This window comes from Dasypus novemcinctus, chromosome 13, assembly GCF_030445035.2.
Source record: "Dasypus novemcinctus isolate mDasNov1 chromosome 13, mDasNov1.1.hap2, whole genome shotgun sequence".
Lineage (NCBI taxonomy): Eukaryota > Metazoa > Chordata > Mammalia > Cingulata > Dasypodidae > Dasypus > Dasypus novemcinctus.
In genome coordinates, this window is record NC_080685.1 from 93,927,796 (window position 1) to 94,071,974 (window position 144,179).

Genomic DNA, 144,179 nt, shown 5'->3' on the forward strand with positions numbered 1-144,179 from the left:
TTCCTGCCCCACATCCTGATGCCTTCCCTTCCTTGGCAACATGCCAACCACAGCCCAAAGACAAAAATGCAACACCTTTAAATGCAGAGTGATATCTTTCAACATCCACACAAAGCACGACGCCATGTACTTTCAGCTGTCCACCCCAACAGGTGATGGGAGGAGAGGCTTGCCTCTGAGTGGGAGAACGCCTTGGAATGCTTACAGCTGCCGTTCTTGCCCCCATTCCTGCCCAGCAACTTCAAAACAACAGAAAATGGCACAGCTGAGAAGTCCTGTCTGATCGTACAGGATTTCACTGTAACACCCCCTCAGTGGTGGGGTGGAGGGGAGAATACGGGTTAGCTTAGCTCATTGATGAGGCCTTGGGTGTGGTTGAAAACTATTATCGATCTAGTCTCAGGGCCCTGGACTCCACTGAGTCCTTGAACTAGTAGCCAGTCAGCTCTGCCTCTCAGTGTCACAGTTCTCAGCAAACATTAAGAATTTTAAAAATTGAGATAAAGTTCACCACTTTAACTGTTTTAAATCATACAACTCAGTGGTTTTTAGTATATTTGTAATGTTGTGCAACCATCCCTACTTTTTAATTTCAGAACATTTTTGTCATTCCAGAAAGAAACTCATACCCATTAAGCTTTAACTCCACAATTCCCTATCCCCCTATCCCCTGATAAGCAAGAATTTACTTTCTATCTCTATGGATTTGCCTGTTCTGGACATTTCATAGATAATGGGATCTTACAACATGTGGCCTTTTGTGCCTGGCTTCTTTCACTTAGCAAAATGTTTTCAAAGTTCATCCATATGATATGTAGCATGTATCAGTACTTCATCACTTTTTTTATGGCCGAATCATATTCCATTGCAAGGGTATACTATATTTTGTTTATCCATTCATCAGTTGATGGGTATTTGGGTTATTTCTACCTTTTGGCTATTATGAATAATGCTGCTTTGAACATTCAGGCACAAGGTTTTGTGTGAACATATGTTTTCATTTCTCTTGGATATATGCCTAGGAGTAAAATAGTGGGTCCTATGGTAACTCTATGTTTAACTTTTTGAGGAACTGCCAACCTGTTTTCCAGTAGCTGCACCATTTTTTTACATTCCTACAGCAACGTATGAGGATTCCAACTTCTCCACATAACTGCTAACACTTGATACTGACTAGTGATGTATGTATTTATTTCTAGAATCTCAATTCTATTCCATTGATCTATGGATCTATCCTTGTGCCAGTACTATCATGTATTGATTACTGTAGCTTTATAGTAAGTTTCAAAATCAGAAGTATGAATCCTCCAACTTTGTTCTTCTTTTACAAGATTGCTTTGACTATTTGGATTACGTTGCAATTCCGAATGGATTTTAGAATCAGCTTGTCCATTTCCACACAAAAAAGGCAGCTGAGATTTTGGTAGAATTGTATTGAATCCATAGACCATTTTGAGAAGTATTGCCATCTTAACTGTAGTATTGTCTTCTAATCCATGAACACAGATTTCTTTCAATTTATTTAGGTCTTTAATTTCTTTCAGTTATGCTTTATAGATTTCATTGTATAAATCTTACACTTCCTTAGTTAAATTTATCCTAAGTATTTTATTCTTTTTGAAGCCGTTGTAAATGGAGTTTTTTCTTAATTTCATTGTCTTACTTGGGAATCTTTTTTTTTTATTAAAGATTTATTTATCTCCCCTTTCCCCCACTACCCCTCCACCATTGTCTGCTCTCTCTGTCCATTTGCTGCAAGTTCTTCTGTTCTTCTCTGTCCACCTGCATTCTTGTCAGTGGCACTGGGAATGTGTCTCTTTTTGTTGCATTATCTCGCTGCATCAGCTCTCCATGTGTGCGGTGCCACTCCTGGGCAGGCTGCACTTTTTTCACACGGGATGGCTCTGTTTGAGGGGCACACTCCTTGCAAATGGGGCTCCCCTATGTGGGGGACACCCCTGAAGGGCACAGTCCTCCTTGCACGCATCAGCACTGCATTGGGCCAGCTCACCACACGGGCCAGGAAGCCCTGGCTTTGAACAATGGACCTCCTATGTGGTAGGTGGACACTCTAGCAGTTGAGCCATATCCACTTTCCCTGAAATCTTTTTTTGGTAGCATGACTCAAGGAAGAAAAGAAATAGAATGGTGTCTTTACTCTCAACCAAATACTTCCAGGTCCTACCTTTATCCCTTCCCAAGTGTGTTTTTTTCCTAATAACTAATTAGGGTTGAGCTTTGTTGATGCCCACCTCTCCCTCATCCTTATCCCTCACAGACTCAGGTCAAGCTTTCAATATTTTTTCCATAGATTATCACAAGAGTCTTCCAGCAGCCCCCCTCCCTCTATCCCCTCTTCCCACCACTCCTTCCTTCATTCTTGCACATCTTCGGGTCATTCTCCATAATTTAGGTTCAGTGGCTGAAAATGTGAATATGGCCATTTCAGTTCCTTGCTTAAAATTTGATTTCATTTATCTCAGAATAGAATCCAAATTCTTTTTTCCTTTTTTGAGATAAAATTCATATAATATAAAATCCACTATGTTAACCATTATAAGGTATACATTTCAGTGCTATTTAGTAATTCACTTTAATATGTTGTACAACCATTACAACTATCTAGTTGCAAATCATTTTCATCACCCCAAAAGGGAATCATGTGCCTGTAGCAGTCATTCCCTAGCTTCCCAACCCCTGGCAACCATTGATCTATTTTCTGCCTATCTAGACATTTCATATAAATGGAATCATACACTAGTGACCTTTGTGCAAAATCTAAATTCTTTTGCAAGCCACAAAATGTCCTTTATAAACTGTTCTTTCAGTATCACCTCTTACCATCTCCTCCATTCCAATTGAACCTACTGTTGGTTCGTATCCTGCAGGTTTGGGCTATCTGGCTGTTCTCCAGGTGGCCAGTGTCTCCTGGACTTGCTTCTGACAGAATAGCTATCTCCCTGTTTTTCTGTTTTCTTGCCTGTCTCCTTTAGGATATTAAGTTTTCTGAAGGCAGGAACTGTATCTTATCCATATTTTTTAACTCTAGTTCTTGATCATTAGAGTAGATGCTCAGCAAATGTTGGGTAAATAAATGCCTGATTTATCCCAATATAGGCTAATTACACTCAGCTAAGCTGCTCTCTCCCTCCCTCCCTTCCGTCCTTCCTTCCATCCATCAGAACGGACTTGGGGTATTGCTGCAGCATGGTGGACATTTCTTGTTTTGTCTGTGTATCATCCTTTCCCCTTCTTTGGGTGAGATCAACTCTCACTTCCTTCGAGGAGCCACTCCTCCCCACACCAACCTCATGATTTTGCTGGGCTGCCCATCTTAGCATCAGGTACTCCTGACCACAGGATTGGGCATGTGATCCAGGCCTCGCCATTCGCCATTCCACAAATGATAGGTACATAGAGTAGGCATGTGATTCAGAGAGATTTCCTGCAATATCCAAGTGGGGAAGTAAAAGATCTTTCTTTCGTCCAGGTTCTAAGATAGGCTGACTGGAACCCAGGGTATGTTTCCTGTTGCATGGAGAAAGTCCATCTACAGGAGGAGGGAGCATTGTCAGCACACACAGAAACAGAGAACATAGCTATGGAGAGAGAGAGAGAGAGAAAGAGAGTGAGAGCATGAGCAAGCAAGCGAGAGAGCCAATATTGTGAGCTAGTAAATCTGCTTCTGTGTTTAAACTAAGTTGTTATCTGACAGTGGTAACAGAACTAATTCTTACTAACTCACGCGCTACATCAAATCTTTTTCTGAGTCATCTAGTTTCTCCTTCTTTCCCTTCAGGCCACCTCTTTGGTGGTATATAAGTGACCCTAGGTCCCTGGCCATGGTTTGCCTGGTAAGAAGGCGCTCAGCTCTGAGACTGTCAGAGCTATGCATCCATTAGCTTCATTTGACCAGAGGCCAGATACTGACCCTCCTCACCTTCCTGAACACACCTGGAACCAGAAGTAAAGAAGACGGCCTCTGAGCAGATGAAATGCAGCCTACGGAACTCACACTCAGCCTAATGAATATCACTTCAAGGATCCTCTCTTCACAAAGCCTCAGGGTTCCTTTCCTCTCATTGCAACTACGATTATAACATATTCTCTACTTTCTCAATTTTCTTTTACAGTAGAATAAAAGTAGTAAATCAGAAAGGGTGTGGGAGGGAGTGCATTGTGTGCTATTAGCAGGAAGAGTCTGATTCAAAGGGGTCAGAAAGACTACAGATGACAAGCAAAATGCCTCAAGGTTGGGGCTGTAAAATGTGAGGACAGATGACTTTACACACACTGGAGCCTGCAGTGAGCTCTGTGCCTCAACACACTGGGCATCGTCTACAGCTTTGTGTCAAAGGCATTTGCTGCTGCTGCTGCCCCGAGCCAATATTTAGACTGTGTTTGGGGTCCTTCACTTATTAGGCAGGGGTTTGTTTGTTTCATTGAAATATACAGCTATAGTTGATAATTTTAAATGTTTGGCATTTAAAGAGTTAAAATCCAGTTGTTTTTTTTCCTCTCGCCAATTTTTTTATGTTGAACAGTCCTTTCTCTGATAGTGCTGAGTAGAAGAGGTGTACTCTATTGTTTATCAATATAAATAATTTGTCATATGGACATATTTGTTCTGTGTATATGCAAGCTCTTTAATATGAGATAATGTTTGTGAAAGCATTTTGTAAACTGTAAAACACAATGCAAATGTTTGTTATCATCATGCTCCCTGGAAGCCCTGAAGAACAGTTATACCTGTTGGCTCTTCCCAGGAAGCCCTAGATGAGCCATTTCCAAAGTTTAGTGGGCATCAAGCTCCTCTACAGAGCTTGCTAAAAGTGCAGATTCCCAGGGCCCATTCTCAGTTAGTCTGATTTAGTGGATTTGGGGTGGGATACAGAAACCTGCATTTTAAATAAAGACCTCCCCCCACCCCCCCAGGCATTCTGACACACGTTGTCCAAAGACTATTCTTGAAAAACACTGTTCTTCACTGCCCTCAAGGTCACAACTGCTCCGGAATGGTTGCCTAATTCTTGCACTAAGCCCAAGAAGAAATATTCCTTCCTATACTGTGTCTTAAGTCAGAATCCAAGCCTCAATCACTGAACAGAAGGTGGAAGTCATAAAATAAAATAGGACCTGGTTGAGGTGATTGAAATAAGTTGGAGAAAAAAATAAAAAGACTTCCTAAGTCAAGTTTTAGATGGTGGTATAATTAGAAGTATTATCTATTATTTATGTGGCAGATGATGTTCATGAGGTGCTTGATGACTCTATGTTAATAGGCAGTGGTTTTGCTGAAGGGGAATGTGACATTGGTCTATCCTTTCTCTTTCCCTCCCCCTGTCTCTCTTCTTCTTTGAGCCCCAGTCAGTTGTAATGGAGCCTTTGGTTTGGCCTCTTGTGGGAATCTGTAATTAAAAGGGAAGCACAGAATTAAGAGTCTTTGATTTAGAGACTGGTGACCATCTTTCTACATGGTGCTGGTGATTTGGTAACAGTCATGGCTGCTGCCGTTTCCCTCCCCCCCGCCACTGTGTGTCAGTTATTTGCCTTATATAACCTCATTACATTCTCCTAATAACCTTGCAGGTAGATATTGTTATCTTCTAAAGACAAGGAAACTAAGGTTCAAGGAGGTTAAATCACCCACCCATGTCCATGCAGCCAATAAGTACTGGAACAGGTAACTCCGATTCCAAATTCCAGTGTCTTTCTACTACCCATAAGCATCAGGGCTCCCCAAGAGCCCTTAAAGAGCATCCTGGGGCTCTTTTCTTTGGCGGCTCATCCAGGCTCTTCCCACGACTTTTTCTTCACTGTGGGCAGCAGTGACTCTTGCTTTCTCTTGCCAGATTTACATAGTCTTTACTTGTTTCTCTGTGGTTCCTCCCAGTGTTAAGATCTGAACTCCATTTTGGGTAGGGTAGAGATCAATCTTAGCCTGAAACAAAAAGCACTTGGTTGGGACATATCATTGTACTTACGTGGATAACCCATGTTAGTTTCACTGTGACAACATTTCTTTTTCTTTTTCTTTTTATTCACCTCCACCAGGTTATAACCTTTGAAAAAGAAGAGACCTAGCATGTGAGGTTCTTATCCTAGGAAAAATGGGAAATGCAAAGTTAACATAGTCTGTCAAAACAAGGGGCAAATGGGCTTGAAAAATCCTCGCTCTTGAGGGGCAGTGATACCCTGCTTCAGTGTAATAAAAGCCCTCATGCCCAGTGTCCTCTAACAATCTGACTTTAATGGGGTTACTATAGCTGGGTAAAGCATTTTATATGGAACCGGGTTTACATTATCCTACTCTTTAGAGATCTTGCTTTGCAATGCTGTTCAAATCCTTTAATCCATAAATAGGATTCCAGACAGCACTGGGCTGCCTTCCAAAACTGTAATCTTCCAGTATATGAATTATTACCAAAAGATTAGGGTGTTTCTAGTAATAACATTTCAAATAAATCAGCTTTCATGGAGGAACAACAAACTAATATTGGAAATAACAATATAAAGACATTTATATAGCCACTTGCTAGAATAACTTCCCTAACCAGGGACTTCTTTTCTCATTTACATTCATTCTGTTGGAAAAGTCCTTTTCCATTTATCATCAGCTGCTGACTTTAGCCTTAAAGGATGCCACATGTTCCTGAGACCTGGGCCTCTTAAGTTCCTTCTTTGAAGCCTATGTTGCCAACCAGGGATGGTTGGAGGTGTTGACTAATTGTTCCCAGAAGCTCCAGATCCCTCCAGCCTTTCTCTTTGACTCTTGGCAAGAGTGTAGGAGGGGGATATACATAAACTTCAAGTTTTAGGGCTTCATATTCAAAGATCATGAAAGAAATCGTGGAATAGAAGAGTGGGTTCCTGGCTTGGCCATGGAGAGTGGGCACTTTTTTTGTGTGGCACAAGGATCCCTACTGTCGATAAGAATTTACCCCACACATATCCAACCACGATGATGCTTTCAAGGCTGTGTGATATGAGATAAGAGAACCTGCTTCCTACTTGGGTGAATTCTGGCTCCACCACTCACTCATCTTGGAACTTTAGACAAATTTCTTTACTTCTTTTCTCCTTCATTTTCTCATCTCTAAAATGAGTATACTTACTACCATTTGGAACTGTTGAGTAGATTAAAAGAGGAAAGAGTTTCAAAACATCAACCTTCCATAAATACGACTTCTTCCTCTCCTTCTGACTGTTCTTTAAACCACGAGTTCTTGGTGAGGTGGCTGCAGAAGGCTGCTATGATAAATGCCCCCAGACATTTGCTGAGAAACTTGGTTCCACTCCTTTCTCCTTGCAGCTAAATTGCTGTGACCTTGAATGAGTCGTTGATCTCATTCCTGGATCTCATTTCCAGCTATTATTAAAAGTAATATGTCTGGCTCCTCCCCACCTTGCAGGGTGAGAAGGTAGTAGAGTCAATATACTTCTATGAGATCACATTTTAAGAAAACATTTCAGAGTCAATAGAATTTTAATGCTCGAAGAAGTTATCTAGGAAGGGAGAAAATTAACATTCATTCAAAGCACTCACCATGTTCAAAGTACTTTATATGCTTCAACATGTTTAATCCATCTTAGGGAGGTGGAGTTAGGTCCAATTCACAGAAGTGGAAGCTGAGGCTCGGTGCGTAACTTTTTGGTAATTTGTTCCAGGTCACACAGCTAAAATATGGTAGGGACAGAACTCAAGTCCAGATCTGCAGGACTCTCAAACCTATCACCTTCTCATTATACCATATTACTACCATCTGTAATTCTCATTTAACAGGTGGCAGAACTGCGGACTCAAGAGATGTGAAATCATTCATCCATGGTCTTAGCTTGTCAGTGGAAAATCCAAAACTAGAATCCAAGTTTCCTGATTACTATACCTGAGCCTCCTCCCTGCCCCCACCACAAAAAATGTTATAAATCGCCAAACATGAACCTCTGTCTTACATTATTATTTCAAAGATATTTTGTTTTTATTTCTAATAGATTTTCAACAGACAGAAGCTCCTAACATTTTAACTCTAAGACTCGATCCTTATATGAAAAGGTTGGAATAGTTGATTTCTTTGGTTCTTTTTTTAGTTCAAAAATTCTATTATTCCGTTGATCCTCCATTCCCCATAGTAGTTAATGACCTGTAAAGAAACACTTAAATGCACAAGTTTACTACCCTCTCTCTCTACAAGCTAGAAGGAAGCCAGCCATTATTTTTCTTCTTCAGAGGGAGGTCTGAGACCCACATTACTTGAGCAACTGACTCAAGGACAAAGCAGATTGGTGGCTGAGCCAGGCCTGGAATGCTTGAGGGAGATATGTATTTTATTCACCTTTTAACCTCATCCCCTGGAAAATACTACATGCTCCTTTAGCATAGAATGAATGAACCCATGCGTTAATGAATCATGAATGGCGCTGACCCAGGCCGCCTAATTTCCAGGCCAGGTTTCCCTTAATGGTTCTCTTTTTTTTTTTCTGAAACCTTTTGTGATGGGGAAATTTTGCCTGTGATTTGCTTGTTTGCTAAGTACTTCATTTACTGGGCTGTCTTAAAGCAGGGTAGACCCTCAGAGTATATTTCAAAAGGAAGATGTCTTATTTGCAGATCATGGGGCATCAGGACTGAATACAAACCTGGGAGGATGAATGAGTGAATTTATACATACCACTCCAAGCGACTCCCGTTTATTTAATGTGAGGCAGCACTAGTTATTAATGGGTTGGCAAAGAGGATGCTTGGAGCAGAGATGTTTGTGAAATGTCTCCTCAGATTAAAGGAGCTTTGAAATGGAAAGTATTAGCCCTCTGATGAACTGAGCCCTGCACTTTACATTTTGGACTTTTAAATGAAAAGAGAAAGAAAAGAAAAACACTACTGTGTTTTTGGAAGCTTCTGTCATTTTTTTTTTCTCTTGCCAGTCCCCCACTTAGCCACCCGAGAGGCAATGATGAATGGTGTGAACTACAAAGGGGAGAGGCAGACACACATGGATCCGGCGCTGTTTCTATCAGGGTGGCTCAAAGGAAAGACTGCACCACACGACACTTACCCTTTTTCCTCCCTAAACAAATATTGTTTCACTGAAGTAGTGATGATGGTCTGATTTAATTACAGGGGAAAGAGAATGAGAACATCCAATTTTCTGTTCCATGGAGAAGTGAAATTGGAGCAGCTGGAGTAGGATGGGAGGCAGAATTCACCAGTCTGTTCCTTGATCAAATACCCTTTCTGCCTCAGTTTCCCCAACTGTGAAAACTGAAACAAAGCTTTCTTAGCTATCTCTAGGGTGGTGGTGGAAGGGCTGCTTTTATAAATTTGATGAAAAAAATGTGGGAAGGAGAGAAAGGGACATGAAGGGAGCTGTGGAGACCAGTGGTGACAACTTTAACATTTGCTTCCTTTTGAAGTTGAGAGGTGCATATGCGGATGGGTAAATGAGAAGACTTGGGGCATTTTCTCCCTTGGGGAGTTTTGGAATATTCCTAGTACCACCCCCATCCCTACAATCACACACCGTATGAATAGATACTTATTATACAGATGGTTTTTAACATTGTGATGGCAGAGGAATGAACTCCTATAGAAGCCCTCTTTTCAGATCAGGATTCTGGGATGCAGATTTTTGCAAGCAGGTCTTTGCTTTGGGAATGAAAGACGATACATTTTTTTTGCCGAAAGACATTCCAGCCTTCTCCCAGCCTGCAGCACAGGGGTGGTTCCACTCATTAGCGAGCAGGCCCTTTTCTCCGGGGCTGGCCTGTTCTTCTTAAGGGACTATTGTCTCTTTTCCTATTCAGCTGTCAACTCATTGCCCATGATGCTGCTGACTTTCAGCCTGAAAGGGCTTTTTCCCTGCTGCGCAGTGAGGCAAGCTCCATCCAAGGCTGTTGCAGCCCGTCCTCTATGCTGCAGAGAAAGAGCAACCGCCTGCCTAGTATCATCATGCAGTGATCTTAGCTGGCCCTAGCCCTGTGAAAATAAGGAGATGTGAGCACGTGTAAACAGATAACTATCATCTCTATTTCTTGACACCTTTAGGGTTGGGGAAAATGGGTTATGTGGAGCCAAAATGTGTCAGCCTAGGAGTTGAGAAAATGAAACACGAAGAGAAATCCACCCAAGGTTAAATGGACCATGCGCTTATTTTCAGAAATTAGGCAAAACCCCAAAGATATCATATAATGTAGCCTAGGGGACACTCTAAGGCTAGAAGCCCAGATATTTAGGTTCTGGTTTCAGCTTTAGCGCTAACAAATTAGCTTATCTGAACCCAGCATGTGGCACGCTAGTGAATGATAGTAAATCATTTGACCAGAGGTTGAACCTAGTCGACTCTCTGTATCTGCTTTAAAACAGATCTGCTCACAGACCTTTAGCATTTTATGGTATGTCAAGTAGTGGTAGGCTTATTGGGAAATTGTGAAGTTCTCAAGCCATAACTGTCACAGGTATAAAAGTCTTTAAAGTTTCCTTTTTTGGATTCCAATGTACATTTTTAAAAAGTTTAGGAAAAGAGGAAGTAGAAAAAATACTATAATTGGTACAAAAGGGAGTTTTAATCACTATTATCAAGGCAATATTTCCAAAAATGAAAACCGATACATAAGATTCCCAAAACCAGTCCCTGTCTCTCTTTACTCCGGGAATGCCTCAGTTGGAACCATGTTTAGAAAGTCCCAGGTGGTCCAGGCCAACTCCAGAATTGCTGTAGCATCCATCCTGGGGTCACTCACTGGTGATGAAGATAGGCAGGGATCTTGGCTTAGTGAAGATAGAAAGATGGGAAGTTCATGGGATATTTGAAACTGAAAGTCATATAGCCAAGATGAGAAGAGGAAATTTAAAAATTGCTCCTGGGACTAATTTGCCTGTGGATTTACATTCTGTTCTCCTTAGAGAGGCAGGTTCATCCCACACTCTGGGATGCTATGTATCTATCGCATTTTCCTTCTGTCTTACAACTTTTCTGCCATGCATTTGGTTTGTCTTTTCTCCTATGTTTTATTTTTTGGCAGCTCTTTTCCTCTATCTCAGGTTTCTGGATAATCAGCCTCATGATGCCAGGTGACTTGCTCCTGCTCAGCATAATTGAGTCTTCACATTCACTTGAAACTTGGGTCCCTCTGGAGCCGGCCAAACCTGGTAATTAAAATGTCCCCTTCATCTTTAATTGCTTCATTTTACATCTAGTGCAATGGTTTAGGAGCCACTTGTGCCTTTTGCAACTATCTGGTATGACCTGGAAAACTGACAAGCATGCATCTCTTGCCCTTGGATCAGGCACATTAGTCTGTTTAGGGTCTGGGCATCTTCAAATCCCAGCCACCCTCTGACCACCTGTGCTTTTCTTACTTGTTTGGGAAATGTATTTTTAATTTTCTCTGTTTTGCTAAGTGTCAAATGAGGCTATTCCTTGCCTCACTTTCTCTGTCTCACACAGAGAAAGATATCCATCTATGAGCAAACCCTCACACAGGCCACCTTACCCTAGTTGGGTACAGGGGTGTGGGAAGAAGCTCTTGGCTGGAAAGGGAAAAGTTGGAGTTCGAGTCCCAGTTCTACTGGTTCACTTGGGCAAGATCCTTGCCTGGGCTCCCTCCAGCCTCATTTTTCTCATTTGACTCTGGTGTGGCAATGCCCACACCACAACATTACTGTGAAGATTAGATGAGGCTAGTGGGGACAGTTTGGCAATGTTTTAAATAAATGAAAAAGAATTTAAGTTATGATTGGGCAACAGAGGCCATCAGGCCATATGTGTGTGACTAAGAGAATGCCTCTCACTTGTATCCTCTAAACCTGGCTTGGGGAGAGGGGATGGTGACCGAATTCCCCTAGATTTGTATATGTCAGGTGGGAGTGATGATGGCTAAGGGGGAAATTCTCCTGCAATCACCCTTGTCAAGGCTAAGATTCTTTACCTCTTCCCCTCTAGATTTCTTCTTCCAAAGAAATTGTGGTTGGGCAGGAGAGACAGGCAACCTCCCATGCACTAAACTAAAGGGATTCTGTGTTGGCATTGCCACCTGGCTCAGAAAGAGTCAGGAGCCTATCGATTGAAGAATGAGGGCATGTGGGAAGTTAGAATTTGCTGAAACACTTTCATGTGTTAAGTCCCTTAGGGAAATTCCAGCAAGCTGTCTTGAGTATCCCTTGGGAGAAGGGAAAGTTATCTTGGTGAGACTAACACTTGACACTAACCCCCTGAAAGGGAAGGAAAAAAAAATGTTGTCAAAGTATTGTCATCTCCAATGGAGTTTTTCAGTGAGGTTATCATTTAACTTCCCTCCCTCTTAAGCATCAAAACATATTAATTAGGACTTTCTTTTCTAAGGTGTGTGTGTGAATATGCCTGTGCACCTGTGAACAGTTGGGTGGATGGGGCATGGGGACAGGGGAACCCACTAACCACTCCAAGGATTGGGCATCTCTAACTGGCCTGGTAATTTGAGGGAAACCGAACCTTGTTGAGTCTCAGATTTAGCAAATATGTGTATATGTAAATGTGTGTGTGTGTGTATAGGATGCCTAGTTAAATTTAATTTTCAGATAAGCAACAAATAAGTTTTAGTATACCTATGTAATCTGGTGATTATTTGTTGTTTATCTGAAGTTTGAATTTAGCTGGGTGGCCTGTACTTTACTTGGCAACCCTACTTGGGGAGGGATGGTAAGCAGTATCAGTCTCTTTGGACTATAAAGGAGGCAAACGCTATTACTGTTCTTCCAAGGTTTCTGAGATTGATGAGAACCATAAACTGAGGAAGGTGGGTGGGTCAGAACCTTGTACCTAATCAAGTGTTTGGGAAAATATTTCTGCTGTCTACTGGATAACAAGAGATATGCTGAGAAAACCATCTCTCTACCCAGCATAGGGTCAGAAGTTTCTGTATTTTTTTCAACCACCCATCTTAATCTTTTTGTTTTCAAAGCATTTATTGAGCACCTATTATAAACCGTATGTTGTATTTGGTGCTTGAGGAGTAAATGTAGAAAACCAGTTGTAACACTGTATTATTGGACTATTTGGATTGCAAAGAAAAAGGAGAGATGTACTCAAGAAAGCAAAAAAAAAAAAAAAAAAAAAAAAGAAGGCTAGGCTTTCTTCCATATATTGCATATTTATTTGGGGTTTTCTCTGAATTTCTGTTTTGATCTCTTTTCTACCAGCCAGCTTTTTCTACTTAATCATTTTCACATGGTCCCAAATGGCTACCCAGGCACCTAAGAGTCTATAACTTTCTAGGTCCAACATCTATACTCGGTATTAGCAAGTATTTCTCTGTATTTTAGTTTAAATCCTTGGAGAGAAATTGATTGCTCCTGCTGGCCTTTAAGTTTCCACCACCCTTGTCACAGGGTGACACAGCCTATTTATTCATGATTCTTGTGTCAAGTGTACACCCACGGTTCAGTCAGCTGTGGTCAGATGGGGGATTGGGCCAAAAGGCACTGCAAAAGGGTCTGGTGCATCCTTCCCCTTGCTTTTCTTCCTCACACGTGTAGTTCCAAAAATGTCCTTGTCTGAAAAAAAAGCAATTATTTTTAAAGATTAGTGATAAGGGTATAGGTTCTGCAGTCACACTGACTGGACTGAATCTTGGTTTCACCATTTTAGTTTTATGTGTCTTTAACATATTTACTTAAACCTTTCCAGGCCTTAGTATCCTCAGCCATTAAACAGTGATAATGATAGCAACCACCTCATAGATTTGTAATAAATACATATAAAGCACTTAGAATGGATCACTAGGTGGGCACTTAAATGGCAGCTATTATTAGTAGCATAGCTGCATACACAGGCACACATTTACTCGGTGTGTTCCTGTTAAAAGGCAATATGATGTCATGCTCTGCTATTGTATACAGAGTTGGTGACATAAGGACCATTTAAAATGCTTGTTTCAATCTTCAGATGATGCCCGTTTTTCCCCAGGTTGTATTCCTCCAGACTTAAATGGTAAACCTAATCAGTGTAAAATAGATAAAAACAAAAATTATGGTAATAAGGAAATAAAATATAATATTATAATAATTCCATTCAAAATAGAAGGAAGAAAAAATTGTAGAACATATGCCATATATTGCAGTTTAGCCCTTCAGCCTTGTAATATGGGGTATCCCTTTTTGTCACAAGTACAGCCATTTGTAGGTGAGAGAATATTGGAAGAGACCCGAGTAGTCCATGCTTCTTTCTAAGACTTATTCAGTTAGTGCATGCAAAGGCCAGCATCTGTTAAAACGGGCATTAATTTTTTAAGAAAACAAACAAACAACATCCGGCCCTCTATAACACAAAAACAGCCACTGGCCCATGGATACAACCACAAATTGCCGCTCCATCCCGGAAAGGTTGAGTCTCACATAGTGCACACTTACTGAAGCATGGAAGCCCAAAGACTCTTCCCCCACTGCACAGAAGCACCAGCTTCTCCATGCATTACTTTAATTTCCAAATGCTAGTTTTTGTTCCTATCTCAAAGTTTTCCAATCAATGCATTCATTATTGTGGTATTTAGGGTATAATCGTTTCCACCCTTTAAATCTCCACATAGTTTTCTTTTTTCTTTATTTTAAAGAAGTTTTAGATTACATAAAAATTACATTGAAAACATAGGGAATTCCCATATAATCCACCCCATCTCCTCTCACACTTTTCCCCATTAACAACATCTTTCATAGTGTGGTACATATGTTACAATTGATGAACACACATTGAAGCATTGCTACTAACAATGGTCTATAGTTTATGTTATGTTTTATACTTTGCACAACAATTTTATAGGTTTTGACAAAATGTATAATGGCCTGTATCCATCATTGCAATATCATGCAGAACGATTCCAATATCTCTTCCTTTCTTCAGAACCTCTGGTGACCACTGTCTTTATATCAGTGTTACAAGTTCTTCCATGATTAGATTAATAATAAGTCAACTTTAGTTCAAAATTGCATTCCCCCTTATGTTTATCCATTCCTCTATCTTGAGGATTTTGGGATGGTGATGTCCACTCTGCTTCTGATTGAAAGGGGGCTTAGATCCCATGGGGCAGTTGGATGGAACTGTCTTGATGCAGTTGTAGATACTCTGCTTTTTGGGCTAGGCATTATCTATCGTCATCCTTTTGTTAGTTGTCCTGGGTGAATCCAATGAACTGGAGAGTAGGTGTTGGCTGCAACTCTGCTGAGATTTAGGGCTTATGCAGCGTATGAATAGCCAGAAGATTTAAGTCTATAGAACATATATTTAATGGGTATAGTGCTAATTATAGGTTCAAATAAATGGGGCAGAAGAACCAGATGTAGGAAAATCATAATGAGCCTAACTCTGATACATTAGGGGAGGTGGTTTATCATATATTCCAAGGTAAAACCTACTGATAGGGTGCTGATTTCCTGGGGTTGTCTGCCCTACTGATAGTGTCCAGATGTCTCTATAGCCCTCAGGAGCACATCTACTTGAGGCACAATTTACTGTGGCAGTCGATATGGTCCTCCTGAGACGAGCATAAGCATAACCTCTCGAATGACCTCCCAAATCACTTTGAAATATCTCCAACATAAAAACTTACATATATTTAAAATTTCCCCCTTTTGGTCTAGGTCTTTTTCCAAATGCATTATTAGTTGGCACTTGGTTTAATGCCTCAGTGCCAGGGAGTGTCATCCCCAGGAGTCATGTCCCTCGTTGGGTGGAAGGTAGTAAATTTATATGCTGAGTTTGGCTTAGAGAGAGGCCACATTTGAGCAACAAGGAGGCTTTCAGGAGTTAGCTCTTAGGCAATATATATTACTAGGCTAAGTTTTGATTTCATAAGAAGAAACTTCATAAGTACAAGTATCAATATGCAGAGCCTGGCATATTGGTGGCACCTGTTTTCATATGAATGTTACAAGTTTTTCCATTAGTAGAATAACAATGTCTTTTTTGGTCCATAGCTGCATTCCCCCCTTATGTTTGTTCATTCCTCAATCTTGAGGATTTTGAGATGGCGATGACCACTCTGCTTCTGATTGAGAGGGGACTTAAATCCCATGGGGCAGATGGATGGAACTCTCTTGCTTGCAGTTGTAGATACTTTGTTTTTGATTTTCTTTGTGTGTGTAGGGCATTGGCATTGTCCATCATCATCTTTTTGCTAGTTGTCCTGGGTGAGTCTGATGAACTAGAGTGTTGCAACTCTTCTGTGATTCAGGGCTCATCACTCATATAAACAGACAGAAAGTTAAGTCTCTGGGACATATATTTAACAAGTATAGTGTTAATTATAGGTTCAAATAAAAGGGGTAGAAGAGCATGTGTAGGAAAATTATAAATGAGTCTAACTGTGTATTGGGGAGATAGGTTATCATATATTTCACCAAATTTTGAACCAATTGAAATGAAAATGGAGGAATAAAACACAAATCTAACCTGATGTTGTTATTGCTAATACCGGATTTGAGAATGTGTGGTTAATATCTATGGCCAGACTTACCAAAAATCACTTTCTCTTGATTGTTAAAACCTATAATGGAAACAGAGAGTCCAGTGCACTCAGACCCACTGCTATGAGGGCAGCTAAGACCCCAACCCTTATTTTGAAGTAGGAGCAGAACTGAATGCACTCACTCTGTGAGAAGGCAGTTTCAATAACTAAGAAGGTTCTGAGGCAAACATTCCCAATTCCTTTATCTTCAGTGTCACCAATCAGATGGCCAATTCTGTTTACCCAAAAGGAATCAGTTGAAAGACATGGCAAGATCTGAGACAATTTTTGCCAAAACCTCAGAAATAATTGAATCTTCTATTTTTATGGACAAGATAGAAACTTGGGAAGGGGGGAGATGATTTGTTGATTTGCTTCCTTTGCATGGAATGAATTACTTGTCCAGGTGGGACAGCTTGAGATTCTATGCTCCAAAATATTTGGAGAATCCTTGTTCTTGGTTTGATACAGATGGGGAATGGTGAGGTAGAGAATATGAGCAAATGCCTGAGGCTTGGAGAAAGGAAGTGGAAGAGTCAAGACTGGATATTAGGGAAGGGAAAAGAGCTCCCAAAGCACTTGGCCTTCCTAAGTCCCTGTAGTCATTGTCAAAGGAACATGAGAATAAGATCCCTTACCTCTTCTGTACTTCCCTGGGTTCAATAGCTGACATTAGTAGAGTATGACTATGGCTATATTGTCCACAATATCCAGCAATTAACTGGTCAACTCACTTTTATAGAGATCTGCTGTATTGTTTAAGGAGATCTACTGCCAGACCTTAAGAAACTTTGACTCCGGTGGTATGTAGCACAAAGCACACACACGTACATATTAGGGACTGTAGAGCAGAATTTTAATGCAGTAGGAGTTCAGAGAGGAAAACCTACTGGCTTTGCTAGAGCCACCAGGAAAATTTTAAAAGAAGTGACAACATTGGATGCCCAATAATTTGTAAATAATTTAGAAGAAGAGAACAGGCATTACAGGCTTTTGAACTGGGATTAGGGACAATTTGGAGAGAGAGAGAGAGTAAAGATATAAGTGTTGAGGAGAAAAGCCTCACTGTGTGTGTGTGTGTCGTGTATATGTGTGTATGTGCATGTGAAATTTTGTGAGAAGAGTATAAGACAGGGGGTGTTTAAAGATGCCAGGACAGAAAATCCATACTTTCCCTAGAGCTACAAAATAGCAGCCTTTTAGTGCCTTTCCTGTCTGACCTGTTCTAGTCATCTTTGGTGCTGGTAATCAAATTTCCATACTTAGGGAGAACATGAATTCCACAAATGCCTTTTCTTTATGTGCACAGATTCTCCACACCCATTTCCAACCACAGAGAATGCCGAATTAATTTGATGCAGGAGTACCTTTCATGATAGTATCTTTCTAAAATACACTCAAACACAGTCCGTCTCCTTTTCCCTCTTTGATGTATGGGTCTCATGGGACTTATGGGAAAGCAGATTCCTCTGCAGGTTCAAGGGCCCCATTCCCTTCATTTGCCTCCTTCACATTTAACACCTTCCTTCCCTGCTCTAAGTGGTAAAAATACACCTTTCTGTCCTTATCTGAAAGGGGGGTATCTATGCAGCAGCATAGGAGCTTGTGTGTATCCCTCATCTCCTTCCCACCTTCTCCTGACACAACTTGATAACTGCTACCAAATCAGTTTACAGAGTCTCTACAACTCTGGCTTCTGCTCTTGAGAGGGACATTGACTAATGAGAAGCTGGGCCCTGTGGTACTAATCACAAATGAAATTAATTTTTGGGGAATGGGGCCAGGGAATGTAGAAATCTGGCACTCAACCATTGAGCCATATCAGCTCCCCTGAGTTGTTTTTTGTTTGTTTGTTTGCTTGTTGTTTGTTTTTAGGAGGCACCAGGGACTGAACCTGGGACCTCCCATGTGGAAACAGGTGCTCAACTGCTTGAGCTACATCTGCTCTGTTTTTAAATTTTTTAATTGTGGAAACATATGTAACATAAACTTTTTTATCTCAACCATTCCCAAGCACACAATTCAGTGGGACTAATGTCATTTACAATGTTGTTCTACCCTTACCACCATTCATTACCAGAGTTTTCCCATCACTCCAGACAGAAACTCTGCAGCCACTAAGCATCAATTCTCCACTCTTCCGCATCCCTTGCCCCAACCTCTACCACCCCTGGTAACCTATAATCTACTTACTGTCTCTGTGAATTTGTATATTCTAGGTATTTGATATAAGTGAAATATTTGACCTTTTGTGTCTAGCTTATCTCCCACAATGATTTATTCAAGTTTTATCCATGTTGTAGCATATATCAAAACCTCATTCCCTTCCATGACTGAATACTATTCCATTGCATATACATACCACATTTTATTTATCTAGTCATCTGTCAGTGGACACTTGGGTTGCTTCCACTTTTTTTTTTTTTTTGCCTCCTATGAATAATACTTCTATGAACTCTGGTTTACAGATATCTCTTCCAGTCCCTGCTTTCAAAGTTTTAGGTATCCACTTAGAAGAGGATTAATTGGGTCATATGGTAGTATTAATTTAGCTTTTCAAAGAACCATCAAACTTTTTTCACAGTAGCTGCACCATTTTACATTCTTACCAACAATGCCTTAAGTTTCCTACTTCTTTGCATCCTCATCAATACTTAATATTTACTGTTTTATTTTATTTTTTTAAATAATAGCTATTCTATTATTATGGAGTAGGTGGTACCTCTTTGTTGTTTTGATTTTACATTTACCTAATGGCTAACGATGGTGAACACTTTTTTATATGCTTATTGGCCATTTGTATATCTTCTTTGGAGAAATACCTATTGAAGTGGTTTGCCCATTTTTAATTGGATTTTTTGTCTTTTTCTTGATTATCAGACACCTTGAATTATAAGGGTGTGTTAGTAGTTCTCTTTTTCTCGATTCCTGCACTCTACTGGACTACCCATATCACCAATATCAAGGTATAAAGAGACTGTTTTCAATAAAGATAGTTCTTTCCTAATTCTAATCTTTTCCAAACAGGTCTGCTGGTCATCAGGCCCCTTCCCTCTTCTCACCTCTCCAGGGCTCTTTAAATTCCCTCCGGGTTGATATAGTCCCTTGATACAGAAAAGAGGGAACTGCTGGAGGGTTTTACGAAGATATGTATCTTCATCAGGATCAAGGCAGGAGAAAAGTGAGAGCCTCACTCAATTAGTGGAGCACTTCTGGGGAAGGGGACGTGGTTGGGAAGGCTTTGGGAGAGGATGGTGCTAAATCAAGCACATCATTTCCAAAGTTACCACCAATCAAAATCAGGTCTAAACCAGTCTGTGGTAAAATTTTAAAAGAACATTTTAATGATGAAATAACTATCTCTGAGATTATTTTGCAAGTAATTGGGTAAAATTCCCTGGTGAAAAATGTTTGGCATCAAGTTCTTGAAAATGCTTCCTCCTCTTTGTTCCCTAATGGACAGAAGCACAAACAGTCTCTAATCACATGAAACACAACTCTCCTTTCCAGCCTGTAATTATGGTAGGGACCCAGAGAGAGGCTAGTTAAGGACTCTGTCAACTTGTCCATTAAAAGAGCTGGAGTTATGTGGGGGTTGTGTGCATTTTCTTTCTTTCAGTTTTTTTCTCTGAAAGAGTTCAAATCACAACCATTTCCAGTGAAGCTGAAATTTTGACATAGATTGTCAGCGGGGGAGTGAATTATTGTCAACTAACTTTACAAAACTTAAAAACCAAATGAATGCTGCTTTGATTTGGAGAGTGACCAAATTATCTCTCTGACCCTTGCTGTTTCCAAGGGTCCTGTTGATTTGGAGACTGGGTTCACATGCACTTTAGAGTTGTCAGGGAAAATGGATGGGAATTGGTCTTTTGTTTTGAGGTGACAGGGAAATAGGACTCCAAGGTTTCACACCTCTCTATGGAATTAATCCCACCCTCCACCGACTCCTATCCTATGCTGCTGTTTCTCTTACAGGCTATCTAAAGTCCTTGACATGGGGGCAATGCCAGATCTTCAACTGAAATCTTCCTCAATTAAGGAAAAAAAGGCAATGTGAATGCCAAGGATTATTTTTCAAAAGCATTTCTCCTTAAGTTCATTTCAATTAGAACTGCTTCTATTCTAGGTTCAAATGGAGACCTTGCATACTTTAAGAAGAAAAGGAAGGAGGAGAAGGGTTATGATGGACTTCACAAACAGGTCCCTAGGGTGAAGGTGAAACTACAAAATACTTACACAAGTTAGAGAATTAGATAACTCTATGAAAAGAGCAAAGAGCCAGCTCCAGTCTTTTGGATTATGCTATGCCTGATTCATTTCCCTCTCACACAACCCTTTATGTCATCCTACATCTACTGAGAGAAACACAAATGCCTTATCTGTCTTAGTTTGCCAGGGCTGCTAGGACAAATACCACAAATGGTTCAACTTAAACAAGAGGAATTTATTATCTTTCCCTTTTGGAGGCTAGAAGTCCAATAGCCAGCTATCACCAGGCCACACTTCCTCCCAGCGTCTGTGGTGTCTGGGGCTGTCTTGACCTCTGCCTCCCTCAGATGGTGAGACCTGTCTCCTTCTGTGCCTTCCAATTCTGACTTCTCTTCTGGTTTCTATTGACTCATTGCATCTGAATTTCCTTTGCTTATAAGAACTTCAGCCATGATGGATTAAGGTCTGCCCTGATTCGATTTGACCTCATCCAGCTGGAATCCTTGAAGGTCCTGCTTAAATGAATTCATGCCCACAGGAATGGGGTTAGGACTTGAACATGTCTTGGGACCTCATGCTAGCAAGCATTTAGGGCAATCTAAGGCATGGACCCAACCTACCTGTGCAACCTGATTTCTCCCTGCCCCCCGTAGTGCACCAGTTAAACTAGTTTCCTCATAATTCCTGGCTGCAACGTATCCACTCTCATGTCTTTGCTCTTGCCACTTTGCTTGCCTGTAATACTTTTCTCTCAAACCCTCCTCCTCCCACAGAACTCTACAGAATTCCAACTTAGTTTTTAGGCCTTTTTCAAATACCCATCTTTTTCACCTATCTTTTTCTGATTCTACTAATTAATATTTTGAGGGGAACTGTGGCTCTGGTTGTCTAAAAATAAAAGGAAAAGAGGAATGCCAGAAAAAGTACAGAATCTGGGGATTGTTGGTGAATAGATTACTCACAATTTAACCTTGGGCTAAGATGGAATAAGAAATCCTTAAATAGGGAGAAGTTTTAAATCTATCCTTTCCATTTCCCAAATGCAGCATTGGGAGTTCTCTATCTGATTCTTTTGGTCTATGTGCCTTTCCCTGTGCCAGTGCTTTCTTTAAAAAAAATTTTAAACTTTATTTTGTACATTTAATAATTGAAAATATAAACAATTAAAAAATAAAAAGGAAAACATTTGGATAAAAATGTACATTTCTCAATTAAATGCACTCGATACATACAATTTTTTTAAAATCATATAATATGTTACACCATATATTTGATTCATAGTAGAACAATTATACAATAATACAGATATCTCTTCTAGGTATCTACTTAGAAGAGGGTTTATTGGGTCATATGGTATTTGTCCTTTTCTGTCTGGTTTGCTTCACTCAACATAATGTCCTCTGGGTTCATCCAGGTTGTCATATGCTTTATGACTTCATTTCTTTTCATAGCTGCATAATATTCCATCTTGTGCATACACTACAGTTTGTTTATCCAGTTATCATTTGATGGACACCTGGGTTGTTTCCAACTTTTGGCAACCACGAATAATGCCACTATGAATATTGGTGTGCAGCTGTCTGTTCATGTCACTGCTCTCAGTTCTTCTGGGTATATACCCAGTAGTGGTACTGCAGAGCTACGTGGCAATCTATATTCAACTTCTTTAGGAACTGCCAAACAGTCCTCCACAGTGGCTGTACCATTCTGATTCTGCATTCTCATCAACAGTGAATAAGTGTTCCTATCTCTCCACATCCTCTCCATCACTTGTGGTTCTATTATATAAGTTGTAAGTTTACAGAAAAATCATGTAAAAATATGGAGTTCTGGAAAGCAGATGTGGCTCAGGCAACTTGGCTCCTGCCTACCAGATGGGAGGTTGCTGGTTCAGATCCTAGTGCCTCCTAAAGAAGACAGTAAGCTAGTGTGACAGGTAGGCATGGCAAGCTGATACAACAAGAGACACAAGAAGGGAAAAAAAAAACACATAATGAAAGACACAACAGAGGAGGGAGCAGAGGTCCCTGGTGCATTCTAAAGAAGACAGTGAGCTGACGCAATGGGCAGGTGCAGCAAGCTGATGCATCAAGATAACTCAACAAGAGATGTGGGGAGGAAAAACCGAATGAGAGACACAACAAAGCAGGGAGCTGAGGTGGCTCAAGTGATTAGGAACCTCTCTCCCACATCAGGGATCTTGGGTTCGGCTCCCAGTGCCTCCTAAAGGAATAAGGAAGACAACAGACAGCAAGTGAAAAACAACAAGGGGGTGGGGAGAAATAACTAAATAAAATCTTTAAAAAAACAAACACTGTTGTTAAAAAAAAGTATAGAGTTCCCATATATTCCTCTATTGTTAACACTTTGTAACTTTGTTACAATTGACGAAAGAATATTCAAATTGTACTATTAGCCACAGTCCATAATTTACATTAGGGTGTATTTTCTCCCCATATACCACCCTACTATTAAAACTTTGAGTTTGTGTGTTACGTTTGTTATAATTCATGAAAGGACATTTTTATAATTGTATTATTAACTACAGTCCATAATTTACACTAAGTTCACTGTGTTGTATAGTCCTATTTTTTAGCCTTTAAATTTCATTCTAGTTACATACATACGACCTAAAACTTCCCACTTTCAACCATATTCACATATGTAATTTAGTGCTTTTAATACACTCACAATATTGTGCTTCCATCACCACCATCCATTTCTAAAACTTCACAATCAACCTAAATAGAAATTCATACCATATTTGTCCTTTTGTATTTGGATTATTTCACTCAGTAAAATGTCTTCAATGTTCATCCATGTTGTTGCAGGTATAAGGTCATTTTTTCTTTTCATGGCTTAATAATATTCCACTGAATGTATCTACCACATTTGTTTATCCGTTAATCGGTTGATAGACACCTGGATTGCTTCCATCTTTTGTCAATTTTGAATAATGCTGCTATGAATATTGGTGTGCAAGTATCTGTTTGAGCCATTGCTTTCAATTCTTTTGGGTATATACCTAATACAGGGATTGCAGGGTCATATAGTAATTCTATTCTTAGCTTTCTGACGAACTGCTAAACTGTTTTCCACAGCGGCTGTGCTGTGTTACATTCCCACCAGCAATGAAGGAGTGTTCCTATGTCTCCACATCCTCTTCAACACGTACAATGTTCTGTTTTGCTTTTAAATAGTAGCCATTCTAGTGGGTGTAAAATGGCATCTCATTGTGGTTGTGATTTGCATTTCTCTAGTAGCTAGTGATGTTGAGCATCTTTTCATGTGCTTTCTGGCCATTTGTACATCCTATTTGGAATCTCTAGGCAAGGCTGGACTGAAAGTTACACAAGACTATGCTCTACTACTTAGAAGGGACCTCTGATAGTCTACCTCCTGCTTCATTGATTTACTCAAAGGATTTGATGTGCATTAAAATGAAAATGCTTGATTGTTTCTAATCTTAGTGAAAATAAAAAAGCAGCTTGTCTGGGAGAAGGGTAAAGAAGAGTGAAATTCTAAGACCACTTGGCCCCCAAGAGGAGAGAGGCAATAAAACCTTATTTTGCCCTGGGCTGACTGAATCCTACCCCTTTTCCGCCCAAGATAATCTCATATCACCATTTACTAAAGCTCCGTTGTTTGTCTGTCTTGTAATCTTCATTGGCTATGCTTCCTTCCTTCTGTCAAGCTCCCCCTCCCATTTCAATTTCAAATAGAACGCCCTCCCACTTTCTCTTATTCTAACCCAGAGGAGATGGAGAACAGCTGGTCACCATCTTCCTTATGATAACCCTTCATATGGTGTAATTTTATTCCTTAAATTAATGACAGTATGTTGGGTGCCTTCCATCCCAGACACATTTTAATAGATGCTGTTAACATACGGAGGGCGGAGGGAGGGAAAACAAGGCCTCTGTCATGTTTGGGCTCATCCTAGATTTGAACATGGTTAAGCCTCAACAAAGCTGGTCTCTTTTGATTGGAGAAATAATTTAGGGGGGATTTACATTTCCCCGGAGCTCCTGCCAACAGTCAGGATGGTGTATGTGCCCTTGAGTGAGGTCACTTGGGTTGTACACCCCCAAACCCTGCTTCTTTATCCGGGCTCAGTTATTTACCAGGCTAATTATATTGTCCGATGCATGAGCCCTACAGTGAAAAAAATTATTTCCCCTTCTCATTTGCCAGCATTCTTTACTCAGAAGGTGGGAAAAATTTCATTAGGTGGGCTTTGGGTTTTGGAGACACACTTATAATCTGTGGTATTATCGATTAAGGGGATGGCATCTTTAGGAAAACATAGATTTACGGACTGTTTCCTAAATTATCCAAGCTTGGAATATTGGAATTCTATTTTAGCTCCATCTCTCCACATTCAGCTATCAAGTTCTTCCGTTGGTTTCCACTCTTTCTCTTTCTCTTTTCTCTTTCATTTTCTCAGCTTCCTCTTTCTCCTTTGCTCCTTATAATTTTGCCTAAAGCAGATTCTCGTCATGTCAACGTATAGGCTGTGGAGTTTGTACCCTGGCTCTTCCAGTTACTAGCTAAGTGATTGCGGGCAATTTACCAAATCTTTCTTTGCCTTAGTTTCCTCATCTCTACAATGAAGATGTTGAGAATTGGTGCTCCAACATTTTTCATAGCCCTAATTTTCTGAGAATGACTTTCCACACCTAATGTCTGCTCATGAAGACTTTCAGTTCCTCAAGGCTAAACTCAAATGCTATTTCTTTTATGAAGACTTTTTGATGTACCAGTTAATGAAATCTCTCCCTTCTTGAATCACTGCACCACTTTTTTGGTGCGTATTTCTTCTCTTTTCACTTTCTGCTTATATTATATTATACCTTCTTGAGAGGTTACTGTGAATCTTACCACTGTATATGTTATTCCTTCTTTCCATTATTCCTAGTCCCATGTCCTACTTACAGCTGACACTCAAAAATGATTGTTGACCTTCTTGTGGTTGGCAGTAAACTTTGGGTTTTGGTGTCAACATCAGTGAGGAGAGGCAGAGTCTGCTAGGAGTGGGATCACCAGCTTGTACCATGGCATTTTCAAACACTCTTTAGTTCTGCTTTTGTATTTGATTCTCAAAATGTCAATTTACAGGTTTGGAAGTTACATATCTCAGAGACTTGACCAAGGTATTTTTGTAGGAGCCAATGTGCTGGATACTGAGGACAAAAAGAAGAATAGAAATAATCTTGGCTCTCCATGAGCTCACTGTCTTGATAAGAAGGCAGACAAGGAAAAGCAACCACTACGATATAGGATTTTATTGCAACACCTGCGGTAATGGCAGTGTGCCATGAGAGAGTCTGCGTGGGAGAGGCAAAGTCCAAAGAACGGGACTGCTTGAGGTGCCTCTTAAAGGATGAATAGAAGCAAGAGCAAGAACTCAGGAATACTCAATTCTCAGCCTGGTACTCTTTCTTTTTGAGCACAGAAATGGCCAATTCTGAAACTGTTTTCTCATTTGCAGCTCACAGTCATCTTTCCAAGATGCAAAAAATCTATAGGTCTATTCTTTGTATTATAGGAAAAGATCAGCGCCATAAACTCAACCATGTAAATGCAGAGGTAACTTTTTAATGTCGCCGTCATGGCAGAATTGCGGAGGTAGAGAGCCTTCTCTAGGGCTGGCCCCACTTTTAGCCGCAGCCCGCCTTCAGAGCGGCTGGTTGGGAGACAGCCGTTACAGACTGGCCTCCAGCTGGTGCATTTCTGTTTGCTGGGTCTGGGCTGCTGCAGTCTGGGCTGGTGAGACAAAGGGATGAATGGTCTGAGGTCTGGAAAGGTGGGAAAAGGGAGGCGGGCGGAGGAGGGGCTGGGTGTCTGGGGTGACTGACTAATTGCTTTGTTCTGTGGCGGAGGCCTTTCAGCAACAACAACAGCTACTTGAAGGCCTATTGCTTAAGTGCTTTTCATCATCATTACCTCCTGTCATTAGTCCTATCAGCTGCTTCCATCAGCTCATTGCTAGTCAGGGGCCATGGCCTGTCACTGTCTCACTCTTGTTTGCTGTTCTCTTTCTCTGCCTTCAGCCCCAGCCAGGCCCTGTTCCTCCCAGCTCTCCTTTTCTGGCCAGTGGTGCCCAACCTGCTCCTACATTTCATGGGTCCATCTGTTAAGGGGTCTGCTGACGGGCGCCCCCGGCCGTCTGCACTTTGCCAATTACATTGAAGGAGAAGTTGTATCTGTGGCCACCCTGTACCTGCTCTGTGTGCCGCTCCTCAGGGGTGACCATCCTGCCCTGGGACCCAGCCCTGCATCTCCATTGACTTAGTCTCCTGCTGTGCCTTGGTCTCATGTGGACCCAGGAGGGAGGCTTTATATAGAGACACCAGAGAGAACAAATCTGTCTTCAGTCCTAGTACTCCTGAGCTACAGCAGGACTGCCACTGGTTCTACAGAGAGGTGTCTTAAATGAATGCTGATATGAATGTGCCAGTTATTGTGCTGGCCACCTTTATGCTGTGTTTAATCCTCTACCAAGGCTGGTGATAATGTTATCATCTCCATTCTCCAGATGAGAAAACCGAGCCTCAGGAGACTGAGTAACTTAATCCAGATCATATTAGCAATGACCCCAGTTTTTGTCAGGTCAAACTTGTAGCCACCTGACCTTGGACATGTAGGAATTGGAGGCAAAGAGATATGGACTTGGAGAAGTCTGGAGCCAGTTTGCTCCCTGCAGGCTCAAGATGACCCTTTCCCACAGAGAAAAACCAGAACCAGAGCCAGAACCAGAACCCAAACCCAAACCAAAAGCAAAACTAAGCCAGCTTGCTTTCTGCAGGCTCAAGATGACCTTTCCCACAGAGATAAACCAAAACCGAAACCAAAACAAAAAAAAAACCCACCTTGTATCCAGAGGTCACCTTGTGTGGCCAGTTGGTTTATTCCTGTTGAGTCCTGAGGAAAAGTGATATGAATGAGGGATTTGGAGCCAGTCAGAATAAATTAAATTCCTGCTTTTGGCACTTAATTGGTGAATGACGTTTGGGAAATGACTTAACCTCTTTGGGTCTCGGTTTTCTTCTCTGTCAGATGGACAGTGAAGATTTATATCTACCTCCTTATCATTGTTGAAAGGATTAAATGAGATCATGTGTGAAAAATGCTTAGTACAGAGTTTTCAAAAAAAGGGTAGCATTATGCGGATCACAGTTGTTAATAGTAAGATCACAATTGGGAAACATTACCCAGTTTATAGGAAGTTGTTTTATTTGAATTGTTCTCTCTGAATTGCTGGCTGCTCAGTTGGTGTTTCTTGACTTTTGTTTTGCACTATATATCAGTCAGGATAAGCTACTTTATATTGTGGTAAGAAATGGTCTCCCAAACTTACTGGCTTGTAACAACAAAGGTTTATTTCTCCCTCTACAATATGCGTCCACATCTTGAGTTGTTGGGGCACAGCAACGTGGTCAATTTTACTCAAGGATTTGTTTTCACTGAAGGAGCAGTGCCTGGCTGGAATACTCTTGGTAGCGGTGGCAGAGGGAAGGAGACACGATGGACCACCAGCTGGCTCTGAGAGCTTCTGCTGGGAAGTGCTGCCTATCATTTCCACCCTCATTTCATTGGCCAGAGCAAGTCACATGGATGCTCCTGAGTTCAGCAATGCACGCGTGTATAATCCTCTTAAGGGACTGAAACCAGAATATTTAGAAAAGAGTAATATGATCTACCCTAATTTGTAAATTGGGCTGCAATTGAATTTGATGATCTTGAAACTCAACTGATTTTGGTCTTGTTTTATATGCTGCTCAGATTTGCTCAGGGATGTTTAGGTTTGTTTTTGTCAGTTTTGATGAACCAAGATATTGCCTAAAATAACATAATACCCTTAGACATAGTTTTAAAAAAAACACATTTTTGTTACCGAAATTCCTGGAGGAAAAATAACTTTGTTATTGCACATCTAAAAGTCTCTAGCCCCAACACTTTTTGTTTTCCTATTGGAATAATTGTTTTTTGTAGTGCTGTTTTTGATAACGTGATATTTCTTAGGAATGCAACTATTGTGTTATAGCAGAAAAGAATGTATTTTTATTATTCAGAAATCTGAGCTGGAATAGTTTTCATCTGCTCCATGTTCTAGAGAAAGGAAGTTGAGAAGCATCAGAAAACTGCCCCCATGAACTTAATTTTCCTTATTCATACATCTCTTTGCTTCTACCTCTATAGTAATGTCTATTTTGCTTCTGCATTATTTTAGAGTTATTTATTTATTATCACAGTCTGCTGCTAAACTGCTAGTTTCTGGAAAGCAGTGACTGTTTCTTTTTCATCTCTGTGTCCCTCCTGGTACCTGGTCCTGCTCGAAATAAGGTTTCTTGAATTGAACAGGTGGTGGCAAGAATAACCCTCAAACATACTATAAAAGAATAGGCTCTTTCCCTCTATCTTTTGAATGAGGAGCTATGTATGGGATTTTTTTTCTCCTTTATTAAAAAATAGGAGCTTACTAACTCTTCCTAGGGGTTATACCTTTAAATGACCCTTACTTTGCTCCAGTAGTGGTACCAACTATGCAAGTCCAGTGCCAACTATGCAAAATGGATTATTTTTTCCCTTTCATTCTCATCCCACCAAACATCCGTGCATGCAGCCCACATTTAGAGAACTTCCACCCATCTGTATTTTGTGGGGTAGGTTGGAGCTGGTAGGGAGGAGAGTGAGAGTGAGGGTGGTTTGGTGGGAAGTCACAAGGAGGAATTGTATACCTTGGTACATGGAAAAAATAAAAACAAGAAATGTGAAAAGTCCTGGTAGAGGTTGTTATATTAAATTGCTGGGGAAAATTTCATTATCTGATTTTTCTGCCTGAGTCTAGAATCAACAGAACAAAATATAGTTTTAGCTGGTGACCAACTCAATATGCGACTTTTCCCTAATCATAAAGGTTAGGATAGTGCCACACAAAGTGATTCTCTTATCCATTTCTAACTATCAAGGATGAATAAGGAGAATTTTACTTACATACATAGTAATGGGTTTGTTACAGCTCATTTGAGTCACAGTGCTGCCTTGTTAACTAAAGCAATGCTTGGAATTTGGCACAGGATTCTCAGGACCGGGCGAGCACATGCAGGTTTTGGGGGCCTAACCGGAGAGCTCACTAAGCTTGCCTCTGCTGGCTGGGGTGCCTGGGAGGTCATAGTGGTGCTGATTTTCTACAAAAATGTGCAGACAGCTAAGCCCTGGTTCACTAGATACTTGCTTCTTTGGGCCCCCCTTCACAATGCATCCGCCATTCATGATCACATACTCTTCCTTGGAATTTGGTGTTCCTGGGCTAGAGGAGCTACGTAGTCCCTGACGGTGGGTTAATTTGAGCACTGCTGAGGTGCTTTCACATAATACGGTTATTTTGTCAGCAAGACAGCCAGAAGGGAGAAGATGAATCCCGTAGATGAGAAAGGGGCAGTTGAGAGGGCATCTCCTACTTTCTCTTCACATGGCATTTTATATGTTGGCAAAGTCCTTCTACATTCATTTTACCATGACGGTGTGGCTGTAAATAGATCCACAGACCTGAATTCTAGCCCTCCCTCCATCTCTTTTAACTCATTTATTAAATATATTTTGAGTGCCTCCTACACTGTGAAAACCCCTGAGGAATATAAAGATGGAAAAGTCATTCTTGCCTTTGAGAAGTTCATCATTTGATGGAGGTACCTTTAAACACGTAAAACATGTGATAAAAATACAATGTGACAGTGCTTGTGAAAAGGCATAGCACATGGCTTTAAATATACACCCAATAAATGTGAGCTATTGTTACTGTTACTGCTGTTATTATTAGTATAAAGCACTAGCACAAATGTGTTCAATATGCTATAGGATCACAAAGGAAAGTTTGTACCTAGGGTAAGTGGGCACTCAGGCAAAAGATCATGGAGGGCTTTACAGAATAAATTGCCTTTGAGAAGTCTTAAAGGAAGTGTGGAAGAGCCATAAATGAGCAAACTTGAGACAGGGAGCCCGGGGCAGGTAGGAAGAAGGTAGGAAAAGACAATCCATATGGATGGAACATCTCTGTGTTGAAGGAATGCATGAAAGAGTAGTGTTTGCATGTACATGTGCAGTTTGGCTCGGCTAGAATGTAAGAGTAAGTGATTAGAAGTAAATGAAGAGTCTTCTTTGCTGGTTGAGGAATTTGGAATTTATTCTCTAGATTACAGGAACAAAAAAAGATCTCAGATATTTCAGATTTTCAATTCAGAAAACTAACTCTGCTCCTGGTTAATTTAATGTCCTTATAGAATCAATGAGCATCTATGTACCTCAATTTTCTCATATGTAATGGACATAATAACTCATGACCTGCTCGCCAGGTAAATAGTTACATGGATCAAAGTGAGAAATTTCCTCATATTACCTCTTCCGCTCTCCACAGAATAACTGCTCCCTACCTCCTTTGAATGTCATCAAATTGTCAACATCTTCTTCTGGACCCCGCTCAAGTTGCTGCAAGTTATTTCTGCTTTGGGAACCCTTCTGTATTCGTTTTCTGTTGCTGCATAACAAATTACCACAATTATAGTGCTTCAAACAATGCCCCTTCCTTATCTCGCAGTCTCAGTAGTTCGGTAGTCTAGGCATTGCTGAGGTCTCAGGGTCTCACAAGGCTGAAATCAAGGTGCCATTGATAGTAATCCCTTGGCGCCTGGGAGGCTCATTCCTGGGAGTCATGCCCCATGCTGGGGGGAAGGCAACACATTTACATGCTGAGTTTGGCTTCAAGACTGGCCACATCTGAGCAACACAGAGGCTCTCAGAAGGTAACTCTTAGGCACCCTGCAGCTCTAGGCCTTATTCTTATTTCAGGTGCACAGGCTTACAAGCATAGTCATTAGTATCAAGGACTCATTGTTGAACCTTTCTTCTTTTTTGGTTTTTGCCGTTGCACTTAGGGGATTGTTGCTGTTCCTTCAGGGACTGTGATAGAGCTCCCCTGGCTAGGAACTCAGCACTCCCTCAGTTGTTGTTTTCAATTGTAACCACTATGAAAATATCCAAACATTTTTATGTACCCTAGATATACACCCTGGAGAACTCCCTGCCAACCATGAACCTCCCTGGCACTGAGGGATTACTACCAAGTACAGCTGATGATGTAACTAGAAAACGACCTTGAATAAAAGGGTCAACTCGGACCAGCAGAATATCTCAGTCTACATATAAGACCAGGAGTTAAAAATGCTTTTTGACCTGAATAAAAGGGGGAAATGGAAAGGACAAATAAGTTTATATGGCTAGGAGTCTCCAAAAAGAGCTGGGAGGTTATCAAAGGGGTTGCCCTTATGCACACCTCAGCAGAGTCCCAGAAATAGATAAAGTAGATACAACCCCAGGTATTAGTTCTTCTGAGGGCTACAGAGACCCACAGGTTCTATGGTCATGGCAGATGGAGTTCAGTGCCATGTCAGTTGGCTCTACTTTGGAGTTAGTGTTTCTGTGTGATGGAGCTGGACTCAGATGTGATCTTTGTCCACAAGCCTCTCCTGTTACTTTTACCAGATCTGTAGTTGGTGCTGGGGTTTAGTGTATACCCAGGGGACCTGAATCTCTGGACTGACCATGTGATAGGCAGGCCCTGAGCCTCAACAGACTTGCAACTCCTACACTCTGATTTATTGGACTTACCCCACTCAGCTAACATGGAGGTGAAGAAGATCAACCACCACACCAGGGAGCCAAGAGTGCCTACAACTGAAAGCAGGAGAATTGCATCCAGCATCCATGTGGAATCTAAGCTCCCTCTTGATATAGATGTGAAGTGGACACAACCATTCCAAGGTCCACAGGATGGAGGAATAGAGTATGGATTAGAGTGGACTTACTGATATTCTATTCATGAAATATTGTGATTAGTAATCAAAGGAAATGTGGCATTGGTGTGGAAAAAGTGGCCATGGTGGCTGTTGGGGGTAGGGAGTGGGAGGAAGGGATGTGAAGTGGGGGCATTTTTGGGGGTTGGAGTTGTCCTGGGTGGTGCTGCAGGGACAGTTACCGGACATTGTATGTCCTCCCAAGGCCCATTGGGTGGACTGTGGGAGAGTGTGGGCTATGGTGTGGACCACTGACCATGAGGTGCAGCAGTGCTCAGAGATGTATTCACCAAATGCAATGAATGTCCCATGATGATGGAGGAGGTTGTTGTTAAGGGTGGAGGAGTGGGGTGAGGGGGGTGAGGGGTATGGGGACCTCATATTTTTTTAGTGTAACATTAAAAAATAAATAAAGACAAAAAGTAATTGGTAATCAATTAAATTAATCAAATTTGGGAAAATACTCTTGTTCAAATTTGATTTACTATTTGCTTTCTGTTTTAAATATAGTAATATTTGAGCATGAAGGCTTTCAGATACTTGAGATATAACATGTAGAGTTTACCTCATACTATTGCCCCACAATATGAGGAAGTCCCCTCATCTAAGCAAAGCTTGTATGCTACTTTCATGTTCTAACAGTTATACATTTGTAGTTTCTCCAATGACTTGTGGAAGTGCAAATTTCCCAAGAAGTTCAGAGAAAGTGGTTTACAAACTAATTGTTTCTTAGGAGGTAGGGGGAGGGAGAAAAAGGTGCCATTGGGCTATGTTCCTTTCTGGAGCTCAGGGCCCTCTTTTGAGCTTATGCAGTTGTGGGAAGAATTCAGTTCCTTGTAGTTGTAGGACTGAAGTTCTGCTACCTTGCTGGTCATGAGCTAAGAGCCTCTCTTAGGTCCTAGAGGCCATCCTCCATTCCCTGCCCTGTGGCCCTTTCCACAACATGGCAGCTTGATAATCCAAGGCAAACAGGAGTATACCTGCTGCAACTTCAAATCTCTCTGTCTTCTTCCATCTCTGACCTCTAGACTCTCATTGAAAGGACTCCCTTGATTAGGTCAGGGCCACCCACACTCGAGAGGAGGACATGCACACCAGGAGATGGGAATTTGGGGTGCCATTTTATAATTCTGCTTATCTCAGGTTCCCTTTCTACCCTTTAAAACATCTTCACCTTCTTGGAATTCTTAAAGTTCCTATGTGATCTGTTACTGTCTGCTCCATGTGAACACTCAATTTTATACTGCCTCATCATATACTTGAGCTGCTGTAGGACTAGTCTCTTCAACCTTCAGGGTCGGGTGGATGCCTTCTTCTTTTTTATTCTTTTTTTTATCTCTCCACACTCCCACTCTGTGCTGGGAAGACTGGAGTCTTAATTGGTGCTGTTGTTCTTTATTCAATTTTTTATCTTGTCCTGAACTTTGCTGTGTGTATGTTCTTTCTTGCCACACTAACAATATTAAGAGCAATGGCCTTGCAATAGAAGAATGCTCAAGGGTCTCCATAGAACTCACTGGAATTCCATGCCACATGATATCTTTGTGAAGGCAGTGTGTGTAGTTCTGTAGATTGGAGATACTGATTTTTGGAACCTCAAGGTAACCGGAGAAATAGCCTTATTTTTGACCTAGAATACATTCTCTGCTTAGAGAAATCTTATTCACTTTCAGTTAATGTCAGGCATAAGATTAACTAAACTCAAATTTTCTCTGAATGGGGACCCACCTTTGAACTCCGTTCCCGTTTTTCTTTTGGAGATTGGATTTTAAAGAGGAGTGACTCAGTAAGGCCCTCATCAACCTCCAAACATTTTATCTCTCAGGATTAACTTCTCATGGAAGGTGCAGTGTGTTTGGAAAACAAATGTGTAGCAAATGCTCTTTGAGGCAATCCATGCCCACCCAACTAACTGAGCTTGACAGGTCCTAAGAGATGATAAAGCATGTGAACTGTTTTCAATGCAGTAAGTAGAGCTTAGAGCTTCTCTTTCATTAGCACTACCTCTGGTTATTGCATAGCAAGATTACTCAATTACTTTGGATGTTGAGTTTGAGAAAAAAAAAATAGTCCTGTCCCTGTGTATTTTTTTCACATTTGCTTGTATGGCAGATTGTTAAGACAGGGCCATTAAATAAATGTAGGTACTTGGCCCTGTCCTGGCTGGTTCCAAACCCAACCCACCCACATTGTATATACAAATTCATGTTTAAAGTTGGAAGATGGTTGTGTATATCCAGGGCAGACAGATGTATTGTGTGCATAGAGAAAATGTATACAATAGACTGCATTTCAATGTATACACTGAGAAATCCACACTAGACATGGTCGTTGCTTGGAGGAGAATTGATAAGAGGTAGAGGGTGGATAAAGGACTCCAGACTCCAACTATTTAGAGACTAATTACTGAACTCTTCAGAGAAGTAGAAAATATTCAATGAGTAGAAATCCATCAACAATTCCTTCTAAACTTAATAGTGTTACTATCTTCCCAGAGCCATTTAGAAGAATCTAGAAAATCTAGGAAGTCTGTGAGCCACTCCTTGATGGTCATTGTTGTAAAGCTCACTTGTTCAGAAGCCCAGACTAAGTGCTACCTAGTATGGTCTTGCCCATGTGGCATAAGACCTATTGAAGGATTAATTGGCTTGAGAGAGAATGGATCATCTCTCTCTTCCCTTACTGACTTGATTAGAATTCATGGGATATTAGAATCAAAAGAAATCCTCGAGAGTATCTCACTAAATCTATCATTTTTTAAATGGGAAAACAACTGAGATTCATATAAGCTAAAAATAGCTTGTGTAAGGTCAAACCATCGGGTGGTAGCTGAGAATGGCTTATGACCCAGCTCCTCTGATTCTTAGTTCGCACTAATATTCTTCTATGGTCACGTATACAGAAAAGACATTAGAGCCCTCACTCCATTGAATAGGTATTAATTAAGTGGCCATTGGGTATGTGACTATGTGCTCCACAGGTAGAAAGTAACTAAAAACAGACAAATCAAAATCTTCCCTTGTTCCACATGGAGAAGCACTTTTCATGGCCTCCCTTGGTGCTCCATTCCTTAGCTTAAGACTTGGGTATATATTAAAATGCAGTTATCTCCAGAAGAGGCATCACCTTGAACCTACCCATTTGCCCTCAGGAGGAATGATTTCATTAGAATCTCTTTTAATATAAACAGGCAAAGGCAGAGAATGCCTAAGAGAAGTAGAGAGAGGAGAGAGGCATCAAATAAAAGGTTGGTGTGAGGATGGGGCTAAATAACCAATTTCACTGAGTCACAGATTTTCTAGGGTCAGTGTAATAGTGAAAACTCAATATTATATAGGTTCCTGTGGGGTACAGGAGTGGGAAAGAAGGACAATGTCCGTGGTAGTTTATGAAAATAGTCATAATTCTCCACCTCTTAAATCTGAGCTGGTTTTGTGACTTGCTTTGGCCAACAGAATGTAGCAGAAGTGACATTGTGCTGGTTTTGAGCTCACGCCTAAACAGGTACTATATTCTTCTTCCTTCCCTCTTAGGGTACCTGCAATTGCTGTCATGTGAACAAACCCAGGCTGGTCTGCTAGAGGATTAGAGACCTCGTGGAACAGAAACCAAGCCATGCCACTTGAAATATCTTAGGCCACCCAGTCCCTGCCAACCCAGGAGCTGACTCTAGATGCACGTGTAAGTTTAGCCAAGATCAGCCAAGCCTGACTAAGCCCAGCCCAAATTACTAACCCACAGAAATAAACCAATGGTTGTGCTTTTACGTCTCTACATTTTGAGGGGTTTACCACACAGCAATAGATACCTGTCAATGGTTACAGACCCACCAGATGCAAGGCTGTGAATGTGCAAATGTCGAGTTGACCTACAGAATTCATAGCATTTCCCCACTTTGGGGGTGGGGCTGAGGTTGTAGACATAAGCCTCTTGTTAGAACAGAATTTACTTTGTGTTGATTTAGCTCCACCAGGCTTCTCATCCCAAACACCAACACCATCAACAAGTGGAACTGAGTAATTGCTGTTGCTATACTAATCTCTATTCTTTCTTAGTTGTGCCAACTGGTATAAAGAGCTCCTCAACTGGAGGCAAGCAACTTCTTTGAGTTCATGCCAGAGCAACCATCAAAGGCCAAGTTATTCTCTGTGAGTGCAATGGAATGGGTGGTATGACATGGTGGGGCAGAAAAGAAACGTCATGCATATTGGCATTGAATGCCTCTGAGATGGATTTCTTCTGTCAAATTATGTGACTGGGGGATGTGCCTCAAGCTGATATTTCCTTATGTATAAGACATGGATAATAAGATGTTCTCACAGAGTTGATGTTACATACGTTAAACTCACAAAATTGCAAATAACCTAGAATTCTGTATGTAGTAGACAGTTAATAAATGTAATATGGTCTTTCACTTCTCTATTCTACTTCTGTTTGGAGGCTCAGATTAATTAATTAATTAATTTATTTTGTGCTACATGCCAGGCACTATTTTAGGCCCTGATAATACAGTGGTAAAGCAGACAGTGTCGCTGCTCTCATGGAGATTGCCTTCTATTGAGGATATGAAGAGGTTAAAAGCTATCTATTTGCCTATCTACCTACCTACTTAGCTACCTACCTATCTATCTATGTCTATCTTCTATCATCTATATATCTAACCATCAATCATCTGTTGACTGGAGGGCTCAGAAGCTAATGGAGGCTCTGCCCCATCCCATTATCTTTAAACAGATCAATTCTTCTTCTATTTGTTTTAGAAATTGGGCTTCTGATTAAGGTTTTGTTTGAAGAAAAGGTTATCTGCTTGGAAAAAAAAAAAGGTTGAAAACCACTCCACTGGTTCATTTACCAGCAGGGAATTCCATGTTTTTCTTCACATAAATGATTTTACAAGTCAACTGAAGCTTACTACTTTAGCTTTAAAATGTTACAAAAATACATAGCATATAAAAAGAAAGTTAAAAAAAAATGGCACACTTCCCTTCCTTTTTAAATGGAGTATGTTGCACATAATGCCTATTTTTCTTGATAGTTCCAAATTCTCCCACTCAGTGTCTCTGAAGCATTTGACAATACTGACATCCCAGTTTTTGAAACTCTCTTTCCTAGGCTTTCACAACACTGAATTCCTTGGTTTTCTTTTCACTTCTTGGCCCATTTTTTTTCTCAGTTTCCTTAAACTACTTCCTCCTACCCCTTAAATGGCACTGAAATTCTTCTTTTCATTTCATTCTTTATCAAAGTGATTCTTTCTATTCTCCAGGTTTCAACAATCTTCTCCAAGCAGAGAGTGGACAACTCCTGATTTCATATCCATAAGTCAATTTCTTCCTGGGGAACAAAACATTTCACTTCCTCTGGAGCAGACCTGGCTCCTTTCTTCAGAGCAGCTCCTCCTCTTACCTTCCTGAGCTGTGGTATGGTATGATCAGCCCAGACATCAGGTTTAGATCCTCGGGTCTTCATCGTCTAATCATGATGATGACTTCCAATTGGGTTTCAGATTCTGTTAACTGAGTTCCGCAAATTTTACTTCTTTGCCTTCTTCCCAATGCCATAGCCATTACCCTGGTTCAGAACCTTCTTTTCTCCCACTTAGAATGCTGAAATTGTCTTTTCTGGTATCCCTATCTTTAATGCCTGACCTTCAGAACTATTTCATATACTGCTTTCAGAGTACTTTTCCTAATGCAGACCTTTAAATCTGGATTGGAACAATCTTTATGGCTTCCTACTGTGTTTAAAATAAATTCCAGATTTCTGAGTATGTTACACTTCTTGACCTGGCTCCAACTTGCCCTTCTATGTAACTCTCTATACAACCCTGACTTTGAAGCTGCCTTGTACTGAAAATGTTTGTCTATCTTTGTGTTTGCTCTTACCTTTTTCTATTTGTCTAAATTGTACCCCTCTTTCAAGGTGCAGCTTCTAAGGGGAAAATGTGGGTATCAAATTGTTGTTGCCCTGCAAGCCACAGACTGTGAGAAAGTGCTCATACTATGTATATGTGATAACAATTGTTTGTATTCAAAAGAACTCTTACCCATCATTAATAGGAAAGTCAATGTCCCAATTAAGATAATGGACACAAAATTTCATTTATAAAAGAATATGAGCAAATGAGCAATAGTACACAGAAAGCTGTTTCTACATCATGAAAACCACAACAAGATACATATTGCACACCCACTAGAGTAGCTAAGATTAAAAACTGACAATTCAAAGTGTGTGCAGGGCAACAGAGCAACTTGAATTCTCATACTTCACTGGTAGACGTGAAAATAACAGAAACACTTTGGAAAATAGATGGCAGTTTCTTATTAAGTTAAATATACACTTAACATATGGCCCACTAATTCCACTGCTAGGTATTTACCCAAAAGAAATGAAAACATATGTCCACACAAAGACCTACACACAAACATTCATGGCAGCTTTATTTATAATAACCTCAAACCAGAAACAACTCAAATATCCATCAAGTGGTGAATGGATAAAGAAATTGCAATATACTCAGGCAATGGAATTCTACTTATCCAGTGAAAATGAATGAATTGCTGGTATACACAATGACATGGATGAATCTTAGAAATAGCATGCTAAGTGAAACAAACCAGACACAAAAGATATATACTGTATGATTCCATTTACATAACTTTCCTGACCAGTTGTAATTAAAGTATGGAGGCAGAAAACAGATTAGGCATTTTCTGAGTTCAAAGGAACATGTGGGAACTTTTTGGGCTGATGGAATTCTTTTGATATATTTTTGGGGGTGGTAGTTACATGAGAGTATACATTTGTCAAAGCTTATTGAACTATACACTTAAAATGGGTACATTTTATTGTAAGTTATATCTCAATAAAGTTGATTAACAAGTAAAACTAATATTGTTGCCTTAGATTTCTGATGCTTATTGTGTAAGAGGACACTTCAGGCCATTTCTTGGAAACTATTTAGTTTATATAGATAAACTACAAAACACATGTTATGTAATTTCTTAGTCCAGATGAGATAAATGATTAATAGAATGAACTCTTAAGCCAGACTGCCTAGATTTGAGGTCTCTGACACTTTATTATTTGGGGCAAGTTACTTCACTTTCCTGTGCCTCAGTTTTCTCATCTGTTAAATAAATATGGGGATAATAATATCTGCCTCATTGGGTAGTAGTAAAGATTTAATGTGTTGTATATGTGAAATACTTAGTACAATGTTTGGCATTTGGGAGGCACTATATGTATGTTTTTTTTTTCTATAAAGTATATTCTCAAGATGGTCATCATATTCTGACTTGAATTTGAGTTATTTGTATTTATGTGCTATATTTATATGCTGTTCTTACTGGATTGTAAGTCACTTGAAGAAAGGAACATGTTTTGTTCTTGATACCTCCTGAAGAATCTACCACAGAATCTTGTTTAGTTGGTTGCTTTTAAATTTTTAAATTTTATTTTAGGAGGTACTGGTGTTTGAGCCCAGGACCTCATACATGGCCATATGTTAAGTGCTCAACCACTGAGCTGCATCTCTTCCCAGTGAGAGTTGTTTTTTCATTTGTTTTGTTTGTTTTTTAGGAGATACCAGGAATCATACCTGGGACCTTGTACATGGGAAGCAGGCGTTTGACCACTGCAGTTACGTTCACTACCTGGTTGCATTTTTATTCCACTGCTATAATTTAGAAATAATACTAGAAAGAATCTGGGAATGACTATTGCATGCTGACCCTTATCATTTAATCCTCAAAACAATTTGGCAAGATGGGTATTATGATTCACCCCATTTCAGAAATGAAGATGCTAAGGATCAGATCAAGTGACTTGGCCAACCCCATGTGGCTAGGGATGGAGATGGGATTTTAATGTTGTCTTGGAGCTTTTGAGATTTCTAGAACCATTTGCTTCTGTTGTAGCTCTTCTTCATGCCTTCTTGGGTTTGATTTTTATGTATTTGATTTTTCTATGCTCCCCTTTTTCTTATGCCAGGATTCTCACATTTTCAATGTATCGGAGACTAATACAATTTACAGCTGGTCCCAGTCTGCATCCATCCATTTCCATTTTATGAAAACTCTTGAGGGCCAGGAAATTATGTAATTCATTCATTTAAAATTGATCTAAAATAAGTTTAAATAAGATGTGAGGAAGGAATAGGGATTTTTCTTTTGAATGAAATTCCCATTGTTCTGGGGGATGAACTTTTCTATAAGCCTTTTAAAAAACAGATATAACATAGAGTCAAGTGCATAAGTCATGGGTGCATAGCTCCATTTTTACAAAGTAAATACATCCATGCAACAACCACTTAGATCAAGATATAGATAATTCCCAGTAACCCAGAATCCTCCTTTGTTTAGGGCAGGGATTTGTTGACACGTATCCTGATTCAGAGTTCTGCTTTTCTTATGCCTATGTTCTGGATGGTTGTATTTCTGAATAAGTAAATCACTATTGTTCACTGATTTTTTTTTAATATATCAATTTTAGTGGTGCATATTAATAAAGTAAAAATCCATCCAAAGTGTACAATCAATGGTATTAGTTGTAATCACATATTTGTGTTCACCGATTTTAGTAGTCTTATCTTTTCAACTCCTGACGTACATTAGGGATAATAGGACGATGCTTTGGACTTCTCTTAAGTCTGGGAAGCATGCTGCACCGGGACAGGGAGGGAGGAGTGGGCTGGAGAGGGAGTTTATGGGGTTAATGGACCTGGTACTACTAGGATTGGCTTTTTTCTGCAGAACCAAATAACTTAAGACAACATTGCCCCAAACTCCAGACTGCAGTCTTTTTGCAGATTTCTGCATCTGCAAAAGATGGCTTTGGACCACAGGGTTTCCCAGCTCCCAAAGCATCCCTAAAGCAGCTTGTCTTTCTGTGTGGCTATCTTTTCACCTTCTCCTGTCCTGTGACAGTGTTTCTTTCATGCTTGCCATGTCCCTTTGATCTGCTGAAAATGTCCTTCTCTATACTTTGATGAAAATGACATTAAAACTGGGGAATAGGGCAGGGGAGACTGGGGCCAGAGTATGAATGTGTTGCCCGAGGCGATCGAGAGACTGCCCTGGCCCAGGGGCCTTTGGAGAGACATCCTCAGGAAAGACTGCCTGATGAGCTTTGAGAACCCCCAGCTCGTAGTGGCTGCAGGGGCTGGAGATGTGGGCTGCGTTTTGAAGATTACTTGCCCAACCTAAGGGAACTGAGAGGGAAGGGAGGAACTCAGTGGGCTTCCAGGACACTTTTATCACCTGTTTCCCTGTTCCGTCCATCTGTATTAAGGTCTCTGGTGCTTCCTTTTCCCTGCTTTATTAATTTGATGATCAGAGAATGAGAAAAGGAGCCCCTGGCAGATTTCGGTGTGTCTTATTTTAGTTAAACACTATCTTTGAAATGGTTAAACCTAATCAGAGGATTACTGGTGAGGTGTTGGTGGAAAAACCTCCCTCATGAATTTGAGCCAGAATCCCCAAAGGTTAGCTCTGGAGGCATGTTCCGTGAGAGAGGGGCCTCCGGCCAAGTGCTGCCTGCATGGCCATGTCACGTTCTCCTGCTTTGGAGACATCTCCCAGGATGCTGGTTGGCAGGTCTGGCTTGCTCTTTCTTCATTTGCTCATCTTAGGCTCAAATATCTTCCTTGGTGCTGCTGCCTCCATCCAGACAAGAAGAATCTTTGGAAAAACTTTACTAAGAGGGAGTAAGAGGGAAAGAAGCCTGGGAAATACAAAAAGTGTTTTGAGTATTCTGGCTCACTTCCCATATGGGTTCCTGATTCCACCACATCCGGCCTGCTGCAGGAGCTAAGATTTCTACCCTCTGTTACCAATGGCTTTGCAAACCCCAGCTGGCCCTTTGCCTAAGAGATTTACTTCTTATGCCTTAGAAGTCTCTACAGAGGATTCACTAATGAATGAGAATGGAAATGCTGCCCTTTATAATCCTCTAAAAAGTGCCAGGCACTCTGCTAAGTGGTTTGTGTGCATTATTTCATTTCTTCTTGCTAACAACCCTGGATAGTGGATATTAACTCCATTTTCCAGGTGAAAAAACTAAGGCTCAAACAGATTAAGTAACCAACTCAAGGCCACACAGCTAGTAAGGGGTAGACTCAAGATTTGAACTGAGGTTTTGTAATCCACTACCGAAGACGTCTGTCATAGATACTGTGTCAACCTCATGGCCAAACCTGAAAAGAGATGGCCATTCTCATACTCTCCAGGATTCTCCCCACAGTTCTAGTCTCTAGAATGAGCGACAGGACTTTTCTCCTGGAAATTTCCCCGGGAGGGACCTGGATCCCGCAACAGCTATATAGTTTTCCCATGGGTCAACAGTATAGTCACTGTTATTATTGTGCAGTTTCGTATTCCAGCATTCATAATTAAACCACACAAATTAAATAATGGGGAGGTTCTACTTTACAGGTTTTTTTTTTTCCAAAGCCTCCAGTATCAGATTCTTTTAACTAGCAAATCAGCAGTACATTTCAAGTATCACATGATTTGTATCTCTTCATTCAGAATTAAATCTATTCTGCATCAATGAACTCTATTATAGTAAGAGCATCTGCCATTTATTAAATGCTTACTATGTGCCTGGTACATTATACACATATCTTCATTCATTCTTCAAAATGTGGCAAGGAGGTATTATCATGCCCTTTTCAGAATTGAAGTAGTTGAGGCACTCTTACCCAAATTTTCAGTGGTAGTGAGGAGGGGAGGTACAAACCTCTTCTTATTAACTTCAGAGACCTTATGCTTCTTGTCATCCTGACGGTGTTTTAGTGGGAAGTTGTCTATACCTTAAATTATCTCGTCATCAAATCATTGGTATAAGTGGCTTTTCTATTTTCCTTTTTTGGATGGGACAAGTAAACTTCAAAGACTCTGATAAAATCTCTTTATCATTTTACTTGCTTCCTTTTTGCTTTCACTGAACTGCTCTAAAAAGTCATCAAGCCCCCTAAAAACTTCACTTTCTCTTTAGTCTAGTCCCTTTGGGGCATCATTTCAATCACTCTCTATCCCCCTCAGTATTGTTCAAATCAATTCAATTTCTTGAGAACTTAGTTTGTGCAAGTCCCTGGCAATATCCCTGACCTTAGGGATCTTACGTTCAACTGAAGGTGTCAGAAGGTAAATCAGTTATTATACAATTAGTCATTTAATTAAAATATTGGTAAATGCTACAATGGAGAAATACATTTGAAAATGGATAAGATCCCCATTTGTTCAGTACCTATGATGTAGCTGGCACTGTGCTATACACTTTATATACCTTAACTTATTTAATCTTCTTAGTAATCATTAGAGGTAGATTCTATTGTTACCTTTCATAGAGAGGTCAAGAAACTTGTGCAAAGTCCTAGAACCAGGGAATGGCAGAGCCAGGATTTGACTTCAAGAAACGTGGTCTCCGAGCCTGGACTTTTCATTAGGGCACTCTAAGAAGTCAATATTAAGAGTATTGACCTAAGGCAGGGCTGTTTCATTCAATAACACTGGAATGGATGAAAGGGGATGATGGGAGATGAGTAAAAGGAGAGCAGCTCTGGCGGAGCCAGGAGCACATGCAAGGCCCCGAGGCAGGAAGGGGCAGGCTGAGGGGCAGGAGGGCAGAGAGGGAGAGTAGGGGTGTGGGAGTCTGAGCAGAGAGGCAGGGGCCAGGACACCCAGGGCCTTGTTGACCGTGCAAAGGGTCTCTATCTTCATCCTAAGAGCAGTGGGGCCCACGGAAGGGTTTTCAGCACAATGTTCTTCATCTGCCCTGCACTTTCTAATCTGATCCTCGTGCCTCCGCATCTCACACCTGTGGCCTCCAACTAGAGCTGAGCCTGCAGGAAGTCCTGTCCCCAGTAGCTGCGCCACACCGTCATCACTTGCCTCTGGCCACCTGCCACGCTGCTGCCACCACCGGCCCCACGAGAAGTACACACTCACACACACGCACCACTTTCCCTGCAGGCCTCCTTGCCTTCCAAAAAGGAGCTGAGGTTCAAGGCTGGTAGGTCCTGCGTCTTTAATTCCCGCCCTGAATTTATGAAGGTATTGGCATATGAATCCCAGCCACCACTTGCCAACCTTGTGACTAGGGTCTTTGTGTGGTTACCTCATCTGTAAATAGGGAATAATAAAAGGACTTGCTTTATGAGTTGTTATGAGAATCAAACAAATTAATACATGGGATATATGAAGTACTTTATGCTGTGCCTAGCATAGTATATGTACTCAAAATATTATTATTATCACTCTTACCCTTAGATATGATTATCTGCTTCTCAGTTCTCCTATCACCTTCTTTGCTTATGCTCTTGAGGTGATCCTTCTCACTTTCTGGAAGACTTGCTCCTCTGTATCCCTCCAATGTCTGTATTTTCAAAATTATCCTCCCTGCTAATACAGTTCCCCAGCCTATGAAAATTCTTACGTGTATCCTTTCTTAAAAATAAAATAACAGGGGAGCAGGTGTAACTCAGTGGCTGAGTGCCTGTTTCCCAGGTCCGAGGGCCCGGATTCAGTCCCTGGAAACTCCGGGAAAAAAACAAAACAAAACACTTCACAATCAAAGAGGAGGAAGCCTCGCGGTTCTTTGCCCCTCATTGCTCTCCCTCTCCTCTCCTCCACGCTTCTGTCACAGCCACGTTTCAGGAAGGATATCTCCACTTGCTGTCCACTTGCACACCCTCCCCTAGTGCCGTTAGGCTCCTACCCCAGTCTCTCCTGAAAGTGTTCGTGCACATCTCACCAGCACCGAACTCCTCATTCCCCAGAACAAGGTGCATTTCATCTCAACTTCTTAGACCTTTGTGCAGCAGGCAGCATTGCTGTCCCTCCCCCTCCTCTCTGCATCCCTGTCCTCCCTTGACCTTGGAGATGGCACTCTGTGTTTTCTTCTACCGCTTTGACATTTTCCTTTCAACTGCAATTGCATACTCCTTTTCTACGTTTGTTCCCTTCCCTACTCCTTAAGCACTGGTGTTCCTCAGATTCTCACTTGACAGAAAATTGCATGTGTCCCAGTTCCAGCTCTTGCCTAGGGCCTGGCTCCTCACACAGCTGCTCTCCAGCCGGGATCTTCCTCCAGATCCCACGTCTCCATGTTCCTCAAATCCGCCATGTCCCAGAGCCTCCCAGTTATCCTCTCTCCCTATCTGAGTTCTTCCTTTCCCTTTTGAATAAGTCACCCTTTATCTGTCCAGTCAGCTCAGAATGAAATCTAGAACTCTACCCTTTACCACACCACCATCTAAATAAATAAGAAAGTCTGTAGATTTGCCTCCAATTTCACTTCTCTCCCCTCTCTTCCTACTTCTCCCTCCCCTCTCCTTCCCTCCTCTCTATCCTGACATTCTAAGTAGCTCTTGGTCCAGTTCAGGCTGTTATTCTAGACCCCTAATTGATCTTCCTGCCTGCAGACTCTTCTCTCTGGTCTGTAACACAACCTGCTACTTCAAGGGTGATTTTTCTGAAGTGCAAACCATGTCACACCCTTGCTTAAAATTCTGATATAGCTGCTACCAAATGGCGCTTAAACTCTGCAGCATGCCATACATGGCCTTTGGACTCTGCTTACCCTCACCTCAGCCCCGTCACCTTTGTGGAACTCCCTGAAGTCCTGTGACATGCTGGATTTTTAACTACCCCTGTACCTTTGTTTATACTGCCCTCTTTTCCTGGTGAGCCTCTCCTCAACCTGGAGTCTTGGATTTCTCCCTTGTTCCTCAATAGGCTTCTATTTTCACGCCTGAACACTTTATATTTTACACTAATTTATTTGTCAGCCTCCTTTAGTCCCACTCACTCTCTAAGGGCAGGGACACCCACCACTTCCCACCGAGGTTTTGGAGTTTCTTACTCCGCAGAAGTCTATCCCTGAACTCAGGTTAAAACTCTCTGTTTTAAACAGCAGACAGTTGTGTTCCCAGGCTGCCTGCTCACCTGTTACTGGGTCAATACCATCACTGGGTCACCAGCAGCAAAAATCCATTTCCTTGGCCCTGCTGTCTTTGTCATTCGGGCTGATGGGAGATGGAGCACAGGGCCCCAGAGGCTCTGTCCTCTGCGGTCCTCCTGCTCCTTATCTCAGTTTGTCATGTTTTCCAGCCAGCGCATCTAATGGGAGGTCACGGTTCCCCGGCTCGGCAGTTTCCTCTGAGTGTTTTACCACAAGATGAGGACAGCCCTCTGGGAAGAAGGAAGCACAAGCTGTCTCCTCAGACTCCTGTTCAGCGGAGCATGTGTTCAAAATAAATGTTTTCTTTCCTTCAAAATCTCTACCCTTGGAATACTCCTGCTTGATCCACGGAGGGAGCCAAAGCTGGCAGACTGCGAGTGGGTGAAGGAACCCATGGCACCCTAGAATGGGACCTTGAGGGTTGTCTGGTTATGTCAAGCATCAAGATCTGGCAGCAGTGGTGGCCGCTGGGCCGGCTCCCTAAAATCCGCAATGGGCTCTCGCCTGCTTGTTCTCTAGCTGCCTTCTAGTCGCTGTAGACGACTGATGGGCAGAGCCCTGCAGGGATGGAGATCCCAATCCCCAGAGTACCCTAGAGGTTATCCCATGGAGAAAGGACAGAGGTCCTGGAGTTACTGGCTTGTGGGACCTGCAGTTCTTGGAAGTGCAAATGTATTGAAATCTTCAACATGTCGCTTGACTTTTCTGTGTTGGTGTCTGTGGCCTGATATGGAGCAAACTTTTTATTGCTTCTACTTTCCCACCCAAGTTCCTACCAGAACTTCTGAAATTCTAACCTGCAACATCGTGAAGAGAGCCGTGCTCTACCCTCCATACTCAGCCTGCTCCTTTCTTTCCTCATTTAACATCTTTGCTCATCGGTTCCTCTCCTTCTAGGATAATTCTTCCCTCTTTTCCTGTATTCGTTATGCCAAGTGCTAAACCCACGATGATTTGAACAGTTAATAGTGTGCATGTCTCATCTCCTTTCCTAGAGGATGTCACTGGAGGTAGGAATCAACTTACATTCATGCCCACCCCATGGCAAACAATGAGCACAGCATTTTGTAAGCCCTCATTTGTAATTCATGTCACACATTATCCAATATAAAGGAATAGCTTAAGTCTAATGTAAATGCTAAGGGTAATGTGCTCATTTTGGTATTTTTAAAATGGCACAGAGCCATGTTTTTCCTCATGAGATTTCTCTCTTCAGTCTCTGCCCAAATGTCACTGAGTTTTGTTAAAATTATAGAAGATGGGTAGCATGATTTCGTGGGGTAGAATTTGGGCTTTAGAGTCGGAGTGACTGGGTTTGCCTCCAGGCTCGCCCGTCTATCCCTCACGCCACCGTGGGCACAACCAGAGCCTGATAGGCACATGGATTCACAAAGACACCACGGCAGGATGGGGACCTGCCTCACAGAGCGCTGCAAGGACAGGCAGGCCCTGTCAGAGAGAAAGTGGTCACCAGGTGTTAGCCCTCTTTATGTCCGCACCTGTTTTTATTGTTTATCTTTTGTTTCAATGTGGCAGACTGATATATACTCAAGGCGAGGTATTTCTTATCTCCTTTCTTTTTTAAATTTGTATTTACAAACATGAATCAAAAATTTCCCCCTTTCCCCTCTTGCATCCCATTTCTCATTGCAAGGTGGTTTTTGATGTCTGAGAGATAATGACAGCAAACACGTATCTATTTCTTATAATGTGTCAGGCAATGTTTTAAGTGCTACACATATTAACTTATAAGGTAGGTACATTCTCATTCCCCTTTAACAGATGAGAAAACTGAGAAGTTAAGTAACTTGCCCAGATTTTCTCAGACAGGGCTGGTGTCAAACTTGAATCCAGCCAGTCTGGCTCCATAGCCTAAGGTCTTAATCATTTTATATATTACATTTTAAATTTGTGAAATAAACAGAGACATATATGTCTACTGAGTGGCCCAGTTGCCACCCAGACCCACAAAAAATATGAGCAGTTGAATCTTTCCAGCTGGATTCCCTGAGCTTCCTATATAAATTAATGGGAAGAATGGCAAAAACTAGAACTTATTTAGCAGTGGCCAGACTTCCCTTTTAGTAGTACTCTAGAAAAACAGAGTCAAGAATATTGATTAAAGTGGCGGACTTGGCCCAGTGGTTAGGGCGTCCGTCTACCACATGGGAGGTCCACGGTTCAAACCCCGGGCCTCCTTGGCCTGTGTGCAGCTGGCCCATGCGCAGTGTTGATGCGCACAAGGAGTGCTGTCCCATGCAGGGGTGTCCCCCACATAGGAGAGCTCCACACGCAAGGAGTGCGCCCTGTAAGGAAAGCCGCCCAGCGTGAAAGAAAGTGTAGCCTGCCCAGGAATGGCGCCGAACACACAGAGAGCTGACACAACAAGATGACACAACAAAAAGAAACACAGATTCCCGTGCCGCTGACAACAACAGAAGCAGACAAAAAGAAGAACTCACAGCAAATGGACACAGAGAACAGACAACTCGGGAGGGGGGGGCAGAGAGGAATAATAATAATAATAATAAAAAGAATATTGATTAAATTCATGGGTTTTGGAATCAGAATGGGGTTTGAAACTGACTACTGACCCTGTGATTTTTTAAAATTTATTTCTCTCCCCTTCCCCCTCCTCTCCCCCCAGTTGTCTGCTTTCTGTGTGTTCTTCTGTGACCATTTCTGTCCTTATCAGGGGCACTGTGAATCTGTGTTTCTTTTTGTTGCATCATCTTGTTGTGTCAGTTCTTTATGTGTGCGGCACCATTCCTGGGCAGGCTGCACTTTCTTTCATGCTGGGCGGCTCTCCTTACGGGGCACACTCCTTGCATGTGGGGACACCCCTACACGGGGGACACCCCTGTGTGGCAGGGCACTCCTTGCGTGCAGCAGCACTGCATATGGGCCAGCTCCACATGGGTCAAGGAGGCCCGGGATTTGAACCGCGGACCTCACGTGTGGTAGACAGACGCCCTATCCATTGGGCCAAGTCCACTTCCCCCTATGATTTTGAGCTGGATGCTTAAGCTCCTTCAACCTCCATTTCTTCTTTGGTGAATTCCTCACAGGCTTACTGCAAGGAGAAGGTAAGGTCATGAACAAAAAAATGCTTGGCAGAAAGTATCACCTGAAAAATCATGTCTCTTTTGACAGTTTGAAAACCATCTATCCAGTAGTTTTTAAGCTTATTGTCATGATATAATAGTGTGCCCAAATCCCTTGTGAAGTTTATAACTTCTTCAAAATAACAATGAAATTACTCACATTCATAAATGATAAATCTTTTGTTTTCTGTAGATTACCGCACAATATAGGTTATCTCTGAATTCATATCCATCTTACTTGCGGTTCGTCTTTGTTTCTTTGGAGAGAAAAAGGGGTAAAATTGATTGGTGAGGGGGGAGTTTTGCACAACCTAGGAGTAAGCAAGGAAATGTCAGATGTCAAGAGTAAGGTGGTGGAAAAAACAAGTTGAAGCCCTTAGCACTCATCTGACCCCCTACGTCAGTGGTAAAGAATCTACCTGTGAGCCATGGTCCCCTGGGAGGGCTAAAGAGTAACCTTTATGCAATGATCTAAGCATTGTTTGCAGAGTAAAAAATATGTCTAATTCTTACTTGTATGTTTTATTTTCAAATGCATAGATTTGCTTTGGTATCAATAAAACAAAACAGAAAAAGTCAATTAAAGCCATAATTGAATTCTTAGTAACTGCTTATCATTATGTATTTCTCAGTCAACAAATACTAAAAGTGTTGTCATGTGGAGGTGAAAAAATGTATATTAAAAAGGGAAAATGTACCCAAGGAAGATTGGATTGCCTGACTCACCCATGAAAGCGCATAGCACAATATCTGGTGCATTTAAATGCTCAGATCATTTCTGTCCTTCTCCCCAGAGGGGTGGAGTATGCTGTTGCCTCTTGTCAGAGAAGGGGCTTTAGTTAAGGCCACAGGCTAGGAGGTAGAAGAATCAGAACTCTGGATGCCTCTAGAGTGGGATAAAAGCCAAGGTCATGTGGACAAGGAGGTATAGAGTGACTTCGAGGCAATAACTCCTGTATTTGGAAATACCTGGGCTCTTTTCAAGGGGAGCTATAGTAGTGTTGCTAGTGCTGAGTGTAGTGCTGAGGCTCTAGAAGCAGGTCTGAGACCTAGTGAAAGCCACTTGCACAGGCTAGACGAGGGGACAGAGGCTCTGGTCAATGGAGCTGGGGCTTGAGCTTCCAAGGAGTGCGGTTGGGGGTGGGCAGGGTGGAACTAGAATGAGGAACCAAGGAACAGAACAGAAGGGCACTTAGATGTCACCCCAGCATGACAGGGGGCAGTAAGAAGGCTGCAGCGCAGGGCCTGGGGGTCCCCTGGAGCAAAGTCTCCAGGTATGGCTGACGCCACTTATTTGGGGGAATGATTTTCAAGGAATTCTAGAGAGCTTTCCGGTTCAGAAACCACTGGTGCTAGGATTGTAGGAAAAAGAAGTTATTTCTTACAGTCAGGTAGGTCAAACGTAGTAAAAAGAAAATGGATGATTTTCTTTCTCCCAACCTCCTACAGGGGTATTCATCCATATTCTGAATAAACATTTTTATTCTTAGGTGAGAAGTGGGAACACATCCCACTTAGGAGCCAATAGACCTGTGTTTTATTGGAGATTTGATGCCAATAGGATGTTGCAGCTTCTTCCAAATTTGGAAGGAGGCAAGATTGTAATGTCCAGTTGGAAGTTTGTGAGGTTCTGAGTTAGGTTCTGATTATTTATGCAGAAGATTTTGATCGCACATCTGAATACGTATAAATCATTATATATATGGGTGTGTGTGACTGAGTGTGTGAGACAGACAGACTACAAACTGGAGAGGAGATAAATTTCTTTTTAAGTTTTGAAAAATATGGCATCCCTTCAGCAAGCAGTTCTGGAATCCTCTCAGTCTTTCATTTTTGTTGATTTTTTATTATTTTTATTTTTTGTTTTAGTTACTAATCATTATGCTGTGACTAAGTGATTTATAGTCAATATTACACTTAATCTTGCCCACCAATACTGTATCATCCTATTTAAGATGAGGAAACAAAGCACAAATTATTTAAATGACTTTCCCAAGGTCATGGGTTCATATAAGGCTGAGCAGAAGGACCATGTTTAGATTGGCTTGAAATTCCTTGTTTATAACTCTTATACATATTTTCTTATCTCTATCCTTTCCTGTGCCCAAGCCTTTCTTTCATGTCTTAGAATCTTAGAATTAGTGGTTTTCTGTAAATCTTTCTTCCTAAATTGAGTGTAGTGGGATAAAAAATTTAACTTCCAAACTAACACAGATGTGCAGAAAAAAAATCTGAAGTTATACATTTTTAAAGTATTTTAAACTTTTTATTTTGAAATAATTTCAAACTTACAGGGGATTTGCAAAAGTAATACAAACTTCATGCAAAAAATCCAACTTATCCCCATCCAGATATCCAGATCTACCATTTTAACATTTTGCCCCTTTCCTTCCTTCCTTCCTTCCTTCCTTCCTTCCTTCCTTCCTTCCTTCCTTCCTTCCTTCCTTCCTTCCTTCCTTCCTTCCTCCCTTCCTTCCTCCTTCCCTCCTTTCTTCCTTCCTCTCTTTCTCTTTCCCTCCCTCCTTCCCTTCTGTCTGTATTATATATCTTTATCTATCTATCTATCTATCTATCTATCTATCTATCTATCTATCTATCTATCTATCCATCCATCTCAATCTACCTATCTATCTATCTATCTATCAGTTTGAGAGCAGGTTATACACATCATGCTCCTTGAACACATAATACTTCCAAACAAGGATATTCACGTATGTGATCATCTTAAAAGTGCAATTATCAAGTTTAAGAAATTTAACACTCGTGTGAAACTTACATTCTATATTTCATTTTTTTCAGATGACCCAATGTCTTTTTTAAAAATTATTTTATAGATTAAAGAAGTTGTAGGTTTACAGAAAAGTCACGTAAAAAATAGAATGTTCTACTCATCCACTGCTGGTGGGAATGCAGAAGGATCCAACCATTCTGCAGGACAGTATGGCGGTTTCTCAAAAAACTAGCCATAGATTTGCCATATGACCCAGCAATACCACTGCTGGGTATATACCCAGCAGAACTGAAAACAAGGACGCAAACCGATATATGTACACCAATGTTCATAGCAGCATTGTTCACTATTGCCAAAAGTTGGAATCAACCCAAATGCCCATCAACAGATGAGTGGATCAATAAAATGTGGTATATACACACAATGGAATACTACTCGGCTGTAAGAACAAATACACTACAAACACACGTGATAACATGGATGAATCTTGAGAACCTTATGTTGAGTGAAGCAACCCAGGCATTGAAGGACAAATACTACATGACCTCAATGTTATGAAATAAGCAAGCTGCCTCAGAGAGCAAGAGACTGAACGATAGGCTTACAGGAAATCGGGGGGTGGAGGAAGGATGTGAGCTGACGTCTGCAGGGGTGGAATTTATGACGAGCTGGTGGTAAGTATGAACACAAAGAAGAGATAAAATGGGGGCAAGGGGTTGCCTTTGGGAGGGGCTTTGCGGGTTTGAAGGTGGCTGGGGATGGGCGGATGGGTAATATTGCCCAAAAGTGGGGGGAGGGAGGGGTAGCATACGTACATAGGAGAGTGTCAGGTGTTGATGGAGAGTAAAATGCCGAGAAAATCGTATCAAAATATAATTAAGAGGGTTACCTGTTTAGAATGCTCGGAGGGGAGGGTCTGATGCAGGACGGGCTCCTGGGGAATGTCTAAATGCTCATTCAGCCAGAGTGGGTGACACCATGGGGTAGAAACCCAAGTAGTGAGAGTGGGGGTGGACCCACATCCTGGGGAGGACTAATGCCATCAAATAGAGGGAACTGTATCTCTCGAGAGAAAAGGTGGCTCCCAGGGCATTGGGGCAGTTGAGCAAGTTAGGCCCTGAACACTATTCCAACTATCTCTAGACGTGGCTCCTCGGGAAACGGAGGTTGGCTGTCACTGTGGGCACCAAGGTGGATGGGAAAATGGATGTTAAATGTGTGGAACCAAGGTAAATGGGGGGTAAGAGAGGAGTTTCGCGAGAGTACACAAGGATGGATATAAAACATGTAATATTACACCATAACATATAGGAGACGACAGACTGATAATGTAAACCATAATGTAAAACATAGGATAACTAAAAAATTAGAAAACTGTGTATCCTAAAGTAAGCACCACAATGTAAGCACAGATGTCACCTTGTTTGAAAGCTATTGTCTCAGACTCTGTACATCACTTTAAGTAAATATGATGTGAATAGGGTGTAAGAGTATTGCTGTGGAAGGGAAAAGGTTTTGTGGTGGATGTGTGGGAGTGCTGTATATTATATATATGAATTGCTGTGGTCTAGGGCTCTCGTTAAGAGAAGTTCAATAATTAGGGGGAAAAGAAAAAGATAGGATGTAGATTTTTTTCCAAGTCAGCACGTATTCTATATCTAACCTTTAAACCCATCGCTATATGCCATTTTGCTAGTAAGGAATCCTGATGTTATATTGGGCTTCAATTTTCAGGAAGTTCTGGATCACAGAGTGGTTCAACAATGGCAACGGAGGAATACGGTATAGGATACTATTGACAGGTGATATATGGCTGACAGGGAGCTATACAGGACATATGTCCAGGGTCCATGGTAATGTTTGGATATACTCATAGTGGCAACAATTAAAAACTACAGCTGGGGGGGTACTGGGTTCCTGGCCGGTGGTGCTCTGTCGTGGTCCCTAGGGGAGCAGCAACAGTCTCCCAAGTGCAGCGGCAAGGACCGGGAAGGAAAGAGGGTCCAATAGTGAGCCCCTGATGCTAATGACTATGCTTGTGAGCTGATATGCCTGAAATAAGAACAAGGCCTAGAGCAGCATTGTGCCTGGGAGTTTCCTCCTGACAGCCTTCATGTTGCTCAAATGTGGCCAGTCTCGAAGCCAAACTCAGCATGTAAATGCAATGCCTTCCCCCCAGCGTGGGACATGACACCTGGGGATGAGCCTCCTTGGCACTGAGGGATCACTATCAACTACCAACTGATGATGCAACTGGAGAATGACCTTGAATGGAAGGTTCAATGCAGATCAGCAGAATATCCCTGTTTACATAAAATAACATGACTTTAAAATGCTGTTTGACCTAATCTAAGGGGGAAATGAAAAGAAGAAATGAGTTTATATGGCTACGAGTCTCTAAAAAAGAGTCTGGAGGCTGTCAGAAGGACTGCCCTTATGCACAACTGAGCAGAGTCTAAGAGACAGATAAAGTAGATACAACCCCCAGATATTGGTTCCTTTGAGGGCTAAAGAGGCCCATGGGTGCTATGGTCATGGCAGATGGGATTAACTGCCATGTCAGATGGCCCTTCTTTGGAGCTGGTGTTTATGCGTGATGAATCTGGACTCAGATGGGATCTCTCTTCTTAAGACTTTCATGCTACTGTGCTGGAGTTGTAGTTGGTGTCGGGGCTTAAGATATATTTAGGGGATCTGAATCTCTGGACTGACAATGTGATAGCCAGGCCCTGAGCCTCAACAGACTCCGGCACCTACAATCTGATTTATTGGACTCACCTCACTCAGCTAAGATGGAGTTGAAGAAGGACAACCACCACACCATGGAACCTAGAGTGCGTACAACTGAAAGCGAGAGGATTGCATCCAGTATCCATGAGGAATCTGAGCCTCCTCTTGACATAGAGGTGCAATGGACACAACCAATCCAATGTCCACAGAGAAAAGGTGGCATTGGAGTGGGAAAAGTGGACATGGTGGCTAATGGGTATGGGGAATGGCAGGAAGAGACGATATGTGGAGGTGTCTTAGGGACTTGGAGCTGCCCTGTATGGTACTTCAGGGGCAATCACCAGACATTATAAATCCTCACAGGGCCCACTGGATGGAATGGGGGAGAGTATGGGCCATGATGTGGACCATTGATCATGAGGGGCAGAGGTGCCCAGAGACGTACTTACCAAATGCAATGGATGTGTCATGATGATGGGAATGAGTGTTGCTGGGGGGGGAGTGGTGGGGGTGGGGTGGTGGGGTTGAAGGGGTCCTCATATATTTTTTTGTAGTGTAATATTTTTACAAAATCAATTAAAAAATTAAAAAAAAATAGAATGTTCTCATATACTACCATTATTGACACTTTGCATTAGTGTGATGCCTTTATTACAAGTGATGAAAGAATATTAAAATAGTACTATCAACTCTAGCCCATATTTTACAATAGGTGTAATTTCCTCCCACATCCTATTATTAACACCTTAACACCTTGTACTGATGTTGTACATTTGTTATAATTTATAAAAGAACATTCTTACACTTATTCTATTATCCCCAGTCCATCATGCACAACAGGGCTCACTATATGCAGTCCCATGTTTTATCTTCTAACTTTCATTCTAGTAACATGCATGACCCAAAACTTCCCTTTTCAATCATGTTCACATACATAATTCTGTGCTGTTAATTGCACAGACATTAGTGTGCTACCATCACCATTGTCCATTTCCAAAACTTTAAATCAAGTTAAATAGAAATTCTGTACAAATTAAGCATCAGCTCCCCATTCTCTAGCCCAGTCTATCCCCTGGCAACCTGTATTCTAAATTCTAACTATATGAGTTTTTTTATTATAATGAGTTTGTAGCAATAAGATCATACAAATTTGTCTTTTTGTTCCTGGATTGTTTTACTTGGCATAAGGCTTTAAAGGTCCATACATGTTGTCACATGTATCGGAACTTTATTCCTTTTTAAGCTGAATAATATTCCATTGTATGTATATACCACATTTTGTTTATTTATTCATCAGTTGATGGACCCTTGGGTTGTTTCCATCTTTTGGCAATTGTGAATAATGCAGTTAATGAACATCAGTATGCAAATACCTGTTCAAGCCCCTGCTTTCAATTCTTCTGCGTATATACCTAGTAGAGGGATTGCAGGGTCATATGACAAATCTATATTTGAAGTTTCACTTTTTTCTATAATTAACTTGGTTTTTCTCCTGAACTTCTACCTAACGAGAAAATAAATGAACTAAATGGTCTGTACGATATGATCTTAGTCCAATTTTAAAAGTTAAAAAGTTAAATAATCCCTTCAGGTAATGCTCAGTTTCTCTCTAGGGAAAAAAAAAAGTCCAATAACTCACAGAGGTGTTCTCTCTCTCTCCCTCTCTCCTTGTTTTTCTCCTTACGAAGGCATTTAGGCATATGAGGGAGGGGTGTGTGGCTTGGCATTGGGCAGATATGTTAGTAAAGATAAATAATGGTGGCATCTATAACAACGCCCCCTCCCCCCAAATCTTAGTGGTTTAACACACAAAAAAGATTTATTTCTTCTTCATGTCACAATTTGATGTGGAAGAGTGGTTTTTCTCAAGTGATAACTTCAAGATCCAGACTCCTTTCATTTTTTTCCCCCTTCAAAGGTGGCTTTTGAGTAAAGATCCCAAAGGAAGTGAAGGAATGAGCCTTGTAGATTTTTGAAGAACATTCCAGGCAGAGAAGACTGCACATGAAAAGATCCCAAGCAGGAACTTTCCTGGCATGCTGGAGGAATAGCAAGGAGGCCAGTGTCTGGAGAAGAGTGAGTAGGAGAGTGGAAGGAGCTGATTCAAGTATAAGAAGGTGGGAGTAGGGGATTTGGGGGAGATGATAGAGAACCTTTTCTTTTACTCTGTGAGATGGAGCACTACTGGGTGTTTAGAGCAGAAGACTGACGTGATCTGACATATTAACAGACTACTCTGGGCCAGCTTTGTGATTAGGGTTAAATGTCACAGCGGCCCATTTACATCGGCATGAATGCTATAATGGCAGGGAATTTGTTCCTTCCTAGGGAAGTCCATATAGATTGCGCAGGTTTAGTTGTCAGAACTTTTTTCTTTTTCAATTCCTATAGAACAGGGTTGGAAAACTACTGCCCACAGGCCAAATCTACCTTTCTCCCTACTCTTGAAAATAAAGGTTTATTGTAAGTCAACCTCACCCATTCATTTACTTATCGTGTATGGCTGCTTCTGCACTGCAGCAGCAGGAATGAGTAGTTGCAAAAGAGACCCTGTGGTTTGAAAATCCTAAAAGATGGACTATCTGGCCCTTTTACAAAAATTATAATCCCATCAAAAGAAGCAAGTACTGGAAAAACAACTAGGGAAGAAAACCAAAGGAATATGAAATGTGGAGATAAAATGGGTTTGAAACGGAGAGGTGTCAAAACATACAAATTCATTTATGTGAAAGTGCACCATTAGATGAAGAGGACATCAGAATTGCATTGAAATGTGTCTTCCTAGAAGTTTAGAGATTAATGGGTGTCAGGAGAACAGGTTTAGTAAATCTTGGTAACAGCATGGGTGGAAGAGTTTACCTTTGGAATACCCGCTTTCCCCACTAGGGAAGCTAGTGGCTCACAAGCTAGCCTGAAAAATTCCATCATGGGTTAGATTGGACACATCTGCATTTGACCTGATTTGCTGATTGTCTTGCCTTCATTTTAAGTACTTTGCTTAAGCATATGTTGGTTTAATCTAAGAGATCATCAACCCCTTTCCATTGTCAGCTCCTACATATTAATGTCAAAAAATAGGTGGTGATAGTCACAGTACTCTCAGACGTGTGTTTAATTTTGCAAAAATAAAGGAAGCTTTCTTCTCCCCTCAGTCCCTGTTCTATGCTTCATTCCCTTCTGCTTAATGTCACCAGCTCAGCCAGAGGTCTCCTCGGCAGGAGGACACTTCTCACTAATTCAGGACTGCTGGGCCCCAGGCAGAGGGCTCTCAGCTCCTTTCTCACCTGAGCCCTCAGCAAAGCAAGGCAGCTGCCTGGCCTCCTAAGTGCCTGGTTTCATCAGTTTAATTGGTTCCACTCAATGCTTGCACAGTCACCAAGACATTTTCCAAATTACTTATAATTAACGTTCTAGTCATTACAAATGAGTTGTCTCAGGCCAATTCCAATTCCCTATTCAATGGCCTGAACAAGCAGAACCATCAGAACTTGGTCTTGGGTACCACAGCCCCCCTAGAGGAGGAAGCTCTTCCCCAGAACCATGGCTGTGGCTGTTAATAAAGTCATGTTGGTAAATGGTTTTGAGGCAGGATAGAATAGGGACCTAAGGAGGAAGAAGGCAGAAAACCTAATAACAGAAACTGAAGCATTGGTCTGCTGACTGACATTAACCTGCTGAGTCACACAGGCATGTTGGGAAGGCGCGGCTCACAAGCACACACCCTGCAGCTCGCAGCACATACCCAGCAGCTGCGTTACCAGAAGGCAGCAGGCAGCATCATTACATGGTGGGAAAGCGGGAAGGGGCAGGAGGGGCTCCACCTCCCCCCACCCACTTTCAGGTTACTTCATGCTTCTCTGGCAGTGACTAGAGACTAACCACCACCAGTCAACACATCCTGCAGAGTTCATGGACAGCAGCCAGAAGCCAATCACCACTGGACAGCAACCCCCAACCCCCTAAGAGAATCAAATCACCCAATAGAGTTGCCCTGCTTTGTCTCAAATATGCAATCAGCACAGACCCTGGAGCCATCTTCCCCCATAAAACAGGAGACCCCAGGACAGAACTTCACATTTCTCATCACTGAGAATGCCCACCCCCTATGTCTGGGGGTGCACTTTTGTTCTCTTGCTTTACCCCCCAATAAATTCTTTGCTTGCCTGATTAATTTGTGCCTCATCATTGAATTCTTTCTTGTGACGAAGCCAAGAACCTAGACACTATCTCGAATAACAGTTTGGCATTAATGATACCTGTTTAAGGTAATTTTTGCAGTTTTGTATAGTTGAGGAAAGTAACTTAAGCAAGATACCATATACCTCAGGGCCATTAATATTGTTCCAAGAGTATATATTTGCTTTGCAGCAGCTGATAAGCTTTCATCCTAGAGTCTTTTCAGCCTTTGGAAAGTTAACATCATCATCACCCAAGTGCAGAAGGATGTTTGTTGCTAAGCTTGGGCCAGATCTATGAAAAGAATTTGTAGAATTGTCTTAGCTCTGTGAAAGTTGATGCTGAAGGGCCATCTCTGGTCTCAACTTAACTTTGTAAAAACCTATAGTGACACCATTCCAGTGCCTCCTCTCTGGAGCTGAATTGGAGCTTGCTTCCTTCAGGAAGCTCCGTGTCAGTGTCAGCAAGTTGGTTCCTCCTTCCAGGAAGGCCCCCTGTTCCACCTGGTCTCAACTCCTGTTGGTTGGTTAATAGAAGCTGGAATTCAGGATTAGGCCCTAGGCCCTATGAGTATTTGTGTACTTAGGTCCCAGGAAAAATAGAAAGGCATTTCTACATTCAGGATGCAGGAAAAATGGACTAATCAGGCAGAGAGGAATGTAAAATTTTCAGGGTTGCAGCCTAGTGCAAACAGCTCAGTGTAAGGAACTAAATCTGGCTCAGGGCACACTCAGTGCTCCATGCCTAAGCTGCCAGCTAGGATGAGATCCTGTGGTACCACTAGGCTGGCAATTCACTAGATGAACCTATAAATAGTAGATGCCCTTATGGTCACCTCGTGGCATTTATGCTGGGTCACGCAAGATAGGAAGAAGCAGGCATGTAGAGCTGAGGATGGCATTCCACTCCCAGGGGCGGCTTGGGCAAAAGCAAGGAACAAGAATGCAAGAGAAATGCACAAGAAGTAGTTAGTGGTTGTCAGTAGTGTGGGTATATGAAGGGGAGAAATGGAAACTGTTTTTAGAAACAGAGCTTATTGTATGCCAGGCTCTTTCTGGGTGCTATGAATGATATAAACAGAAGTGGAACAGTAGAAAGGGAAAGGGACCTGGCCCCTGCTGTCAAGGAGCTTTCATGTCTAAATGACCTTCCACAGATCATCCTTGCCAGAGCAGGAGTTTGCTGAGGCAGTAGGTTTGCACCCTGAGTGAGATGTTCCAGAGCTAGAAGATGCCCATACCTCCAAGCCAAGAACCCCAGGATGCCCCCCCTGTTGGCTGATGCTGTCACAGTTGGAGGGCTGATAGAAAGGTGTTCTAAGTCCAGTTCAAGTTCAGTGAAAAGACCGCAGTCTCTACTTTTCCAATTCCACAATGCGGTGTGTTCTCAGCTCTTAAAGTTCAGGGCTTGTTTCTTTTTTTTCCGCTTTTTATTAGGGCTTGTTTCTTTTCTTCCTCTGCTGGACCTAGCAACCAGAAAGCTCCTGTTGAAGGGAGGGGTGGATAAAATGAAAAGAATTACCCTGTTCTCTGGCTTTTCAGGTCCTTGCCAAGAATTTGGAGGCTCCTCACTTTAAGCCCCTTCCTGGGGAACTCTGGCTTCAATTTCCAGGGCCCAGTGGGTCATCCTGGAAAATGAGGTCTAATTTTGTGACGCTACAGGGAATATACCAGATTCACACCATCATCATACACCAGTGCCATGAAAGGGGAAGAATTAGTACCTTTCATGTCTTCTCTTCTTATCCATCTTATTAATAAGTTTTACAATTAACTAAAAATTTTTCCTTAAAGATTTTCATTCTGTACCAACTGCAGAGAATGAAGCTAAAGGGAAAGAAAACTCTCCAGGAGCAGAAATGTCATTGACTACTGATACAGGTCTGGCTCTTTGTGGTGCATCAGGCTGGGTTTGTTTATTCATAGCTACTTCCATGCATTTACACAGGTACACTCAGGGGGGTGTGGAATCATACCTAAGGATATTTCCATACAATGTCAAAAGATGTGGTCTCTAGCCAGTGCACCACAGAGAAAAAAAATCCTTTGTATTTGCAAATTTGTTCATCTTAGCTCAAAGAGCTATGCTATACCTACTTTATCTACCTCTTCATTCTATGAGGTCAGAAAGAGTAAGGATGATCCCCATCATGTGGAATATGATGAAATTTAGGACAAGATGGTTTCAGTGATTGTTGTCAGTCATGCACTGCAAAATATGGACTAGAGCCTAGCTCCTTCCTCTCTTCTTCCTTCTCCTGTTCTTCCTCCCACCATCTCTCCATCCCGTCTCTCTTTCCTCAGTCTCTTCCCTCCCCCACTTCTTCCCCCATCCCCTCTCCTCCCCTTCTTTCCTTCCTCTTTTCCCTCTTTCAACAGACAATTCCAGGTGTTGCTATGAAAAGCGTGAAGACCCAGCTTTTACCTCTGAGGTGTTCTCAGTGGAAGAGGTACACATTAGTGCACATTGGCACTCAACATTAGTACAAAGCAATGCTGAGAAGAAGCAATAGACATCTGAGTGAAGCGCTGTGGGGTGTTCCGTGCGGGAAGGCTAAATTCTCCTAAGGGGTTTATAGAAGGTTTTACCCTAGAGGTAACATTTGAGTTAGGGATAGAAGCAAGCGTAAGAACTTCATAGGTGAAAGAAAAGGAACCGGTGTTCCAGGCAGAGAACAGCTTGTGCCAAATCATTGCCTTGAGCAAGGGCATCCCATGGTGAGGAAACTGTGAGCCTGTCTGTGCTGTGGTGGCTTCTTCTGACCATCCACTGCTGTCATGCAACAGGAAAGGACCCTCTCATCATATCTGGGTCCATTCTTGGAATCACAAGGACAGAGTCCAAGTGCTGTATCATAAACACTGCCTGACATGGCTTAATCCTGCCTGCCTGTTGCCTGTCTTTGATGGCTGTTCCTCTTTCTTCAACAATGAAGAGAACTGTCAGTCTAATGACTGTCATATTATCTCCCATTAACTTCATTATTGGACACTAACTATTTCTAGCAATAATTCATTCACTGGTAATGACTTGGTGTCTGATTCCTGGATAATTACTGTCACAAATGTGATCAGGCGGCTGCTCAGGGTTGCTTTCTCCATTTGGGATTGGGGCACAAATCAACTGAGGGCTCAGAGCTTGTTTTTTTGTTTTTCCTGGATGTGACAGAAGGAAGCCACCTCATGAGTGACAAGAAAGAGACCACTCCTGAGGACTCTGGAAACCCACGATAGATTTTCCACCCTAACCTTGGACTTCTGGGGAGCCTTGGTAGGACAGGGTGTGCATGTGTGTGTGGTGTGTTCACACCTGTGTGCAAACCCATTGCTCATTGGAAACATCAGGCCCTTCCTTCACTTTGAGGGCAGTAAATGATATTTAACTAGAAACTTCTGGCAGATTAAATTTTATAACCCATGACATGCAGACCCCAAAATTACTCAAACCCCACTCTAATTTTCCATGTTTATTTATGAGCAGAGATATGTTGCTTGTTTAGGAGGCCAAGAAGGGGATTACCAAAATTGATTAGAGGTGAGGATAATGTTAGAAAAGTGAATTAAATCTACTAAAAAAAAAAAGAGGCTAGGCTGATGTGAAATATCATAGTGATCATAGTGCAGAGAGAAGGACCCAGAATGAAGCTGGAGAAAAAGAGAAGATGAACACAGGTCAGTGAGGGGAACCCTCAATGAACTTGAGACCTCAGGACACCCTGTTGAGCTTCACCAGGAGAGTTGGGAAAGAAACCTCCTAGCTGATATTTGTAAATTCTCCAAATCCCATTGCCTGACACTGTCAGAAATGTCCAGAAACAACTAGTACAACTTTCTTCCTCTGTGCAAAATTGCACATTGCTGAGATTAGAGACTGCCCTTGATAAGTAGTGACCAAAATTTTAAAATCTTGTATAATATATATTTTTTTCACTTCAGAGATTCACACATTTGAATTGATCGCAGTCCTCAGTTCATGACACAACATTAACATCAGTCCCTGCAAGAAGAGCTGTTTTTCATACTGTTATCTTTTTCTGTTTTTCCCCCTTTCTTCACTTCCATCCTCATCCCTCAATAGGCAGCAGCTCTTGTCGTTTGATCACTGTATTAGTTTTCCATTGTCACCTTAATGAATGACCACAAACTTAACAAATTTAAACAGCATAAATTTACTACTTCGCAGGTTCTGCAGGTCAGAAGTCTAGAAAGCTTGGTTTGGCTCTCTGGTTAGGGTCTTGCAAGGCTAACACCAAGGTGTCAGCAGACTTGGGCTCTTATCTGGTGGTTCTGGGGTTGAATGTGCTTCCAGGCTGACTTGCTTTGCTGCTGGAATGCAGTTTCTTGCTGGCTATTAGCCGGGTCGCTCTCAGTTTCTGGAGGCCACCCACATTCCTTGGCTTGTACCCTCTTTATATTCGAAGCTGGCAATGACATGTTGACTCCTTCTCATGCTTTGAATCTCTCTGACTTTTTGGCCTTCCTCTCTGTTTCTAAGGCTCATAGGATTGATTACTCACCCTGATAATTCAAAACAATCTATTTTAAGGTCAATTGGTTAGCAACCTTAATTCATCTGCAAAGTCCCTTTTGCCATGAAAATGCACATATTCACAATCCTGGGAATTGTGGATTCTTCTTGGAGGCCATAATTTTGCATATCATAATGGCCCAACTTTCATTTGCTTAGTTACATAAAAGTATAGATTTTTAAAAAATAAGAGTTTTTAAAAAATGTGTGTTTACTAAAGAATGACAGCCATAGTTCTGTGCTAGAAATCTTATTGTACTTTTCGTTACTTAAAATCATATTTTTAAAACCTATTCTGTTCATTATTTGTGATCACTCAATTATTTTGTCGTGTATATTAAATACATCACACTTGATCCATTACCCTAGCTATAAATATGAATACCTACAAATAGCTGCAATGAATATATGTGTCTGTATCTCCTATGACCCTGCGTGAGATTTTCTGTGAGGTATACATAATCCATGGTTGGGATTGCTGGGTAATAGGGTAGTAACACATTTCATTCCACTAAGGGTTTCCAGATTGCTTTTTTGAACGGCTTGACAGACTTGTTCTCCCATTAGTAGTACATGAGCATTCTCATTTCCCCTCATCCTTTCCAGTGCTTGCTATTAAGTCTTGGCTCTGCCACTTCCTAGCTATATAACCTTGGATGTTAAGAGACACTTAGCATCTCTTTCCCTGTTTTCTCAACTGCAAAGTGGCGTGATTCTGGTGTCTTTTTCATAAGGAATTGTGAGGACTAACTGTGTCATGTATGTGTTGCTCAGAGTAAGGCCTGGCATAGAAGAGGTGTTGTTATTATTTTCTGTTATTTGATGTACAAATTTTTACAATCCGTTGCATATAAAGTAGCCCTGTAAAATTTGCATTTTAAATTATTAATGCGGTGGAATGTAATTTCATATTATTAGCCATGCAGATTTTCCTTTTGTGGCTTGCCTATTGTATCTTTAATGAATAATATTTTCTGGTGTTTCTTGGCCTGTGTTCATCCCCACAAACACCAAAGCCAAATCCACAAATATGTCTAGTACTTAAACTTGTTTACATGTTTGGAATTGTGGAGGAGTTTCTGCCTGTGGAAGAGAGATACTGACAAATCGTAGTTCTCTGTACACACTGATGTATCTAGCAGACATCCTTACTGTGCAATCAGCACTCCCTACTTGGGTCTAGTTTTGGTAATTCCCCATGGATGGTTAGCTCAACTCCTTAGTGAATATCACTGTCATTGGGTTTCTGGATTTGCCTCTGGTCTGGCATATCTCAGCATCCTCAGTCTGTACCTCAGTGGCAATAAGCCTACAGCCTCCTCATCCATTGCTCCCAAAGGAGACCATATCAGAGACAGGGAAGTCTGACTCTGTGTCAAACTCCATCTCTACCACCAGTGAAACAACCAAAGTGTGTAATGAGTCTCAGATGTCATTTTTGTGTAGGACAAAGAAATGGGTTAGTTTTTTTGCAAATTGACAAATGGGACTTTTTTTTTTACATGTAGATAAAGCATGATTCATGACTTAAGTGCAAAACAAATCTGATTTAGTAAATCAGATGGAGTAGGAAATCAATGAATTCAAACACCATTAAAAATAACAAAACAGTCTCACTTTTTAACACAGTTGAATTGTTGTTCTTCATTCTCTATTTTTTGACCTTGTTAATTATAAAAGTGATTTAAATATTATTTTTGAAGAGTTGCAAATGGACTGTTCTCTCTGTGTGGTCTATGACATGCCCAGAGATAAGTGTATTCTTATGGTAGTTCGGCTTTTTTATCTCAGGTTTTAAAGTTAATATTTACTGCCTTGGAAATCTTTAATTAAAAATGACCACACGGCTAGAGAGGCAAACTCCTTAGAGACCTGGCTCTGCAGGTGAGATTAGATGATGTTGGAGCAGATGGCAGGATGCAGTCTACTGAGATGTGGGGTCACAGTCTGTGGCTTGGAAAAGCCACAAGAAAAGAGTTCTGTTGTGCCCAAGAGTGAAGAGATTCCTGTTAAACCAATTGGGGTTTGCAGCAGTTTTAGCTGATTCTGAGAAATTGAAAAAGAGATACCCTCCTCATCAGGTTTGGACGTCACAGCATTCTGCCTGGCGTTTGAATGGTCTTCATGGAACAGCTGCTGACTTGAAATTAAAAAGCAGAACATTTTGACTGTCATTCTTTTCCAAATCTGTGGTATATAAGGAGAGTTTCCCTCCAAGGCTTTAGTATTTGGGAAAAAAGTATCTCCCTATACCAATAGGTATATGGGTATAGTTATAGCTGCACTTATCTGTACTTATAGTTATAGATAATAACCAAGCACTATGAGGTGATGGATGTTTTTCTCTTCCCCCCAAATGCCACAATGAATTGTGAAAAGGTCAGCCTGTTTTCTCCTAAATCCAGAGGAAACACATTTGTAGCAGGGCCTGCCTTGGGTGTTCCCTGAAGATTTCTACTTGCTGAGTTGGTGAGTTGTCTTAGCTCTTAACAGGTCCAATATCTGTGAGCGTGTGCCTTATAATCTTGGGGATGGCTTTTCCAACTCACTGGGGCAACAACTTGAATTCAGGAGCCCTATCCTGATCAAAAACCACATAATAGTTTCTGCCTTGCTCAGGGATTTCCCTGAATGCTCTTCGAGAATTTCTACATATAATCACTTAGCTCATATTTTCCAGAGACATTTTTTCAACGGAATGTACTTAAATACAGTTAACAGGCTTCTGCTTCATTTTCCATAAATCTAATCTTAGTTGTAATGAATTCTGGAGAGGAGTCACTGATGGACCCCAGGCAGTCCTACTTAAAAAGATCATGGGTGGCAGACCACAAAGCAACAGAAAGAGTGTCAATAAATTATAATTAAGAATGATAATAACAACTAACATAAGTGTTACGAATATTTTTAAGCTAAACTCTTTATATGCATTATCTCATTTGATTCTTCTGATGACCTTATGAGGTAAGTATTATGACGACTATTTCCATTTTACAATGAGGAAATTGAAGTGTAGAGAGGATCACTGACTTTCCCAAGTTAGTAATTAAAAAGGCTGGGGTTGAGGGAAGCGGACTTGGCCCAGTGGATAGGGCGTCCGCCTACCACATGGAAGGTCTGAGGTTCAAATTCTGGGCCTCCTTGACCCATGTGGAGCTGGCCCACATGCAGTGCTGACACGTGCAAGGAGTGCTGTGCCACGTAGGGAAGCCCCACGCGAAAGGATTGCGCCCCATAAGGAGAGCTGCCCAGTGTGAAAGAATGTGCAGCCTGCCCAAGAATTGTCCTGCACACACGGAGAGCTGACACAACAAGATGACGCAACAAAAAGAAACACAGATTCCCAGTGCCGCTGATAAGGATAGAAGTGGTCACAGAGGAACACACAGCGAATGGACACAGAGAGCAGACAATTGGGGGAAGGGAAGGGGAGAGAAAAAAAAATTCTAAAAAAAAAAAAAAAGTCTGGGGTTGAACCCAATTTTGAGTGAATCCTGAATCCAAGCTATTAACCAGCATTATATTAACTGCCACCCTAGCTGAGAGAGTTTGAGTTTTGATAACTTACTATGTAGAAAGTGCTGTGTGGGATACAAGGGATATAACACATGTTTATAGTGAGGTTCAAGAGTGTGGCTCAGACGATAAGCACTCAGTGTTAGGAGGAAAGAAAATATCTGTGGGCTGGAGGGTCAAGGGTTGGCACCATGGAGTAGATGGACTAGAGAGATGGAGATGATTAGGTGTACCTTGTTGGAGAAACGAATACTTTCCAAAAAGTGAGGAAAACCAAAGGAAACCCTTGGAGCTGAAAATTTTAAAAAGACAGGAGAACCATGTAGCAGAATATCTTTTGACCTATGGCCAGGGTAATGTTATGATATCTTATGGCAACCCTTGCTTACTCAAGAAAAGGAGCTGTTATTATTATCAGTTATTTCAGGAGTCAGAGAAATACCTGTCTCTGAAACACTTGCCCCAAAGACCTCATTTTAAAGTCTGGTACAGGGAAGGTGATCAGATACCAAGGTTCCTATTACTTTTCAGCACTGGGGAAGATTCCAGAATGGTAGCTGATGTGACAGATCTGTGAAGTGTTAATGGAATTGTGTGTAGATGGGAATAATTGACATAGGCATACCAACTCCGAAGCAAAGATCAAGAGGAACTTGGGCTGCTGATGGAAGCAAAGATCTCCTGTTATGAAAGATTAGATGATATGGAAAGAGGAGCTTTCCCTTTGATGGTTTTGTCCTCTGTTCATTGCACGGTCTTCTCCATCCTGAATTATTGGGTGACATAACATGCAATCCAGTAGCACACATTGTTATTATTCAGGAGCCAGTGACTTGAATTCAAAATGCTCACATGGTCATGAACTCCAACAGCGCTGAAAATAAATCCCTTTATCTGTTCTACATTCCTGGGTTGGTACTCTTTTCCATTGGAGCCCCCTTTAAAAGATGTGTGGACTGCACGTTGAACAAGATTGAATGTGACTTTGCAAAAACAGAATGCCTGGTCTCTTCTCTTTCCCTCTCCACTCAACAACACAAGATAAATTCACTCCATGGGAACCTTTTGTGGGCTGCACTACTCAAGCAATTTGCAGTTTGCTGGGGGAAAGGCAGCTCACGCTACATTTATCACCCCCTGCTGCTGGCTACAATGCAACCCACTTCGAGCCACTGAGCAGAGGTGCTGATGGGGTCTCTGGCATTAGAATTCCACATCATAATGGAAGTGCAGGGAAGCAAAAGACAAATGTATCAGGGCCACTCCAGTTCTTCAGTAAGGAGAAGGTCAAAAGGTATGACACTGGGTGATGAGGACCACAGATGACTGTTGTGCAAAAAACCCACAAAACACCACCAACAAAAAACTATATATATATATGTATATTATGTAGTTTTAATTTCTTCCTCTTTAATTTTTTCTTCTTGCAATCTTAGCTCCAATAGTGAGTGTCCTACTGTTATTGGAATCATCAGCTCATAGGTAGAATGGTAACCTCAGTTTTTCTCTATGTGTACACAGCCTGATATCCCCAAATAAATAAATCAATAAATGAAAGGATATGGCCTGTCTTCCTTTTATTTTTCTACTTTATGAAGGCACTCATGCACCAAAGAAACAAACAAACAAGAGCAACAACAAAATGGGTATAGTTTGGTGGTTGGGCAGAGTTAACATGTTAGTCAAGATAGAATGCAGAAATGAACAATCCCCAAATCTCACAAAAAAGCAAAGTTTATTCCTCATGATAATAAGTGGAAGACTCAGTTTCACAAAGCTATTTGGGGACCCAGGGTGATGAAACACTACCTTGTTGCCACACCATCTGGAACACACGGTCTTGTCAATAGTTCTGGCAGAAAAAGAGATGCTGAAGGGTCTCTGATTGGCAATGAAATTATTTGGCCCAGAAATCATGTACATCCCTGCCCACAGTCTTTTGGCCTGAACGAATCACATGGCCTACATAACTGCAAGGATTCAAGGGAGGATAATTCTTGTGTACCTAGAAAGAGAGGAAAATTGATTGTTGTGAGCCCTGGAATTCTCTATGATTGTTGTGTATCTTCTACTCTTGGTTGACTTAGAGAAGCAGACCTGAGTAGAACTGTTGTAGCTTTTAAAATTTAAATAAACCTGATATATTTATCATTCCTTTTGCTTTCCAGCTAAGTGACATTCACAAATGGGCAAAGAGCCACAGAAATTCAATATTCAAATGACAAAATCAATCCCTTAATTCAAAGGATGAGAAAACAAACACCTAGAGAGGTTGTGAGTTGTCCACAATCCCACCACTATTATTAGAGACAGGTTGATTTCCAGGCAGTACACTGTCCACTATAAGTGGTCTCTCTGTTATACTCTTTGTGTGGCATCAGGAGGTAGTGTAATATCAGGAGATAATGTGGCAAAAATCTGGTGAATAATAAAAACCAGATGCTATGAGGATCAATGACATAGCAGACAGCATATGATTTATTTTTGGTGTTAACAACCAAGGTATTTATTACTCCATTTAGAACCGATCTAGTTTTTACATTATTCACCCATTTCTCTACCTGTTATTATTTTTGACTTGTTAATTATATCATTAGTAACATTTATATTTTTAATTCACCTCACGGTTCATAAATGGTCCGAAGGACATGTGTTAATCCAAAGTTTCAATGCCATAACTCATGCAGAAATGTTAATATTGGACAGGACATTAGAGTAAAACCACAGAGACGTCTCAATCCCAGAGATAATTGTTCATGAGTTCTGACTGTTTCAAGTCCCAGTCTGGCCACCTCAAAGATTTGAGGATCAGGATGTTGGCAAACCAGAAACTTGGGGTGGGAAACCCTGGACTTTTAGAGAAGAACATTGAGCTAGTCATAAGGGCTTCTCAGTTTTCTTTGAGGCTGGTGGAATTTGAGGGCAGAACTCCATCCATAATTTTCTGTGCTTATTTCAATACTTAAAGAGGCATGTTGGTTGGAATTGTTTCTTCTGAGGAAGATCACCTTGCCTCAGCCTCACTTGATCAGGCAAAACTTCTTAGAAGAGTAAGATTTTCAGCAATGTTCAGGGAGTGGGAATGGATACCCACACCAAGTTAGAATTCACAGACAAGCCTTGTAACCCTGGAATGCTATTTGGAGCCACTCTGAAGGTATAATGGAGTCATTTTAAATAAGAGATATTTTCAGCATAAAATGCTTACTAGATCAAATGCCACTAGGCTTCTGCTGGTTTTCAGAGGAGGCAGAAAGGAAAGGCACACTGATGAAACACTGCTTGCAGGCAAATGTTTCATTTTTGCCATGAGGTGAGCAGCTCATGGGGTTTAACTTAGGAGAGAACCTTTGGTGGCTGGCTTAGGTAATGAGCATCTGCTGGGAAGACCGTGTCAGCATTATTTGTGCCAATGCCTGTACAAAAAAAATCTGTTCCCTTTATGGTGTGGAGTTTGAAAGGAAAGTGGATAGCATCCCATTGGAAGAAAAGAGTTTGATCACTGCATAGCCTTATCTTTTTGTCCTTTATTATTCTTTTCTATGTCACTGTTTGACATCTATCATTATAATACTGCCAGACAATTTCCTTCCTCCCTTTCTACCATGTGGAGGTCTCTTTGTTAAAAACAAGGATGCTAATATTGTTTCAAGTATGTGTGTGTGTGTGTGTGTGTGTGTGTGTGTGAATGTACATGTATTGAGTATGGACATACTTGTGTAAGGAATATGGAAAGGAGGTTGGGACTTCATGCTAACTTATTCACTGACTTTCTGTCGAACAACTCAAATGCTGCAGAATAGAAAGAAGTAGGTCAGGAGAGGAATTGTCCTATCTCAGTATATTAAAAAGTGGGTGTGACAAGTGAATAAGATGTCAGTTCAGAGAAAGGAGAATGAAAAACCAGATATGGGTTTGTTGACCGTTTAATTTATCATCCATATTGGGACACATGGAAAAAAAGGGGTGCTATTAATAATTATACCAGGACAACGTATGTAAATTGGGACTGTCCCAGACAATCTGGAATGAATTGTGAGCCCAGGGACCAAGTGTCATAATGTCAGGGGAGAATAACAACCTAATAGAATCTAGTCTTCCCATTGGAATAGAGTCAGGAACATGGCCAGGGTTTACACTGAAATAAGTTAGTGAAAAATGCAAGAACTGAATGGGGGTAGCACGTCTGAAAATCAAGGTCTTCAATGGTTAATGCAGACTTAAAAGCAAAGAAGAGCTAACAAGAAGAATTCTGTGTGGGAGAGTGGGAGTCTTGCAGGCCTGGAGAGTTCCAAAGCAGTATGTTGTTTGCTCCTTTTGAAGGCCAACTCTCGCCACTCTTCCCCTATGGAAAACTTTCCATCTATTTTAAAGACAAAGGTCCCCACACTTGACATCTGTCAGGAATGGGAGACCCATGTTAGACAGAAGTGGTCTAGCACAGCAATGTTTAAAGATGAAGGGCTCTGAGTTAACAAAATTTCTGCAGAGGATTGTCAGTAACAGATAGAGGAATTCTGCTTAAGGCACCACCACATCTTCCCTTCTGATTTGTATTCTCTACAAAAGACTGACATTGGATGCAATACATTGAAAAATAAAAACCCAAGCACATCCATATGTGGGGTCTTTTTCTTGAAGATAATCCATTAGGTGAGAGAAGGGAATCATGAAAATCCTAGGAACACTGAGCTTTTAGAGGAAAGCATCCAACATTCAGTAGACCCCAGATATGTTTGTTTATTTATTCATTCATTTGTTCACTTAATTTTTCATTACTTGAGGGGCCACTAATAGCTAGGTATCATACTTAGAACAAGGGATACAGAGACAAATGAAACGTGGTCTCCACACTGGAGGAACTCACAATCTAGTAGGAAAATTCTAAGAAATTACAATATATTATTCAAGTGCTAAAACAGGAAGGTATAACATATTAAGGAGAGTCAGGGAGATGATTATTTGAGCTCATTCTTAAAGGGTGTATTTGGAGTATGACAAGCATATAAGGTAAAAACATCACTGGCAGGTAGAGGAAACGGTAAATAAAGGAACTGAGATAAAAAAAGAGCATGGAGTGTTTGTTATGGGGGCACGTTTAGCTGGACTGAAGGGCCCAGTGAGGGGAGGGAAGGCATGAGTGGCAGAAAAGCTGTGGGCCTGGGTTGGGCTGTGGCTCCTGTGCTGGCAAAGGAGGAGAAACTTAAAAGACCTGAGAGGAGAAAGGAAGGATATGGGAAGTAACAACCCAGCAAGAAAGGCAGAGATGTGGACAACAATGGGGAGATGGGAGCAAAATTCTCAAAAGAACTGTTACAAGGTCTAATAGACACATGCAGTTTGACTTCCCTTAACTGCCTTTCTGGGCCTTGAAGCTGTGGCTGAGGCTCATGCTTATGGGGCTGCTGGGACTTAGCACAGATGTTAGGGTAATGATACCACAAAGCCTCCCCATAAAGGGACAAAGCCAGCCCACATCTTGCCTCCAGGAAGTATCTATAGACAGGACAAATCAGAGTGTTTTTTAAACCTGTTCTTCAAAGCAAAGAGCGGGACCCAGTGCAGATTGGGCTCCCTGTCAGAGGCTTTGCCGGGAGCCCAGAGACCACCCCTTGGCAAGAGCTGAGGAGGAAAACACTGACGCTTTACTAAAATGCCAAGCTACCTGCTGGCACAGATTAGCCTGAACTAAGTTGGCTTTTATGTCAGGAAAACATGAGCCCCCAGATCCTGGGTCCCGTATCTAATAAAAGGCCCTCACACCCACTGAGGTTCTGCTCACTAATTGTCCCACCAGGCTGGCTCCCAGGCCATCCAGATGGGAACTTGGCTCCAAAGCCCGGCTCAGCCCTGTCATTATGGCAATGAAATATACAGACTCAAACCACCAAACAAACGTGCAGACACAGGGGTGTATTTATTTATTCATTTTGCAATTTTTGTTCTGCTTTTGAAAGTGGGGATTATCGTCCTCAGACCAGAAGTACATGCCTGTGCTAGAGAACACTGACAGGGAACAACACATCAACAGATCTTTCAGGCCCTATCCGTGCCAGCTAGGCTTGAGAGCTCAGGCCAGGAGGGCAGAACCAAGAAACGCCTGTGTTCTTACTTCATTCTAGAGACATATCAGTTAAGAATGGGGCTCCTGTTGGGTACAGGTAGACGAGCTCCACCTAGAATCCTTGGGTCCTTTCTTTATTACAGGGGTGGAGACAAATACCCAAATAAACAGTTATTGAACAATGACTGCATCCTCGGGACTGTACCTTTTGCTCTTGATATAGTGGCAAAGATGGCCAAGGTCCATCGTGGGGTTTACACACTAATGTGGGCTATAAACAATGAATGTGAATTAGCAAAATAACTAGATTGAATTATAATACCTAACACTTATATACAGAACTTATTTGCCCTCTTCAACGTATATTTTAGGCTGAAATTACCGATAACCAGCCATTTTTAATCCTCTAAAATGGCAATTTCATAAGTTCAACTAATATTAAGTCAATTAATTTTCACTGAAACCCTATGAGGTAGGTACTACAAAGCTCATTGAATAGCTAGGAAGTGGAGGTAAGCAAGATTACATAAGTTGCTCAATTTCACAGGGCAAATATGTGACAGAATCTGGATCCCAATCCAGGCATTTTGACTTGAGAGTCCATGATCTTAAGCATTATGTTATATACTCAGGATAAGGAGTAAGAGAGTACCTAGAAAAGGCCCTATAGAATAGACAGTGAGGAAAGCCCTAGGTAAGACATTTGAGCTGAGACCTGAAAGACAAGAATGATCTGAGCATGATACAACCTTCAGGAATGCCACTATCATTTCAAACTCTCCAAACCTACAAGGGCATCTCCTAGTTTTCCTATGGCAGGAGCCTAGACCACATCTTCCATGACATATCTCTCCCATTGATGACCACTGGGATCCTGGACCATGCCTTCCTCCTTACCATTTCCTACAGGGAGTATGGCTTGGGAACTGAGCTGAACTTGGCCCTTTCAATGCTGGTCACTGTGAATTGAGGCAGATCTAAGGGTCCTTTCTCCCCAGAGGTCTTCAATCCACAGGTCAAAGTCTGAAAACTTTGTAGTAACATGGGGCCTTGTCATTCTCCTTCAGCTGTGCATATTTTCTGCCCGAAACTTCCTCCTCAACTGCTCACAAGCCCTGTGGGTATGAACTTTCACCAGCAGTTTCATGAACTGAGCTAAGTGATCGGATTCTCTTTCTGAGTGTCCTTGACTCTAGTTTTTCCCAACCTCTGTAGATGCAAGTGTCTTCACTGAGGTTTCCAAAGTGACCATGGCAGATTGTCTGGGAAAAAGAGTCCTTAAACCTCCATTTCCACTTCTCCACAGCTGGTCTCCAGGATCTAGACCAAACCATCTTAGCCCTTGCTGTAGTGGGTTTAGTACTGACTTATTCTCCCTGTTATTCTGGCTGAGGAGATGGTGCCTGGCACTCACCTTTGTCTTCCTTCTCCTTTTCTTTACTCCTTCCATCAATTTCCACCTGGTCTGAGAACAGATCCTTGACTTTATTTTGAGTCCAAATTCTTACTCTGTGAACCCAATTAGCAAACAATAATTGCTTCACTTCCCATCTAGATTTCTCTGCAGTCTTCCTTTTAATCCTACAAATTTTCTCAGGATGGGAAATAAGCCCTCGAATGCCTGTACTGTGGTTAGGGGCCTGCTTTCTATGGCAAATTACCAGATGGAGCCACTAAGTATCATTTGCTTACATCTCCATTTCCAACTTCCTTGCTGGGATCTAAAGCTGCCTATTCATATCTTCTCTTCCCTCTACCCATGCTCACTGTTTGAATGGACAAAAATTGGCCTAATAACAGAGTATCTGGTTGTGATCTGAATAGGAACTCAAAGGATGATTTGGTGTTGGTCATGGAGTAGGGCAGCCCAGAAGTATCATAGTGTCGTAAACTTAGAGAAACAAGTACTATAATGACTCTGAGCAGACATGTTGGAGTCACACAGATATAAGCATGAATGCTGGCCCCCAAATTTAGGAGATATGCAACTCAGGACAAGTTTAGAGTCTCTGTCCCTCAAACTGTATTTCCATAAAATAATTATAATTTTGTTACCCACCCTATTTAATGGTTGTGAAATTTAAAACACAATGTAGTTAGAGTCTTATGCCTCTGCCCAACATTGCATAATGAGTATTCAATTTATCAGCTTGTTTGAAGCAGTCAAAGAGGTGGCAGATAAAATATACTAAACAAAGTTTTCAAGACACTGGACACCAGGTTGCAAAGAACAGTGATCCCTGAGAGATGGGAAGCATATGAGGTGAACACTAAAATTACTCCACTTTAATGCCCTGAGAAGATTCTAGTCTGCAGTGCAAGCAGGGAAAATCCAGACAGGGCATAATGAACTTCCTGAGTTGAGGATATAGAGCAGAAAGTCCAGACAGGAGAGAGCTGCACAGTGAGAACCCATGAATTCTACACAGTCTCCCTCTGGTATTCTTGATCAGAGTACTGATCAACACATGCATGTAAGGAAAGTACTTGAGGATGGAAACACCATCTAAAAGGATTAGAGAGAACAGTGTTTGGGGCTCAGACAGACCTATAAAGAGCCTGTTCCCACCGCCCAGACTGGAAAAAATCAATTAACGAGGCATAGGGTAGCATACTCAGGAAGGTCTTGCTTCAGTGGTGGAGAATAATGAGCACTCCTCTGGTCCTACCTAATAAACTTTAAAAATAAGGCCCAAAAGGATTTAACTGTTCCCAAGTAAGTTAACTATATAAGAGAACAAAGTACAAGAATATTAATGAGAATACAAAAATATCCAGCACCCAACAAGGTAAAGTTCACAAGGTTTAGAATCCAATCAAAACTTGCCAGGCATGCAAAGAAGCAGGAAAACATGACCTGTTATGAGGATAATAATCATTCAATTGAAACTGATCAAGAATTGGCACAGATGTTAGAATTTGCTGACATGGACATAAAATGGTTATTATAATTTTATTGCATATGTTCCAAAAGTTAAGTAGAGATATGGAAGATATACAAAGCACCCAAACTGAACTTCTAGAGATGAAAACTATACTGTTTGAGATGAGAAATACAATGATGGGATTAACAGCAGGTAGACATTGGAGAAGAAAAGATTATTAAATGTGAAGACATAGCAATAGAAACTATCCAAAATGAAACATGGTCAGAAAAAGTAGACAAAAGTTTTCCAAACTTAGTAAAAATTATAAAGTCATGGGTCCCATACAGAAAACCAGGAAGGATATGGTAGACTTAGACAACACTCTCAACCAACTCAGCTTGATGTTCATTTATTGAACACTTCTCTCTATAATATGCTTTTCCAGTGCACATGGAACATTTACCAAGATAGACTCTGTTCTGAGCCATAAAACAAGTCTCAATCAATTTTAAAGGATTCAAGTCCTATAAAATATATTTTCTGATCTTGAGGGAATTAACTTGGAAATCAATTACAGAAAGATACCTGGAAAAAACTCTAACACTTGGAAACAAAATAATGTACTTCTAAATAACCCACTGGTCAAAGAAGAAATCAAAATATTTTGAAACCCACATCTCTATGACCAACTGATTTTCAACATAGGTGTTAAAAAATTAAATAAGGAAAGAATAGTCTCTTCAACAAATGGTGCTGGGAAATGAGGAAATCCATGATCTTGGATTTGCAATGAATTCTTAGATATGACTCCAAAAGCATAAGGAACAAGAGAGAAATAGATAAAATGAACTTCATCAAAATCAAAACTTTTGTCCTTCGAAGGATATTATCAAGAAGGTAAAAAGACAATCTACCAAGTGGGAGAAAATAGTTGCAGGTTATATATCTGATAAGGGTTTAATATCTAGAGTATATAAAAATCTGCTACAACTTAACAACAAAAAAGCACAGAACCCAACTAACGATGGGTAAAGGACTTGAATAAACATTTCTCAAAAAAAAAAAAAAGGCATACAAATAACCGATAAGCACATGAGAAGATTCTCAACATCATTAGTCATCAGAGAAATACAAATCAAAACCACAATGAGATATCACTTCATACCCACTGGGTTGATTATTATCAAAAAATGAAAAAAAAACACAACAATTTGTTGAGGATGTGGAAAAATTTGGAACCCTAGTACATTGTTTGTGGGATTGTAAAGTGGTGCAGCCACAGTGGAAAACTGTTTGGTGGTTCCTCAGAAAGTTAAATATAGGCTAATGCAAAAGAATGAAAGTGAACCCCTAATTCACACCACACACAAAAATTAACTCAAAATGGATTAAACACCTAAATATAGCAATCAAAACTAACATACCTAGAAGAAAACATTGTGAAACATATTCAGGACTTGGGTTTGGCAATGGTTTCTTAGATTTACACCAAAAGCACAAACAACAAAAGAAAAAATAGATAAATGAGATCCATCAAAATTAAAAACTCTGTGCCTTAAAGGACTTCATTAAGAAAGTAAAATGGCAAGCTATAGAATGGGAGAAAATATTTGGGAATCACTTATCTGATAAGGATTTGGATATCCAGCATATTAAAGAAATTCTACAGCTCAACAACAAAAAGACAAACAACTGAATCAAACAATGGGCAAAAGTATTGAATAAACATTTTTTTCGGAAGAAGATATACAAATGGCCAATAAGCATGTGACTTGATGTTCAACATCACTAGCCATTAGGTAATTGCAACTCAAAACCACAATGAAATACCATTTCACACCCACTACTGTGAAAAAACTGGTAATCAGCAAGTGTTGGAAAGGATGTGGAGAAGCAGGAACACTCATTCATTTTTGGTGTTTCAGTTGCTGTGGAAGACAGTTTGGCAGTTCCTTGGAAAATTAAGTATAGAATTGCCATATGATCCATCAATTCCACTTTTAGGTATATTCCCAAAAGAATTGGGACTCAAACGGCTGCTTGTATACCAATGTTCAAAGCAGAATTATTCACAAAAGCATAAAGGTGGAAGCACCCTAAGTATCTATCAACAGATGAATGGATAAACAAAATGTGGTATATACATACAATGGAATATTATTCAACCATAAGAAGGAATGGAATTCTTATAAATGCTGTAGGATGGAGGAACCTTGGGAAGGGGAGAGAAATAAATAAAAATAAATAAATCTTTTAAAAAAAGCATTATGTTGAGTGAAATAAGCAAGATGCAAAAAGACAAATATTGCATGATTACACTTTTACAAAGTATCTAAAATAAACAAATTTATGGAGAAAAGAAGTAGACTGGAGGTTACCAGAGGCTGGACATGGGGGATGGGGAATTACTGCTTAATAGGTGTATTAATTAGCCAAAGGGTGCTGATGCAAAATACCAGAAATCTGCTGGCTTTTATAAAGGGTATTTATTTGGGGTAAGAGCTTACAGATACCAGGCCATAAAGCATAAGTTACTTACCTCACCAAAGTCTATTTTCACTTGTGGGAGCAAGATGGCTGCCGACGGCTGTGAGGGTTCAGGCTTTCTGGGTTCCTCCCTTCCAGGGTATTGCTTCTCTCTGGGTTCAAGGTTCCTTTCTTCCCAAGGCTGGCTTCTCTTTCCTCTGTGAGCTTACTTCCTGGGGCTCTTGCTTAAGTCTTCAGCATCAAACTCCAACATCAAAACTCGAACATTAAAAAACCTCCTACTCTGTCCTTTGCCATGCCCTTTATCTGTGAGTCCCCACCCACCAAGGAGCAGGAACTCAATGCCTTACTGATGTGGCGCAATCAAAGCCCTAATCATAATTTAATCATGTTCAGGTACAGACCAATTTACAAACATAATCCAATATCTATTTTTGGAATTCATAACTATGTCAAACTGCTACAATAAGTAAACGGTTTGTGTTTACAGTCATAAAAAGCCGTAATAATAGTAACACAACATTTTGAATGCAATCGATACTATTCAAGTATAAACTTAAAATGGTTAAAATGGAAAATTATATGCTGTATATGTTACCACAAATAAAAAACAAACAGTAGTTTGAATTGAATGAAAATAAAATCACAAAATATTAGAATTTGTGGGACACTGCTAAAGCAGTGTTTAGAGGGGGAAATTATAGTGCTAAATACCTATATTAAAAAAGAAAAATCTCAAATCAGTAACCTCAACTTCCATATTAAGAAACTAGGAAAAGAGGGACAACTAAGCCTAATATAAACAAAAGAAGGAAAATAATAAATATCACAAGAAAACTCAATTAAATTCCGCATAGTATGGCTAGAGGTTTGTTAATTTTATTGATCTCCAAGAACTAACCAGATTGATGAGGAAGCAAAGAAAGAAGACACAATTTACCAATATCAGGATTGAGAGGTGATATAACTACAGACCTATATATATTAAAAGAATAAGAAGGGAATATTACTAACAATTTTAACCCTATAAATTTGATAAAGTAAATGAAATTGACAAATTTCTTGAAAGGCATGAACTACTGGTGCTCACTCAAGAAGAAATAGATAACCTGAAGAGCCCTATATCTCATAAATAAATTTAATTAATAGTTAAACATCTTCTTCTAAAGAAACGTTAGACCCAGATGTCTTCACTGTTGAGTTATCTAAAACAAGAAAGAGATCATTTCAATTCTAACTATACTGCTCCAGAAAACTGAATAGGAGGAAATACTTCTCAACTAATTCTTTGAGGGCAGCTTTACCCTGATACCAAAACCACAAAAAAGCAATGCAAGTAAATAAAACTACAGACAAATATCCCTCATAAACATAGATGGAAAAAAATTCTAAATGGAATTTTATCAAAACCTATCTGCCAATATATAGAGAACACACTGTGAACAAGTGGGATTTATTCCAGCAAGGGAAAGATGGTTTAACATTTGAAAATCAATCAATATCAAACTAAAAAAAACAACAACCTCTATTTATCTCAATAAACACATAAAAAGCATGTGACACATTGCAACATTAATTCTTCAAAGAAATTCTCAGCAAACTATGAACAGAAGGGAACGTCCTCAACTTAATAAAAGGCATCGACAAACAAAAATGTCTTTAGACATTATCAAATGTCTCTCGGGGGGATAAAATCCCCCATCTCCTGTTGAGGATCACTAATATAGAAAATCAAATTGAATCTACCAAAAAAAAAAAAAACCTCTTAGAATAAGTGAGTTTAGCAAGATTGTAGAATATAAGATCAATATACAAAAATTGATTGTATTTTTAAGAATAGGAATGAACAAGTTGAAATTAAAATAAAATAACAGCATGAAAATATAAATTAATGAGAAATCTGACAAAAGATGGAAAAAGGGTAAACTGGTATCTATAAAACATTGTTGAGAGGAGTTAAAGAAGACCTAGATAAAGACTGATATATACCTTGTTCATGGGTTGTAAGACTAAATATTGTTAAGATGCCCCTAAATTGATCTATAGATTTAACACAATCCTAATCAAAATCCCGGAAGGCATTTTTGTAGAAATTGACAAGCTGATTCTAAAATTCACTGGAAATGCAAAGGATCTAGAATGGACAAAATAACTTTGTAAACGAAGAAGAAAATTAAAGGACTAATGCTACCTGATTTCAAGATTTATAAGGCTGTAGTAATCAAGAGTGATATTGGTGTAAAGATAGAAAAATAGATCAATGGAACATAATAGAGAGCTTAGAGATAGACTGACATAGATGTGGAAAAATTATTTTTGACAAAGGTGCAAAGACAATTTAGTCATGTTAGAATACAATTCAAATGGCATTGAACAATTGGATATTCATATGCAAAAAAATGAACTTCAATTTATACTTCATACTATATACAAAAGTTAACTCAAATAGGCATAAATGTAAAACCTAAACAATAAGACTTCTAGAAAAAAATGTCTAGAAGAAAACATGGTAAAATATTTGTTATCTTGGGTTAGGCAAGAGTTTCTGAGATAATACACTAAAAGCATAGTCCACAAAAGAGCATATTGATAAATTTGGCCTCATGTAATTTAAAACATCTACTCTTCAAAAGATACTGTTAAGAGAATAGAAAGACAAGTCACAGTCTGAAAGAAATACTTGTTGATCATATATCTGATAAAGTATTTATATCTAGAATGTATACAGAACTCTTAAATCTCAATAATAAGACATAACCATTAAAGCTTTCATGCTTCAAGGACACCATTAAAAAAGTGAAAAGACAACCCCACAGAATGGGAAAAATTTTTTGCAAATCACATATCTGATAATGGAATTGTATCTAGAATATATAAAGAACTCTTACAACTTAATAGTAAAAAGACATCCCAATTAAAAAATAGGCAAAAGATCTAAATAGACATCCAACCAAAGAATACATTCAAATGGCCAATAAACACATGAAAAGATGCTCATTATCATTAACTAGCAGGTAAATGCAAATCAAAACTATGAGTTGTTTGTTGAAAATGTGGAGAAATCTGAATCCTCATACGTCATTGATGGGAATGTAAAATGGTGTAGCCACTTTGGAGAACATTCTCAGTTCCTCGAAAGATTAAACATAGAGCTACGATATGACCCAATAATTCCACTCCTAGGCATATACTCAAAAGAAATGGAAGCATATATCCACGAAAAAGCTTGCACATGAATGCTCATAGTAGCCAAAAAGTAGAAACATCCCAAATGTCCATCTTCTGATGAACAAAGGAATATTATTTGGCAATAAAAAATGAAGCACTGATATATGCTGTGATGCGGATGAATCTTGAAAATATTATGCTAAGTGAACCAGTCACAAAAGACCACCTACTGTATGATTTTATTTATATGAAATGTCCAGAAGAGGCACATCTATAGGGGCAGAAAGTAGATTGGTGATTGCCTAGTGTTTGGAGGACCAGGGTAGGGTGGAGTGTGGGAATTTGGGGAGTGACTCCTAATGGGTATGGGGTTTCTTTTTGAGGTGAAGATATGGGGACATTTTTGGGACTTGGAGTTGTCCTGAATGATATTGCAGGTACAGATGCAGGATATTATATATCCTGCCATAACCCACAGAATGGACTGGGAGAGAGTGTAAACTACAATGTAAACTATAATCCATGCTGTGTAGCAGTGCTCCAAAACGTATTAATGAAATGCAATGAATGTGCCACACTAATGAAAGAGGTTGTTGATGTGGGAGGAGAGGGGTGGGGTGGGGAGTGGGGCATATGAGAACCTCTTACATTTTTTAATGTAACATTTTGTGTGATCTATATATCTTAAAAAATAATTTAAAAAAGGGAAACATGTTCTAAAATTAAGGTGATGCTTGTTCAACTCCGAATATACTAAAACCATTGATTTGTACATTTCTAATTGTATACTATGTGAATTATAACTGTTATTTAATAAAAGCACATGTAGAGGGATGGGTCCTCAATCAAGAAGCAGGACTTTTTGGAATAATGGAAATATTCTCTATGCTAACTGTGATGGTAACTACTGGGCTGTATAAATTTGTCAAATTTCATTGAAATGCATGTAAATTAATATTAAATAAAGTTGATTAAAAAACTTAATGTGAAAAACAATCCATTTAAAAATGGGCAAAAGATCTGAACAGACACTTGACCAAAAAAGACACACAGATGACAAATAAGCACATGAAAATCTTTTTCTTTCAACCTCATTAGTCATCAGGAAAATGCAAATTAAAAGCACAATGATATGCCCTTACCTATTAGAATATCTGAAAGGATGTGGAGGAAATGAAATTCTCATACACTGCTGGAGCTAATGTTACATTAGATATAACCATTTTGGAAGATAATTGCCAGCTTCCTAAAGTTCAAATACATCTACAAAATGATCCAGACATTCCACTCTTAGGTATTTATCCAAGAGAAGTGAATGCCTATGTGCCACATAGAGACTTCTATACAAATGTTCATAGCAGCTTTATTTGTAAGAGTATATAAATGGTAACAGCCTAAATGTCCATCCACAGGTGAATGAATAAACAAATTGTGGACTAGCCATACAATAAAAGACTACTCAACAATAAAATGGAATGAGCTTTTGCGTACATATTGCATATTTCTTTTTCTATAAAAATGTTAGAAAATACAAACTAAATGATCATGACAGAGAAACAGATTGTTGATTCTTGGGAGGGTGAAATGGGTAAAGAGAGTCAGGAGAGAGGATCCAAAGAAATTCTGGAGGAGTGATGGATATGCTCTACTCTGTTGATTGTGGTAATAATTTTATTGGTGTATAAATATGTCAAAACTTACCAAATTATACACTCTAAATACGTGTGGTTTAATGTATATCAGTTAAACCTCAATAAAGCTGTGAAAACAAACACAATGCATGTAAAGTTCTTGGCTTGATGTAAGAGTATGCTTTCTCTATTGCCCCTTGGATCTACACACTGAAAGTATAGTACGAGAAGCCTCACACCCTGGCCTGATTAGAGCCCTGGGACAAAGTGCTGACTAGCCCTCACAGTCATCTAGGTTCCTCCCTAAAAAAAACATTTGTTAGGGGAAAGAGTTTGGCAATGACCTCTCTCTGCTTTTCCTGAAGGGCTGGAGTATTCTGTCTTTAATGTTTCCTGGAGTTTTGGCTTTAATAGTTATTTCTTTGTTATTTCTTTTGTGAAATTTCTTATGGTCACCAATGCTGGTCAAATCAATCTTACCAATATTTGTAATAGTGAGAATATGTACCACACATGGCAAGTCTACAGGGAGATGAAGAAGCAGAGACGTGTTGGAAAGAGTTTCTGTCTAAAAGGAGCTCATAGCCTAGAAGGATTTCAGGGCTGAATTGAGAACATTAGTTACTGTATGGGAAGGTAGATGGAATTGGATCCTGCGGGACGTGCAGATAAACTGATGTGGGGGCTTACCAGGATAGGAACACATCTGTTCTTCTTTGGGCTTTGTAGGCTCTTTCTTACTCACTAGTTTCCCTCTTTTATTTTCCGCTGCCCGGGAGGCCATGGATTCATCTAAGGGAAGAAGAGAAAGTGGATCCTTGCTGAAGGTCTTTCTCACTGCTTATACGTAACAGAACAGAAAGATTCTGAGCTATCAGATGACTCAGGGAGGGTTGGCATTTTCTATCTTTGCCTGTACTACTATTCGCCACTTCCCAGAGATCTGCTAGCTGAACTTGTAGACCTGATTTATGGAGAGCTTCTAAAGACAACTTTCAGCTGTGTATTTGTATGCAGTCTCTGTATGGACTACTCGACAGGCATTCAGATTTAGGGGGAGAAGCATATGTATCTCAGAAGGGAGCAGATGCTGCATAATCAAGAATAATTTAGAAGGAAAAGAGAAGGTGAGAAGAGGACAGGTCCCATATTCAACATCAGGAGGCTTTATCACTACTGCCCATTTCCAAGGTTCCTGGGCACGTTCTGTGTGCTTTCCAGACAGCTGCATCAGAAACCAAGGGCACCATTCTGTTGGCTTAGTCAGCAAGTATGAAATAAGCATCCTCAGAAGGTGTGTTGTGAAAGAACAGATGCCTCAGAACCCAACTGCCATCATCAGAGAGTTCACATCATTGATGGGTGAGACAAGATAAGCCTTCAAAGAAAGCCAAGAAATAAATATGGTGAGGCTGAGTGTGCAGGTCTTTGAGATCTGAGAACTCAGGATGAGATTCTACTCTGCTGCTTCCTAATCTTGGATGATTTTGGGAATGTTGTTTACTCACTCTGCCTCATTTTAAGAGTAGTTGTATAGGGATAATGGTAACAATGCCTGCCTTTTCAGGGTTGTTTTAAGGATTAGATGGTATGATCTATGAAAGTGTTGAATTGGGGAATACACAGACACGATATGAAGATAACTTTTTAGCTGGTTTTAAAAATAAGGAGAGAGTGTTTAGGTGAGAAAAGGAATCCTCAGCTACCAAAGATGTTTCCTTGACTCCTACAAGCCTAAGAGTCAAGTCAGGGTGCTAAAGGACCGAGAGGACACCATGAACACAGTGAAAAGAGGACATTGCTTCAGTTTTAAAGCCCAGCCTGCTAAAAGTACTGGCTCCCACAGTCTATAGCCAGCATGTCCATGAAAGGCTGCCACTCCTTCCACCTTCATCTTAGTGAAAAATGGAACGCTTATATATGAGGTTCCCATATACCCCCCCCGACACACACACACTCCTCCCACATCAACAACCGCTTTCATCATTGTGGCACATTCATTGCATTTGGTGAATACATTTTGGAGCACTGCTGTCCCACATGGATTATAGTGTACATTGTAGTTTACACTCTCCCCCAGTCCATTCAGTGGGTTATGGCAGGATATATAATGTCCAGCATCTGTCCTTGAAATATCATTTAGGACAATTCCAAGTCCCGAAAATTCCACCATATCACATCTCTTCTTCTCTCTCCCTGCCATTAACAACTACTGCGGTCACTGTCTCCACATCAATGTATCTTAAAAAAAAAAGCCAATTAAAAATAATTTTAAAAATGCAAAAATTAAAAGAGAAGGGGTTAATAATTATAAACGTAGTTTACCATATATACTAAGAATTTAATATAAAATGATATTAAAATAAAATGAAGCTATGGCCTTCAAAATGTATGAATGAACCATTCTACATTAAAGTGGAAATTCCATATATTTGTGATCATTAAATAAAAAGAAATTGTCAATTAAAAAAAAAACAATGGAATGCTTGCTGGCTTGGAAAGAAGGGCTTGATCTTGGGCAAGCAACTTCCAGATATAGAAATGACTTTTGTTTGCCAATTGTCTAAGAAAACCAAGATCTCTGGGTACCATGATCTATTTACTTTGTGGGGAGGGGTAAACATAAAGTTAAATGTCATTGGGAGCACGATGTTGCTCTTGTTGAGAAGTAGAGCATTTTCCTTCAGTGCTGAGGAAAATGTCTCTTCACAGGACCCTGATATTCATGTTAGTAGGTCATGTATCTTTGCACTTCAGCAAACAGTTGTTTATTCTCTTTCCACTCAAAAAATCCTGGGGAAATTCAGTCACTTAAAATCTCTTCCTGAATAGATAAGAGTAGAATCCCTGTGGTATCTCAAAAGCTGAACTCTTGTCCAGCTTCCCATGGAGTTTCTATCTCCAGATTTTCTGACAAGTTTTCCTGATCCCCCTTCCAGTGGTTGTTGATGGGTTCATTCATTGCTCGACGGAGAATCCACATGCTGCAGGTTCCAGCCGCACCCACCATCACTCGTCCTTTACATACTCATCTATTGAATATGGCCATGGTTACTGCTAAGGGTAATGCTTTAACTGGGAACTGCCTGGACTGTTGCCTGTTTGGACAGACTTTGTACCTTTCATTGAAAATCCAGAGGCATAAAGCCATGGAAATAGTTGGATACTCTGGAGGGAGGGTTGGCAGGACTCTCTGTGAGATGGTGCTCATATTTATCTTCATTTTGAGTTTCTTTTGATTAATGAATGAACTTTAAAGTGCTTAGGGTAGTATCTGGCACATACTAACCATTATGTACATATTTGTTATCATCATCATTATTTTATAACACAAAAAATAGGACCATGTCATATACTTCACAATTTACCTAAGTGATTTCATGGATTATCCTGTTTCATGTTCTTGTATGTTTCCAAAGATTACCAATTTTTTTCTTTATGAAACATGTAGATGTTATGTTGGACATTAGGGTGGCCATGTTCTAGATCTGATCGACTACTTAGCCTGTGAGAGGAGCACAAACTCTGCCATACTTTCTAGATGTTTTGCTCATGGAAGCGCTCTCAGGAACATGTCTAGCACCATGTCTGGTACATAGTAAGCACTTAGTACAAGTTAACTGATAACCCTTCTAGTTTTTCCCTTGCATGGAAGAACTGTACTTTTTGCATTTGTACTGGGAAATCTTAGCAAGCCCCATCAAACCGCCCTGCCCTGGGAGCCCTTCACACAGCCACACCCGAGCTTCTTATCTTCAGGCTCTCCTGGAGGAGAAGAGTTTAGCTGCTCAAACAGTGAAGGGACTCTGCCTCTCTCCCCCAATTCCTTGCCCAGCCTCCAATCCAGGTGGTCATTGTTTTGCTCCCTCAGCTGGCTCTCTGTCTGCAGTTTGAGCTAATACTTGTTTCCTTCACAAATCTTTTGTTTAACAGATAATGGTCATGAAAATAACAATTTTTCTCTCTTGTACAGTGCTTCACAGTTCTCAGATCACTTCTTCTGATATGCTCTCATTTTTGCCTCAAAACAACTGGGGTGGGTAGGCAGGGATGCACTATCTTCATTCCCATTCTACAGTTGAGGACATGACACTGGTGCTCGCACTTTTCTAAGGTTACACCAGAACTAGAATTCAAAGTCTTACCTTTAGGTCCTTGATGTTTTCACTGTGGCATACAATTTCCTGTGGATAAGGGACAGTTATGAAAGCATGAGATGCAGGTGAGTGAGTCGTGGATGGTGAACAACACTAGTGTCGGTTGTGGCAGTGTTACAAGAAACAAATGAGGATATGTAGGTGAAACCAGGATTGTCAGGCTAAAAATGCATAGATTAGGAGTCTACACATGAGAATTTACATAGCCAAGTAATGTCACAAACAGTCAGAACAGATGAGTGACTGAATAGTATCAAAGAGTTCAAAGAGAATTATACTCTTTAGCTTCTTTCTGAGGCCATGCAGATGTGTTTACAATCAAGTCACTCAACTTAGGTACAGGGACCTGGGACCTCCTAGAGCAGTGGTTCTCAACTGGGAATGATTATGTGCCCCTCCTCCTCCAGGACATTTGGTAAGATCTGGAGAGTTGTTTGTTTGTTTGTTTTTGTCATACCTGGGGAGAAATGCCACTGGTATCTCATAGGTGGAAGCTATAGATACTGATAAATGTCTTAAAATGCATGGGATAGCCCCCCATAACAAAGACTTTTTAGGTCCAAAATGTCAATAGTGCTGAGGTTGAGAAATCCTAGAGGACACATTTCCATACTTGCCCTATTTCCAGCAAAGAAATAGTCTTGGCATCAGCCTTTTTTTATCTGTAAGTACAGCTATTTGGTAATGGAGCTCTTAAGGGAAAGGGAAAGGCTTAAAGTATTGTGCTTGATTTCATAACCAAACACTGGCTTAGCCTAAAATTTGTTTCCTCTCCACAAAATTGACCATGCCCTTCTGTAGCGATAGTAAAAGAAGATGAAATTGCAAAGTGATGCTTTACAGAACTATGCTTTCAAGAGTTGACAAAGTTAGATTTGAAGCACTGATAATCAATCTATATAGACCTTGGAAAAGGGGGTGCACTGACTAGAGTTGCAAAGGTCAGGAACTAATTGATTGGAGAAAACAGGATGATAGGATGAGCTCCACGGATTGTCAGAGCTGGAAGAGGTCTTAGAGGTGATGTAAACCCTGTTCCTTTTACAGATGGGTGAACTTGGGCCCCCAAAAGTTTGCACTGATAGCAGCATATTGGGACCCCAACATAGGATTCAGAGCTGCTGAAGACAAAAAGGCCAAAAATATACTTCAGTGCCATCCTAATGCACACAAGCCCAGCTCTGACATCAGATTTCCTCGAATTTTTACTTGGGCACTGTTATCTCAGACAGGGAGGAGTCTGAGAAATGTTTCGTTGGAAGATACAGTTCCTTTATTTCAATGTTGGCAAAATGGTACCAATACTCCTACTAAAAATATGCACATCGTTATACCCTGTCTGAGATTTCTTTCTATCTGCTCTGTTCTTGCTGTTCATTTTGCTTGAAATGCCCTTTTTCCTTTTTGCAAAATCATCCTATGGTTAGCAGCCCACCCCCAGCTCCTTCTGTAAATCTTTCCAGAACCCCCCTCTCACTCTCTCTATTTTTTCCTCCTTCCTCCATCTCCCCCCCCTCGCCATACATACTAATATAGAATAAACATCTCCATGCTGTATACTCTATGCCTTATATATACTTCTGCTGTACAACAACATGCATCATGTTAGATTTTATGGAAACAAGTTAGTAACACCGTCTTTCTTCTCTTATTGAATTCAGAATCAGCTGGGAAATAAGACACAGTTGTCAAACAGATGGAAATAAAAATATAAACTTTATAGGTAAATTTGACTAGAGAACATGGCTTAGATCTGCAGCCAGGTGTAGCTCCCTAATAGTTTCCTCTGGACTTAAAAATTCACCCACTGGTCATAGGCAGGATCAGAACCATGCTATGGGGAGTGAGGTGAAGGAAAGCAAGAGGCCCCACAGTTTTTATTCCAGAAAATGGTTGTTTTTTCCCCCTTTCTCAGACTAAATATTTCAGAATTGACATAAAAATATACAGAATGTCTCCTCTGTTAGACAGTGGGCAACTTGGGGGCAGGGATACCATATGGTCTATCTTTGTTTTCTTAACTTGGAGTTTAATGTCTAGTACATAGCTGATCTTGTAAATGAATGATATTAGACACACTTCATGTCTCTTTCTTCTGCCTTATTTCATTCCTTTCAAACAAAATTTGAGGCTGTAGATCTCTCCATCTCACACGTTATACTGACTAGTCTTACAATACCCCTGTGATGTAGTTAATCCTCCTTTATAGAGGGTGGAAATGAAACTCGGAACTGCTTAGTATCTTGCTTGATTACCAAGGTCACTGTGTTAGTCAGCTAAAAGGGTGCTGATGTAAAGTACCAGAAATCTGTTGGCTTTTATAAAGGTTATTTAGTTAGTGTAAAAGCTTACAGTTACAAGGCCCTAAAGAGTCTAACTCAAGGTACCCTAAAAGGTACTTCCTCGCCATGCGTTGAAGCAAGATGGTGGCAAAGTCTGCGAAGGTTCAACTTTCCTCTTTCCTCTTAAGGCTCCATGGTCTCAGCTCCTTTAAATCTCAGCCGTAGGCTGGAGGCCTCCATTTTCTTCACAAGGTCAGGCTCATCTCTCTTCCCAGGGCTTCAGGATCCTCTTCCATGTCTATGGAACTCCCTTCCTCTGTATACCTTTTCCATGTATCTATTCTGTGTACTCCTTGAGTTAGTGTCCATTTATATAGCCCACCAAGGGGGTAGGGACTCAACACTGCACACCCTAATGAATGGTCAAATCAAAGCCCTAATCTTAACATAACCAAGTAACATAAACCCTTGGAATTTAATACAATCAAAGGCTATCATGCCCAGAGGAACAGACCAGTTTACAAACATGATCTGAATCTACTTTTTTAGAATTCATAAATAATATCAAATAGCCACAGTCACACACAAGGAAGTAGTACAGCCAGGTTCAGTGTGTTGAGCTCCTCAGCCCAACTCTCATATAGTGCCAGGGTGCATCTTTCTGCATCCACTACAGACCAGGGGAGGGCTTTTGATAGATTTAGTTTTAAACTAATGCATTTAAGGTTTATGATTTAACTAGGTTTAGAGGTCCTGTCACTATTAGAATCCCTGCTGCCCAAACATTATGGGAGATCACTGGGCTCTGTGTGGTCTGCAAGCCATGACCCATCCTTTTTATCTTGTAAGGTCTCTCTTTAAAGTTTCTATCCATCCAAGGTCCAGCTTCAGGTCAGGAGGCCTGTGCTGTCCTTGGCCCTGCCAGGCAATGGTGCCTCAAGGACAGATGCCCTGGCTGGCTTCATGTTGTCTGGCCCTTCACCTTTATTCTCTGTCTACCTAATCGGGAACTTATTGTCCTCTCCTGGAAATCCCAGTGCTGACAGACACAGGAGCGTGCCAAGACTTTAGACTCTGATTCCACCCTTTCCAGCTGCCACCCTAAAGTGGGCCTCTGGTTCACAGTCATAGCAGTCCCCAAGCAGCACCTGCCTGCTCTCATAAGCAGACCTATGGTGGGCACCCTGCCCACTCTTCCTCTTTCTTTTGTTGTCTTCTTGTAGCCAGGGGCAGAGCACCATGTCTTGAAGCTAGGGCCCATCAATTGTGAAGCAGGTGGGGACAAATAGATTTAACTAATTATTCTCCTTTGTTAGGTGAAGATTCAGAGATCTAGGGTGGTGCAGATGCCTGCCCAAGGTCACATAGGCCTACTGTTCAGAGAAGACAAACAAGACATTGACTGTTGTGTTTCTGCATGCCAAATGTTGTTTCTTCACTACATTGCCAGACTCTCCTTCCTGGTCTCTACGAGCCCCCTCCTCCCTCTCAAACAGTAGGACATGAAGTGAGAGGAAAGAGAGAATAAAGAAAAGACAAAAACATTTCACAATTCAGGGTAGTGGTAATCCAACATGACAAAGGCCAAGTCTATCTTTTCACAGTGCCAATTACTTAAAGGGCATTGATGCCATGGCACCATTAAAGTAATAGCAAAGATGGATTATAGGACACTGTGGATCAATGTGCTAAGTGTTGTTCAACTTGTTCAATGAAATAAAGCATTGGATCATTAACCTTACCAATGTCAATGTGTTGTCACCATCAAATTCAACTAAAATGAACGTCCATAGCCCTCATTAAAGAGCAGTTTGAGGCAACTAATGTATTAATACCTTATTGGCTGATAATAAAAAGAGAGGTTCTCCAGAGCAGGGTAAAGATCTGAACAGAGTGGAGAATACTTGATGGAGAGGGAAAGAGTAATAGGTGCAAATGTGAAGATGTGAACTGGATCAGTAATTGAGAAGGATGTAGAGGGATGGAAAAAAGGAATGCACAGAGCTATGCACTTGCCTCCTTGAGGTGGTCTGGAATAGGCAGTAATTAGTGGGTAGATAGGAAATGAAAATGGTGATTTCTATTTTATCTTCTTTCAGTACTTCTGTCTGGCTTAGAAGGAGTGAATTAATCATTTTTGGGTCTTAATCTCAAAACTTTTAGTGTGCCTTCAAAGAAAGCAGTGAGTAGGTGTACTGTGCATTAGATGACTGGCCTAAGGAATATTTTCTTCCTCCTCTTGCCCCTCTTTCCCAGTGTCTTGGGATGGCGAGCACCCACAGCGGGCTCCCAAGGTTGGCTTCAAGGCATAGAAGCAAGGACTGTAAATGGGAACTCCTAAAATGGAGTTCTTCCAGTTCTGCTCCTGCTGGCAAGAATTAGGATACACTATGGGGAATGGCAGGAAGAGATGAGATGTGGAGGCGCCTTTGGGACTTGGAGATGCCCTGGATGGTGCTTCAGGGGCAATCACCGGACATTGTAAATCCTCCCAGGGCCCACTGGATGGAATGGGGGAGAGTGTGGGCCATGATGTGGAACAATGACCATGAGGTGCAGAGATGCCCAGAGATGTACTTACCAAATGCAATGGATGTGTCATGATGATAGGAGTGAGTGTTGCTGGGGGGGGAGGGGTGCGGTGGGGGTGGTGGGGTTGAATGGGACCTCATATTTTTTTAATGTAATATTTTTACAAAATCAATCAATCAATCAATCAATCAATAAACAAAAATAATAATAAAAAAGAATTAGGATACATGAGTCCATTCTTTGGGTCTCAGTTTCCTTGATTGTAAGACAAGGGGCTTGGAGGACTATATCAATGGTTTTTCAAGAGTGTTTTTATTCAGTCTTAAGGAACTATGGGAGTGACTCAGAGGCCACCGAGTGGGAGCAGGGGCAGGGAAGGGCGGGAATCTGATCCCTTTTCCTTACCTATCCAGAACATCTCTATTGTTTATGTTTTGCATTGGAAACGTTTCATTGGAAAAATGGACTCTACTGATAAACAAGACAAAACAAATAAACAAATAAATTTGAAATAAATACCCTGGACCCTGTAGTCCCCAACATTAAATAATTTTTAACACCAAAGTCTATTCGTTGAAAAGTGATAAATGCAGTCCATCATTTAGTCTTTGTGTCTACCAACTGTCAATCTGACTGATTTTTTTCTCCTAACAAATGCTCTGATTATCCTGGCACCATGTAGAAAAAACTTCATTGTGTCTTTGTCATCAGAACAAGCACATACATGAATGCCTTATGGTCAGATGATAAACTCCCCAGAGCAGGGTGAGAACATTTGAAAGAGAGCCAGGTGTAAGTGGTGGCAAGGAGAAGCATTCTCTAGAGGAAGGGGAAAATTGTGGCTAAGGAAGCAGAGATGCTGCTGCAGAAAGGGGAGGGCAGACACTGGGAAACTGGCCTGGTGGCAATTCACATTTTGTAGCCAAACAGCATTTTGTTTGTCCAGTAATTGCTGAGAACTCTTTGTCCAGCTGCTCCAAGTTCTGCATTACTGGCTGAATCTGGGTGTTTGCTTTTGTTTGTTTATTCCCATAATGTATTTTAAGTGTATCAGCTATCACAGGGTTCCACTGGGGAAGGCTGATTTTTACTCTTATTCTGAAAAATGCCTGCAATTATTTCCCAGAACCTAAGGAAACTTTGCCTTATGTAAAAGTTTACATTTAATTTCCTGGAGACAGCTCTTCAAAAGGTCTTTCAATTTGGCTAACACTCTCAATAGCTGCTCTGGAGTCCTCTCTTTGGCTACTTGTCCCTCTTTCGATATTTCCAAGTCAAGTCCTACAGGAAATGCTTTCACAGAAGTTAAACAAATGAACACCAAGAATTAATAACAGAACTTCAGCTATTTCCATTTGTTTTCTTGGAAAGTGAACTGAGTGTCCTTTGCATCAGGAATGATTATTTTAAAGAATATCCTTTCACCCTGCATTCAAGGGGCCATTGTCTTTATTTTATTTAATTATTACATTGGATTTTATTGTTATTATTTACCTGTATCAGTGTTTCCCAAACTGGCTGATGGTACAAATTGCTTGGGGAAAAAAATGCATGTTTTTAGGCTGCAGGCCTAGATTTTAAATTGGTAGATAAAGGACAGTGGCCCAGGAAGCTGTAACTAAAAAAATAAAAAGTATTTCAATGATTCTTATGATCACAGCCAAGTGTCTGGCATGTAATAGCCCTCAGCAGATGTTTGCAAAGAATTAAGGAATTCCAAGACAAAGGATTAATGACCCAGACTAACCCAATGAAGAAGGAGGGGACATACAGGAAAAGCCCAAACAATCACCCGTTTCAGAGAGTTGCGTGCTGTTGGAGGTCGAGCACGTTCCATAGACTCTCAACACCTGCAACCCCCCATCTACATCCCGAACAAGCCAGTGTGGAGCCTGAGTCTGTAGTAAGCAGGTAGAGTCTGTTATTTCAACAGGCAGAAATGAAAACCACTCTATCCCCAAAAGCAGTGCTCAGAGAAACAACCTAAAGAAGCCATGAAATGTATCCACACTGCTGTCCACTTTGGTTGTTGCCAGAGTCGATGCTCCCCTGCTGCCTCTTGCTCCCTTTCTGCTCCTGCTGTACAGCAGGAGTCACTTTCATTTCCTCTCTGGGTCACAGTGGGCTTCACCCTTTTAAGCATTTCTGTCTAATGAGGGAATCAGACAGCTTGAGGCTGTACTGTGCTTGTCTTTCAGGAATACCTTTGGATAGTGGCTCCCTTTCCCTCTTCCGTTTGTCTGTCTGTCCCAGATTATTGATAAATTACCTGGCTCGATATGTTTCCCTGCCCTTGCCATGGCTTGCTGGATCCATGAATTTTGTATTACTTTGATGATGGAGTGCTGGGACCTGGGGCTGGGGCTGGGTCACCACAGTCAACAACATGCATCCTCCTTAGCTTAGAGTCTAGTGAGGAATAAAAGGCAACACAAGCAAACAGCAATGGCAAAAACAAAAACCCCAAACTCGGCACTGATTAATCAGTGTGAAAAGTGCTAGTTTATGGTTAAGTGCAGAATGCTATGGGAGCCCACAGAACGGACCTTTACTTAATCCTGGGAACATCATGGAAGGTTTCCTGGAGGAGGTGCTACTTGACCTGCATCTTGAAAAACTGGAGTCAATAAGTCAAAGAAGAAAACTGGATGGGACTAGGTGGAGGAAGCAGTATGTATAGAAGCAGATATTTTGGTAGTTACTCCCCGTATTAGTAACCAACTACAATGATCTTGGACTCTTGCATATGGGGGAAATAGTTCTGTGATCATGAGTCAGGAAACTGTATTTTAATTCTTCTTCTCTTTTTAATTAGTTGTTTGACCTTGAAAAAGGCACTTCCTTTCTCAGTGTCTCAGTGTTACCTTTGAAAGAAGGTTTGGGCAGAATGACTTAAAGTCCTTCACAGTGAATACATGGTTTGTCACTTAGCATGGTCAGTTGTTCCAGACTTGGTACTATGTGTCTTTGTGTATGTGTATTTGTGAGTGCACCCTGTACTCGTGAATGGATTTGTAAGGCCTAGCTACATATGGCTGCTGTAGCAGTTTGATATGGTTATGAATTCCAAAAAAAAAAAAAAGATATTGGATTATGTTTGTAATTTGGCCTGTACCTGGGTGTAATTGCATTATGATTATGGCTTTGATCGGGCCACATCATTAGGGCATTGAGTCCCTGCCCCTTTGTAGGTGGGGACTGATAGATAAAAGACATGGCAAAGGACAGAGTTGAAGGTTCTTAATGTTGGAGTTTTGATATTGGAGTTTGATGCTGAAGTCTTAAGCTGGAGGCCCGGGGAAAGAGACAGAGCCATTCGCCTGAGAGTCTACAGCTGACCTTGTGAAGAGAGGCAAATCCTAGAGAGCCTCATAGTCTATACCTGACCTTGCAGAGAAAACAGGAGCTGAGCCCAGAGGAACCCAGGAAACCTGAACCCTGGCAGACATTGGCAGCCATCTTGCTCCAATACGTGAAAATAGACTTTGGTGAAGGAAGTAAATTACGCTTTATGGTCTGGTATCTGTAAGCTCCTACCCCAAATAAATACCCTTTATAAAACCAACCAATTTCTAGTATTTTGCATCAGCACCCTTTGGGCTGACTAATACAGTCGCCTTTGCTGCGGAGTTAAAATTATATGTCAAGGAGAAGATGCACCTACTCTTTTTTTTTTTATCATAACGCACACACATACACGCACACAGCCTCTCCTGAGTGAACCGCCCAAGAAGAGTGGGGGGTGGTGGTGGAGGGTGGGTGAAGGGGAGCAGAACATGGGGCTGTCACAGCCTGTCGCTTAATACTGGCTTGAGTTGCAATTAAAAAAAGGCAGAGGCCAAAGGTTATTCTTTGGCATTTCACTCGGGGTGGATAATTTTAGAGGGTGATGTGTCTCAGCTTGTTGAGTTATTCTGAGAGACTTGCAACAGTTTAAGTCTAGCCAGCCTGAAATAAAAATCAAAGAGGCTGACACATGCAAAGACACTGCAGAGAATGCGCACATTGGCAGCAGATAAATGGAGGGAAACTCAATTTGACTGACGTTACTCCTAGATCTTTATTTCTTGATTAATAGTAGAGATTGGATAATATTTAAATTAGTAATTCTTTCCAGAGAGCATACATGATATCAGGTTGTCTTAGGCAGTCCTGTCACTGGGAAGGTTAAATACTCTCTGTACTTCATAATTATCTAATCACCATTACTCTCCTACATTAATTCTGTCCCAGAATTCATTAAGACTGGATTGGGTTATTAAAGCTTTCCTAGAAAGAAATAAAGAATCCTGTTGTTTGCACGGATTTAGTGGTGAATAAAATACCTACTATACCAAGTTTGACCAGAACAGCCTGTAATAATTTCTCCTGCCAGTTTGTTAAATTCACTCCCAGAGTCACCTTTCTATCTCCACAACCAAGAAGTGCAAGAAGAAAGGCAAATAAGCCCTACCTGGGGAATGCTGAGGCCAGGGCGGGAATAACCTAACGGAGAGGAAGGCGAGAGCAATTAAAGTATGGATCTCCTCTCTCCAGAATGTCTGAGGTGTTTCTAGAGAAGCTGCTATTTCCCCCCTCAGACCCTCTTCACAGCCCACTGCTAACAGCTCTCTCAAGTGAACATATCCATTGTTTGCCCTTTTGGCAAAACTGTTTGCTGAATCGATGTCAGAGCAGCCGTGGGAGGCTAGAAACCCCTCATATGGCATTGACCAAGACAAGAATTCATGGGGGCTGAGAAGGGGGAAAAATTAAATGCAGCCACAAAGGTAAGCTTGGCTTTTACAGATGCTGCCCTTGGCTGAGATTATAATGAATGATGACCCTCAGCGTGGGCAAAGGAGTAAGGAAGTGGGGGTCTCACACACAGCTGATGCCATGGAAACTGGTATAGCTTTCTGGATGGCAATTTAACAAAATGGGTTAACAACTTTTAGAAGGTGCTTATCTTTTCATGCAATAGTTCTACCTTTGGAAATCCATAAAGATGTATGTCTAAAATATGAAGAATTTAGTAGCAAACCTACATGGTGAACTGTAGGGAGTTGAATGGGTTAATTGTGACTTATCTGTGTGATACAATCATTTGTACTCTTTGGAAAATCAAATTGTATACTATTTATTGACAGTGGAAAACGGCCCTCATCTATCTTTAAATTTAAAAAAGGAGGTGGCTAAAAAGTAAACTATGATAGTCTTTAATTTTAAAAGGCATATTTATATAGCTACTACAGAAGTATGGAAAACATAAGCCAAGGTGTTAATGATTATTGCTGGATGGTGGATACCAGGTGATTTTCTCTTCTTTGAGTTCTTTTGAAAAGAGTTTTTCAAATTTTCTGCAACCAGTACTCATACCCTTTAAACTGGAAAATATGCAACAAATTTTATGCAAACAAAAAAGGCAAACAAAGTTGCCTTTTCAGGTTTTAAGCTATCAGTGTCTACTAAATGCCTAGAAAACCTCATAGAATGTCTATAAGAGGTAAACATAACCTAAATTCTTTAGGAAATATCCAGGTCATCTAAACAACAGCAATGCTGGGATTCTGTTAGCATGTGACCGTTTTAGAAAGGCATCAGGAATGGTCCATGGGCATTTAGTCACAGAAAAAAGTAACTATAGGTTATTTAGAGCAGCTTTTCTTTCCCTTTGGGAAAAGAGTATAGGGCAAAGGAGTCAGAGAGCCAGGATTCTGGATCTCACTCTGCCTGCTTTCATCATTTGTAAAGTAAGAATTTGGTCACATACTTTTTCAGGTTTTCCCCAGATCTAAACTTTCAGGACCATATGGTTTAAATTCACATTGAGAGTTGCTGCTCAGTGGGTGGAAAGTCTTCTTCACTAAGCATTGAGAAGATGAGACAAAATTGAATTCCTCTAAAACAGGACCAACATCTTGTTAGCCACATGGGGACTTCATTCAGCCTCATACAGGATGCCAGATCTGTCTTCCAATCAAGATAGAGTAGCAAGGGAGTTCTATGCCTTGTCAGGCAGGGTCTTGAGCCCCTAAGCAGCAGGAAGCAGCTACAGAAGAAAGATCATCTTCCTTCAGCACCCCTTTAAGATTAAAGGAGTAGATCTCTCTGAGGAGGTAATGAAGCAGGCTGGTAAGACAGGGAATAGCAGATCTGGAACCTGGCAGAGTCCTTGTGGACATCTGGAACCCCCAAGATGGCTGCTGGAGGAACTCCACCCCTGGGATTCTGCTACCTACAACAAAGACTTCTTCCTGGGAACAAGGAAAAGTCCCGGATGTTCTCTAGAAACTTTATCATTGGGTCCTCACTAAGGAATTGATGTGTGGGGTAATCAACCCAACTGGCAAACAACTGGAAACCCCTCCCCTTCCATTACCAAGGAGGTGGAATAATTAGCAGTTTAAAAGCAAACTGCAAGGCTTGAGCCCTCTCCCTGTCCCTGTCCCTCTCCCTGTCCCTGTCCCTCTCCCTGTCCCTGTCCCTCTCCCTGTCCCTGTCCCTGTCCCTCTCCCTCTCCCTCTCCATCCTCTCTTGCCTGTGCACCTGTCCTGTCCTCTGTGCACCACTGTCGCCATTTTTCCTCTGCCAGGTAGCCATGCAAGTAACCCTGGGGACTTATAACCTGTAATGGGGAATTGTAGCTTGTAAATTAGCCCTCTTTATCCCCTTTCATCCTCTTTCTCACTACCTGGGACCCCTGCTCTCTTACTTTCTCTTATTTTCTCCCATTTCTTTTCGCTCCCTACCTGAATAAATTATTGGCCTAACTCAAAAAAAATGTTTTTGAACTTAGACATTATTTCCTTTTGCCTATAGAAGAACCAAGATCTTGAATTGAACTATTTTTATTCCCTGAACCAATCCCTTACAACACCCCCCCCATTTTAATTTCAATTTAGTGACCATATTTAAATAGAAGGCAAACTTGAATATTTTCAGTTCTATTGAAAATTAAATTAGCATAGCCTCTGAACCAGGGCACAGTCTCTTTTGGCATCATAGCAGGCACCCAAATCTACATTTCCTGGTCTTAGCCATGTCTGGAGGTGATGTTGGGGGTGCAAGAGTCATCTTGGACCATGAACAGAAAAAAACCTATGGGCAAATGCCATACGTTGAAAAAGTGGAACAATAAATGAGCCTGAAACTTTATGTCTCCAAGCAGTTGTATGAACTAATTCTAGAGACACCTGCCTCTGGACTTCCTGTTATGTGGGTTGTGACAAATGTCTTTTTTCAATTGGATTTTCTACTAACTGAAGCCCAAAGGATCTTAACTGGCCTTTGTCTTTTTTAATTACTTCTGATATTGATAGAGAAGATAGGTAATGACTAAAAATATTTTAAATATTACATCATAAAGTGCTAAAAAAATTACCATGAATCAAGACATACTCTAAAAACACAGTGTGGTAGTGTGGAGGAGGAATAGGCCAAATGGATCAAGGGAAGTGGATAGAAAGTACAGAATCAGATCTACATATACATGGGAACTTTGCATGACAAAGGTGACCTCAGAGCGTGATGATTATAAGTGTACCCTCTAGAACTATACTACCTAGTTTTGTTTTTTCCTAAGATTATTTTTTATTTATTTCTCTTCCCTCCCCTTCACCCCCAGTTGTCTGCTTTCTGTGTCCATTTGCTGTGTGATCTTCTGTGTCTGTTTGTACTCTTGTCAGTGGCATCCAGAGTCTGTGTGTCTTTTTGTTGCGTTGTCTTGCTGCATCAGCTCTCTGTATGTGTGGCGCCATTCCTGGGCAGGCAGCACATTTTTTTGCACTGGGCGACTCTCCTTATGGAAGGCACTTCTTACACATGGGGCTCCCCTATGCTAGGAACACCCCTGTGTGGCATGGCACTCCTTGCACACATCAGCACTGCACGTGGGCCAGCTCATCACATGTGTCAGGAGGCCCTGGGTTTGAACCTTGGACCTCCCATGAGGTAGGTGGATGCCCTATCCTTTGGGCCAAATCTGCTTCCCAATTTACTATATAGTTTTGAATTCTGAATCCTGACACCAGTCAATTGTTAGCTCTAGACATTATTATTTCCTAACATTGGAAAGTTAATTTTTCTAAGCTTTAGTCACTTCATCTATAAAATGTGAATAATAATACCTATGATATAGGGGTGTTGTGAGGATTAAATCAGGTAATGCATGGAAGGGTCTAAGTACATCAAAAAGGTGCTAAATTGATTTGGTGCTTGGTAGGTTGTAGAAGGTGTAATGGCACCATTTACGTACCACTTCAACATTTTCTTCATCTACCCTTTGTTCCAGGCCCATGTAGTCCCATAGGTAGCCACTAGCCACATGTGGCTATGCACATTTAAATTTAATTAGAATTAAATGAAAATTAAAAATTCAGCTCCTCAGTTTTACCAGCTGCAAGTCAAGGGCTCAAAAGCCATATGTGGCTAGTGGCTACCAATTGGACAGCGAGAGCACAGAAGATTCTGGCTTCATAGAAAGTGCTATTAGACCATTCTGCAATAACCCCTTCAGGCGGTGGCCAGTTTCAGGCTGGAGCAATCAGACTGCATTTGCCTTGCGCCTACAATACATCTTACTTTCTGCCGTAGGCATGAAGTAGAATGCGGGTGGGAATGTATTCCACACATGTAAGCGCTTGGCCTGAAATTGTGGGGTAGTTAATATCCGTGGGGCTGTCCTTAACCAGTAAGGGATAACTGCTTCTCTCCTATTTCTCAATTCTGAGAAATACCGAGTAAAGCTCCTCAGAAGGTGCAGAGGCAACAGGCATAAGTTGCCTCTTGGAATGGCCAACGTGATAGCATACTTGTTCTTTAACTTTCCCATCAGCCAGATTTCACTCTTCTCTTATGGATTCCCATTTCCTGGGGCCACATTTCCAAATGCACACAAGCTTTTGTCTCAGAGTCTGCTTTCAGGGAACCCAGGCTAAGACAGAAAGTATATAATAAAATGTTAGCTAATATTTGTATTGCTTATGAATAAGAGAAAGAATGAGTGGTAAGTAGTATTTCAATATCAGCTGACCATTAGGGGAAAAAAATCAGATTTACATAAAACACACAAATTCTATGAGGACTGAAGACCTAAATACAATAATGATAATAATAATAATAATCACCAAAATTACAAAATTGTAGAAGAAAACATCAGAATACGTTTTATAATCTTGGTCTATAGAAAACCTTTCAAGCAAAGATTCAGAAAAATCAAGAAAAAATAGACATGAGTAATTAAATTTTTGTAATTTGTATGTGGTAAAAGAAACCATAAGCAAACAAAAAATGACAGTCCAGGCAAAACTTTAACTATATTATAGACAATGGTTTAATTTCCCCAATATAAAATGCCTCCTAAAAATTTACAAATCAATAAGAAAAAAACCAGGCAAGCAACTCAGCATTCTGCCACATTGTGAGTGTTTAAAAAATATTAGTTAAATAAACAACCCTGTGGATAATAGAAAAGGTGTATAAAAAATAACTCACTCACTAAACAAAAAGCAAATGAATGATAAACATTTTATGTTCACTGTCATTATAGATCAGAGAAATAAATATAAACAAGGTACCATTTTCTTTTTACCCATCAGATTTGCAGAAATATAAAGGATTGATGGTAGCTAGTATTAAGTTAGTGAATATGTGGAAGCAAAGGGCACTGCTATACATTGCTGGGTGTAAAAATGGATTTATTTAATGTAAGACAGCAATATCAATCAAAATTTAAGATGTGCATGTCCTTTGACAGAGAAATTCTACTTCTAGAAATCCATCCTAAAAAAGTGCAAACATAAGTATAAGAATTTTTATGATAATATTGTTTGGTATATCAGAAAATTGAAGAGAACTGAATGTCCCTCTTTCAGAGAATGATAAATTATAGCACAGACAAGCTATGGATTGTTAGGCAGCCATTAAAAAAATGAAGTAGATTTGGAAGGATGCCCATGGTACCTTCTAGTGCAAAGTATCAAGTTGCAGACAAATAAGTATAAAGTAAATTTATTTATTTTGATTAAAAATTACAAACAAAAACATACTACTCCCAACTGTCCATCAACAGATGAATAGATAAACAAAATGTGGCATATATGTACAATGGAATATTACTCAGCTGTAAGAAGGGATGAATAATTGACATATGTGACAACATGGATGAATCTTGAAAACCTTATGTTGAGTGAAGTAAGTCAATCACTAAAGGAAAAATATTGCACAACCTCATTGATATGACCTAAGCCAATTGAGCAGACTCACAGATCTGGAGTGTGGAAGACAGATTATCTGGATACTGAAAGGGAGTAGAGTGTGGTGAGCCAATGCTCGATATGGGCAAAACCCATGATAAGGTGGAAGGGGATGGTTTGGCAGCAGATGAAGTGATGGTGGTGCCAGGATGCCACTGGGGTTGATGGTACTAGAATGTGAGGTGAGCAGAGTGGGGAAATTGAGTTGGACTATTCATGGAACTGGGGGTAGAGTTGGAACAAGGAACAGGTGAACCCTGGGAATGTGTAGGTCTGTGCTTGAAACGACAATGGTGGGAATGCTCTTTTGACAACTATGGCAGGGGAGGGTCATGGTGCAGGGCGTCAAGAGTGGGGGGGTATGTGAGAAAGGGTGTACCTGGGCCGTGATTCTATGGAATATGAATATGTTCATCTTATCACAGGGTGTCATCTCAATGGGTAGAGACCCACACAATAAATAAGAAAATATTAAACTCCCATCCTGCTGAGTCCTGCTATGTTCTCAAATAGAGGGGCAAGAATCTCTCGAACACATAGGCAGAGCCTAATAAAAGAAATACTAATGCATGTAACTATGAAACTTGTTCTTAAAAAGTTGAAATTTAGTGTTTTCCATAGATTCCAAGGGAAGGGGGAAGGAAGAATAGGTGGAACATAGAGCATTTTTAGGACACTAAAATTGCTCTGCATGATCTTGTATTGACAGATACAGGCCATTATACATTTTGTCAGAACCTATAAAAGTGTACAGTGCAAAATGTAAATCATAATGTACACCATTGACCATGGTAGGTAGTAATTCTGCAATATTTGTTGATCAACTATAGCAAATGTTTCATACTCATGTAGGATGATTGGTAGGGGAGGATGTGTGTGGGGGCACATGGGAATTCCCTATATTTTCTATGTGTCTTTTCCATAACTTAAAGCTGCTTGGGAAATAAATAAGACACTGGGGGAACATATTGAAGAAATCATCAATATACATAGAAGTTAACAGATCTTACAGTGATGAAAGGTGCAATGCAAAAAAATTTCTTTATTTTAAAATTTTATTTTATGATTTTTTGGCTTTGTTTTAGGGAGATTAAGGATTGCAAAAGCATTGCCACTGTAGCAGGGGAAGATTACTGGTGCAGGGTGTTGATGGTGGGGGATTTGTGGGGAAGGATGCACCTGGGACATGCCTCTATGGAGCATGAAGGTGTTCATGTGGTCATGGGGTGTGGCTCTGTGGGTGGAGACCTGTACCATCATCAACAGAACTTCGAATTCCCATCTTGAGGAGTCCTGTTACATTCTCTAATAGAGTGTCAAGATCTCTAGGGTACATGGGCAGTGACTAGTGAAGGAAGACAGACCAATATGCTAAGCCCTTGATACTGATGCTTATACTTAGGAAAATTGTTCTTGTAAAATTGAAACTTAGCCTAGTAATATATATTGCTTAAAAGTTATCTCCCTGAAATCCTCCTTATTGCTCAACTGTGGCCTTTCTCTAAGGCAAACTCAGCATATAAACTCACTACTCTCCCCCCAGTGTGGGACATGACTCCTGAGGATGAGACTCCCTGGCACTGAGGGACCATTACCAAGTACCAACTAGCAATGCATTTGGAAAAAGACCTAGACCAAAAAGGGAAAATATTCATTACAAATGAGTTTTTATGGTTAGGAGATTTCAAAGTGAATTGGGAATTCATTACAGAGGTTACACTTATGCATGTCTTCAGAGGATCTCCGTGACTGCCACAGTAAACAGTGCTTCAAGAGGGATGCTCCTGAAGACTCTAGACACATCTGGACACTAAAGGCACGGCAGATAAACCCAGGAAATTGGCACCCCATTGGTGGGTCTTACCTTGGAATATATGATAACCTATCTCCCCAATGTATCAGAGTTAGACTCATTTATAATTTTCCTACACATGGATCTTCTGCCCCCTTTATTTAAACCTGTAGTTAACATGATACCCATTAAATATATGTCCCAGAGACAAATCTTTCAGCTGCTCATATGCTTGCTGAGCCCTGAATCTCAGCAGAGCTGCAGCCAACACCTACTCTCCAATTCATTGAACTCACCCAGGATAAATAACAAAAGGATAATGATGGACAACACCCATCCCAAAATACAGAGAGTATCTACAACTGCAAGCAAAACAGTTTCTTGCATGGGATCTAAGCTTACTTTCAATTGGATGCAGAGTAGGTATCATGATCCCCAAATCCTCAAGATAGAGGAAGGAACAAACATATAGTGAAAATGCAAGTATGGACTAAAGTAGATATTATTATTCTGGTAATGGAAGAACTTGTAACAATGACAAAAAAACAGTGGTCACCAGAGGCTCTGAGGAGATGGAGAGGGAGGAATAGGTACAACATGAGACATTTTTGGATATTGGAATTGTTCTGCATGATATTGCAATGACAGATACAACCCATTATAGATTTTGTCAAAACCTATAGAATTGTGCAGCACAAAGTGCAAACCATAATGTAAAGTCTAGACCATGCTTAGCAGGAATGCTTCAGTATGTGTTCATCAATTCTAACCTATGTAGCACACTAAGGAAAGCTGTTGTTAATGAGGGGAAAGTGTAAGAGGGGTGGGGGTGGGGTATATGGGAATCCCCTATAGTTTCGATGTAACATTTATGTAATCTAAATCTTCATTAAAAATAAAGAAAAAAACAACTTGCTCTATATATTCTCCTGTGCTTATAGCAAAATAGCAAAGCTTTTGAAAGGCTATCCACAAAGCTGCTTAACAGACTACCTCTGAGAAGGAAGCTTGTTGCGCCAGGCCGTTTTGGGAATGACTTGAATTTTGTAGCACATATTTCTCTATTTAATCAAGGTCCTTTTTCTGAAGGAGGTGAAGAAAAACAAGATCTAGAGGAAGGGCAGAAGTAACCTGACATGGGTGTGAAACATGGGGTTCCAATGTCTGCCCACCTGGGTCTCAGTAACTTTTCAGAGAAAGTACCTGGTCAGTAAATATGCAATTGACATAACTCTCAATGCCTTATAGTTACACAGAAGAAATCAAGTCCCTGTATGGGGGCATGGTACAACTCTTTTCTTTTCCAAGGCATCTCCAAGGGTCACAGTCTGGACATCATTTTAAGGAGAGCTCCCAGGTCCATTCCTGAATGACTGTCTAGTAATTACCAGCAGAGTTTGTTGCTATCAAGTGATGGCCATGAAATCACATCTCATTCTATCTCCTTTTTCCCCCTTATCTCCAAGGTTCCTCTAGTGACCAGGATGGCGGAGCATGCTGGGGGAAGGAGAGGAACGTAAGGCAAAAAGAAGTGTGGGAATTTCTGACCACAGATGGAAGAGAACAATCATTGGGACCAGAGAATCAAATCTGTAAGAGCAACAGTTTTTCCTGAATCTCTAGGCAACTCTGGGCTCCTTTCTCCTCTTCCTGTTTTCAGTCTCCTTACTCCTGGCTTCACAGGCACTCAGTAGTTTCCTATTTCCTTTCCTCTTCCCTTCAAACCAATGTAGAATTTGATCTTACGAAGATAGGATTGCCTGACAATAGCTGGATACATAACCTTTCCCCTATGTGGCAGCAAAGACTGGGATTAAATTTTAGATGGTAAAGGGATTAATCTTTCAGATGGTAAGGATTTTAAGTGGTTATAAGAGTCTCCCCCTATATACCTAGACTGATCTTGATAATGATGAAGAAAACAAAAACAGCTATCAAATATAGATTGCTTTTTATATGCCGCAAACTGTTCTAAACACTTTAAATATACATAAACATATACATATACACAGATAGACATACGTGTATATATATGTGTGTGTGTATATATATATGTTCACATAATCCTTTACACAACTTTCTGAGGTAAAATTATATTTGACTCAGTATTTTACAGATTGGGAAACTGAGGCAAAAAAAGCTAAGTAACACAACTGGTGCAACAGAACCGTAGGACTTGGTATTCATCTACATGTTACATTGCATCTTGGTGCTGTGGTCACTTGTATCTGGAGCATGGTCATCCTGAAATCATGAATGGAACTCACCGGTGTGTTTTCAGAGCTGAGTTATGGGATACAAATCAGAGAGACACCTGGAATAGGCATAATCAAGCAATTCCCTAACCAGGTGATAGGAGAGCCCATTGCAAAGGTTTCATCAGTGTTGAGTATTATTATGGATTCCGTAGAGACATGAGTTGCCTGAGAGTAAGTGGATTCCCAACAGCAGGTGGAATTGAATTAGGTCTCTGGGGAGGAGGTGAGCCTTCTCTCTCTCCAGTTGACCTAGTTCCATGCTGATTGCCACATCCAGGAAACAGTTACTTTGTCCCATGGAGAATCCACACACACACTTCGATCTCCAGCTCTCAAATTTACATTCCATAGGCTGGCTAGGACAAAGTCTGTGACCTTCATCCCTGCTTCCATGACCTAGTGCCCTAAATGATTTCAATCCGTGGTCTTCAATTAATGTAGTGTTGTTCCAGTACGTTTAATGCCTACCAAAAGCTGGTGGGTGGAAAACACATCCACAGTGTAGTCTTACAAGCGAAATATTTTTACAGTTTTCAACCCAATGGCAAAAGGATCAAACTGCACAGTTGCAAAGGAAAGCTGAACAAGGCAATCTGACTTTTAAAGCTGTTTGCTTGTATTAAAATATTCCATTGTCCTCTGTCCTCTCCCCACTTTGCTCTCCTCTCTGACTCTTCAGGCAGCCTGAATTAGGTTTATGGATAAAACTGATATTTAAGACTCTGGCAAAGCATGACCTTCAGCTTCCCAATAAGCAGCAAGGACACACTGCAGCACTCGGGACCTGAGACTTTAATTCCCACCAATTGCTTCTCTCCAGCCCATTATGCCTGAGAAATACAACTGGCTCAGCTGCTGGTGCCCTGGTAATCCAGGGGTTCCTCAGAATCACAGACCCATAGAACGTTAGAGCTGGAAAGGACCTTAGAGATCATCTGGTGAGTCCAACCTCCTCATTTTACAGATGAGGAAGCTTTCTTCAGATTGCAGGCTTGGCTATTCTGTTCATGCTTGTTCTTTCTAGGGCACACCAGCAAGACATAGAGTTCTCATTCCTGCTAGTGTTACTAAATATGTGGGTAATGTGGAATTAGGAGAGCATCAGTTGGCAAGGGCAGAAATTGCAGACTTGGGCTTCAGTGATACTGGATTTGGACAAATTGCTTGCTACTGTTTAAGGGCAAGGGAAGATACTACCTTTGATTCATATCCTGGAGAAGATTCTTTATGAGGGCAGAAAAAGAGAATCTTTCTGTTTGTCCTGTCTACCTCCTTCTTGTTTAACAAAGGAATCCTGAAGTTTCTCACATTCTTCCCAACCCAATGATGAGGTTGCAGTCTCTCTATTTCTCTGTCGTCTGCCAGCTTGGAGCATGATATTGGTTGCTAACGGTTTTTGAGCACTTCTCATGTGCTAGGGCTATGCTTGCTAAATCTCACAAAAATCCCATGAGGTAGTTGTGAGTCTTAACCCATTTTATAGATGAGGTAGCTGAAGGGAGGAGGAGGTAAATCACTTATCCTGGGACGCAAAGTTATGTCACTGAATTCCTGAGGAGGGAGAAATGATTCATCAAGAAATGTTTCCAGATAAGGATTAGACTTCTCTAGGGAGTGTGTGAAGGCAAAGAGTCAAGTTTAACTGGGGGTCTCATTGAAGCAGAATACTCCTATCATTAACCCACTTACCCTGGTTGAAAGGCACTGCATTCTAGAAACAATGTAGAAAACATGCTGACTTTAGAGTCAGAGAGTCTTCTTGCTAGCTCTATGACCTTGGGCAAGGTACTTATTGTCTCAGAACTTCATTTTCCACATCTGTGATATAGAGTAGTGATGATGATGATGGTGAGGGTGATGGCAATATGTCCTGGCAGAGTTAAGGTTAAAGTGATATAGGGCCTGGTACTTTTGAGGTTTTAATAAACAGTGACTTGTTAGGGAGCCACCTCTTTTCCTCCTGCCTCTTCCAGGTGGATATATTTCCATGAGTATAATTCTCCTGGCTTCTCTCTTCCTCACTCACTCTAAGCAAAATGAGATGTAAAAAAACGAGATGCAAAAAACTGCGATGCAAGGTCACCCAGCTAGTGAGTGAAGAGCTGGGATTTAAACCCACACAATCTGGCTTCAGAGCCCACACGCTTTGATGCTTCACCTACTAACTCTTCAGAAGACACAGTACATGTATCATATATCTTCTTCCTCCTTGGCAATCAGAGGCTCAATCCTCCAACTCTGTGGGAAAGGCAGCACAGAGCTAATGATTCAGACCACTCTTTCTTCATTCTTGTTCTATATTATTTTTCATATAACTTAAGTGGGAGGTTTAAGTTGATGGTTACCTTAGGAGAGTGTGGTGGCTTGAAGCTGTATGGATCCAGGAAAAAATGTTCTAAAGTTTAATCCATTCACCATTGTAAGTTGGAATTTTTTATGAGGTTATTTCAGTTAAGGTGTGGCCCGCTTTAATCAGAATGGATCTTAATTCTACTACTGGAGTCCTTTGTAAACAGAATGAAATTTAGGCCAAGAAAGAGAAAGCCAGTGAGAACAGCCAGAAGCTGGACATTAAAGACCCCAGAAGAGAAGGGAGAGACCAGGAGACACTGCTATTTGCCTTGCCATTTAATGTGACAAGGTGAGGACCAAGAATTGCCAGCAGCCAGTCCAGAAAGTCACAGTCTTCAGGGGGAAAGCATCACCTTGATGATGACTTGATTTGGATTTTTTCTTAACCTCAAAACCATGAATGAATAAATACCCATTTTTTTAACCTGACCCATTTCATGCTTGAGCATTCCAGGAAACTAAAGGAGAGAAGGTGACCATTTACCCACAGTTTGCCTAGGACCGTCTTCATTTATTCCAGTTTCCCCCTGGGGGACTATTAGTAGCTCCCCTTTTCATTCCTAGACGTGTCCAAGTTTGGAGAATTATGTGGTCGTTCTATGCATAGGGCTTGTGAAATGGTTAGGGAAGGAAGGGTCAGAGATATTGGCAAGGTTATTGACACATTCTGTGAATCAGAGAGATTTTTGGGGGCCACTTTCTTTTTTTGAGGGCAGAGCTAGTTGAATGTACTGCAAACTAAGATAACATGACTTCTTGAAATGTTGTCTTCTTATACTTTGCATTGGCTGTTTTGCCTTTGTTCTGGCTCTTGAATGAACCTCACTAATGCATGCCAAGGGGGCATCAGAGCCCTAAATGACAGCTTAATTGCAATCCTCCCATGCCTCCTTCCACACAGTCAGGAGCAGCCCACAGGCAACCTGTTGCCAGTGGCAGGGATAGGAAACCTGAAGCAAGGAATGACCTATATGCCTCAGTTCCACAGTTGAATTTATTGGCATAATTGCCAGATATAATTTCCCTGTACCTCTTTCTGCTAAGTGCTCTTTAAGAGCAAAGCACTTAGTAAATTATAAAGAGGTACCAGCACGAAAGTGCTTACAAATAAGAATTATGGAAAATCAGAAGCCAACCACTCACAACAGCAAGTTTTTGTTGTTATTATTTATTTAAATCAGAAACCAAGTCAGAACCATACAGGGGGAGTGAAGTCTCTCAGGCAAGTGATAACATAAGCTGTTTATATATTCTAAGATCTAATCTACCATTTAAAAAATTATTTTATTACAAGGCAGTTGCATAAAAATAAATAAAGTCTGTGTTCCAATGTTCCACTGGATACCCCAGGGGAAGTCAGATAAAGGGGAATAATAGAACTAATGGGAATTAGCTTTATGGCTTTAACCAAGTAGGCTGAGAGAGCAAGAGGCACAAATGGGTAGATAGGGGAATTCGACTAATTGGTCCATGCCGATGTGTTTGGTGGCTTTTTCTACTGGTTTTCATTTAAGGAAAGGGAGTTAATCATACAGAAAACAGCATCTGACCTCAGCCGCAATGATGGCAGAAAGAAACAAAACCCAGGTTTTCTGGAATCTTGGGCATTCCCACAGGAAGACTTTGAGTTTCTTAGGAACAGAGCCTGGAGGAGTCAGTCATCTATCAAAGTGATTGTGCCTTTGCAGGCTCCACATCAGTCACCTCCTGGGGGCAGAAAATCAAGCACAATTGGGCATATATTTTTTTCATGCCTCACCATCACAGTTGGAATTTGTAGCACTAGGTTCATGCGAGGTTATGTTTGAGAAAACAGCAAATGTGACAACTTTGAAAACCACAGCCCGCATCTCTAAACACGTCTAGTCCAGCGTGTGGAATACAATGGCCACAATGGATGCTGGTCTGTTCTCCTCTTCCTTTCTCACTGCGTCTCTCAAATGACAGGACGATGGAAGCTGTCTAGAGACAAGACTTTGTTGGGCTCTCTGGGACTCAATCCATCTCCCTGACTCCAGTACAGGTCTACAGTTAACCCCCATGTTTTGGGAACCTTGCCTCTTCTCAGACTGATATTTCTTCAAACGCCTTTCTCTGTTCTAGCATCAATCACACGTGACTCTAAGGTCATGTCCCCAAAGTCCCTACCCTGTTCTGGTTCTTGAATGAGTCTTACTAATACAGTCCATTATTAGAACTGTCCTGAAAGTCCTCTGCCTGCCTCTTAGATGGCAAAAGCTCCTTTCTTCAAAACAAAACAAACCAAAACAAAAGAACAAAAATGCTTTGTTTTGTGTAGCACCGGTATAGCAGTGCTCTAAAATGTATTCACCAAATGCAATGAATGTGCCACACTGATGAAAGAGTCGTTGATGTAGGAGGAGTGGGGGAGGTGGGGAGTGGGGTATATGGGAACCTCTTATATTTTTTAATGTAACATTTTGTGTGATCTATGTATCTTGAAAAAAAAAGACAATAAAAATTTTGCTAAAAAAATAAAATAGAGTCCAATACTTGAAAAGAAAAAATGCTTTCTCCCTTCAAATGCTCATATGCTAGTAAATCCAATAGACAACCCTGAGGAAGGAATGAGCCACAGAGAAAAAACTATGCTCTTATATATAATACGATTCCCTTATATCCAATGGGAGATTCCTAAATGCAAGAGTTTAAAGTCAAGATATCTCTTTTTCTTGCCAGTTGGGGATTCCTTTCCCACACACATTCCCAAAGTCTCAGAAGGCAACAAATACATCCACCAACCTAAACCATGAGAAGGCCTTCACAATATAGACTCCACAGGTGTCCCAGGCCTGTCAAGGCTGCTATTTCTAGAGGAAAGCATGCTGCTCCCATTTACCAGTCAGCTGTCCCTTCCCTGCTTTTCAGTTCCTGGAGGGAGAAATGAACTAGGGATAACCAGTGTGGGAGAGTCACTTTGGAAGGGAACGCTATTTGCCTACCATCCCTTTTCTCCACATCATCAAAATTGATCACTTGGATAGCGCTTTATATCCCTTACACATTGTCAGGTAAGATATATTGCAAATGTATGTGGCTTAGCAAATATATGGTAAATAAGCATTTTTCTTGTCCTTCCTATCAATAAAAGACTCTACTGAAAGTTGAAAGAAAGAAAGCCGCTTTGTAAAAATGATAGATGTGGTATAAAACTCGATAGCTTAAACATCTAACTTGCTGGGTTTTAATGGGGTTGTCATCACTGGACTGTTAGCCTAACTTATGAAAATCAAGAAAATGCCTTTTTGTTGGTTCATAAATTCTGATGAACAATAGTCCGACAACAGAAAACAAGCTCTGATTTTGGAATGATTGCTCTCTGTGTATTGCCAGTAATGAACTATGAAGGAAATCGAAGACTTATTGCTTACAGATATTAGCACAGACCCAGATGGCTCAATTTTTTAAAAACCATAATAGATAATTCTTGAATTATGTGCCTAACAAAGACAAATTCTAGAACTAACGGAAGGCATTTATTATATTAACAAGTGTGTTTTCGATTCCTTCAAAACAGAATGCAATTTAATCTTGGCTTCAGAGACAGATTGGAAATGTTAAATGTCTGCCTTTCAAAAGTGATTTCTGCAGGGAGAAAAGTACTCACCATCAGCTCGAGCTGTATAACTGGGGGAAAGGATGCTTATCTTAACAACACAGAAAGGGAGAAGTTGTGGGTTCTTTTTTTCTATTTTCTTTTTCATTTTTTAAATATAGAGCAGATTGTATATATCCTAGTCCTTCCCCAGGGCAACTTCTGCCTTGCTGAACATAACATATTCCGCTGTGAGAAAGAATAATTATCTGATAGCGATGGGGACCCTTCTTACGTTTTGTGCATATAAATGCTAACACGAAGCCTGCCCAATACTACTCACTATCCTGTTTGTTCCTCCCGGAACTCAGATAGGTATGTCTAGAGTGAGGACTGGAAGCATGTGATTTGGGGACATAAACAAGTCCCAATTAATAATCATTCTCCAAAGGATGGCCGGTGCTGTGGAGAGTTTGGAAACAATGCCATCTGAGAATTGATGGAAGGAAGAGCTTGTTAGATGTGGAGGAGACTATCTCAGGCGGATGTGTGTGCAGGAGAAGGCCACAGGGGTTTGTATGGGTCTCACCTGGAGGGTGGCTTGTGACTTCAGATGATCCACTCAGAGCAATGTCTACTTTAACAGGAGAAAATACTTTTGACCCATCTAAGTCATGCCCCAACTTCACTTACAGAGAAGAAGAGATCGAAGCTGTCGCATACCATTAGAGGGTCAGGTCTTCTGTTTGCTTAGGGAACAGGGAGATTGAAGTCAGAGGAGACGTGAAAGAGTGTTTAGACGTGGATCTAGAATTTAAAGTCAGGCAGTCCTAAGAAAGCCTCCGTCTTAAAAGACTGAGCAGAAAGATGGAAATCATATCCTAGGCAGTGGGATGGAGATGGAGGCAGGAGGACTAAGCAAGCGGCAGAGAGGCATCAAGAGGGATGACAAGTGGGAAGACTGCTGTCAGTGCACAGCTGCAGGACTTACTACAGAATATCTGTCACCACACCTGCGGTGGCAAGGGAGGGTGAAGTGGGTTGAGTCAGCTTGGATGAGGAAGAACTTGTTAAGAGTTATAGCTCCCAAAGTAGAGAATTGATTGTCCAGTAAAAAAGTGATTTCTCCATGTCTGTGCCTGTTTTCCTGGAAGTTAGGGGTGCTGCAGAGGGGATGGGGCTTGAATGGGGCCATTTGTCTGGATGACCTCTGAGGTCCCGTCAATGCAAATTTGGCCCCCAAACATCTTCCCTGCCACTGTGATTCATTCATTCACCATTTCTTTATTAAGCCCCTACTATGTGCTGGACAGCGAAGTAGGAATTAAGGACATGGGGGTGAACACACAGGCATGAACCCTGTTCTCATGGAATTTTCTGTCTAGTGGGGCCTACAGATAATGGGTAAGTAGGTGCAAGTGGGCTGGTTACTAGGAAAATATGCAGGTGCTGTGGGATGTATATACATATGTCATCCGATGGGATGATGGCAGGCTTCCTGGAGGAAGTAATTTGAAAATGGACCTAAAACGTAAGTAGAAGTTGACTAGGAATAGGGAGAAGGAAAGGCTGGAGGAGAAAGAAAGAGAAAAAGTGTCCCATGCAAGGGGAATCACATGTATGGAAAAGCCAAGGAAAGAAAGGGCAAGTACCACTCGTGGAACTACTCTTTAGGTTTCATGTCTGGACAGAGTAAATTATGGTACTTGGGAGAAACCTTCCAACCTTATTTGCACAGCTCAATTAGTTATAAGTTGATATAAGGAAGGACAGAAAAGGTATATGTTTTGATGTGGATTAAAAGGATCTGGAAGGGATTAAATAAACAGATGTTAGCATTTGAAGGCAGAGTTTGGTTGAATAAAGCAGTGGCATTTTGGGGTATAGGTAAGAGGGGAATAGTGTGAGTCCTCTGGGGTATGGTAGAGGGTATTCAGAGGTGGACAGGCTCAAATAGGCAAAGAGAGGTGAAGTGCCCTCTTCCTTGCCTTCAGCCAGTGAGATGTCAAGACAAGATTCCTCCTTCAAAGCCCTGCCCAGAGTACAGCTCTGTTCTGGGTTCCTTGCAGGTATGAAAAACCCTTAGTTCAGCCAGCTTGCTCTCACAGTCTTAGGAAGATCCTATGAGATAAGTAAATTGGGCATTTTAGGAGAGATAGCCTCCAACATAAATAGCCTCTTTCCTTTTGCTTTCTTTCCATACTTTACAGCCTACAAAGTGTTTCACACATGTTCAAAGAGGGTTTTGCTGTTTTTTGTTCTATAGAGGGGAATTGAGATTCAAAGATGTGAAATGGCTTACTGAAAGTCATGGTTCATTTTCAGCAGAGAGACTCAATTCCTGGTCTGCTGATTCCTGCTCTGGCATGTTCTCCCATTGCTGGGGCATTAGAAACAATGGGTTCTTTGCCAGGAAGACCTGGAAAGTGGAATTAGGTAGGGTAAATGGAGGGGCAGACCTGAGGAGGTTCCTCTCCAGGGCAATGAGATGTCCTTGGAGAGGGTGACAAGGACTTTTCTGAGTGAAGAAAAAGAAAGGGTCCACTCGTAACAAGACCTCAGAATGGTTGATAAGCATTTGTTCTGGGTCTTTTTTCTTTTTCTTCATTGCATTGCTATAGCACTGAAACTGGCTGAATCAGCACTGAATCATTTAGCAGGAAATGATGAAAACTGTCATTTTCCTCTGTCTGCACAGTATCACACAGCAGAGAGAGTCGAAGATGACGGAGGGGCTGTCTGACAATGCCCCAGGCCTCAGATTGGATTGTGAGTGGGAAGAATCCAGTCTAATCAGCAGTCATTCCCCTGGGTGGGTCGGTGAGTGTGAATGTGAGGTTGTCCCCGCAGCAAGGACACCTGGCTGACACAAACCCACAGAAACAGCCCTGGTGAAGTAAGGAGGCAAAAAGACAACCTGCACATCCACTGGGAAATCCTGCATCAGAAAAGAGGCATCCTGATTAAGCGTACCCCTAGAATGCTTGCGGTGCTCGCAGTTGCTAGGTGAAAGAAGGGGCTGACTTGACTTGACAGGAAGGGGGTCCCCTTGGTTCCGATAAGTAATATGTAACCTTGATTCTATAACCTCATTCAAGGGACACATGTGAAGGATTTTCACCATTCACTCATTTGTCATAGAACTATGCGAATCTATAATGTCCATGTTACTTTACTTTTTGAGCCTCAGTTTCCTCTTTTGTAAAACCCAGATGTTAATACCTACAGCTATATCATTATCTGTCTGAATAATGACATAATGAATGTGATGGTACTTTGTGAAATGCACATCATTATATTATTCAGAGTCCAGAGCCTCAGGGGCACTCCAGAGTCCTTATTCTAAGCACTTACCATAAGCAAGCAAACACATAAATATCTCTCCTACCTCTCCCCATCCCCAGCTTAATGGCTTTAATGCAACATGGACATAACCACTGACCTATGTGTTCCAGTTGAGGAGGGGGATTAATGGGAATGAGACTGGCCCAGTGACATGGACTTGCCTCTGCTTTCTATTACATGAAGCAGCTCTGTAGCTATGACGGTGCATCATTCAATACCCAAAGAAAAAGTGAGCAACGCTGTTAACCATCCACATGTTTCGAAATGTCCAGATTGTTGGCGCCCTTCATATGACAATTTAGAAATAATATTCCAAGAGTGAGGGAGAAGACAGCATGGGAAAGAGTACTTGCTATTTATTTTTTTAAATTGAGAGCCAGCTGTACTATCAGGAAGCATTGAAGAAAGCCTAGAGTGATGCTAGGAACAAGCCAGGGCCAGTGGAAATCCTGGGTGCTCAATAGGCAATTTTGCAACTGAAAGATTTTGCTGGAGTAAAGCTACATTTGTTCACACTGATCACTATAGGAGATTCTGCCCACTCAATTTTTCTGTCTCAATTGTTGTTTAATATCTATCCAAATTCCACCATACTGAAAATGTTTTTAAATGATCACCATGGATGCTGTGTAAGGAGTGGATTTTGGGGAATAGGAGTAGAAGCAAGGACCAGCTGGGTGGCTACTTTAGATGAAACCTGATAACTCCAGTTAGGGTGGTGGCTGTGGAAACAGGATGAAGTGGACACCTACCTTTTGGAGCTGGAACTAACATGACTTTCTAATAGTTGGGATATGGTTGGAGAGGGAAAAAAATGAACCAAGTTGGTACCCAGGTTTTTGGCTTGAGCAAATGTGTAGAGGAAGGTGACATTTTCTCAGGTGGAGGAGATCAGGGAGATTTTGATGGCAAAGCAGAATCAAGAACTCTGTTTAGGACATGTTGAATTTAAGATGTCTATAAGCCATTCAAGTGAAGCGACAAATACACAGTTGGGTATACAAGTTTGGAGGTCAGTTGAGAGAGACATCAAGGCTCGAGCTACAAACGCAGAAGTCATCGGCATTTAGAGATCTAAATCCAGGGGACAAGAAGGAAACACACAGGGAATGAGTGTGGTAGAGTAGGGAGTCCAGGGCTGTTATTCCAACACTTAGAAGAGGGACAGAGAAAGGGAAACCAGAAATAGAGATCGAGAAGGAATGGCCAGTAAGGTGGGAGGGAAACCAAAGGAGTGTGATGTCACAGAAAGGACCTAAGGTCCCTTTCAGTGTAAACTCTCTGATTCTTGTGCTCTTTGTATTATCTCTTCCCTTCTCCTTGATTGCACAGGCTGATGAGTCCAGGAACTCAGACTTCTGCCTGCCTCTGGTTCAGTAACAAATTATCAGCTTATCACAGTTGACACCACTACCAGTCTACTTTATTATTTTTTGCTACCATTTTCTCTGACTTTTGGGCTGCTGCTGGTAGTCTTTTATCTAGATGCTCATAGTCCATCACTGCTCCACTACTTCCTCTGTTTTCTTCCCTCCTATCTTTTTGCCTGGTCCTCCCTGCCATCTCTACACAATGGGTCTTTATCCACCTCATCTGGTTTAGCTGTTGATAGTCCTCAAGTTTCAGTTGTTTCTCCATTGTTATTGCAATTTATCTGATTCCAAACCTGACATTATATCTTGCTGTGATGTACAGTTGTTTGGCTATTATTTGTCCAGTGCAAGTACATTATTCTGCCTCAACTTTTTCCTCTGTTTTTGAATTTGGGGACCATGTATATAACATCACAAAATCTGATGTCAGTATATCATCTTCCAGACAACAGAGATAAGATAGAATTCATTTCTATGATGTCCTCACTTGGGGAAATTTCCGGTTAAATTACTTTGCCCTTGGATGGCACTTCACTTTCATTTTAAACTTGTTCTTTCTCTTCGTTGCATCTTCTTTGAACTCAGGCATTTCATTCCCACCCTGATGCTTGCTTTTCTGATTGGCAGACCATTTCTAGCGATGGCAGGAAGAGTGTAAATATTTTATTTTAGGGGTTTGTTCAGTGTCCTTTATTCCGACTGAAGATGGAATGCCAGGTAAAGTCCCTGGGTGCAAGGAATATCGTGTTCAGTCTTTTACTCCCAAGGCAAATTATTTGCTTAAGTTAGGGTTTCTTTCTTGATTACAGCTCTTATTATTGAGATCGTGTCTGAATTTCCCAGGTGTGTTTTGAATTTCACAATCTTGCTCCGTACTCCACAGAGCTAGTCTCAGAAAATATATTAGCATGTGCTTCCAGCTCTGATCAAGACAGAGTCCTTACCTAGACAAGCAGCCTTGGGAATAAGGGGCTAAACAGAAGCACAGTATCTGGGCGTGTTAATTATTTTCCCTGTCTGAGGACATTGGGCAGCTCTTAACTGGCATAGATGTATCTATTAGGTGGCTTAATGTTTGCTTTAGGATATTGCCTCTCTTGATTTGCAAGATCCTAGAAGAGAAGGAAGAGAATAGGTGAAAATGGCACAGATACTATTTGATTCATTCCCCCAAAAAACATATATGGAGCACCAATGCTGTGCCAAGCAATGTGCTAGGCATGAGGAGACAAAGAAAAGCACTATCTTCAAGAACCTCCATGTAGAGTGGCAGAGAGAGAAATGTAGAAAAGCAATGATAACACACTAATAAGCTCTCTGACAGAAGTCTCTACAAAACACTTCCAAAGCCCATAAGATGGAGTTACAGATTGCCGAGGGATACTGGGGACAGTATGACAGAGAGTCTCATGAATGACTGGGAGGGTGTCAGAGAAGGTGGGTGGCCCAAGGTGTTTGGGAATGGCAGGGGGTGCTGGGTGACTGGACAGAAGATGCAAGGAGATGCAGAGGGAGTCAAGAAATATGGCTATAAAGAGAGATTGGGGCTGGTGACATCAGAGTTCCTCTCTTATAGGGAGGTCAGATTGGGGATATCTTAGGGCAAGACAAAGGTAGGGGGAGACCATGGACCTCCCCAAAGGGCAGGAACAGGATACAATGGTCCCAAATAATACAGCAGTCCTTACTTAGGCTTCCCACTTTCCCTTCTTTGAAAAATCACACCTGATTCTGTGTTCAGATTTCTCTCCTGACCCTGCTTTGCCCACTTGGCTGCCCCAGATTTGGGAACTATAAGATGGCCTTGGTTCCTGACTTTGCTTCACAGCATCCTTGCTTCTGCTTGGGTGACCACCACCTTTTTTATTTTTTAAAACTCTGCTGATCTATTTGTATCCTAGTTCAGTTCAGGCTCTGCTTTCTTCTTTGGTATTGAGATTTCAGGTCTTTGCCCAGCTATGCAGTGACAAGACACGACTGTGCTGAGCACTGTTCTGGAAGTAAGAGCAAATAGGATGGGCAAAAACTCCCCTTAATAGGGCCTATTGAGATCTACCCCAAAGAGGAAATGGGGTGTGGTTGATTTAAATTTACTAAGGATAATTCAAGTCCCCTGAGTATATACCATCCCTAGCATCAACCACAGGTTCAGTAAAAGTGACAGAAGAGACATGCGTAGAATAGTTATATCTGAGTCTAGGTCTATCACACTCAGGAGCACAAATTTCAGAGTAGGGCCCTCTGACATGGCACAGAACTCCAAATCCATCTGCCATGACCATATACCCTGTGGGTCTCTGTAGCCTTCAGGAGAACCAGTACCTAAAGTTGTATCTTCTTTGGCTTTTTTGAGGGTTCTGCTGAGGTGTGTGTAAGCGCGTCCCCTCTGATGACCTCCTGACTCTTTTTTGAAGCCCCTTAGCCATATAAACTCATTTGTCGTTGCCATTTCCTCCTTTTATTCAAGGTCAAAAAGAAGTTTCTAACACATGATCCTACTTGTAGGCTGAGATATTCTGTTAGTCTGAGTTGACCCTTTTAAGCCTCAGCAGAGTTGCAACTCCTACTCTCTGGTTCGTTGGACTTATCCAGGTCAGCTAACAGGGAGGCAAAGATGGTCAACCACCACACCAGGGAATCAAGACTGCCTACAACAGAAAGCAGAAGAATTGTATCCATCACCCATGTGGAATCTAAGCCCCCTCTTGATCTAAAGGTGGAGAGGACATCACCATCCCAGGGTCCAGAGAATGGAGGAATAAATATAGACTAGAGTGGACTTACTGATGTTCTACTATAAAACTATTGTGACTAGTAATAGAAGAAATTTTAGCATCGAGGTGGAGAAAGTGGCCATGGTAGTTGCTGACAGCCTGGAGAGGGAAGAAGAGAAGTGATGTGGGGGCATTTTTGGGACTTGGCGTTGTCCTAAATGATATTGCAGGGTCAGATGCTGGACTTTATACATCCTGCCATAACCCACTGAATGTACCGGGGGAGAGTGTGAACTACAGGGTAAACTATTATCCATGTAGTGTGGCAGTGCTCCAAAATATGTTTGCCGAGTAAGATGAGTGCCACAATGATGCAGGAGGTTGTTGGTGTGGGAGGAGTGGGGTGGGGTATACAGGAACCTCTTATGTTTTTTAATGTAAAATTTTTTGAGATGTATATGTCTTCAAAAAATGCAATTTACAAAAATGATGGTGGTGGGGGGTGGGGAGTGGGTTTTATGGGAACCTCTTATGTTTTTTAATGTAATGTTCTTTGGAATCTATTAACCTTCATTTAAAAAGTATTAAAAAATAAAATAAATTTACTAAGGATAATGTCATTCTAGGAAGGGATAGGTGGGGGGGGAGGTATGAGACCACTGTGACCACATATGAATGGAGATATGTACGGCATTACCACTGACAAACCGGAGAGCAGAGGGGGAGATTCTAGACTATGGGAGCTTTGAGGAATTGCTAGATACGCACGGTATTGGGGGATTGAGTGGAACCACTGTGAAGAGCATGAGAAAGACCTGTAAGACAGGTAAAGAAAAGGTTTGGTGAATTATGAGTCCCTCATTTTTTCTCATTCATGCTCCTACTTCCACTCCCTCAGTCATCTCAAAAGTATCAAGGACAGGTATGTAGAATGTAAGAAGAGGGTGGGAAGAATGACAATCGATCTCCAGATCCTAAAACATGTTAAAAATGTTAAGCCAGCAGTTTGCTCACAGAGACAGAAGCCAACTGTTGGGTGAAATTGCATCAGTAGGTGGATGGAGGCTAGGCTTGATGAAAATGGGGTTGCAAGGCACTAAAATAACAGAGGGAGGGAATTTGATTTTCCTCCATGGAAATTGTTAGAAGAGGAGAGAAAACCATCTGTCTGGAACAGTGTAAATATAGTCATGTTTTTGCCCAAAGGAAGGACTTATTTTTTTTTCTTTTTAAAACAACTTTACCTAAAAGTTTGATGTGAAAACACACAATTAATACTTATTTTTGCACTGTTGCAACAAGAGAAGACATTGTATTCTGCGTGATTTTATTATTATTATTTTATTTTTGCCTAACATTATAGCATTAACATTTATCATGTTTCTGCCTGGTCCTCAAAGTTCTTTTTATGGCTGAATAATATCCTTGTATACTGTCTACTTATTATTATAATTCTATATCTGGGATTACCTCTCTCTATCCCCTATGGCTTAATATTTTAGGTTTTGTAGTCTTTCCTAGTCCCTCTGCTCCATCCAAATTAGTCTACTTTTCTTTTCCCAAATATTTTTACATTCCCCCTGCAACCACTCCCACCCATAACTTCCCCTGGAATTCCCACCCATCACCTCTGCTGACCTGCAAGGAGGAGACACTGCATGTGGTAAAGGCTTTGGTGTCAGACCAGAGATCACATTTTCAGTTTTGTCACTTACTAGTTTGGAAATCTTATGATTTTGGGCAAATTACTTAATCTAACAAGCCTTGATTTCTTCATCTGGAAATGGCCATAGTTATATATATCTTGCAGGGTTGTGTAAGGGTTAAACACAGTATATGTAAAGTCTTTCTTACATAACAGATAAAAGCCTGGATGCTCGGGTAATTTGGAATCTCATGGTAAAATCTTTCTTAGAACTTACTACCTGTTCTCGATGGCACTTACCACATCCTACCTTGTGTTTTAAGATATCTTTTTATAAGACTAAGTTGAGTCTTCTTTACATTCAGTTCGAAGTACATTGAGGTCAGGGATCTTATTTTATTTACCCTCAAATCCCTCAATGGTGCAGAGGGCTTTATGTAATCTGCATTTGTTGGTTGCTTCTGTAGAGCTTAAGTGAATCTCTCCCTTCGTGGACTATGCTGCAGTCTTGTTGTAGGATTGGTGTGGCCGGGGGGCCAATGCAGAAGAGGTGGCTGGGCTGGCCAGCAGGGCCCTTCTGAATTCCTGAACTCCTGCCCTTTTAGCTGGTGGCTACCAGGCTACCACTGCCCTGCGTAGGTCTACAGCGCCCCCTAAAGGGAAGGCAATTGCACAGAGGGAGCTATTGGAAGGTCTATGACACAACTACCTGCTATCGGAGACAGCTTGGAGACCCAGCATGAATATTCAGTGTGTATTTCACACCATGACAATTTTAGAGACCAGGTGCACCAAGATGCAAAGGCAGATGAGAAAGGGAGAGCGGAGGAAAGGAGGGGGCCCATCCGCAAGCAGACCCGATTTTTGTGCTCCTCACAAAACATTTGCCTTTTACAAGCATACAGATAAATCCCAGCAGAACAGGGAGCGCAGAGAGGGAAGCTGGCATATGAAAAGCTTGCAGTATCAGCTAATTGGTCTCAAACCTAAATCATAAAAAGACCTGTAATTACGCTGCTCAGAATTAACACAGAAGGCTGTTGGGTGCGCCGCGGTGGGGAGAAGGAGGGGCCATTATAAGGGGAAAGAGTCCGTTTTTTAAGTGAATTTATACTATTATAAGACCTGTCGCGGGTGAGTAATAAAAATGGCGATGCTAAGTTAAGCCTTGTGTTATCCTGTTTGCTCAGAAGCTGCTTATGCCAGCTGTAGCCAGCAGAAAGCACTTTTCAATTTATTTTTATGACTCTTCTCTAAAAGCATTCCATTAAAGGAATATTACCCTGTATGAAGTTTTGAAGCACCAATGGCAGTTTATTTGCTTGTTGTGCTGGAAAGGAATAAACAGTTATCTGTGGGAACCATTATTTCAGTTTTGTCTTTCTGGCTCGCCAGTGAAGGGTCAAACGTGTATTCCACTGTCTTTCCCTATATTGAGTGCCCCTCCTCCACCATGTTTTGCTTAATCCGGGCCAGGTTCAGTCCAGGCTGACTGCTAGAACTTCCGAGTCTCAGGTTTGCTGCTTGCCCTCCCACAGAAGCTTCTGCAGCCACGCTTCATATTTGGTGGGGATGAGTGGAGCTAGGAAGGGAGACAGCTCCTGAGGCAGAGCCTGTTTTGTCTCTCCTAGCTTCCCACACTCAGTATTTGGTTCCTTTGGCAATGTCTTCCACTGAAGCTGCGATGTAGGAGTATGGGAACGGTCCCCTTGTCTCTCCTAAGTTAAGTGGATCTAGAGGGACAACAGAAAAAGCACAGTAGCTAAGAGCACAGGGTTTGGAGTCAGACTGCCGAGGTGCTCCTGCCACGGGTGTCTATCTTGGGGATGTTACTTAACGTCTTTACCTCTTAGTTTTCTAATCAATAAAATGGGGATGTTGATAGAACGTTCATACATCATAGCGTTGTTTTATGGGTTAAATGAGTTAATAGAAAGTGCTTGAAACAATGTGTGGCCCATACCAAATGCTGTCTATAAAAGTGTTAGTCATTTTCTCATTAATATTATTGCTGGGACCTCAGTGAATCTAAAAACTGGAATTCTAGCTCAGATTTCACCACCAGCTTGCCATATCACTTTAACCTCATCACTTAACTTCTCTGGGATAATAATTCAAGATCTTTTCATGAAAGGATACAAAGAGCAGCAAAAAGCAAAAGTCATGATATGTGAATGGCCTTATGATTATTTATCATGCTTTCATAACCCAGATGAATCCAGTGATAACTCCTAGTGTCAGCATGCTCCTTAATGTCTAACCATATTTTAAAGATCTATTATTAGGACATGAATTTCCTGGTGTTGTGGATTATGATTTAAATGATAGGATCCCAGAGCTGGAAGAGATTTTAGAAGCCAAACTTTCTATTTTTAGATAGGAATTCCTTCTGTAACAATTGCAATTTGTGGCTGGTCTATAATCAGACTGGCAGTTGTGGGTTTACTCCCTGGCAAGCTCATCTCCCCCAGTACTAAATGATAGAATGCTCTCCTTTAAAGCAATCTGAAATCTTCCTCCCTGCAGCTTTCATTCAATGGTATTGGTTTTGCCCCATGAACCTTCAGAGAACAAGTTTCATTCCTTTCCACATGACAGCTTCTGAAATATTTGCAGACAGCTGTTCTTCTTAGGTCTTTCCTATTCCCAGCCAAGTTCCTCCCAATATCCCTTATATGCCATGATGTCCAGCCCTTCAGTATCATGACTGCCTCCATTACATGGTTTGCACCATCCTTCATAAAATGTTGAACCTGAAACTGAACACAGAATTCTGATTATTGTTGGGCCTGCCTGACATCCTTCAATCAATGTGACCAATGATGGTTCTCTCTTTTTCGATTCCTACACAACTTTGGTCAAGTCATTTATACTCCCAGACCATGTGCCCACACCTACTCAATGGCAACTGGAAAACTTGCCTGACTAAGCACTCATGGGGCTTGTGTGAGTCCCAAAGGGGGAAGGGGAAATGAAGGTTTTTGAGATATCACAGGCAAAAGTGAATGTTTGGGTTTAATTTCACTGCTTTTGAGTTTAAGTAGTGCACTACAGCCCTTGTCTTTCTTTCTTTCACAAGTCCTACTAATAACGCACTTATAAATGTAAAGCTTCATTTTGTTAACTCTTCCTGGCATGCCAGTTTGCAGAGATGTAAGAATCTTGATTTTACCAACCAGTTTACTAGCCATCTCTCGCTGCTTTGTGGTACCCCAAAATTCAAACACTGAGGCACCAGCTTCTGTATGATTACCTAAATGATGGAGACAAATACTGAAAATTTCCCTGCATGAGAGTTCCTCGGTTAACCCCTCCCTGTCTCACCACCTTCATAGCTAGAAATAATACCTGCCTCTTCCTGTTATTGCCCCTGGCACTTAATATGTTTCTCTCACAGAATCAACTAAGTATATTTGGGTAAATACTTTATCTTCTCCAATAGAGTATAAACTCCTTGAGGACTGAGAATGTGCTGCATATCTATACATCTGTAGGGTCAACGGTCATGATTCTGCCTTACAAATGGTAGGTGATATCTTATGAGAGAAGAATATAGTACCAAGAGGAGAAGTGTTAGCATTCCCCAAAGAGGGCCCCCAACTAATTATCCTGCCATTAATCCCTTGTTTGTATGGTTTCTTTGATTAGTGCACAAGGGTGTTATAAGGGTCACTGTCTCCTACGTCTAAATGTTGGAGGGTCTGACATGCTATCCTATTTTCAAACCAATATCGTTAGCCATACCTCCAAACACACACCCACACACACTAACAGAAATACAACACCTAGGATCAGAAGAAAACATTTATTACTAACAGAGCATCTTAGTACTCACTCCCTGCACCCGATCATCCACAAGGTGATACGATGAGGATACGATGTCACCTGAGCATGCAGCCAGGTTTGTATAACAGGAGGGAAGCTTCGACTTGGGGCTTATATAGGATGTCTAGCACATTTGCCAGGCTTCCCTTCTAGAGGGAGAGAGAGGGAGAGAAAGAGAAAGAAAGCATGCTTCTCTAGAGATGAAAGGGAACTCTCTCCTTCACTACCCTTAGAATGTAAGAAAATAGCTATGAGGGAGGTAAGTCTCTTTCTCTCTCTGGAGCCATCTACTGTCTCTAACTTTCAAGTCAACCATTTCAATCAGGTTGCCGGTCCTTTTGCTCAGAATGCCTGGACCATGCAGAAACATGAAAATATGAACGAAGAGTTGTCTCCTAACAATTTCTTTAAAGAGGTCATTACTCAAAAACTCTTATCACTGCTCAAAAACTTTGGTTGTTCTATTTTGGTATAGCCTTCAGACCACAGTTACATTATTTTTACTTGGGAAAGAAGCAGATTCTTTTGCTTTGAGGAGAGCACCAATATTAGTTTTGAATTCACCACAATAATAATTTTTAGCCAGTGTAGTAAATAAAGTGGTAGAGCAAGTTGGGTAATATAAAAGTGCATGTCAATAATGAAGTAATAAAAATGAGTCCAAAATTAAGATTGACTGTAAACTAATAAGACAACTTCTCTCCTGGGACTTGCAAACTTGCTATAAAGGTTACTAAAAGAAGAGGACAATGTAGCACTACTGGAAAAGCTGAGCTGCTCTGAGGTGATTTCTTTGAAGTTTAGCACTACTTTGATCCTCTGATTTCTGGGGTCCTTTTTTGAAGGAAAAAAAGAAAGAAAATAAGCAATATTGCCACTTTAGAATACTCTTTTGCTCAACCATTGTCTATTAGGTCTTCCAAAGACCCAAAGAAATAGTCTTACTGGGTCTGTAGGAACAGTACAGCCTCATTGGGAATTTTATAGTCTAACTGGGAAGATGAAAATAGACCAATGCACAAAATATAAATACGTAACATAATATAAAATTTATAGGTATAGGTGAAGAAATGATCAGGATTGGCTGTATATTTAACAGGCCATATACATATGATTGGGAGGATTGGAAAGTGACAGCATATGGAGGAGACTTGGGTTAGACATCCTTTCCATTTGACAAGAGAATAGAGGCCTTTCTTTTTACCATGGGCATGAATATCTCCAACAGTTCCAAGATAGGATAGCATTGTTAATTTTCTGTACATCTGTTTCCCCTCTCCAGAGCAAACTGTTGCTGAGGCAGGTGAGACATGAGGAATTTGGTATTAGATTAAATGAAGGCTAAAATAGGCAGCACTGTGGGTGATGAGTGCTTCATAGGGGCAGAGTGAACCATGCAACAGAAAACGGAAAGGAAAACGCAATCAGAGAACTGAGAGGAAGCCTTTCTTAGCTAATATATAGACCTTCGCTGTTCACATCCAAATGATAGACTCTGCTTATAATAATTGTTACTCAATAAAAGTTAGGAAGCATGGAGCAAATTGTTTCTTTTCTGGCCTTTCAATTCCTTCATGCCCTGATAAGCTCTTTTTTTTTTTTAATTCCTGCATCACAGTTGCTGCATTTTCAGCTTTATATTTTAACTTGATTCTTCCCCCCTCCCCCCCCCCCAAAGACCTGGCTCCTTTCCTTCGATCAACATCTTCAGAAACAAGTGCACACTACTGGAAGAGAAGAGTGGAGATTCATCACCCCTGTACTGTAAGGATGACAAATCTCTCTCAACTCTTTATTTAGAAAATACAATTAAGGGGACTGGAGTGGGCTCTCTCCAAAGAAAATTGGCTGGATTGAGATGTGAGTATCCTGGAAGCTGAACCTATAAAAATCAATCATTCCCTGGGGAAATGGCACTCGGGGAAAGTTTGCTGTGATACCTCTGTGTTGTAGACAAAATGTGTGTGATTCTTACCCAATCAATAGAAATCTCTAAAATGAGAGATTGGAAGCCATCAGGAATTGTACATTTCTGAGATGAGAAATGTTTGTGAGAATCGTCTCCACTGAGCATCATCCACTCTCCCCCAGCCTCCACCTAAATGCTTGTATAGCCTTGGAACACCACGTGTTGTCTCTTTGCTCAAGCTAAGGTTTGAGGAATCTCCAAGTCACTATTAGACACTTAACACAGAGCAACTAACTGGAAGGCTCACCAGCTCATAAGGCAGTGGAGTCATGGGGTCCACTCTCTGCTTTCGTCTTAACCTAGATTTGATACTATCCTGTGCCTAACAAACTCTGGAAACAAGACTGCATCCTCCCTGAAGTATCTAGTACCAGGGTCTACAAACTTTCACCATGAAAAAATTTGTCTTTGTACTTAGTCTTGCTATTTAATTCCTTTATCATCTTCATTATGGGTTGCCCTTTCTTCTGATGCCATGCTGGGAGCAGAGCTGCCTGTGTGCTGTGCCAAAAGCAACATTTCTTAGGGGAGTCAATTAACGGATTCACGACTAAATTCCTAAAATTATCTTCTTAATCCATTCTCTTTCTTAAGGTGGGTCATGGTTTAAAAATTGGAAAATATATACCTGTAACTTGTTTTCCTGGTGCCAGCCTCTTTGTAATAGTTGGGTTTTCCTTTGGGTGAAAACAAGTAGGAGAAATTGCATTCAAGTTGTAGCTTTATGCTTGGCCAAGTACACTTTCTTTGATTTGTGGGAATTCATGAAATTCTATCAGGCAATCTTATAAAAGAAAGCATCTGTCCTGTCGGTCCCCTGAACATGCTCTCTGGGAAGCGGACTTGGCCCAGTGGATAGGGCATCTGCCTACCACATGGGAGGTCCAAAGTTCAAACCCCGGGCCTCCTTGACCCGTGTGGAGCTGGCCCATGCACAGTGCTGACATGCGCAAGGAGTGCCGTGCCACACAGGGGTGTCCCCGCGTAGGGGAGCCCCACGTGCAAGGAGTGCGCCCCATAAGGAGAGCCGCCCAGTGCAAAAGAAAGTGCAGCCTGCCCAGGAATGGCGCCACACACATGGAGAGCTGATGCAGCAAGATGACGCAACAAAAAGAAACTCAAGATTCTTATGCCGCTGACAACAACAGAAGCGGACAAAGAAAACACAGCAAATAGACACAGAGAACAGACAACCAGAGTGGGGGAGGAGGGGAAGGGGAAAGAAAGAAAGAAAGAAATCTTAAAAAAAAAATTCCAACAAGATCATTAAAAAAAAAAAAAAAAGAAACACAGGTTCCCAGTGCTGCTGATAAGGATAGAAGCAGTCACAGAATCACACACAGTGAATGGACACAGGGAGCAGACAACTGGAGGGGGAGGGGGAAGGGAGAGAAATAAATAAAAAAATAAATCCTTAAAAAAAAAAAAGCTCTCTAATTTGTATTCCCAGCTTCACAATCTCATCTTGGTCACCGTGGAGTGATTCTTGGTGGCAACTTTGTTGGCCATATGGACTCCAGACTCAAAGGTCAGTGCAGTGACCCCTTTTCTGACCCATTTTCCAAATTGCCCATCAGCATTTTGGATCCATTTTCCAAATTGTCCATCAGCATTTCTTTTTTGATGTTCTGCCACCCTCTCTATGTGTTTAAAACTGAGCTTGATCTCCTGGCACCACAACATGCTACCTATGTGACATTAGGCAAACAATTTTACCTACGACTTACTTTCTTTTATTGTAAAAGGGAATAAAAAACATAGACTTTTTGTGAAGACTCCATTAGATAGAGTCTGCAGAGTGCTCGATACAATGACTGACACATAGTTGGTTTTCAATAAATGATACCCATTATTATTAACTTTTCTCCTAATGGGGTATCTGTCTTTTTCTATAACCCCTCACCAGCTCAGAGCACAGCCAGCCTGTGCTCCCAACGTGACTCCTTGGTGGATTCTGGAGGGAGCAGAGTGACCCTTGTGCACATACTGGAGCATGCATTTCTGGCCCAACTTGCTCATTTCAAAACTTTCCCTGCAGCTCACAAAGCTCTCCTACCGAACACTGTTGGAATATCCTTGTTCTTAGGAATTGAATAGTAATATTAAGGTTTCAAGGAGCATGATGTGCAAAGCCTACACTCAAGAGTACAGATAACGTTGATAAACGTTTAGACAAACAAATAAATAGGTGGATAAATAGATAGATAGGTAGGAGGATAGATAGAAGGATATGGTAAATGTGGCAAATGATAAAATTGGTGGATCTGGGTATCTGGGGGATGGTGGTATGTTGAAGTTCTCTGTATGGGTTTTGTATTATTTTTGTTACTGTCCTGTAATATGAAAGTACTTCAAAATAAAAAGTTTAAAACAAAAGCAAGACAAAAACAAAAACAAACAAAAATACAACCAAACCTTATTGACCTCTTCTTACCTTTCTTGCCTAGAAGTAATGCATATATTCTGTTTCCAAAATCAGAGCAGATGCTTTATTGCGAATTCTCTAACTCTGTGAAAGGAATTATGATTCTCCCATTCTCTGCACACAGATTTAGTGAGCTCTGAACTGCCTTTTTTTTTTTTTTCCACTTTAGGTGTCTATTCATTCTCTTGCATTGTTGAATCATTCTCTCAAATCATTCTCCTTTTTTTTTTTGGTATGGCTCACCAAATTTATTGCTCATCTACAATCTAGTTATCTTCTAAAACCTAATTCAACTGTGGTTGCCACGTGGACCATGGCTTCTGGACCACCGTAGAGAGTCCCTGGGCCCTGAAGAGGAAGAGGGAATGTCTTCCACCTTCTACCTGGGCTGCGTTCTGTTTCCAGGTAGACCTTAAAGCTGTGCTGCTTTGCTCTCTATTTTTTTTTTTTTATTTTTTACAAAGACTAAAGTGTAATGACACAACAGGAGAGGGAAGCAGTGTAGCATCCTGGTATAAAGGATTGTCTCTAGAGGTAGATGGATCTGGGTTCTATTCTTGTTTCCCCTCTTACTAACTATATTACTCTGGGCAAGTTACTGAACAGATTCTCTATCAGTTAAAATAAAGGTAGAACGTCTACCTGTTAGAAGTGTTGTCAGAATATAAGAAATGAAAATAAATCATTAATTGGTTTTTGGGAGAAGAAGATGCTCAAATAAACCATGGTGTTGTCATTGACATAATTATTTTATACATTTTTTACGTTTTTCTCCTGAGGTCTTTGGTATAGGTAAGTTTGAGGAGGATGAGAATGGCAAAACAGTGTGAATGACATGAACCTTATGATGGTCAAAGTTGCTCTTTCCTTTCCCTCTTTGTACCTGCACCAAGTTAAGCCTAAACTAACTCTGGGAAGGGAGCCCTCAAACACAGTCAGGCAGTATTGTTCTCATGAGGACATCTGGTTGCTCTTCTTCCACTACCTTTATAGTTATGTTAGTTTATTTTAAACCAAAGTGAGAATACATAGTATGATGCTCTTGCATTGTAAACCCCAACATATAATGAGTCTCACTTTAGATAAATTGAAACTTGCTTACTTTCACCTTTGGAAAATAGGAATGAAGAATAAGTTTGACAACAACATAGCCTCATGTTAAGAAGACCTTACTGACTGAAAATCCACTTAATCCAATATTTAAAAACATTGCAATTGCTCTAGGTGGCAGGTAGCCACTAGATGAGTCAGAACACATTCAACTGGAATGTCTTCTGGAAGATCATCTATGCAGCTCCAGCCAATACTCACTTTTACCTTGCTCAGTTACTGCTACTTTTTTTTTTTTTTTGTCTTTATTTTTTTAATGTCACATTCAGGAAATAATGAGGTCCCCATTTACCCCCCACCCTCCTCACTCCACTCCTCCCCCCATAACAACAACCTCCTCCATCATCATGAGACATTCATTGCACTTGGCGAATACATCTCTGAGCACCGCTGCACCTCATGGTCAATTGTCTACACCATAGCCCAGTCTCCCACAGTCTACCCAGTGAGCCATGGGAGGACATACAGTGTCTGGTAACTGTTCCCACAGCACCACCCAGGACAACTCCAAGTCCTGAAAACACCCCCACATCACAGCTCTTCCTCCCACTCCCTACCCCCCCACTTTCTCCACACCAATGCCACAGTTTCTTCAATTACTAATCACAATAGTTCATGAATAGAATATCAGTAAGTCCACTCTAATCCATACTCTTCCTCCATCCTGTGAACCTTAGAATGGTTGTGTCCACTCCACATCTATATCAAGAGGGGGCTTGGATTCCACATGGATGCTGGATGCAATTCTTCTGGTTTCAGTTGTAGGCACTCTTGGCTCCCTGGTGTGGTGGTTGACCTTCTTCACCTCCATGTTAGATGAGTGGGCTAAGTCCAATAAATCAGAGTGTAGGAGTTGCAAGTCTGTTGAGGCTCAGGGCCTGGCTCTCACATGGTCAGTCCAGAGATTCAGGTCCCCTGGGTATACACTAAACCCCAGCGCCAACTACAGATCCGGTAAACGTGACAGGAGAAGCTTGTGAACAAAGATCACATCTGAGTCCAGCTCCATCACACAGAAACACAAACTCCAAAGTAGGGCCAACTGACATGGCACTGAACTCCATCTGCCATGACCATATTGTTTGCAGTAGCTCATTGGTATTTGATCACCTGATTTTGTACCAATGTCTATTTGTTTCCCGTTAAATTATTTTTGCATATAGGTATCCAAATGATTGTAGGCTCAATGAAGGTAGTAAAACTACCAAGTTTCTTTATCCATGAAACATTCAGTGTAGTGCAAAGCACTTGAATTTTATTTATTTGATTTATATTGAGGGCCTATAACATGCTATGCCCTATGCTAGAGGCTGAGGATCCAAGTAAGCATATATGGAGAAACTTTCATTTTAGTGGACAAAGACTAAATAATTCCCAAATTTATAATTAAGAGTGAGGACGAGGGGTCAGGGGAGTCAGGACACCCTCAGGTAGTTTTTGAAAGCCAGAGAGCTTTCAGATGATCTTAAACCCAGACTTTAGCAAACTCTGCCTGAGTGCACAGCTTCACTTCTTTTCATAAATGGGCTTGGATATTGTCTAGTCTTATCATTTTTAAAAGCTTTTCTCTTCCAGTTTCATCATATTTCATCACTCATAAAATATATGTGAAAATCAATGACATTAGATCAGTGTGTCTTAAGTCTTAAAAGTTTTCCCTGTCTTCTTAATGATGTAGTGAATCAGAAAATAATTAAAAATCATTTAGGTTACAACCTCCCTTTCTCTTCCCCCACCCCACTTCCCCCTTGCTTGCAATGAACCATGCAATTTATGTCTCTCTCTCTACCCTCATTGCTCCAGATAATGCAGGGACATCTTCACTGATGGGAACTGTGCCAGAACCAGCTTTATCTGGATTCTACATGAAACAGTGCCTGGCTACACAATGTCTACCACTATATATAAAGTCCCACCTTTAGGATCACTGCTTATTTTTCATAACAGCAGCAACAACCATACACAAAAAAACCCCAGCTGACATTTTTTTATAGTGGTTAATGGGATTGCAGAATTTTTGCACATTCATTATCTAATTTGAGGCTCACAAAAGCCTTGTGATGTAGATATTACTCTTGTCATCCTAAACATCAGCAAATCATGGCTCCAATAATGCCAGTGACTTTTCCAAGGCCACTCTTCTTATGAGGGTGTGGAATCAAGATACATTCTTATGGCTAGTCCCTTTGCCCATTACCCTGCCTTCTCTACAGCAAGAAATGAAGGTGGAAGTCTGCAGGAGGTGGGATAGATTTTAGTCATGTTTGGAAAGCCAGTTTCAACAGTATACAATTAGGTGGGATTCCCTGAGTTATTCAATATCCTGTTTTACTTACAAAAGTTAGAATATCTTCATCCAAGTCAAAATGACTTAAGCAATAAGAAATTGATTAGATCATCTATAGCTATAGTTAAGACTAATTTCAGGGTTGACTGAAATTGATGGCTTCAGATCAGTTTCTATAAAGTTCTCCATTGGTTTTATACTCAGACTGGTGAGGTATCTACAGCTTTATATCCATGTAAGAAGAGAGATATGGTTTTTATTTTTGGATTCTCTCTCTGAAGAGAAATTAAGAGTTTTCCACAGAAAGTCACAGTAGACTTCTCCTGGCATTCCATTGGCCCATGTAGGTATCATGCCTATTCCTCAACAACTCTTGGCAAGGTGGGGGGCGGTCATATAACCTTTTGAAAGCTCAGACCCATACCTGGGACTGGGAGTGGGGGAGAGATTCCCAGAAGCAACTGACTTGAGCATCTGGGTTGAACTGGGATTTCTAAATTAAATATCCATTAAAGTGTCCAACAAAGAATACTTAGCAGTTACTGAATTTGGCCACTGAAGAGACTGTTCATTTGTATAGATGACTGATTCTCAAAATTGGCTGCACAATGGAATCACCTGGAAAAATTAAACAAATACCAAAGCCTCGTTCCCACCCCTGGAGATTCTGTTTTAGGTTTGGGGTGACCCTGGGCACAGGATATTTAAAAGCTTCTCAGGTGATTCTAAAGTGAGGTCAAAGGTGGGAACTATTCGTATAGATCCTTGCTACTCAAAGTGTGGTTTATGGACCAGCAATACTGGCATCAATTAGGATCACTTAGAAATGCAGCGTCTCAGGCTCTGTCTGGACCTACTGAATTTGAACCTGCATATTAACAAGCTCCCCAGATGATTCACATGTGTACTAAAATTTGAGAGGCACTGGTATAGATAATAATGTCTAAGGCCTTGTTTCTGTTCCAAGCCTTTAATTTGGTCCCCGACTCAGTTTGTGATCTTACTGATATGTAGTTTCCAAATATCTGCTCTATTCTTGGTTTATAGGTGTGTTTAATTCAGAATCACTTGAGGATTTTACTGTAATTATATACCTGGTCACCATTGCAGAACAAGTGAAATAGTATCTCTGGGAATGGGGCCCATGTATATCCTGGGCAAAAACTATCTTTAGGTTCAGAGGCCTCTTGTAGTCTGAAATATGATAAAATACAATGTTTGCCCAAAAGGAAAACTATATGGGAAAAAAGTTGGTTGGGGATTTAATGATAGAGCAACAAGAGGTGTTCATCTGAACTCATTTGTCGATGCTCTTTCTTCACTCTGCCTATAGACTTGGCCACTGAAGGGCACCCACAAAGAGGAGAGATCAGAGGCTCCGGGCCCCTAGGCTGACCAGAAGAGGGGGTGTTGGGATGATGTATGGGGTGCTGGTGCCACAGATAGTTGCTGCCTCAGCCTATTCTATAGTTCCCAGAATAATAAATCCTGAAGGGACACCAATACATTCCTGATTCCAGAGAGAAGACATTCTTTAATTTGGGTCTGATAGTGTCACTGAGCTCAGCCTTCCTCAATGTAAATTATTAGCAATGACCAGTCTTGCTCCTATTTGATGCATGGCCTAACCTGGTAATCCGGAAATCTATTCCACTTGCCTACTTAGATTGATGATGTCACGTTACACTGGGGCTTGCTTTCTCTCTGTAATGGCAGAAGACCATGTTAGGATGCAGTGGCCTTAAGCATTCTGGCCTCAGCCTCTCCTTGTGAATTTCATTAATATCACAGACTCCATGGACACATCTCAGAACTGCTGAATCTGGTGTCTCTGGGAGGATGATGTTTAGAAAGCATTGAGATGTTACTAATGGAGTCTGCCTTTGGATGATTCTATCCATTTCCTGATTTCAAGATTTAGTGAGCTTACTTTTTTAAGAAATAAGAATGTATGGTTTTTGGTTGGGCTCTATTGAATAGGGAAAAACAGGACAAATTCATGAAAGTAGAGTCAGCCATCTATATCTCCCTATTATTCTATGTGAGGAAATCCCTAACTTTTGGGCACAGATTTCTTTATGGATGTTGGAGTACTGTTTGATGAAGTTCAAAGCTGGTTCCTACCCTGGGGTCCTCACTCACTATCCAGGTTCCTAAACATGAGGGACAAGCTGCTAGAGGGTAAATAACGCCGGTAACTCTTTCACTTCACTTACACTCCATTCAGAGATTTCACTGCTAAATATATTCTTTTCTTGCTGGTGATTCCAAGATATCAAAGGACTGAAAAATTGCCCCTTACTAAGAAAATTCTGTGGACTCTTTGTTAAGAAACACCAATGGGTGAGTTCTGGTGGACCCAAGACTAGGCTAAGGCTGAGGAAGGAGGAAAAAGGAAAAAGAGTGAATATGACAAATGAAAAGAAGAGAAGAAATAGAGAAAAATTCCTGAAAATGGAAGAGGATCACAAAATTGGTTTCAAAGGTTAGAAAATGTTCAAACTTCTCTGGTGGACAGGGAAGGAAATCGGAAGCCAAAATGAAATTCTATTCAACAAATGGAATTAGCAAATTATTTATTGATCACTTGCTATGTGTCAAGCACTGTGTAAGGTGCTGGTGATACAGAGCTGACTAAGACTTGTTCCTGCTTTCAAGTACTCACATTCTAATAGAAGAAATATCCATGTGACAAAGAGTCCCAAAGCACTGTGACCAATGCACCTGAAGACATATGTGTAAGATGCAGAGTAGAGAGTAAAGGCTTCTTCGAAAAGGTGATATCTGAGTTGAAATCCGATGGATGATCAGTTTTTAAGCAGATTTGCAGTCAGGGAAGGAGAAACAATTGAGCATCTACCTAAAGGAATGATTCTGCAATTAAACACATCTCCCATGAAATTTGTTTCTCCCACAGAATCATCAGAGAAGCAGGTGGTTGGTTACACCTCTCAACCACAAACAGATAACTATCACACAACCTGGACTTTGGGCTAGGATAGATTTTGTTGGGTTGTTTTTATAATGCTGAAAACTTATTCATCCCTTGCTGCTTGCTTTTCTAGTAAGGCATCAGCCCTTTGTTCATACAGAATTCTCTGACACTCATGTTAACCCATGCTCAGGGATCCTAGGTTGGAATTTATTATATACCTTATTACCCAAATATACATGTGGCTATAAATAATACTTCTACAATCTGAGGCAACTTGGAGGCCTCCAACGGCACAGGTAAGGTTTTGCCTCTGCCCCAAAATAGAATAATTCTTGAGCCACCTGCCTGTCAACCCATCTCTTTGCTATGCTTTTCAAAACCCATTTGTATGTGAACCGTGGGTCTTATTAACTTCAGATGTCAGGGATTCCCATTGCCTTGTTCACAGCCTCTTCCTGGAGTTGGGAAGTTCTCACTCTAAAGGAGAAACTGTTCAACTCTTTGGGGGAGACAGAGCATCAATTCTGGGTTTGAAATGGCTAAATTCTTTGAGCAAGGGCAACCCTACTGAGATCTCAGCCCTGTAGAATGAGGTGAATGGTGTGTCATGTAAAATACATGGAGGAGAAAAACATATATTCCCAGTCTGGAAGAAGATTGAAGGGTTAGAACCCAGGAAAAATATCATTTTAGAGGGCAAGAGTTTTCTTGGCTCCATGAATAAATCATTGACCAGACAGGGCCCCCTCTCTTTTCCTTTCTTTATTTTGAAGCCAGCAAATTGCCCCTGATTTGGAAAGGAAGTAAGAAGCTTCCTCACAGTGCTGATTGCCTCATGCTGCAGACGAATGAGGCAGCTGTTTTAACTTTTCATGAAGATGTTTATTAGGCTCTTGCTCTTTTCTGGTCTAATGTTTCTTTGCTTGTGGCAGTTCATTTTTTTTCCTGTATAAAGCATCATACAAGTCAGATATGGCCACTCTTCAAATACTCATTTTTCTTTTGGCAGGCTGACCTCATCAGTCTTCACCAAGGAGTAGGGTGTCTCATTGATTTTTGCTTCTTGTGTTTTATAGACTAACTGCAGATTGGGCGCATCTCAGGACAGCACCACCATGTGTGAATGAGCAGCAAGGTCCTCATTAATGACCCTGTAGACCAGAGAGCATTCGTGGCTAGCCTCTGTCCTCAAGGCCAGCAGCAGCAGGGTCAGCTGAGAGAGTCACCCTTCTTTTTCATCCTTTTGTCTAGATGATGCCACCGTTTGTCATCAGACCTCAAACTCTGTCTATGGAGGATTGTATAAATTGAAATATTGTTTTAGTCAACATATGTTTATGAAACATTTTTAATACTTTATAACAAATGTGTTTGTATCCCCTCCCCTTTGCCTTTATATATCTGGCTTATTATTAAATATTTATAGGAGTTACTGGTTATATATTTTCTGAGCCACTGAAACGCAGCTCATCACATTCACTAATATATTCCTATATTTCTCTTCATTGAAGACACTTACCGCAGCCACACTATTTCTGTCACTATTGAGCCTCCAAGGAAAATAACCATTTTATGATGCGAGATGCTATGAAAGCTTCCTTCTGCCAATTTCTGGCCTGCCTTTTCTTTGCTTTACCATGAGTTAAGTTGTCCAGGTTATTTACTGCTCCAGAGACCAGCCAGTGTCGTCATTGTCTTTGAAGCTTCTGGGTCATTTGAGATATAATTCTATCCCCAGTGTGGACATAAATTGTGTTTCATTCTTATATTAATCTAGTATGGAAATACAGCACAACAATCAATCCTATGTGGCAATTTTCATAAACGTACCAACAGCAAAACTACTGGAACTTATATAAATTAATTTTTCCTTTTCTTTTGTAAAATTCCATACTCGAGTGTACTTGGGCTGAATCGTGTCCAAAGTTCAGCCCATTAAGTGTGTGCTAAAGAAACTTTTGGGCTCATTCTGGTTTGTGGCCAATAAAATCCTTATCCAGGTGAGAAACATTCAGTGCTTTCTCGGTATTGTGTACAGTGCCAAGGAGCTGTACATAAATGATTCTGATGAAAATCTATTTGTGAGTTAAGAATGGAGCTTCTGGTCCATCTATATCAATGGATTGGGATTTGCATGGGTCTGCTCTCTATCCTCTCAGTTCCATTGCGATAAAGGACTTGGTAGGGAATGGTTATGCAGGTTGTGCACACAAGTTCAAGGGGTGCCATTTGTTTAGGCTTTGTTTTACATGGTGCCCCCTAGGTTTGTGCAATGTACAACCTGCATGGCCATTCATGAAACTCCACTGTTGGGGATTGTATTGTCTCCCACAAGAGACATGTTCAAGTCTTAATCTGTGTTCCTTTAGATGTAAGCCAATTATATAAATAGGCTCTTCAAAGATATTATTAGTTAAGGTACAGATTCATTTGTGACTAGGCTCCTTGAAGATTCTATTTAGCTGAGGTCAAATTGAATCAGGGTGGGCCTTAATTCATGTGGCTGAAGTCCTTATAACAAGAGGCAATTTCTACAGAGACAGAGATGACCAAGCAGGAGAAGTAGAATCAAAAAGGAGAATCCACATGATAGCTACAGAGATGCAAACCAAGGAACCCCAAGGACTGTGGCAAGTCAGAACCAGAAGGCTACTGATTTCAGGAGAAAGCATGGCCTCTCGAGACCTTGATTTAACCTCTAGCTTTCAAACCTGTGAGACAATAAATTTCCATTGTTTAAGCCAACCTGTGGGGTTTGTCACAGCATCTCTGGTAAACTAAAACACCTACAGAAGGGTCCTAGTTTGAGGATTTTTTTCTTCTAGAAATAAATTCAAATGCTATACCTCATTCAGCCTCTTAACAGGTTCTTTCCCTCTGACTTCCAGTACTGGCATGTCCTAACTGATGTCAGCTGACGTTCTGGTCCAAAGTATCAAATTGACAGATTTTATTCTATAAAAGTCTTATAGACATGCTTTGCTTGGCATACAAGAAGTTAAAAAAATAAACCAGTGTTAATACTCAAAACTTAGGAGATTTTACATAAAAACTCCAATTTACAGCTTCCCTTGAGCAATCAGAGTATCTGGCAACACTGGTCAGTCTTCCAGGGAGCAATCAGACCTGAGGACCTGCTGTTCCTTTAAGAAGTGGGCCATGTTGTTACCTGAACACAACCTTGATCTCACTGCCGGCCTGTGAAATTAAGCAATTTGCCTGGTTCCTGTAGGATTTATTTTATGACCATTGGATGATTTACCCCAAAAGGATGCCCTCACCATCCCAGCCTTGGAAGCAATTCTATATCATGACTGAGGAGCACTTTTAACATTTCTTTTAGCAACTTTCTCTGTTTTCAGGATTTCCAGCATTCTCACTTGCTTTTGTACAACCATGGTGGAAGTAACTGGCCTAGAGCTACTGCTAACCAAACTTCAAGCAGCACAGCTGCAGCTCAGGAAGAAGCCTGCTGGACTCCAGGATCCATTAGCTGTCACTCTGCACTGCTACTCTCTATAGACCAGCCTTCCCTGTAGCTCTTCTCAACCCTCCAAAGCCTTTATCATCATTGCGCTCTATTCTGGATAGGATGGAGTTTTAGTCTTCATACTGGGTGAGTGGTGCTCTGAGAAGAAAAACCAACAACGGAGTGCCTTCTGCTTTAATGAGTTTATCTTTGTTTCTCTTCCTCAGAAAATGAAATGCCATTGCCCCAAATCCCTCTTAGCGCTGGCTTTGCAGGGCTCCTCTCCCCGAGTTCTGGGCTCATTAAATTAAGTTTCGTTGATAACCTTTGGCCAGTCCCATCTTGAGGAAGACTCTAACGCATGTTAATAAGCCAGTCTTTAAAGACAGCCGAGATCTCCAAGCCTGTGGTCTCTTTTATGCCTCGGCAGCTTCTATGGCAAAAGGATGACATGACTTTTATCAAGGCTTTGGCTACATTCAAATCTCATGACACAGATTTTTTTAAAAGCAGAATTTCAAAGAGTCTTCTTTATCCCAATATCTTTAGTCTTCCTTAACAGTTCATATGGATATTTCCTCAGAAGTTGCATAATCAAAGTCAAAAAGTCATTTGTACATTTATATAATTTCTTTTTTATCTTTGGGGGCTCACAGAGTTGGGAGAATTGTGCCTTTAACAGCAATTGCTGATAGAAAGACCAACTTCAAATCAGCCCTGACCTTTTTGTTCAACAGCTACTCCTGTTATGGAACATATTCAATAGCTATTTAGATACTGGTGGGGAGAAAAATCCATTGATTTTCCTAGTTAGAGGGGTTGGTTGTTTCTGCGGAAAGGACTGGTGCTGAGAAGGGTTTCGGGTCTGGCTTCCTTGGTCCACACTCTGATTGTGGTATCTGGCCATTATGCATGTGGGACGGCGGAGGCTGCTGCTGGGTGTGTTTGGTTTTCGCAGCTCCAGCTGAGAGCCTTGCTTGGTACAAAGTACCCACAGGTGTGGGAATACATCTGGGAGAGAGAACAGGACAATTTCATGAGCTCATTAGAAATGTATCCATTTCTAGCACTTCTGGTGAGTTTCATGGAGATTCCTGTGTCTTCTTACAACCCAGGAGTTCTGGCTCCCTGGCCCCCACTTATAAACATCCCACACCATGTTTCCTTCCTCTGCTATTTAGAATGTATAATTCAGCAAACTCTATTGAATTCTTGCTGTATACCTGGCACCATGATCTGTACTTTCACTCTATGATCTCATTTAATGCTTTATTCTCAGAGAGGTAGCTAGTTTTATCCAGACCCTATAAAAACAAGGAAAACGATATTCAGAATGGTTAAGCAATGTGCTCATGCTTGGTCAGCTTGGGAGCGGCAGAGCTGAGATTTGTAGCTAGGTTTTTGCTGAGTCCAGTTGTCTTCCCACCCTATCATGACTTGTCCACTTGGGAAATAAACAGGCATTTTCTCAACATCCAGAGCCTGCAGCCCTAGTCCAGCTGAGAGTATAGATTAGTGGAATTTCTTGCAAACAGCTACTCTCTGCCAGAAAATCCTTACTGTCATATCTACCAGCTGACAACCTAAAAAGTATTTATAGAATACATAGGACAGTGACTGATTAATAGCAGACACACAATAAATGATTGTTATTACCAGTAGCATCCTGGGTACATTTGAAAGCATTTGCACAAAGTGTTCATTGTAATTTTATCAACTTCAAAGAAGTACTAGAAATTGGCCCATGATTTTCATTTTCATTTTTACTAGTTAATACTCCTTGGTTAGGTAAACTATGTACTAGATAACAGGTTCTGAACCAAGATGTCTGCACATTTTATTTCATTTAATCCTCATGCAACTTCTGAGGAAAGCATCGTCACCCCCATTTTGCAGAGCTGAAATCTCAGAGAGGATAATTACCCGATGTGAGCCATGGTGCCGGGATTCAAACCCAGTTGGTTTGTCAAATCTAATGGCCCTGTTCCGTTTACTCCACCTTTGGTGGCCAGCACCCTTGCCAGGAACACACTCAGCTCCAATCCTGACATTTGCTGCAGGTTTCAGAGTTTTTTACCTACCGAGGACCCTAACCTTGGGTCATAGGCCAGTGGTTCCCAATTTTTGCTGTGCATTAAAATCACATGGGGAGGGTAAAGGTCTCTAAAATTTTTGATTTTTAGATCATACCCAATACAAATTAAATGCCCGGGATGGGAGCCAGAAATCAATATTTTATAAAAAAGATCCTTGGATGATTCCAAAGTGCAGCAATTTTGGGGAACCACTGTCTTAGCTTATCAAGGGTCCCTACCTCTTATCCCAAGTCATTTTTTGGATGGCTGTGGACCAGTACACTCATCTTCAAAGGAGCAGGCTATCAGGAGCAGAAAGAACTGTGCTGAATGCTGGGACACATCCCTTCAGTTGGAGTGCAGGCCTATGAATACATAATAAGTTCCCTAAGCACTTACTGCCTGTCAAAGCGTTAGCACTCTGCTGGAGGTGACTCTAACTCTGTCAGGCAGAGCCCAGAGGTGTAAGCAACAGCTGTCTGCCAAACAAAACCACGCTGAAGTTTACAGGGCCGAGTGGATCTTTGTTGTCACGAGTAGCACATATATGAAGAAGCATGTGCCTGCACACATTATTCACAACCTTCTGCCCTGCTCCCATACATAAACTCCAAAATCTCCTTTCTTTTACTGACTGTCACCATATGGTCCTTGCTAATGATTTATACATCATACCCTTCATTAACTGATGGGAAAGATACTCATGGTAATTTCCTTCCATCAGCTCTCATTCCTCATAGGCTCCCAAATAATTTCACAAAGCATGGCCTTTTGGTTAAGTTGTTAATGAAGCAAGCTCTAATTAACATTAGGGGTGTCCTTCATATACACTCTAAAAGAATGGCAAGATCTTAAAAAGCTCCATCATCATTAAATTAGTCAATTATTATTGCGGAAGCCTGTGTGTGCTTTAACTTTTGATTTAAAAATTATCATAGTGGGTTGATATGTTGTGTTTATCTTCCACTAATTGAACGCTACCTTGCATTTAATCACAGTAAATTGGCCTTCCCTCTAAATAGATCTAAGGGCTTTTAACACTTGTTAACTCTCAGAAGCTCTGAGAGTGCTGGGGAAGAACAAGGAGGAGACCAGGAAGCTCTGAAGGAAGCTTGGGGGACCCAGCCTCGCACCATGAGCCACTACTACTCTTCACTCACTTCTTAGGAGTTTCAAGTTATAGCTCTTTTTAAGTGTCAGTGATGCAGCTAAATGGTCAAGCATTTGGTTCTGGGCTGGGCACATGCAGGAAATCCACAAATATCTAATAGTGGCCTCAAGAACAAAGGGATGAATCCTTCTTTGAAACGGGAAAAACAAGACAGTCCAGGGAGATGCCAGGCATCAGCGTTGCTCTTGTCAGTGCCTCCACTGGGGCTGCCAGTGTGGGGGGCTGGCTGTCAATTAGGCAGTGATAGGGAACTGACAGGTGAGAGCCAGGCTGATGGCCATCACATTGTGTCCAGGGGGAGATGGTGATTAATTCTGGAAAGGGAAATGGGATCAGAGGAGTTTTTTGATGGGAGAGGAGGTGGAAAGGAAAATGCTCATCTTTACCTTGCCAAAGCAGATTTGATTTTTTATCTTTAATGTGGTCTCTGATATCCTTGGCTGACTTCCATCTTTCCCCATTGATTCTCCCTTGCTGCTGTTGTAGCCATTTCTAGCAGAGCCTATCCATTTCCCAGCCATTGCCCCTGGATGTCTCTTTTACTGCAGCTTTGCTCGTGTCAGCCACTATTGGCTCTGGATTTGTGTAACTCTTATTCACTTTCAACTTCTTAAATAAATGTTCACCTATCCTTTGGGCTCCAGGCATCTGCTAATAATAATAATCATAATATTATTATTTTATAATACTTATTCAGTGCTTATATGTGCAAAGTATTGTGCTGTAAGCTTTGCTCATATTTTCTCAGTCAGTTCTTATTACAAACCCAAGAGTTAGGTAGTAATAGCATTGTAATTTGACCAGGTCATGAAGAAAGTGAGTGGCACTACTATGAACTCAGATGTACTGATGTAAAGTAACCTGCGTTTAAGAATTATTTTATACTGTCATTTTCTACTGAAAAGTGAAACTCCTCCCTATTTTGAGCTTACCCTCTCTCCTGCTGATTTTTCTTTATCATTGTTATCAACGTCATTAAGGACCTTCTAAATAAAGGATACAAGACTATACATTAGGGAGACACAAAGCATAAAGACCACATAATCACAGTGTTTGAAAGGCTTGTAGCGAATGTCTAGAGAGAAAGAGAATATGAGCATTACATTTTTTGGAAAAATTTTTAAAAAATACTTACACTTTGACCCTAAGAATCTATCTAAAGAAATGCG

The 144,179-nt window shown here is 41.0% G+C and overlaps 1 non-coding gene across 1 annotated transcript; it reads left to right on the plus strand.

Moving 5' to 3' along the window:
* Nucleotides 1–27,285: 27,285 nt before the first annotated feature.
* Nucleotides 27,286–27,417, plus strand: LOC111766948 (small nucleolar RNA SNORA38). The gene has a single exon (XR_002798865.1). It is a non-coding gene; the product is annotated as a small nucleolar RNA SNORA38 (small nucleolar RNA).
* The last annotated feature ends 116,762 nt before the right edge of the window (nt 27,418–144,179 follow it).